This window comes from Vanessa atalanta, chromosome Z (assembly GCF_905147765.1).
Source record: "Vanessa atalanta chromosome Z, ilVanAtal1.2, whole genome shotgun sequence".
NCBI classification, from domain to species: Eukaryota; Metazoa; Arthropoda; class Insecta; order Lepidoptera; family Nymphalidae; genus Vanessa; species Vanessa atalanta.
This window is the reverse complement of record NC_061902.1, coordinates 1919178-2039825: the sequence shown is the minus strand read 5'-3', so window position 1 is coordinate 2039825 and position 120648 is coordinate 1919178. Positions and strand designations below refer to the sequence as shown.

Below are 120648 nucleotides of genomic sequence, written 5' to 3'. Positions count from 1 at the left end.
TGGTACTTGATATCGATTTTCATAAGATGATCGATCAATGAGATCTATAGCTCAAAAAATAACTCATGGGTACATATAAATTTTAAATTTAATCCACGATAATCCACGATATTGGACAACATTACATACATTACTTTGATCCCAATGTAAGTAGCTAAAGCACTTGTGTTATGGAATCAGAAGTAACGACGGTACCACAAACACCCAGACCCAAGACAACATAGAAAACTAATGATTTTTTCTACATCGACTCGGCCGGGAATCGAACCCGGGACCTCGGAGTGGCGTACCCATGAAAACCGGTGTACACACTACTCGACCACGGAGGTCGTCAATTTTGCAAGTATACTATCAGGAGCTGCAAGAACAGTGTGAGATATTTCTGGAATCAAAGCAGGCAGGCGCATTAAAACTAAAACATTCTAACTCGTATCGTAAGCTGCGAAGAGAGTAATCAAAGATATCTTGCATCAAGTCGAAGTGTTATTTGCAGATAAAATATTCGACAATAATATAAATAGCAGATAGCAAACGTATTCTTACTCCATGTTGTAATCATATACATTTTTATTGCCATTTAAATTACTTTGACCGATAACATACCTATGTATTACAATACAAAAGATACCACTAATGTTTCTCAAACTTTTGTAGTTATGTTTAAATACGGTTATTAAATTATATTAAGTAGTTTGTTATGAGAACAAACAACAGTCTTCGTAATTTTGTATTTTTTAATTTGAACATTAGCTAAACCCTTTTTTCACTCTGCAAAAATACTTTTGTATGTGTTTGGGACTCGCCAGTGCCCAGGACGACAAGTACACCAGAATACCCACTAAAAAAACAAGGGTAACCTTTCCGTCTCTTCGGCGGGGGTTTCAGAGTTTCAAGTTTCAAGAGTCATTTGCTTAGTGGTAGGTTCAAACTGATACTTTATTTATTTTTATAATTTGAAAATCATGCCTTTCTTTCTATATTTTGGATACATCCATACATTATCTATAAATAACGTCGTCAATGACGATTATGTAACGCTCTAAACGGTAAAAATATTGGTTCCTCCAACTGAATTTAGAAATAGAACTAAAAATGTAAAATATTAAATGAATTCCAATTATTAATGAAAAATTAAAAATTGATACACGTACAAATTTTTTAGTCTTTGTAATATTGTTCTTTTAAAACTTTAAATGCTGAAAAGAACAATTATGGAATAATTCTTGATTGAGCTTACAAGCGTACATAAACGACATAAAAACCTGACAACCTACTGTCTGACGAGCATTGCCAAGGGTTCTTGTTTGATAGCCACTGACACAGATAAGTAGTACCATATTATATTAGCAACTTAAATTTAATCTATAATCATAGATTAAATTTAGGATTTCCAATAAGATATGGTACTACATACTACTATGGTACCACTTATATTTACTTATCTTTGAAAGATACGGTATTTATGGGTCAGCAATTAAAACAAATTAAAAAAAAAACAAGAATTGAATTTACTGAAAACAATTAACTAACAAATCAAAAATATATCTAACATCGAATTTATCTTAATACGATGAAACCACTACTTAAACAGCTTAAACTTAATAAAACCGACAGTTAATCTTAAAGAAGCAAGTAAAACAAAACACTTTTAACAAATTACAAGTCGTGTCAATACGAAAACCCAGAAGCAAAATTAATGGCGCACTTTTTTTATTCACGCCAATTTTAGGGATAAAAGACTCTCGTTAATCGGTCGCTCCCTGACGTCGTCACATCGTTGTAGCGCAGGTGGTGTAGCTGTCACAGTCTCTACGTGAGCCAGAGAATCTGACAGGATCGTATACATACAATCTTAACCTCGTTTCATAAAGATAATACAGAATGACAGACACGTGCGTCATCCATCGAGGAAGTAATATATATTTTTATTTTTAAATAAATAATAAACGTACAATAGATTTGAATTAATTATATTTTAAAAAACTTCCGGGTTCCGGGATTAGGTACAGAATGTTTTTTTACACTCAGATTGAGTGTTCTTTGTATAGTTATTAGAAAGCAAAAAGAGTTTTTACAACAATTATTATTATAATAAAAAGTAGCATCTGAAGCGCCTTTGTGTTTTGTCACTATAATACGGAGGTCAAATGTTTGCTATTAATAAACGTAGGAGATATAGTTTATAAATTTGAAACTACGTCATCTTAAAACCCATTTAGTGAAACGATTTAATTGTCCAGCCATTATAGATAAAAAACAGGCCGAGGAATGTTAATTAATCGAGAAGGCTGATTTTTGGATATGTTGTAGAAATGCTTAACTTGAAATTGTCGACCTTGATTTCCTATGTGCGTTTGCCGCCATCTTGAAAATAGGGTTGAATTTCTTTCAGCTTTCTCGGTTAAAATGTATTTAATGACTTGAGTATAATACGAAGAGATTAAAAACTTTAACCGATTTTAAAAAAAGTAGGAGTTTCTCAATTCGTTGGATTGTTTTTTGTGTATTCCTTATTCCTATTCTCATAATTATACTTGTAGTTTTCGCGTAACTCCATGCGTTGTAGAAAATTTGGCGTGTTTCACGGCGCGGAGAGAAATTATAGCCGTTGATATTCCTTCAGTCGCGTTGTACCGCCACTCCATCTTTAAGAGTATTGGAAATAATGACACATTTTTGTGCACTACAATGGTGCGCAGTTAGCTAGTCTCCTATTAGAACGTACACTAGAGATATTTATGATATCGTATGACATGATATATGAAGCGCATATACGCGCATAAGCGCATAACATGACGAACGCCTTATAAAATAACTTTATGTCATGTTTGAAGTGGGTTTTTATATGTATTCCTACTATACTACTAACTATCGCAAACAGCGGGAAAACCACACAAATTACTAAGCCTAGGTTTTTCTGTACATCAATAGTCTAGATCAATAGAAGCTCAGTCCTCTGCGGTATACCGACTGGGAAGCGAACGTTTGATTCTAATTTGATTGCGGTACTTACTCTTCAAAGAGGTCTAGAGCGAAGCATGTTAAACATAAAGAAAACGACAAAATAAGACACACAAAGATAAGAGACATCACTAAAGTTACAAACGCTTGTACCTTTGCTCTAAAACTGAAATGGGCTGGCCATGTAGCGAGAATACCGGACAGAAGGTGGACCACAGGATTTACTCAGTGGAAAAGACCACCAGGCAAGAGGAGGAAGGGAAGAACCTTAGCCCGCTGGAAAGATGATCTGATAAGATCAGCTGGCATAAACTGGTGCTCCATAGCACAAGACCGACAAAAATGGGCATCTTTGGAGGAGGCCTTTACCCAAACCGGGGTTCCTGTTAATTTATAACCATTTTAAAACCCATATTACTAACATAATCTAAGATAATCTTACTAATAAAAATTATTTTTGTTTTTATTTATTTCCGTTGTAATATTATAACTACCAACTATTGTAAAACAGGAAATAAAAAGGCTTATTATTATTACTTACTCTTTATTCAAGCATTATTTTTATTACAAATGCGAAAGTCTGTTACGCTTTCACGGCGAAACCACTGAACCGAATTAGATGAAGTTTTGTATGAAGAAAGGAAGGACATACGTTACCAAATATCTAAAATCTACAAACCGCTCCCCCCCCCCAACCCCGCTGATGAAAACTAATAAGGAATATAACCGATACGAGGTACTTACATCATTACTTTCCTGTATAGTAATAGATGCTGCTTGCAACCAAAGGCAGGAACAATGCGTCTTTGAATGAAGAATATTTGAATTACATATATACATATATATATATATAATATATCCGGCAGTTGCTATAGTCAATAGATAGTCAAAATAAATTAAAAAACTCTACTTCTAATTATTTATTAAACGGGTTCGAGGTCTTTGCACAGCCATGGAACACATACGGGCTGCTTTTTTACTTTTTTACTAAAATTATGCTTTTATAAAGATATGATTCAAGAATTAAAACGCTTATTTACAATAAGGAGGTTGTAGGTTGTAGTATGTTTTAATTGTGTGTACCTGTGTCCTGATATCTAGTCTGTGGTTGTACGAAGTGCGCCTGACTGGACTGCGGGTTGCGTCTGACGCTGATCATTATGATAAATGTGCATCGTGCAGATTTTCAATAAATAAATTTCTTCTTAAGTCCTAACAAGCGATTTGCTATAATTGACGCCACTATCAGACTCTTATCATTCCTTATCTTGTTAATTCTTATCACACCCAAAAACCATATCACTATTCTCATTTCAGCTGCATGCAATCGTATTCCGGCTTTTTTACTTCCCAGAATTATGATACATATAATAACAAATGAAAATGTATAAAGTATACTCACTATGAGGTATAATATATATCGGCCGCCGCAGTGTGACGGTACCCTTATAATATTGCAATTATAGAACATGAACATATATATATATATACTTAAGCATATTATGTTTGATCATTGTTAGTTAAATAAAAAATAAAAAAAAATTTGAAGAGTACTTAATTTTAGTAGATTGATTTTTGATGGCAAATAACTGGCCTAGAGATAAAAAAAAATGTATCGCAAAATAAAAAGCCTTCACATTATAATCTATATAAATTTATTTCACAATAAATCTAATAAAATCAATATTACAATCAAAATAAATCAAGATTACGAAAAATATGTAATTCCCTGCAAAATAAACTTCAAGGTCTCTTTAATTCAATGTATACTTTCAATAGATAATTTTTACTAATATTATCATTGCGAAAGCAGTTCTGTCTGTGTATCTGTTTCTCTTTCAGAGGTAACCCACTGAGCAAAATTTGATGAAATTAAGCAAGTTCGAACCCCAAGGAAGGTCATGAGCAACTCTTTATTTACTGTGATGGCTAATATTTAACAATTGATAACCAACCCCTAAAGTATGTTTTAAATAATGTTTTATTAAGTAGTATAAGTAATTTCGTTTAATTTTCAAACTTTTTATATTAAATGAAAAGAATTTACTGAAATAATGTTGAAAATACAAAGAACAAATTGAATACTCCATTTGTTTTTTTTTTTTTTATTACAAATTTCATGTTCATGAATCTCGCTATTTCAAAGACGAAATTTAGGAAAATTAATTTTAGTATCGGAAAATCATTCCAGAAAAAAGCAATTAAGTAAAATGTAGCGATAGCAAAAATAACATCAACGTCGTATTATTTTTCAGTATTTTTTTATCATTCGGCATGCCCTTTTTTTAGCATTAGCAGCCTGTAATTTTTTCCCACTGCTGGGCTAAAGGTCTCCTCTCCTTTTGAGGAGAAGGTTTGGAGCATATTCCACCACGTTGCTCCAATGCAGGTTGGCGGAATACACATGTGGCAGAATTTCGTTGAAATAAGACACATGCAGGTTTCCTCATGATGTTTTCCTTCACCGCCGAGCCCGAGATGAATTATAAACACAAATTAAGCACATGAAAATTCAGTGGTGCCTGCCTGGGTTTGAACCCGAAATCATCGGTTAAGATGCACGCGTTCTAACCACTGGGCCATCTCGGCTCAATTTTCCTTTATCAAGATGTAATAAATTAATTTTAGGTTATCAAATAATACAAAGGTTTTGACCAAACAACTTTTGTTTATTTTCATCACAAATTCATATGACATAATATTATAACATAATCTTATTTAATGTTATCTGAAAAATAAAGTTTAATCGATAAAATAGCCTTATTACTTACCTACTCTATGATTGTAGATTTATAATTAATTTACAAAAAAAAAATAATATACGCTTAATATTTTTATTTATACAGCTAGAATGTTATCACGTGGTTTTTCACCCTAAAACAATATGTTGTTTGAAAAACACACCTTTGGTATTATTGTGAATCAAGAAATAAAACAAATCGTGAAATATGATTATTTTGTGCAAAAAAACGTTATCCAAAAGTGATCAGTGAAAAATGTGTTTTTCAAAACGGGTATACTTATTCAACTATGTCTAAGTAATCGTTTAATATATTTTCAATACTATTAATATTTAAAAAAAATTATTCATATATAAAAATAACATAAATTATATTCCAAAATAGAATTCGAATTTAGATGGCTTAACATCTAAAATCGAACATTTGTCATTCAAAAATTTAATTTTCTTTTTTTTAAGAAATCTTAAAGGAGCCTCTCCTCAGATTAATGAATTCCTTTAAATATCATACTTTGAGACAATGTGATGAATTTTTCATAATAAAAAATTAAATTCATTTTACTACATAATCGCTATTTAACAACGGAAAATGGATACATTAACTTAAGCCCTAAATATTTAGATTTTTATCAATGTAATATTATTTTATTTGATCTAAGTGCCTACAATAATGGAATCTGTTACCTATTGTAAATCTCTATTGAATATTTTCGGCAACAAATTCACATTTTCATTAAAGTATTTATCGTCTAGATTTAAACGCGTTGTCATTATTATTTCGAACGCGTATTTCTGGTAAGACAATGTTAGCGGGGTAATAAATAATATTTATTTGAATTTTGTTCTCCTGTTGGTTTATTAAGATCATGTAAGTATTGTTTATACTTTACATAATATAAAGTACGGAAAGTGACAGAAAACAAAAGCGTATTTAATATATACTCTAGTAATTTAAAGATGGAATTGAATAGTACATTGTTACAAAAAAACTTCGTCAAAATTTGATAGCTTTTTGGTTGGATCAATCGAATTTTTTTAAAGTGAAGTATGCCAGGTATTACGAAATTTCATACGATTATTTGAAATTTCTTTCATATCACAACATTAATATTAACTAAAGTAAATAATAAATGTAATACAGTCACAGATAAAAAAGCATTCTAAAGGTAAACGACGAAAAGTCGTCTAAAATGTAGCTGCTATATTTCGTTACATTGGAATGTTTTTCTTTTTTATTATTATTAAAAAAAACAATAGACAATAGTTTACTTTTAAATCTAAGACCATATTATTTCTTTTAATTTTTAGCGCTAATAAATATTTATTTGGATAGACCTAATTTCAGGGTTCTTTAGAGTTTTGTTAGTTTAAAATATGTTTTTACAAATCTTACGAAAACTAAAAAGTTTTTATATTATTGAATTAAATAAATAAAAATATATATCCAAATACTATGAAAGACGAGACAAAGAGAATGATTACGATTGAAGGAAATATAAACACAGCTGTTTTACTCATTCACTAAAACAATAATAAATTAACGCGTTTGCGCTTTATTAAATTTCTTAGAAGTCAAATACAAATTGTACCTAAAGTGGAAAATAATATACAGAATACGTGACAAAAAATTAAATTATCATTTTTTAAAATAAACCACAAGATTGTATATAATTCATATTAAGAATATTTAATATTTATAACATATTGAAGAACTATTACAATGTTGAAGCTGCCAAGTTTTTTTTAGTTATAATAAAATCATTGACTGTCCATGATCGTTTCTTGACAGAAGAATGAACAATTGCGGAGCTCATTGAAACAATGTTACGTAAATAGTTGCCAATATGCCGTCAACCTAAATCATAATTCCGTGTCGTCTCGCGACGTTCAGCTAAACATTTGACGGAGAAAAATTATTTGACTCGATATAACGCACGTCTGTGGTGAGACTGATTAGACCGAAGTGTACCAGTCAGTTGGAACAATTTTGTAATGCGTTGCGTGCTCTCGACGCATATCGTACCCGAAAAATAGGCCACGTTCGAATATGTGAAATATTTGTACTTGACATATCTTTGCTTCACAATACACTTAACTATTGGATACATACATATAAATATAATAAATCGAGATTACTTCAGCTCGTGGTTTGTACCTAATATGTGTGTATGGCAATATAGCGCTGAAAGCGCTTGGGACGCTGGAGCTCGTCTAACTCCGCGTTTACAGGTGTGTTATGATGATTTCGTCATCGATTTCGTCCTTTTCATCATCTTCTTCTGGTGGTTGCTTGGCAGCTTCAGCCGCAGCGACCGGGTTCTCGGCGATAGCCTTCAGACGACGAGCCTGAAATTAATTTTAACATTTAATATATTTTGTTCATTTGTTTCATTATTCGAAATTTCTTGGATTTTAATCAAATATTGACTAGAAAGTTAAAGAGTAAAATTTGAGAGTGTCGGCGCTGTTTTCTTATGTAATTCTTAATTATTTCACGGAAGATTGAATGATTCTGTTACTAGGTCTATGCCATCTCTCTGTCTGCATACTTAACTGATTGTATATTAAGAACAGTAATAACGATTGTCTTTTTTTTTTCAAAAAACATATAATTGTGACCGCTAACTTGAGTCAAATAAATATCAATTAAAATTCGCAACTCGAGACATAGAATACTTGGTCCAAGCCCACCTGGAACTTGGTTGTATTTTATTTATACTTTGATATTAAATATTAATTACCTTTCTCATGTGTAGTATCTCAACAATGATGTAGCCGACGACACCAATGAGGAGGGCCACCATCATCACATATAGTTTCATCCTGGCGCAGAGGTGGGTGGAGTAGGCATAGGCAACAACGAAACCAGCGCTCTCCCAAAGCCTGTAGTTGGAGAAGGCGGCCTCCTTGTTTCTCCGGAACAGCACACCGTATAAGCCTGGAAAAATGAAATGTTATTTCTTTCATTCAAATCTTAGCTATATGATTTGAAAGAATATACGTATGTTTTGTCACTCTAACATATTTTTAACAAAAGAAACTTTGGTCCTAAAGGGAAATATTTCTTGCTTATGGACAGATAATTTTCTCTTTTAATTTTAATCGTTAAAAGTAATTAACGATTCAATCGTGCAAAGGCACTAAACACGTGATCCATTTGATTTTCACCTAGTGGTACATATATAATGTACTATGTGTACTATGCGCTGGTAATGGTCTGTAGCATAATCGAAACGGCGTAGATTTACGTGTCGGATGACGTTGTACAACCGGTATAAGCCGTCCAAGTTAGAAAGTCTTTTACTTTCAACCGGTTATGAGTGCAAATCAGGGAGTCATCTTTAAAAATCTAAACAAAATGCATTTTATTTTGAAACTAGTTACTGGCCCCGGCTTCGGGCAGGCAGAATATGCGTCTGTTTATTGGTTTATTTTGATACATATTTAAGCTGCCCATGCTAGTAAAGCTCCTAGTTGGCATGATTTATTCCGACATCTTCAACAATATATTTATACTTCAGACAATTTAAAAAAAAAACCGTAATAAATTATACACCTAAACCCACATGAACAAATTCTATTGACGATAACTGTATGATAATCCGGTCGCTAGTTGTTAAGTTTATCGTGTTCAAAGAGACAGACAGATGGAATTTTGTTTTTTAATACTTTTAATATTTTTGAAGTAAAAAAATCACATTAAACATAATCCTAAGTATATTACCTACTTCCTAATTATATTTCAAGTTAAGTTAGAGCTGCGTAATATTATTAATAAGTAGAATAAAACAAGTCCCATACATTGTTTTGTTTTTAAGGGTTCATATGTATTTGTTACCGTAAAATAGTAAATACCGTTAGATTATAATCTATCTGGCGAGATTTTGAACTCTTGAAAGATTGTGAACCGTAACTTACTGCTGACAATTTAACGTATTATTTTTCCGTAGATTATAATCTATCGAAGTGCGTAATTTCATTTAAATTATATACGCTAACCGAACCTAACCAAAATATCATAAACTGTCGTAATTTTTAACGTTTTATTTTGAGTTAAGCTACAGTTCACAATATTTCGGCAGTTTACAATCTCGCGAGATAGATTACGATCTAACGGTATTTACAATTCTACGGTTATATATATAAACCATCGTATAATTACAATTTCAATCCCGGTTTCATGATAGATATAACGATATCATATCCATTAAAAAGGAGACACACATGTATTTATTTTGTGTAATACATCTATCATCAATCTATCAATCTTATTAACCAAAGTCACTTCACGCCGTCTTTACGCTTAGACCTTTTTAACTACGCAATGGATTTTAATGCGATATTCATCAATAAACAGAGTGATTCAAGAGGAAGGTTTATGTTTATAATACATGCATATTACAGCAGAGAAAATCCGTGAATATCAACTTTCCTAGCCGGAAAAAAAAGAACAAGATTTTTTCTATTTTCATATTTGTTCTTCGATCTCAACGTTGTACATAGATCCTTATTGTACCCGTGGGAGGATTTGACGTGTAGCTTGTTTACTATAAAATATGTCTGTTTCACGTATTATATTAATCTTCAAAAATACCTAAAAATATAATTGGTGTTGAAAGACGTTAACAGCAAAAGTGACTGGAACAGGAAAGCCGGTCTATATTTAATGAGGCTTGAGAAAACCGGATACTTTGTACACTTTGGAGCTTACTTATTTTAAAGCTGCGCGTAGATCAGGGTCAGCAATTCCTTTGCGATCTAGCATGCCTCACTCCGCTGCGACTCCAACCAAAATTGTGGTCGTTAATAATAAATAATGATGAAGAATTTTAATAAATATATTTCCATATTTGATGTCATGGTGTACAAGAAAATAAAAAGCGGATCGAAGCGAGCACGTTGCCTGACACTTGATCACCCTTGAATGTGTGCCGCGTCTTGTGAGGCGCCTCTGATCGGTACGCAGCTTTAAAATACACTTTTCCTAAACATTGGCAATTATTTGGCTATTTGGAAATTGACGTTAACGTTTCCTTCAGAATATAGATATATGACCTCGAACGATTGAATGGATTCTGATATTTTTAAATGTCTTTAGCAGAAAGGCTTAGAGTTAATGTCCACCTGATTATAATTGGTTCTAGGCATAATAACCCAATATAACATTTTTGTCTCGATTGGCGTTGGAATTCAAGATATTTGGATCTGTAGCCTCATAAACTATCAATAGACCAAAGAGTCAGTCATGAATTTAAGTTCAAGGGACAAGGTATCCAAGAGATACACAAATCCGTTGTGCTTAACGACATGATTGCTGTACGCTGTATAAAATTGTTAACAGCTTTGGTATTTTTATTAGAACTGTAAATTAAAATTTTATATTTTACAACAAAATAATATTTTCAATGTGAAATAAAACATCTATTTCCTGAACAAAACCGTTAAAAACGAAAATAAAAAATACGTCTCATGACAATAACAACAGCACAATTTACGTATATTTCTTTTGGTATTTTTTATTTATTGCGGATGTAAACAAAGTTATTATATAATACTTGTTTATATATATTAGTTTGTGTTCCAACACGATTCGAAGAACAAGTTGGGGCATTTGTTCCGGTTATTATTATGAAGTCATTGAACTATAGCAAAAGACAATAATCTTGGAATTTTAATCGTTCAACTCTTCTTGGTGGTAGGGCTTTGGGCAAGCCCGTCTGGGTCGGTACCACACTCTCATCAGATAATCTACCGTCAAATAGTTGATGTGTTCCACTTTCCACCCAGACGGGCAAGCCCAAAGTCGTACCACCAAGAAAAATTGTAACGATTAAAATACCAAGATTATTGTCTTTTGCTTGAACCTGGATGTTATTTCCTTTGCGTCTGTAGTTATAGACACAAAGGAAATAACATCTTAAATCCCAAGTTTGGTGGCGCATTTGTGATGTGAGGAATGGTTAATATTTATATGGGCGGACCACTCACCATTAAGTGGTCCATTTACAAGTCCGATTACAACTGTACTGTAAAACTACTGTACTGTACTGTAATGTAAAAGAGACAAGTTCTTTTTGTCATTCTTTTTAGATTCGTAAATTATATATGAACGATATAGCATACAATAAAAAAGTCGTCAATTATTTCTACCTTACCTATAAATATAAGTGTTTTTCATGTTGTTTATTACTAAATATATTTTATCTAAATTTAATAATTATGGAATTAATAATAGTTTCATAGAAATTACGATATTTTTTTTAGTCAATAAAAGTATTCTAAACATACTTAAAATATAGTTTGTCCATTTTTTATTATCGATGCTTATTAAGATTCTAATATTAAACGAATATTATTTGAATAGCTCCATCGTATATATTTCCAGTATTGCATATTCATTGGTTGAATTATAGTACTCGATGAATGCTTCGTTTCGATTGGTGGGTTTCGTTTCATAATTACATGAAAGATTTATCAAAATCGAGTTTAAGTTAATTTGATTGGTTGTATTTTAGTAACTAGCTTTTTAATTGGGTGTCAATTACAAACTAGCCGTTTGGGAAATAATAGTTTTACAGGCGGATAGATATGCTAGGTACAGACGTTTAATATATGGCATACTTCTGATCAAGCCTTCTCTTTTATTGAGGAGTTTGGACCTCAATCCACAAGGCTGCTTCAATGGTGGTTATTCTTTTGTTTTTTCATCCAATTTAAACGCTGATTATGAGGCGAACACGAAATGAATACATGGAAATTCGGTGATACCCGTTCTCGAACCCGTTGTCATCAGCTAAGATTCAAGTGATCTGACTAGAAGGCCATAGCGTCTCAATTATGACTTAAAACGTCAGTTTTACACGACGCCTTGTTTAAATCGATTAATCAACAGTTATTCAGGCGTAGTTTCCTATAGAACCGCACAATAATCCGCTACACTGACTCGTGTAAGTAACCTGTGATTCTTATCTTTTTGATGATAGTTCTGTAGCGGATTGGAGTCACGCTGACGTCAGGCGAGCCAATTACTGGCCGTGATGTAATTGATTTTCTTGCTTATATTCAGATTTCCAACGCGAAAATGATAGAACCTTCCAGTTTGTTCGGATATTATTCTCTCATAAAACATTTTGACATAAACGAAATAAGTCGTTTGTTACGACGGAAAAGGTTAATTTAAATATATTTTTCGATGTTTGTTTTTTAAGAATTCAGACTAACTCTTAAATTTTGAGGGACTTCAATATATTTTTTTTTAATAATTATGAAAATAACAATTAGATACATCTGCTAACTGAATTGTAAATCTTTTGAAATGGTTTCTGGACTAAGAGAAAGTTCTAGAATATTCCATTTCTTAAATGAATTACAATCCAATATCTCGTATCTTACTAACTAGTTATTCATTAGGATTTTAGTGAATTTCAGTCTGTATTAACGAAATCTGTCTGTATAAATTTTATCTCATCTCTGAAAGGTGCACAAAATCGATATTAGTTCTCGTTAAATCTACATTATCTATGATAATCTTACTAGCGTCAAAATAACTTACATATAAAATAGAAAAAGAAAAATTGTTCCAAGTTTAAAATTGCCAGTTGTAAAGTATTAAACGTTAACTGAAAAACGACCTATGAACACTTTTATAGAGTCGCAAAATTCTCACATAAAATTAATGAGTTACAAAAAACATATTCATAAATAGAATAACCCTAAGGCTTTGAAGATATTACTTCTATTTATATGAAAATTCCTCAGCGAGGCTAAAAATATCATCGCCCAGTTATGAGGTTGCTAGACCATTCCCGGAACTCGCTAAGTAAGTCCTATAATAAGACCTATGCAACTAGAATCTTCGCACTTCTCAGCTCTAAGCGTGATTTTATATAGCTGAAGCGGTTTATATTATTTAATGTGAACAAATTTCATTAAATTTCTGTAATAATATATTTACAAACGACTTGTGAACAATTGTTTCGAAATGAGGTTGATTTGATGTTACAAATTTGTAAATAATGTTGGCAATTTAAACAGTTTATTCGATTATATGCGATCGTTCATATACAGTTAGTATCAATTTTCTATTAGATTTTTAATCTTTAAAAACTTAATAAGATCATTTAAGTAAATTTCAAATAATTAATATTTTTAGACGTATTTTTAAAATTCATCACAGACAGATACAATAATATCTTCGATACCGGTTTTTACGTTCGTAGTGTGCGTTCCTGTGCTCGCGCCTACCGAACCGTGACCAATAATCGCAAATCTCGCGTCCCTAATAACAAAAACGTGTACTTTTTTACCATTCGATTTTTTACTGAAGGCATCGGATCCTTTCGGTCTCGTGTTTATGATGTTGCTTAATGGTGTATGGAGTTGTACGGAGTAATGTAATGATTACGTATCATATAGGTAGGTTTTTGCAACAAGAATCTGTATAGTAATAAAAAAAATCTAAGTGTTAATGCATTAATGTTCCTGATCAAATTTTGGCGGCCATTAACGAGGCCTAGCCAATTGCGTAGCGAGAATTACGGCGAAGGCGTTTGTATAAACACAGGTGCACGACTTAACCTAACTCGGATTATCCGAAACAACCGGAGAAAAAGGCTTTAAGTGCACTCCGAGGCTTGGCTTAGTGCTAACATATTTTGAACCGGTTGCTCAAATAAATTTCCTAATATAAATCAAATCAAATCAAATCAAGTTTATTCAAGTAAACTTCACAACGAAGCGTTTTTGACTCGTCAATATTAAAATACTACCACCGTTTCGGAAAGCAGTCTCCAGCGAGAAGAAACGGCAAGAAACTCGTATAGTTGTTCTTTTCAAATAAACACATTTACAAAACTGTTTTTTTTTTACAATAATTAGTGTCTTGTGATGGAAGCCGAGCCTAATTCCAGGCGTTTTTTTTCTAAAAAGTACTCTTTTAATGAATAATAAGACCTATTTATTAATTTAGTCTTAATAAACTTTTTAAGTTTCGTAAATGGTTAATTAATTACATTTCGAAGCACGCATAATGTTCTAAGCTAACTCATAATATAATTTTAATATCGGTTATGAGGTAATTGAATCAATATGTTCAAGCTGCTGATTCTGTCATTTAAAACCAATGAACTATTGCGACTTTGATTCTTTGTTTTGGTAACAATAAAATGTATATAATAATAATCAACAAATCGAATCAGAAGTGTACTTTTTGTATTAGTTACATAAGTTGCCATGTAATGTTTGTTTGAATAATTAATCTGTCATTCATTAACATATAATAAGTTATATATAAATATAGATGTAGAATTACACATATCGGCCTTCTTAATACTTCCTGTATCTTCAATTACAAACTGTAAATAAGATTAATATAATAATATCGTTTGACCGCATAATGTGTTTAAGTATAATCGATTTGTATTTTATATTATCGATGTACTCTATTGACATTATTTTTTGAACTACACGCACAACCCTTTACGTAATATAAAGAGTATTTGTTTTTGTCAATCTTTGGAAGGAAGGTGTGGGTTTTGTAAGCATAAACAACACCCAATCAGACTAATATAAGTTACTTAGAATGAATACATAATGGTTCTAGCTATATATATTATATCAATGTACATGTGATATTTGTATGTAAAAAATAATTACTGAAATCTATATGTTTAGTTTTATAAATGTGTAAGTAACTCTTTAAGTGAGCCAGTTTAACTACAGACACATGAGCCAAGGTTGGCGTATTGGTGTCGTAAGGAATGGTTAATATTACTTGAAGCGCCAATGGCATGGCAATGGTGACTAACTGCTTGCTCACTATATCATCACGACTAAATCCCCAAATCAATCACAAAAAAAATCGACATTGGTTTTGTTTTAGTTCTGGATAAGGACAGAGACATATTAGGATATTTATGTTGATGAAATCTTACCGTTGACTTGAGTTTGCCAAACAGCATCTCCAACACCCCACAAGCCGGATATAACGAAGAATACTGTCGGCGAATCAGGGTTCGGTGTCCAGATAAGCAGCCAGACGATGAGACCCAAGTGAAGAGCGGCTCCCATCACCAATATTGGAAATCGTCCGATATACTTCATGGCTGAACCAAAGAGCAGTGAGCATAAAGCATTCACGACTCCAAAGCATATCATAACATAGCCGATGGATCGGATACCGAGAGCACATGAGACGTAGGCCTAAAAGAGATTTTTTTTATTATCAGTCACGTGTAATATTTAAAAATAATTCAACGTATATTAATTCTTTTTTTTTTCTTTATTTTGAATTAAGAATGCGGTCTTTACGTTTCAAATGTAAGTATTATAAAAAATGCTACTAATACAAGGCCAATGTACCTTCAGTGTGACATCTAAGGTCTCACCACTCAACCCTCAGACCGGAACACAGTATTACGAAGTATTGTCGTTTGGATGTATAATTGACCCCGCCCAGATAAGCAAACACTTTACTGTTTAATATTTTATATATAATTTATTTTGGTGTAAATCTGATGGTGCTCACTTGAGTGTAATCAGCGCCGATGAATGCTTGCTCCATCCCAATCCACAGTGTGATGGGGATGAGCAATTGTTGATTAGGTTTTTTCAACTGGTAAGCTGTGGCCGATAGCAGCTGAATGCCCGTCAACTTGGATGCATCTGATGTTCTTTGCTTCTCTCCGTATCTTAAAAAATGCTATAATATTAATATTTCACTCACTTTGAGTATATGTGGCGACTTTATTAATCCTTTAGAATATGTCCATTTAGATAGTACATCTAAATTATCACGTATAACCTTTTCAATGTCAACGCATCAACGAATCTTCTTGTAATGTTCTAGAGTTCTCCGAAATCGTATAATAACATTCTATTTTCCGAAGGTAACTCAATTGAAATATACAAAAAAAGAACAATGATTTCAAGAGGCTATTGTAACAGGCGTTTAATGAATTTTAAGAAGATAATTACCGTTTGTCTTCCTTTAGTATTTTAAAGCTTTATACGTGGCAGGATGAATGACTAATAACGAAAAACAAATATAAACACACAAAAAAGATCATTAAATTTAATTGGCAAAGAAATATTTAAGTTATTCTGTAATAATGTGTGAATGTAATATGACACATTGCAAAATTGAGAACAAGATCTAGTGTACATATACGAGATGGATTATTGTAGGGATATTACCTAATAAAGTATACTCATGCTGAACCAAGACATTTATATTGGGTATATTCTAAAATTTGTTGGGTTATACACGCCTTATACATTGTAAATATAAGACTTTATAAGCTTAGCTCGTTAAAATCCATAAGCTGAACATACCTTGAAAGAGGATCGACAAGGAAAGCCACCATCAAAACGGCTACCACCACACACGCGAGGTATATGGCACTGATCTCGTATATCTCGCTGTCTGGTGGTCGGTGTAGGTTCTGGTTGTCGTGATGTCCTCCACCGATCATGCAGAAGTTGGCTCCACATGATAGAAGTTGGCTGCTGGTGTTCTCTTTGGATGTATTTCCGCTGTGTACTCCCGATGAGAATACTATCCAAAGATAAAAAGTAGATATTACTTAGATGTCATAATTCCTAAATTCAGTTTTACAAAATGTAGCCATTACAAATATAAGTGCTTATAGGTATAATTGTGTATTTATAGGAACAATTAACCGTGCTATAGATTTCATTTATGAGGATGTATTATTTACAAAAACGCGCTAAACATAAGTAAATGGGATACTTGTATCATCAAAATGAAATTAATGAGAATCTTCAATAAAAAAAAACTCATTTGTATCGTCAGGGCATTGAACCCGGATGCTTGCCGAAATCCATTGTAACATCAGAAACGAGTTTAATTTATACTTTAACAGCCTTAATCGAAATTTTTCATGGCGTGTAGCTTGAACGATCAATATCAGTTCACTTACCTAAGCTTGAGATAAGATTTCCCCATAATTCAGCTGTCTGCCAAGCTAGGAAGAAGAACCCGAAGAATCTTACGATTATGCCATCAACGGCTTGATCTGTTAGCTTTGCGTACACACTTCCAGCTTGAGTCAGATATGTAGCCTTCGAGGTCCACATAGGAGCTGCTCCCAGGCCAACAATCACTCCAGCCGGAACGAGCGTGTAAAAGGCGGGAAAGAATTGAGCGCCAATGTACGGCGCATAGCAGAGCATTGAGAGACATAAGGTCCATTTCACAGTTAGCCTCTTAATTAGGAACGTGGGCACAAATATGCAAGACACAACGAGTGCCGCGTAAATGGAACTCAGTGAGACTGTTCCCAGCCCATCAGCGGCGTTGATAGAGGACTGGAGATTCGCAGTTCCCTGAAAAGCGGTGAACTGTACCATGAAAGCGCAGCTCACAGCCGCTACATTCTTCAATATCCTCCACTTCTCATTCCTCGAAAGTTTGACCTTGCCCGAGGCGTAGGAGTCGTCTTCGGTAGGCAGGGGTGGTGGTTTGACGATATCGTCGTTGGAATCTCTATCGTGCTGGTAGCCATCGTTTTTGAAGCCAGTTTTGATAGTATATACGGAATCCTTGTCCGGGCGGTGGTCTTCACTGCCGCCACCGTGCGTCGCAGTCATACCGTGTTCTCCGTTTGCCCTGCAATCGAAACAAACTCTTAGATATTTTTACGATACAAATGAAACTATTTCTGATATAACTCGTAACAATAATAAGTAATAATAGACGATTAATATTACAAAGCAATAATGTTTGAAATACGATCATATAAGGTTTCAGTCAATGTTTTTCGAGACGTGCAGGAAAAAAATACAATCGACTTGAGGCCATGTTTTGCGAATAGAATCCACGAGCTACCTACTACAATGATGGAGCGTGTTGTGATCGACAAGAAGGTAGTTTCTGTAACAATTCCGATTTGATTCGCATTCAGCGCCACAATGGCCGACATCGGCTGAGTACATATTGTAATATTGTGTTGTTTCACTTGCTCTTTCGTCATGACATAACCATCGCGCGACCACATGAAATGTATAAACTTAATTAATACTGGTTTCTTTAAATTTTAATAGTTCAATTTGATTTTTAACGAATGTTTAAGTTAGATTTATTGCGTAGAGATTTTTGTAAGAACTTTTGTAATTTTTTTATTGTGTCTATTTATTGAATTAATATTTATTTTAAAACATCAGGGAGTTTTTCGTATCTTGTAAAGGATAATTATAAAAAAAAAAATTCGCGCTATAGTTTTTTGTAATGTACCAATTACTTAGATTAATTAATAGCTATTACCATTAAAATAAAACAACTTTTAGTTTATGTAATATTCTTGTTAGACTTTCACACCGAAGTATTCGCATGCGGTAGCGAAATGATGTCTCGTTCTTACTCACACAATTTGTATAGTCCTGTCTTTATCGGTGCATAATTTCGTACAGATAACGCGAGCGAAAACATCGGTGTGAAAGCGCCATACCGTCTTAATTTTAATAAAGTTGTTTTTCTTTAAGAACGATAGCTTACATCAATAATAAAACTGTAAATGTATGCATAGAAAATATTTTGTAATATTTGCTTCATTTTCAGAACGAACGCTATTGTGATTGTGGTCGTGTTCAACGATCAGCCTTTCGGTGATGAAACCTTGTATCTATAATATTCCGGACGGGTACGACCAAAACAAATACGATCATCGAATGTTCTATTGTGTAACTCTTTGTGTATGTGTGTATGAACGATAAATCGGTAATGTTTTCATTTGTCGTTGTCGATTACCTGTTTACGAGTCTAATTATAAACTTACACTGGGGACAGGTGTACTACGTTCCAAAGAAGCATTTTAATTTAGACGGGTATCGTTTTATCGTCGAATTGAGACGAGGCAATTAATTCATCGCTTTTGTGACAACATACAATCTGTATTCTGTTTTATGATGAATTGGACCACTGCCCATAGACATTGGTGCTGTAAGAAATATTAAACATTCTTTTTATAGCCAATGCAGTTACACTGGCTCACTCGCCCTTCAATACCAAACAACAATACTAAGAATTGTTAATACTAATTCTAATATTGTTGTTTGGCAGTAAAATACACGATAAATACATATATTACATATTTGTATTAAATAATATTTCCGTCAATTTAAGTGATATATTTAGGCTATCCGTAGTCCACTGTTTTGAGGCGTTAATATTTTACATTTTCCACGACATTGCATTTTTTTGAAGTTAATTATCGGTGCTATATTTTGATTACTCTTGTAAGTATTATTTATTCAACGAATGTTTAACCATTTAAATATGGATTTCATAAACCAAAAGCGATCAGCGCCTGCTTCACACGGATGCAATTTATTAATAAATAATAGATATTATACAAATTTATACTATAAGTTATATCCTATAGCATTTAAGAATAACGTAGCGTTCAACCAGACATTTTTTAAAATTATATTTGTAGTTCCGGAGATATCTCTTCATACGTTTAATATTCCAAAGTATATACGCTTATGTGTTAATGTATATAGCATTAGCACTAACATTAGCAGCCTGTAAATTTTCCCACCGCTGGGCTAAAGGCCTCCTCTCCCTTTGAGGAGAAGGTTTGGAGCATATTCCACCACGCTGCTCCAATGCGGGTTGGCGGAATACACATGTGGCAGAATTTCGTTGAAATTAGACACATGCAGGTTTCCTCACGATGTTTTCCTTCACCGGTGAGCACGAGATGAATTATAAAAACAAATTAAGCACATTCAGTGGTGCCTGCCTGGGTTTGAACCCGAAATCATCGGTTAAGATGCACGCGTTCTAACCGCTGGGCCATCTCGGCTCGTAATATATTAATGTATATATATATAGTAATAAATAAACACAAAGACTAGTGATAGCGCGCTCAACGAGCTGGCGTCAGATTATATTGAAATTAATTTTTTATCAATGCAATAGGCTTTTAAAGCACGTCTGAGGTGATTTTCAGCTGACCTCATAGTTGTAATCGTCGTATCACTCAGGCTATACACGCTCTTAATCTTAAAGACAGAAAGGTGAATATCATGTATCAATTGTTGAAGGAATGATTGCGAAGCATGTACAATACGTGGTAGCCAGGCGCCTATGATAAGGATAATGCTATTCATATTATTATTTCTGTTTTGATTACTCATCAAAATGTTTTATGCCACTGATCACAATAGGTGGAATTTGATTAGACGGTTAGTATGTATTTTTATTTGTAGTTATCATTCTTTTTTTATTACGTGGAATTTTAATAAAGAATTTATGATTTTTATCTGCCTTAAAAATTAAAAATAACACGAATGCCCTGGATGAATGGATTTAATCATCAATCAATTTATAGACAGTGTCACTAGGGATGATGTAAGGGTTAATTAATATCTGTTCAGACATTTAAAAGTTAAGGTGGAACAAAGAAACATACATACATATATGGACCATGAAACTATTACATTCCTCTTTTGGTCAGTCGTGTAAAAACTAACGACATGTAATCGCCCGACTGTGGGGCCAAAGTTAATACAAAGTTTTGGAGCTTATGGTATATGATATATATCTGCCCCAATATCGGTTTAATGGACATTTATGTGCATTTGAACGTAAAAAGATCGTTTAGATCTTCCGTTAAGACCCACGTTTTTTGTCCTCTGGGTTCTGCTTCTGGTATTCTATTCATAAAGGTGCTAAGTTCGGCGGAAAATGCAACCACGGGACGGGACTAGCTACACAAATATTCGTTTCTCAATTCCAATTATATCGTTGTGCCTTGCACGTTCTACGTCTGTGGTTCTGTACAAAGCACAATATACTTTAAACTTTTCGAAACATAGAAATTTAAAATCGAAAATCGTTTAAAAATAATTTTTAACGTATATATTTTTTATTCAATCCGTCACCAAAATCGTATCAATAACCTAAATCATGTTAAATAAAATAATATTACGAAGCATCGAAATACGATACAATGATTAGGACATAGCACGTCACGAGAAATACTAATAGTCAACCAGCGTATCTAAATCAAATAAATTCATTCCCACGGTATCACATACAACATTGCCTACATCATTTCCTGTCATCCCCGCCAACTTAATAAGGCTTTGGAGGTCAGGTGAATTGGCAAAATGAAATTGGTGACGTAAAAACATTTTGTACAAAATTAGCCTGTATTGTTAAGCATTTATGTATGTAAAATTGGTCGTGTCATAAATAAACCTGTACTTGCCACTAGGCGTATAATTTTATCTCATGGGTACGCGTGTTACGTGATAGGCGCTATTGCGTTACTTCATCGATTCAGAGAATAAACCCTCGAGAATTTAAAAAAGGAATACAATACATTAAACGAAATAAAGACAATTTTATTTTTAATTATTATAAATTGTTGTAATCTGTTTAATATTTAACATGTTCTGTTTAATCTATACTAATATAAATGCGAAAGTTACTCTGTCTGTTACGTTATCCCGACTATACTATAGACAGAACCTTTGATGAAATTTATTTTGAAGCAAGGTCGAACCCCGAAGACGGACATAGGCCTTTTTAAATCTAACTCCTGACGAGCAAACTAAAACACGAGTGATGCTGCGGTTGACCACTAATTTAATAATATGTCAATAATATATTTGAACGATACATAAACTGTAAAAAGAATGTCGGTTGAATCAATGGTGAAACCGCATTTGTTCGAATTATAAACTTTTGTATGAAAATGATAATGAAGTTTAAATATAAACGTCATAGAATCTATTAAACTTGTATACAAACACTTAAAATACAGCCTTACCCTTGTAGCTGTTCAATCAATTAGTGTTTACGTCTAATTGGCGTAATGTCTAATCGTGGTTCAAGATCGATATGCAATTAATCGCTTACTTTAAAATCAATTATTTTAACTCGGAATCAATTTCATGAATTTTATATTAACGTTATCCGAAAGTTGCGATTATTGCTCTTAGAACAATATAACCAAGTGCTTAGAACATGAATCTTAAATGAAAGCTTTTTAGTCCTTTATTTCTGACAACTTTGGGATTGTTTGTGTGATAACAATGAATAGTAAAAAAGTACTTTAACGGTGATTGAAATTACTGTTGGTAACCTTTCATAACGGTATCTAAATTACTTTCATATAAAATATGCAGGATCATTTCGAAAAGAACGGTATAGAAATAAGGTTTTAGACATACATCGTATCGTCAAATCAGTTTCGGTGGCTTTGTATACACATAGACATTTATTGCGGCTCACACGAAGTACCATATTCGAATAATAAAAACATATTCGTCTAATGTTTGACAAAACATTTAAGAACTCAGTATGTTAAATAATTTAACGGATCAACGATTTGTATTAAAATAGAACTATAAAGAAGTGTATTAGTATTTTTTACTCGCTATAATATGTATACATTATTTAGGACTTCAGCAGATTATTATTACTATATTTTATCTAAATGCCGTTAAGACAAGCTGAGAATAAAATAACTCATTAAATATTTTGAATTCTAAGTCCAATAAACAATCTATCATACGTATTATTTAGTATTTATGCAAGGACTAAGAGACACGAGACAATTCACGAGCGTGTGCTAGTGATGAAACAAACTCGTTCCACGGTAAGGACACCCACTGTTGTGATATGCGCAGGCGCATCTTGACCGATATTTACGTTGCCATAACTTAATCGGAATTTATTGTTGCCGACGTTCACTATACAGTGATAAAATCTAAACGCGACAAAGGGTTTTTATTATGTAATATTAACTTGATTCAACGGTTATCGACAAGGATTCTCCCTATTTTTATATTTTGCTATTATTACTTTATTATAACCATAATTCGTTGATATTATGATCAATGGTCACTCATGGTACCGCGATAAGAACGTAGAATTAATCACAAATATATTGCTATTAATTAGAAAGACATACGAGAAAAATGCTCATCATACGGTGAGAGGTCACTTCCGAACTGAGCTGACCTCTCACCAGGTGATAAATGATAGACATTGACCTATTCCTAGCATCGTGAATGTTCCAATATCTATGGGAAAATATGTTATATCCCTTTTTCAGTGCCTTCTCTATTAACCTCAACCTCAATCTAGTCTTAACGTGTCAAAACAAATTATTCTTTTTTGGTGGTACCACAATTTTTGTATGGATGATACATACATACGTAGGAAAATCTAATAAAAAAATATTTTAATATATTACAAATATACCACTAGTAAAATTTTATTTCATCAAACACGATACGTCGATCGTCTTCAATGAAATAATTGCAAAATTATCTGCGAATCTCGTACCAGGTACCTTTGTTGGAAGTCAGTAATTTCGAAGATTATGGCGTATTTTATAAGCATATATCAATCGCCTATTCGTTTAAATCCATCAACAAAGCCATGAACTTGGCAATAACGTTCGTAATACGGGTTCGACACTATCAATTAAAATCAAATGACACAAATTTTCTCTGACCGGAAATGATGGCATGTCAAAGTATTACACATTTATTCAGAATAAACCAAGGACAGAAGACAATGACGACGTTGACAATAAGTTCTAAAGTAAATACAATTCGTAGTTACAGTCACTAATGAGTTTTGGAATTATACTCTGAAATTAAGTCACACATATACCAAATGACTAACTTAACTTATGTGGATATTATACCATCACAAAATCTCCAAATCTGTATACAAACTATTTAAGAAGTAACAATATTAAGGAAGTTTAAGGAATCAAGGGACAGATGCCTTAAGTCAGACTTTCCTTGATAAATAGCATACGGGAAACGTCACTGTGTCCAACGTTCGAAAGGTTATGTTAAGTGGACCTTAGGTCTGTGGCTACTGGAATTGTTTGAATATCAAATGTCATACTGTTCGTATATCTTGCAGTTGTAAGACCTAAGTCTTATGTCTTATCTACGTTATCTTTCGAATTCTCTTTACGAGATTTAGGAAGAATAATTGTCATCCTCAAAGTTACTTTTTTCTATATACAATACCTGCCTATAATGAAACTATAATAAGTGAGTACTGTTTCGATAGAATTAGATGTTGGTATTAAAAACAATATCAAAACTAACCTCTTTATAATGGTAATTTTATAATGAAGATCCGTATTCTGATAAGATCTTAAGTTAAGTATTTGTATAAGCATCGTAAATTATAATTTGATTACAAAATACAGTGAATTATTGTTTATTTATCAAACACGTTATTGACATTAGACGCATCTATTTATGCAAATATTATTCAAATTAAATAATCAATTAAAACACGTTGAATTGCAACCGTTCCTATAACGTATAATAACACGTATTGCTTCTCGATTAAAAAACTAAAAAAAAATGTTGAGGAAGATTATTTCGAAGTCCTTTACGTGAAACTGGTTATATTATTGATACAGGATAATGTTTGAATATTTCTTTTTATTCGCAAATTTTGTTAATGTTCTTGGAATATGTATTAAATGTACATTTTTTGTCAATTGATTTTCCTTATTGCAAAATAAAATCTATAAAATCCTTAGTACGTACCCACTCCCCAACTTGTGGTGATAATTGCGCGATGTTTGAAAATGTTATTCTATTGCATGCATTCTTAGCAGCCTAGTGTTAGAAAGATGGTGGTGTGACACTCTTGAGCCTCGGAAATCATGTGTAGTATCTGATCTCTTACCAGTCGTATTGGATTTCCGTACCATACTAATATGAGATTAAGAGAATAAAGTGTATATGTATTGTCCCACACTCTGGTCTACAATAATACCTATGCCTAGTTTTCTGGTCGGCGGCCGAGCAAATTATAGTCAGGACTCAGGAGAGACTTCGTATTTTTTTTGTATTTTGCTGTCCTGTTTTGTAGAGTAAGTGTTAACACGGGTACAATAGCGATAAATCACTTGCATTCAGGCGTTAGACTTATTTTCAGGAATTGAGTCATTTACCTCAACACGAAAACCGGTTTTCGTGAACCAGTTACAAAAGGAAGGGATCTGAATGGAATTATCGGCACGTAACAAAAAAAAAGTATTTGTTCGTCCGGCCGAGCTACTTACTGTCATCATTATACAGTAAACCGCTCATGGAATGCAATTCCGGGTTCAAATCCCGCGTTGGGTAAGGTCGCACTCGTTTCGCGAGTTTGTGACGACTGTTTCATCGCACGAGACAAACTTATTCTTGACAGATAATCATGACATTTGTGTCAAGTGAATGGGTGTTTTTTACGAGGACGTTGATAAGAGAAGAAAATATTTAAATTCAATTTATTTGAAACTCTGTTACATGGACGATCTTAATATTTAGGAATGTAATTTATAATTTAAATAGCTGATATATTGTTTAGGAGTCGTCACTTGTCATAAACGTCAAATGTTTATACACTAATTGTCTTAGTGGTGGTAGTGTTTAATTTGACCATCAATAAGAAAGTGTAATGCTTCTATATTGAATAAAGGAATTTGAGTTTGAGTAGTTAAAAATCTGTCTAGGAATGCTATTACACAGTTTTTTTTTTAAATACACCGTTCACAAATAAATGTGAATAAATATATATGGTTGATAAATTGAATAAAATAATATTATTCAAACAAAAAATATGCTTTAATTGCAAACGAGACAAATATAAACGCGGATTTCAGTTTATAAATAGCAAGATAAATGGTACTTTAACACTTTGTAAGTACCACAATTAATGCTCACGCCATCTGTCTGTTGGTCAATACAAATTTATAAAACTACCGATTTGTTGAGAAGCCCGAAACTGACCAAGAATCTTTTAAATATTATTTATGTTGCTTTTCATTAAAAGATTTTTTTAACCATGATCTGTTATTAATTCAACCGATTTTATGTGCCTTCTATTTGATTGGGAGTCTGTTCAGACGGTTTAAATCCGCTTAGAACTTCTTAATATTTCAAAAATATAGTTACGAAAGAACAATGTCTTTAAGCAAGTTTTACGGTGCAAATATATATTCAGAATATTATTATCACCACAGATCTCAATGTGTTACGGTAAAGTGTTAATCTCGTCCCTTGGGACGGCAATCTGATAATACTGGAGAGAGTGCAGGCGCCAATAGCTTTAAGTGCTTGCCGAGGCACGAGAGTGTAACACTGACAACTTTCTAGCTCTCGATTACTGTAAGTTTTCATCATCAACAATCCGATAATTTTTTAAGGCCCGGAAACCGGAGAGCTGCAGCTGAATAAACTAGCCACTGGACAGACGAGGACACGTGAATCATAATGTAACCGTAATTTGTAAGTTATCTTCGATATACATGGTCTGCATTACACTAATGATATTATATTTGACATAGATGTACATATTATAGTATATTAATATTATACTTTGATCTATACTAATATTATAAATGCGAAAGTAACTCTGTCTGTTACTTTTTTACGGCCTAACCATTGAAACGGATTTGATAAAATAGATATTATAGTATAGCTTGAACACCGATGAATTACAAAGTCTATATAATGCTTAACACCTGAAAATCAATCAATTAAACGCATGCAAAACTGTAGTAAATAATACGTTATTTATATCAGAACAACAGACGTGAAAATAAAAACTAAAGTCTACGATTTCTAGTATTAAGTATTAATACGATTCGATCAAAGACTAAAATACTACATCACAAACATTGGAATACTAAACGTTTAAGTTTAACGCTCGCATCATCACGCAATATTATCGTTAATTCTTGTGACAATTAATCAGGCGGTTGCATCTGGTTGAAAGTGGACGGTACCACATCAATCTGACGAAGTACGTTTCGTCTGGATGGAATCGGTTATATGTCGTTGCTCCCTCGTGTTTATTTTAAGACTCATTAAGAACTTGCCTGCGAACTGTCATTATGAAAGGTTGAGAATTTTCCTTGACCCAAGATCTCATTCGGACGTTTGGAATTTAGGTGAAATTGTGCGCTCGCCAGACTGGTTGATTTAGATAAAGTTTTGGGAATAAAGCAAGCGAGTTGTATATATAAAATAAAAACAAATTTAATAAATAATATAGTTTCGAATTAATCTAAACTAAACTTATACTATACTTTAATTAAATGAGCTTAGATCGATTCATCATTGTTACGTATATTGCTTTTCGGGTTAAATAGGATTTCTATATTAAATAAATTTTCATATCCAAGGATAAATTGAAATCGTCGTGTACGTTTTACGACCTTATTATTTAAATAGTGCATTGCAAAAAAACATACCCAATGCATTCCGAATACTCTGTATCTTATCCTTATACTTGAATTTGTAGTAGTTCGTCTTGAGTGTAAATTTATATGTGTATATATATTAGCGAACAATACTTTTTGTGTATATATGGATGATAGAATAACAAGATTAATTACACCCATAAAACAGTTTAAGACATGTCGTTTCCCTTGCAACAGTTGACCGTTTAAAATATTCAAATGCAATCTGTTCTCAATGTTAGCGCTAACATGTGTCGATGCGTGTTTTTAATCCCGTCTACGTTCATTCTATCAATTCATTGAATGAATGGAATGACTCATGACTCATTCCGTAGAGGATTTGAAAGCGACACATTACGATCAATTGATTGATGAGCCGTAGCATGCAAGATCTAACCAATCAATGATCGTTTAATTAAAAACTTTCTGAATATTTTGCATATCGATACATAGCTAAGTGTAAAATCGTGCGAATTTTTATTTTTATGGATTCGAAATTTAAATTTAAATTAGGAATAAGAACGAGATTTGACACTGTTCAAGTGTCAAGGAAACAATTTTTGAAATCTTTTTCGTTCATTACGATGCATGTGGGAATATACAAAATATATTTTTGACATTTAGTTTTTTTTTTATCGATTCGTGATATCGCTAATTAAAATTAATCTCGTATAATAGCGGAACTTATTAAATTGGTATTTAACGACTGGACGCAATAAAACGTCTAAACAACGCAGATTTTAAAAACATAGACGTCATACGTACGCTGTTTTATCGTGTTTAAAATTGACAAGATACTATTTCGAAATTACGCTTAGGTATAATTAAGGTTTTTTGTCGGCAATAATTGTTCGAAACGTTGTTATATCATAGACGCTTATGTTCTTAATTATGAACAAAATATCAACTTTCCGTCGAAAAATACGTGCTCTTACGCTTTTAGAGCAATACGTTGAATATTTCCAAATATTTTTTTTATTAGTTCCCAATATTTACATGTAATGATAATATGCTTTGATTAGTGACATTTAGAACAGGTCGATCGAATGATTTTATAAAATATTCTTTAAGCACAGTCTAAGTAATATATATACATTAGCAGCCTGTAATTTTCCCACTGCTGGACTATGATGCTGGACATGAAAATTCACTGGTGCCTGCCTGGGTTTGAACCCGAAATCATCGGTTAAGATGCACGCGTTCTAACCACTGGACCATCTCGGCTCTATATATATTATATACTATTTAAAATAATTTTCAATGAAGTGTTTTCAAGCAAAATGGTGGATACTTTTGAATAATTAGTTTTAAAATTAGCGTTACGTTTAAAAGCCACCACGCCACGCATAGAAGGAGCAAAAAACGCCACGTGTTGAGATTGAAATAATTATATAAGCAAATATAGTTTAACGTTTATTTTAATGTTATATTAAAATTAGAACGATGTCAATACAAAAATACCACTTTGTACTAAATAGTTGTCTAGTTCAGGTGGTTCAGTAGTTTGGAAAGAGAACAGACAGACAGTTACTTTCTTATTTAGATATTAGTAATCAAATTTAAAATTAATAATTACTATAAGAGCGTACCTAACGCTTTTTTGAAATATATTTTCGAATTACTACCAGAAAAAAAAAAGGTTTTTCCGTTTCTTAATTCGAATTTATCCCACGCTTTGTTAGAGGTGAATAAATATACATTAAACTTATTTTGTATTAACAAAAAATTGAATTCAAGAACATCCGTTCGTTAATTGTGTTTCGAGGATTTTAAAATATTTTCGCTAATTAAAAAAAAAAAAAAACAAAAACAAAAACTGTTGGTAGTTAAAATTTTATCGTCACTTGATAACAATTAATTGATATTATAAATGCTTAAGTGTGTTCGGATTTCACACTAGTTGGGTTTTAGTAAAATTTCGGATAAATCGATTAAGCCGGGGAATAACCCGGACAAATGAGAAATCAAATTATTGTTTAATTATATAAAAAAAAATGAAACGACGAATCAATGACGGTCGTATGACCGACAGTATTTGTAATGTAGCTAACTCGTTTTTACGAAAACTCGTTAAAACAATACTATGATTTTTTCTTAAACGCTTATGTTACGTCTACTACTCGTATACTCCCCGTATACGTAGACGTATTAATGAACGCGTCGACGTGACGTTCAATTAACTTGACGTTTGTTTGTTTGACGAGAACGTTTGTTGATCTTAAGCTTAAACGTCATTTGTTTTTATATACCATTATTATGTAATTATACCAATAGGCCTATTTGAGTACACTTTAATGGATGTTATCGTGTATCATCCCAGATCTCGCGACAAATATTTATTTTATGTTTTGATAGGTGTAACTATTATTGACTTTAATTAATAAATTTCCAATTTTCAGCATTCATGTCTTTGATTATATAGATCAGATCAAATCAGACATTGAAAAAAAACAGCGTATGTTCAATTAGGGCCATTGATAATTTTATTACATGCTCAAGCACCAGTTTTTCTAATATGTTTACAATATAATGTTTCTATGCCTATGTCGTATTTATTCTACGCCTTGAAGTACAAAATTTTCATTAAAAGTCGAATAGATGGCACAATAGTCGTAATTAAAAACGTCGGTCATTATCGAGTATTTGTTATACATTAAATGACTTATAATTTTCATACAAAAATTCTTTGTATTTAAATAATTAAAATAATCGTACGATAAATAAGAATAACTTAATACGTACCTACATGTATTTAAAGGTATTTATCTAATTAAAATTAAAAAGAACTGGCCGTGAAAGAATTTATGAATAGATCAAAGCAAAAAAGAGTTGATACAGAGGTATGCTAAGAACAATAATTGCTCGTGGCTTGTTAAAATGTCGACAAGTAATTTAATTAGATTTATTTATTACATATTATGTCTCATGGTTGGTGCATACGCGGTATTGTGAGGCCCGTCGAAACTCAGTATGATAAAAAAACAAACGAACGCTACGCTTTGAGCACCTCAGATAATAGTAAAGTCGGAGACCATCGGTTAGCCGCTCAGAAAATCTTTTTTGAGTGGTGGGCCGGATCTTGGGCTGTGCGAGAGCCACGTCGTACAGTGTCTATGGGCTAACATTATTTAAAATAAGGTGCTGCATTGCATCAAAGTATGTAACGTCAATATCTTATTGAATATTACGTTTATATAAATATAAAACTGAATTGTCTTATAAAAATACCTAATTTTATTTAACGGCTACAAATAAATATAAATATTTATTTTACAAGAGTAACTCCCGTAACTTAAGGACCTTATAATTTACAATGTATAAGAACGCGTGGCATGGTTACAATAATTCTAACAATACGTTGAAGTTGATACAAATTCTAACTTGGTTAAATATCTATTTTTCACTGAGTGGATCTCCTTTTGGCTAAATTACACTGCTGCACACTATTTATTGTTTTATATTATTTTAATTATTAATTTTTTACTCTCAAAACTTGTTCTGTTGTAGTTGTATTTTTAGTTATTATTATTTTATTTTTTTTTGTTTGATGTATTTTAGGATAAGTGATATTTTGTTATGTTTCGTTGTTTATGTTGTGTGAAAGTAGTGTAATTTGCTCAATAAATGTTTATTATTATTATTATTAAATATTACCCAGATCTCCAGTCAAAGAATAACAACGAATATTTTTAATAGATATTTAAGTATTATCAAAAGATAAATTTTAACGATGTACTTGATATATCTAACATATTTATGATATTAAAAATTATAAAAAAGAATAAAAAAAGATACTTTTAAAAAAAGTATATCATTGAGTATTATGATATAAGATTTATGTTACGTAATTAAAATACCAGTACTATTTATTTTGTATAAAATATAAGTTAATACATTAAATTAACGAATCGTATCATTGTTATGTAATAAATGATAATCTATTAAGGTACAGGTTCAGTAACATTTAGGAGACTCGGATCGTTACTACTTGTATATATATTTTATACTACGCGTCAGAGCGCGAAGTGGACACCAGTATTATCTATAAGAACTCACTTCGTATCTCACTCGTTATATTGAAAACCGACTTATTCTGATGCATATGTTCTTTATTTGTATTTTGTAATATTTTTTTTAGCCAGTATTTCTCTCTTATATTTCTCGATTGGGTTCGTGTGTCGTGTTCGAGTTGTTTTATAAAATGGCTTTATAGCTGTCATCGGAATATGTAACTAGAAAAGAATATTAAGTGTAATGTAAAATATAGATTGGTATTATTAAACGCGAAAGCTAACTAATCAATTATATATGTTACTGAAAAAACTCGAACTACGGTAAATCTTAAGATTTTCCAGTAAAACCTAAGATTTATCGATTATGAATGGTAAATGTCCATAAAACCTTGGGATTCGAACTTTTCCCATCATTCACATGGGAAGTCTTAGGATTTACATGTTAGGTTAGGGTAGGTTGGAAACGTGAAAATCCGAAAAAGTCGTCCCTTTATAATAAATACTTATATTTACCAACTCTTTTCATTCAAATTTTTCAATTTTAGGTTTTACTGGAAAATCTTAAGATTTACCTTAGTTCGAGCTTTTAAAGTAACATATATAATACACAAAGGAGGTTTAGCTAGTATTAGTTTGAACTATCTGCTTAATAAATTTCATCTAAATCGGTTCAGCGGTTTATGCGTGAAGAGACAACAGACAGAGATACTTTCGCATTTATATTAGTATAGATTTACATAACTTTATGTCACCAAACGAGCTCAGTTGACCGTACAAATGATAAAGGCTGTATTTTAATACTTTAAATACGATTAGCAGATATATAGACAATAAATAAAGTCAAGAATTATTTGAAATATTATATGAATGTTTATTTAGATATATGTATATATATGTTCATATACCATACTAAGAACAGTTTTGAATATATTACGATGTGAATACAGTTAGAAGTATGAGATAATTTTATTAAACACGAAAATGTTAAATTTTTTATATTATATAGTATATCATAATAATTTGTATAAATGATTAAAATAAAGGTAAAAATTTAAAAAAAAGAATTAAATAAAGTATTATGATTTATATAAAGTCAGGTGAATTCGAACCTACAACCCTCGTACATCTGATCACAGCGCGATAAAGCTGTTAAGTACCTATTTATATACGCAATTTTACTATGCGCCGTGAATACGAATCCGTTTATTTTTATCTGAATTACTTTCTGTATCTTAATGCAGTCTACGCTTGGATCTAGTTAATCTAGTTTCCATCAAGAGAGCGCGGCTAGACTCGCCCAGTTGGAAATTACTTTAATTTGTAGTTTATTAGCAACTCGCCCCGGTGGCGCTCGACTTTTTTAGATGAAACCAGTGAAACAATTTTTTTATATGAATTTTAATTGCTTCATAAACTCTTACTTATAAACAAATAGGTACACAGTTTCTTTTTAACCGTTTACAGCGAAACAGCGTATTTACGCTGAATGTCAACAACCTCGATACCGAGCGCTTTAACCGTTTTTCACGACGGTGTTTTATCCCATGCTCCATGTATCAAAGATTATGACACTTCAAATTAAAATATATCTGTATAAAGATCCGTAATATTTATCAATTTTGTTAATTTTATACGTTCATAGAGAAATTGATGAAACACTTAACCTCGCATCGATGTATGACGGTTATATGTATTTGTTACGCCGGTAAAGTCTCAGTGAAAGTCGATAAATTTGATTCAGTGTTTGAAAGTAATTTGTGTTCAATCATGAAAAGTAGATAAATTTTATAAATATAAATGCATTTATCACTAAAGCCGTATCAAATAGTTGAAAGTAAGAATGACGTATGACATTCATATCAAATTTAAATAAATTTCGATTTAACAAACCTACGACATCACTGTGTATATTGGAACAATTTTATTGAAATTTACCTTATTAATTTTAGAAGATTTATTTAAATTTATAAATTTAGTTCTACCGAGAGGAACCGTCAAGAAACTCGATAGCTCCTTTCCGACAGTTCAATCACCTTAGATATGTTAATAAAATTAATCGAATTACTTTATATATTGATAGTTAAAATAATCAATAACTTAGCCACCGAGCATTACTTGTATATATTTAAATATACTATACACTACGAGTAATGAACTATTTTATTTACAAACATACGTAGCTTTATTTACCATACAAATGTCAATTCGAAGTTACTAAAATTTTAATAAAAAAATATAATAAGGCTAAGGCATAAATAAATCTGCGCCTTCTAAGCGAATTCCGTGTTTAAATCAATGGATTAAGACGTATTTTAAGAGACATGTAATAATCAAATACGCCCTTTATAGTTATTAGAACATTCATAAGCCAAATAATACTACAGTAATATGAAAAAAAAATTTTTTGCACAATCGCTTTATTATATCATTTAATATTTTTATTACAACTGTTAATGTTTAAGTCTTTTCATACAAAATTCGAGCGACATGCCATTGTTTTTGATTGCTGAGCTAATTTGAATTCTTTGTCTAAAGCAATAAAGTTTAATATTGAAGTTTGCTCACATTTGTTTTTGCGTGAAAAACCTGACGATATAATACTGAAAGTGCACATTACATCATACTAATGTTTTACTTTAATTTCCGTCCGCTTCCGATTTGTAGATTCTTGAGATTGCATTCTTGTGGATTTTGTATTTGAAAATAGAACCGATCGCTAATTCGTGGAAATTAAGTTTCTCGAACTTTAAAACATAATTTAAGTAGAGTAAGTAGTAGGGCTTTGTGCAAGCCCGTCAGGATGTATCAGGTATCATACGTTCTTAGTATTGTTGTGTGCCGACTTGAAGAGTCTGCTAGTGTAACTCTAGGTACAATGGCGATAAGTTGGCGCAACAGCGTTGTAAATAATATTTCGTACAGCGCCATATAAGTGGTCAACTAAACAGATGCCACCCAACCTATTTGTCCGTACGCCTATATTATTATGAAAAAAGTGATGTACCTAATAAGTACTAGGAGCAAATACTCATTGAATACTTATGTATAATGAAAAATGATAGACGTATAGATTTATCTTTATTTTATTTATATTTCAGTACAGTACATCACTAGCTGATAACTTTTTGTATAAAATAACATATGTCAGAGAATTATTTCCAGCCAAATCTAAATCAAGTTGTCAAAAATCTACCACAATCGATGGTTACAAAATATGCACTGAACAACTGAACTATTTCCCAACTTCAAAGGCAACACCAGGCCGAGAGTAGAAGGTTTACTCAACTAAAATAATACCAAATACATACATATTACCATTTCAGTGAGAACGTTCTATATCTAAACAATTTTATTTTCAATACATACTTATAAGGACTTTGAAAATATTATCTAACTTTTTTTTTCCTACTAAACGACCTTACACAATACATTCAATAAATTTCAATATGCTTTTTTTTATACTAATAAAATATTAATGACCGATACGTGAAAATGTCGTCTTGAATTTATATCGTGTCGTGATCGACAAGGTTGACTTTGAATTTTCCTTTTTAAGCGCATACGTGACGCCAATAACAATATGACGTTTAATTTTATACTTAACGATTTAAATATTGATAAAGAGAGAGCGCACATACTAGTCTGCACATGAACGTCTAGGTCATGTATTTAATTTAAGCAACCATCATTATCAGGAAACAAATTTGCAATTGAAAAAAGGCGCGAAGGTACTGGTATCAAAACTTAACAAAATTGCAAGAACGAATACATTTTTTTTTTAAATTATAAATGTATCGCGTCAGATAGCCGGCACGCGTCGAATGACATTCTGCCATATTCCCGCCGTGAAAAAGCATAATGATGTTCTATTATTCGATCCGTTAAAGGTTCTATATTAATAAATATTTAAATCAAAAAATCAAATAAAAATTGGTACGACGTTGTTTAGTGTCTTGACCAAGTAAGTAACAATGCTAATGTAAATTTTAACTGCGGTCTATCTCGGAGTAACGTGCAGCGCCATTGGTTAATAGTTTATGAAGTATTTTTTTTGTTTCCGACATTTTGAACCTCATCTAGACCTAAGAGGCCGACCGACAGACCCGGGTGAGATACCTCGATGCTCGTGCTTAGGAAACGGACGGGCTAAGAAAAAATGAGAAGACTGCTGACAAAAGGCAATCGGTGTCTGGGATCATATTGTTAAAACGTATACATTATCCCAATAAGAGTAACTGACTCTATGCAGTCGAGTAACAAGATAAATAAGTTTATGTTTGTTCCTTGTACCGATGTTATGAATACGTTACCTATGTACATTTAGTTAGTACATTAGTACGGATTTGTTTATTATGTTGTTATACCGAAATGCTTATGGTTAATATAAATAATGTATTATTATATAAAATATTGTGTATAGTTTTTTTTTACGTGAACACATCGTTATATTACTCACTCAATTATATTATCTTAATTAATAATATCAATTATAGTCGAGATCTTACCTAAGAATTTATCCGATCGTCATTAATATATATTAGTATGCGAACACGGTACTCGTTGTAATTTTATTAAAGTCGGTGCGTCATAAATCTATACATGGATTGTATATATGTGTCTATTATCGTCAAAACACTCTCATACGTCATTAAGAATAAAAACGCGATGACCGCCATTCGAAACGTCCGGGGACAGATCAAACGCAGGGCTAGTATACGGGAATGTATCATAATGAATGTAATATACCGATAACTTTTTATATGAATATCATAATAGTCCGTTAAATAATAAAATAACACAATTTTGTTCCACTAAAATTTTCCTTTATCGTATTATTTTTATAATTCACATTATTAATTTAAAATGAATTCTGAATTTTTATAAACACTTTTCGTAAATATAGCGCACCGTGTTATAAAAGGACACAATTTAAAGTTTATTCATCTGTTTCTAATTAGGTTACTGACGCGACTTGCGTGACGTACACTGTGACGTTAAGATCGCTAATGAATATACATAAGCGAGTGAGAATCATCTTAGACATGCGTTAAACCACAATTATTCAAGAGCAGTTATAAAAGACCTATAAACAGACAAAAAACCGGTAACAATCTCTATTGGTAATTTTTTTTTAGAAAAAATTCGTAGATAGTATATCAGTGTCATTCGCCATCTTGAATTTTTGGCGCGAAAATTTTGCCGGCGTTATATTAATGACAGTGCAGTTGATTTGGTAATTATAAGTTACAACGGCTCTGTATGTATAGATGTTGTTGATAATTAGTAGACTAGTTCTGTCTCCTTTTTTCGAATGTCACATCAATAATTACAGAAAGAGACAAATCGCTTTTGATTTTATAATCTTTGTAAATCTTATTTCATATAAATGTCTCACGACTGTCCCGTCTTACGCGTGCACGTGACAAGTCATTGTTCTCTTGCCTGTATTATTATTGCATACGCGTAGACGTGTTCAATAATCGTTGCATTTTCACTTTTCGCTCGGTTTGAACTAATTTACATGACCAAATTATGTGTGATGTGTATTCGGTTGTCTCGTTTTCACTAAATTCATTTCATTTGATCGTATTACCTGTCTTAGTAATTAAATATAAATTGTATTAATTAAATACGTATAACCTACATCATGACTGTCATGTAGCGTTATTAAGTTGATTTTATATTCAAATGATCTTGAGCCTTGTGAAATGTAAATATAATAATGAAATACTAATCATAGCAATCGGGTTAATATTGCTTTCAGTAATTTATCAGTCAACTCAAATATTCATAACAAAAAATTATTTAAATATTACCTTGAGAAAATATCTGTATATTTTTTTTTTTTGTTATGGGCAAATTATTTTTTTCGACCACGTTTAACTCCGTGACTATCTAACTCGATGGAATCATTTTACCAAAATAATTATATTATAAAGAAAACCCTACTATATGTATGTATGTATATGAAATATAGCATTTATCATATAAGTATATTAAACACACAATCTCTACTATTAACACCGACAAATTCTATAAGATGTAACTAAATGGTGTCTCATAATAAGATTCATTTACGCATTATTTAATCAAACGAGGATATCTAATCTTAGAACATTTGAAATGGTCTTCCCTTGTAGAGGACCTCTCGCTTAACCTATGTAGGGTGACCACAAATCTCAATTTATATAAACGACAATCGAATTTTCCAGAATGTCACGGTTGAAAATATACTCTGATAATATAATTTACGTATATACTGAATAAATTTAATCGTTCGTGTAATTGGTATTCGTTTTAACAACGATAACGCGTGTTTTAATTAGTTCGGATAATGTAAATGAGCGCTTTTTTTAGTTCATGGCTTCTTTTAGTTCTTACACTCGGTGTATCTTTTTTATCATAATATATTTGCATATTACGATCACCACTTTAGAGGTGCACAATATGACCAATAATTTCGCCTTTTGAAATATCCCATGGGCTTGTAAGCAAGCAAAATTAAAAATACGTTTGTATATTTAAACAAATCATACACATAAATCAACAGTAATGTGTATTTTTAATTTGGCTTCGTTTTTAATGATTATTAATTAATTTGACTTTTAGCAAATGTAAATATGGTATTTAAGATATAGTTATAGAAATTAGAAAGGACTAATTGGATCTTATTTAGATAGCTGTAAATATTCGGGAAAAAAAAACGCTGTGATTTTCGCTGGGTCTAAAGAGATGTCATAACAAATACTTAGCTTTCGTGTCTATTGTACTGTTTAAGATAGTGTTAAGTTAAACAGTTCCATACAAGTTATTGAAAGAAAAATCAAGTGGATATAATTCGGAGGCAGCTACGTTTGACACTCGCCAAACGTCATAATACTTTACTAATGTGCGTGTACTTAGTGGTCAAATCTTGGCGATTACTTCAATATATACCACGCTAACTTGAATTTTAGTGAAAATATAACACTTTTTTTGGAACACCAAGTTGCTTATAATATGTTATTTTATATGTATTAATAAAATCGTGAAGAAATATACTAAAGGCAATTTTTTAAAGAAATCGATTTCTATTGCGCTGACAATTATTAGCGGAGTGTGCGCACACTTTCGAGTTAGCGTAGTATAAATTGTTGGTGTAGACTTTTTTCGACGCGTTCTCATCTTTGAACATCTATTTAGTTATATAAATAATCAAAGCGAACAATGACGTGCTATTATTTTACAAAGATAAATAATTGTTTTACAATTCGTCGTATCTTTATAACGAATGATGGTCATCTTAGCGAGCAATTGAATGACCCGATGACTCTTCCATTGTTTTTTTTTTTTTTTAATTGTGGTAATTTCCGCAGCTCGTTTCGTCGAATCACGCAAATATTACAAAATGAATGTAACAAACGATAAATAGATATTTATGTATGGGAAAATGTGATTTATAAACATTTTATGCGTAACGTACCTCGAAGAGTTTTGTTTCTTATTAACTAATATAGTAAACCGGCTTGCTTGACCGAAGATTTTTCCTCTTAAGAAAAAAAGAACAAAGAAAGCAGTTGAGACCAGTTAATCTTTTAAAGGTATTCCTTTCAGCATTTAGGAATAGATGTAACTGTCACGTGTTTAATTTATATTTATTTATATTACTAAACATTATCACAATGTCTTGTTAATTTTATACTGTGTTATTTAAATAAATTTTGTTTTGTTATTAAAACACATATTTATAATTGACAAATATTTGTATGAGTCAGACATGTATTATCCATGAAATGGGCGTGTTTTGTTCTCTGTTTGAACGTTATAAATACCTCATACCTATCGAGGCGTTTACCTTTCGTATTCATCGACAGAGATTTTGTCATCTTTATATTTCTTAGCAAAATAATGCCAAATGCCTAGTGATTGGAACGCCTGGGTTGTGGGTTCAATTCTGGGATAGCACTGCTCAGATTTTTTGTACTTGATTTCGGTTTATCATTCAGTTATTACTCGACAAAGATGAACTAGCGTGCATACACATACTTAAATATAATTTATATGAAAAAAGTAAATTATCCACAAGAGAAAATTCCTATAAACAATTACTATAGTTATTTTTATTAAGCAGAAGTTAATTGAAAAAAAAAATGTGTACTTATATCCTTGGTATACTTTTGGATTCACGATATAATTCTAAGGAAGCCTATTGCCTTTTAGTTCATAAATGAATAAGGAATATTTGATAAAACATTAACACTATTAATTGTGTGCCGAACTATTTTATATTAAATGGCGTAGATTATCGTGATGGTAATTTATCCGGTCAATATTTAGCAGACGCTTGATAACTAGATCGTTATCAGCGATCGAGTGATAACTACTCGTGTCAACGGCTTGCAAATGATAAATTAAATTTATTTTAGCAATTTCGTATATTTGATAATACAAATTGTATCACTCAATGAATGGAACGGTAAAAAATGATAAAATATATTAATATTAATGTTGACGTTTCTTTGTTAACAATTATAAATTGTTAATGAAAACAATAAATTAGGTTTAAATAAAGATTTAAAATTCAGCGATGCATGTCGTTTAACGATTAACGCTCGGTCGTATAATATGCCAATCACGATGCAACGCAAGTGTGAACGCGACTCTCGTATAAGGCTTCAAATTGCTAATACACTATCTTTAAGGCTGTCGTCCACGAGATGTGAAATTGAATGATGCGTATCTTTAAAACAATTAAAACCTACAATTGAGTCTACATTTGACAAATATTCTTTTACCTTTGAATGGTGAAGCGGTTTCGATTTAGAGTGAATTCCACCGATAAACGGGCGAGAACCTGAATATTCATCAGTAAATATAAAAAAATTAAATATTACAGTACATTTAATTAATTTAAACACAAAACCCAGCATTCATTTAACCCATGCATTATTGTCAGTTTTGTGAAGTTATTTTAGTTACCTGTATGCTTCCCTAATAAACACACCTTTTACGAGTGAATTATTAATATCGGACTGAAGTTAGCGCGTTCAATCGTAAACATTTCCAACATAATAATATTGATAGAAATAAACATTATACAGAGACTTAGCAACTTTTATTTCTTTTATCTTTAACTACCCGCGGGCAATACCTATCCGGACCGGCAGCGAGCTGGACGCGTTCAATATCTAGAATGATGTTCGTTGCGCTTTATTTAAATTCACTATGATACGATCTTTGTTAGAGATTAGAGTGTATGAGGTTTCGGTTAAAGTTTTTATGTCTCTATGTATTTTTTATGAAGCTTCTCAATACGCTTGGAACTCGTTTAGTAATTATTGTATTCGTCGTAACTTGGTACGGAGTGATACTGTATAAAATATATGAAGTACGTAATAAAATGTCGTCATACGATCATGAAATCCATTAAACGTAACATTGAGCTCGAATGTGTCAATGTTTATTAAACGATGAACGTACCTATCTGTCTATCAGCCCATATAACAGTTCATTCATCTTGACCTTCTGTCGCGTTCCGTTATAAGCAATTATTACATGGGAGTATTGCTATTTGACGGAGCCAAGGTGAATCAGTGGATAATACGAGTGGATCTTTGTGCTAAATCATTAAAACACCGTGAAAGATTACTTCGTGAATCTGCTGGATTATAATTATAACGTTCCAATATTTATAGCCATGCATTTGGTGAGTGGTGAGCATTATAGTGTTGGGTAACACGCTGTATGCAAAACGCTATGGTGGTCCAGTCGCAATTTTAATGATCGTTAATCCCAACAATAACCATTAAATGTGTTTTTTTTTTCAAACAAATTAATGATAAACATCATACAGACGTTGAAGATATTTTTTTATACCCATTCGTTTTTTGTGCTAAGGAATACTTACTTAATATATTTTAACGCAACTCAAAATAAGCTATAATCTTAATCTATATTAATAGCTTTATGCAGATGTATTCTTTTTTTCAATTAGATATTTAAATTTATATAAATTTTATTATCTATAACATTATTAATTATACCTTTTTTTTTATTAATGTGATGTGATGTATTCTTTTTTTCAATTAGATATTTAAATTTATATAAATTTTATTATCTATAACATTATTAATTATACCTTTTTTTTTATTAAGTCTGTAAATAAATTTCCGATTTACAAATTGAATTGTAAAGAATCATAATACTCCGAATTCCAAATTCAAATTAATTTTGTAATATATTTATGACATTTAAAAAAAACCATTTGCCTTTATTTGTTAATTTCATATTAAATTTTAAGTAGCCGTCGTTATCCAAATGAAAATAATAATCATAGCAGTTCGTTAATTGTAATTGGGATGTTTGTTCGTTTGGGTATTTCGTGAGAAAATTTACATGGGGTCGGATTATTTTTAAGAAATATTAACCAACCGACTCTTGGTAAAAGAGATTTTATTCAGACATAATTATAGTGACTTTTTTTGCTTTTGTTAATCCATACATTTTAGTATTTTTTATAATTTTACAATTGTATATAAATATTAAAGCAAGACATATAATAAAGGGAGAACTGAATATATTTAAAATGTTATATTCAGCGTTTTTGATTTGAAAATTATATTTTCGTTTGTATATTGCGTATACATTTTGTTTCAAGGTCGCTGTCCCCGGTGAGAGCTCGGCCTTGTCTTGCGTTCATTCGGTTGCAGACTACCGGTTATGTGGTTTTCGTCCAATTTAAATTTCACTAATAAAGGATAACTGGTTACAAAACCCATTAACAAAACAGTTAGAACGAGCGAGATTATCTGAGGCGGGTTTTGAGTGCAGCTAAAATATTACTCTTAGAATATATTTACTGTTAAAATTTAATTATTTTGTTTTCTTTCCTTGAACTTTCTTTATTAAAATGGAAATAATAATAAAATTTATTAAAATAATAAACGGTATAAAGACATCGCCAGAATAAACGTCACTTATTTATTTTTTGATTTTATTCAACCTATAAAAACTTAATGCCAGATTTACTTTAAGGATTAAAGTTTCTTTATAATTCGACATTTTATTATTCCATATTTCAATTGTGAGATAATGTTATGAATTTAGAATAATATGCAATGAAGTATTACACCGTTGATTGTTATTAAAAACAGTCAATACATACTACGTGTTTGTAGTTATCGTCGCTACGTAGAATCGCCGCCGGGTCGCGACGGGTCCGGGCGAGTGGCAGGCCAGCCCTCGCGCTACAACGAGACCAAACTATAAGTGCTACGCAACGCAACGCAACGCAGCGCAAAGCAACCGCAACGCACACCTTACACAATCGCTCGCAAATGTGACAATCGCAACGCTTAACAGTACAACATGAAATTGATTACAAAATGTTAATATTAATAATATCTAAAAAGTTTTAACATTTTTACCAGTCGACATTAGATCATTTTGATGATTATTATACTGTAATATGGCCTTAAATAATACTTACTGACGTGGTTCGTTTTATTTTTTCCTCATTCTTACGTCCCGTTTTATTTTGCATATTAAAAGGCTCTTATAGTACGGACGACGAAATAACTTTGAATTAATTAGCATTTACCGAGCCTCGCCCGTTTTTATATAAATGTATTGAGGCGACGTAAACATAAGATCGCATTATACAAAATAATCTGATATTTTATAGAAATGTAAGTAATAAATTTAATACAAGTAGACTTTATTTTGACAATTATTTTGCAAAGGCTTCCAGGAAAAGTCAATCGTTGAAGCTACATTTTAAATATTTAGTCTATATTTAAAAATAAAATTGCTTTAATTCATTAATAATTTTTTTTTTTAATTTGAAGAAACGAAACGGGTAATATCCACCTAAAAAAGGGAGTTTCCAAATAGGTTAATCAATGACGGAACACGAAATCAGTATAAAAAAAACAATACAACAAGTTCATGTCAAGTTCAATATCCTCTTCGGCCCTTTATGACCGAGATAAATTAATACAAATGTTACATAATATATATAATATCAACGGATTTAATACCGGAAAAATACGAGTTTTCTTAATGAAATAGTTCAATGTTAAAACATTTCAACAAAAAATATAATCATAATTCAACATAGGTATATGTACATTTTGAATTGTACATTTTGTTGCTAGAGTGGAAAATGGGCACAGTCGTTTCGTACGGCGTTATTTCAACAATCTAACGCAGTGTCTCTGCCAAGGACTCGCTTTGTGTGAACAAATCAATGCGTGTAAATGCCATTTAATATTGAATATTCATTGTATTGAGAATGGATCGTAACGTTGGCCTAAGCGATTATACAAATATGTTTAAAAGGTTAATGCAAACAGCTTTTGTATTTGGCATCAATATACGCTTGGCACCTAAATTTCAGTTCCCAAAATAAGTTGATAACTCAGATATGTGTATAATAGTTAGTAAAGTGTACCTAGCTTAAAATTGTTGGGTTAATTTCAAAATATTAAAAGATTCTAACTTTTTTTTTGTTAAATACATTAAATATTTTCTAAAAATAAAATGTATTAAGCTTATTTGATATTACAAACACGTGTAAAACTAAGCTACGTAGCAGTATATATAAGAAGTAATTATTCGTATTGCAAAAATCTTAGAATGTATAACAATTTGGCAACTTACTATTACATTATGATAACAGAATATTAATTATTTTATATATTATTTATATACAATATACGTATGTACATAGGATTATGAATACCTATTTCTATTTTATTTTTCGTCTAGATAATTGAAAAAATTTAGCTCAGCTACCTGTCTTACAATTATTCACCGCGGTCGATGTTTTTATAGAAGCTAGTGTTAATAGTTTTTATATAAAATATAATGAAAATATATGTTTATTAAAAACTAAATACACAGCAAGTTTTGTAAACAAAGATAGGTATGTTTATTGAAATTCAACATGCAATTTTATTGTATGACCGTGGTGTATGAGACGGATGAATCTGGCTTATTTCCAATTTCCGATAAATTTAATAAGTATAAAATAATGGCAGATAGACGTTGAATAACAAATATATCCTAGTTTGTATAAATATTTAAATGGCATACATATTTCAAACTATATCAAACAACGCGGTTCTTCGGTTAAACGTCAGATACATTGAAAATAAATGAACGTAGAAGTAAAATGTCCCAAGTGCATGTAAGCCACAATATTCGAAGCTGTTTTTCGAAATTAATTATAAATATGTATCGCGATATGTGTTAACTTATAAAAAAAGGTTTTAATAGCTTATAGATTCGATAGAGTAATTCGTGTCTATTACACGAATTAGGTACTATTTACTTAAAAAAATACTTACGAAAAAAAAATGCAGTTATTTGTTAATATTTCATTATGTTGCATCAACAATTGTTAAGCAATTTTAAATGAGACACATTTGATTGTAATACTTGAAATTTACTTTCTTTTTTATGATTTCTAATTTAAATATTTACATTTTTTATAATTCATTTAATGCACTTCTATGAAAGTTAGCAGCTATGTTTTGTAAGAAACAAATGCAAACATTTCGAAATTCAGGCATCAAAGTCGATCGAGTAAAATTTTTAAACCGATTCACAGTGAAACGATACATTGTACCTTAAAAAGTATTATTATGTCGAATTTATGCGTCGAATTTATGCGAATTTATCATCTCAACATAGTATGCATTATTAACTAAAATAAAAAAGTTTCTGATATCTTAAGAATCTACTCTTACTAGTTCTACGTACATTATAAGTTTACAAGTTTGATCGAATATGTAAGCACTCGCTTATTATGAGGTCAAATCAAATGAGTTTTGGGAAATAAAACCGATACAAAGAAAAACAATGAAGTGCGCTGAATACAAATGGCAGTAAATCTTATTGATTTTTGGCTCTTTAATGTACCTTCCAGTATCAAACAAGATTTAATAAATAAATAATAAACCATTCCGCCACCTTCAATGTCTATGCAATAAAGTCTTGGCACACGTTATAATCTGAATATAGTTTTAAGATTTATGTAGTTATTAATATTTATTTGAATATCATACACCTGTTTAATAAAATCAAACCGAAAAAACGCCATAGCTACACGGGCAAAAAATCGCATGAGCAAAATAACGCCAATAAGAAACTGATAAGTGTTCACGTGTTTGAATATATGTAATAATTATAAAATCATAGAATCGGCTGCGATGAGGTCGGTTCTTGGCTTGCGACGTTTGTCAAGGTCGTAGCCGAATTTTTTAAAGCAATGAGAACCTAAACCGGATTTAAATGTTAATTTTTTGCATTACATCATCAATTTAGAAGATTCGTTAGATGTAATCTGTTCGTTCGTTAAGACGTCAACTGAATGCGACGCACATGTGCGCAGGTGCGCTTCGAATTTCAACCAATCTATAACCAAGAATGACATCCGTACATATCGTGTGCAAAAATGACCGATAACGGCTGTAAATCAAAGTTATACTATACAGGTATCCCTTTTCTACTTTGATATTTTGCCAAATTTATGCAAACGAAACTGATTAATTTAATACTTTACACCCCGTCGGCTTTTATTAATAAGACCAACATATTATACTTAGAATTTATTCAGCTAATTATATCGATGGAATCGAAAAGAAAACCGTCGAACGTCGTACTGAAAAATTACATCAATTATACTTAAACTTGGCATCGGTGGTTCGTATATTAGCGATAATATATATAAAAAAATATACTCAGTTACGACTTAAACTTAAGCCGTTGGAAGAATAGTTTTTAAAATATTAAAAAAATGCATCTGTCACGTGACGCGCGGCAGGCGTGAAGCATCGAACGTGATGGTCAATAGAATTTATAATATACGAAAAATCGGTAAACAAATATGATCGAGAATGAGTAAAATAGACAAAAAAAAACTTAGAGTTTCTTGACTAAAATAAAAATATCAATATTATTTTTCTCATTATTATAATGACATATAATACATATCACTCACACCTAAAGTATTAGAGAAGGTACACGACGAACACGTCACGACATTTGCCGTCACGGCATACGAATCGGTATCACCCCCATACGCGCTAAGGAAAGGCGCTTGAAGTAATAAATAGAAGACGTACTTGCAATAGGTAATCTGACAATGTCAGTTTCAAAATACCTTTCAGTATAAATGGTAAGAACATCGATGATGTGCATCCGGCAGAAGTAATAGTTTATTTAAATGATTAGTACACTTGAAGTATTTCTTCGCGGTTGTGTGCTACCCAGCTTTAAACGTTTGTAACAAGTTTTAGGATGTCACTATGTCGTCTTTTAATTAACTGTGCTATTCATTACTTGTAATATACTTAATATTTTTGTAAATATGTCATAGGTTTTACTAAGTAAAAACTCTTTAACCTTATTAAAGACGAGCATAAACAATAATGAACAATTACTCACTGTCCAAGCTCCTCAGTAATTTTACTATACATTATCAATATCCAAACGTGTTAAACTTGGTCCTTCCCTAAACGTATTTTCCAAGACCAGGAAACAATGTGAATGTTACACATTAAATCTTAAATAATGTATATATTCTTTGAGTAGCTATATATTCAGTTAATTAAACTGTACATTATTACGTTTTCGTAATTATAATTTTAGTTAGATGTTGAGTTAAGTATGTCACGTCCAAAGAACATTTCAGTAAGACCAGCACGAGTGGTCGTATATCCACGCCATAATAAATGAAATGCAGGCTGCGAGTGCGGAAAGTCAAGCATCATAATGGAACCATGACGCTCTGTGCATCGCTGATAAAACTTAGCTAGACGATTTATGACAGTAGTTAGTTCCGCTTCTCAGCACCAACAGAAAATACGTGATGTATGTATGTTTACAATAACTTGCCACAGCTTCCGCTAGGGCTGAACGTGTTTAAGCGTCCATTGATAAACAAGTTTCTAGAATTTTTATATTTACTGCATTTCGATAAAAAACATCATCGTTTTGTGCTGAAATTATGAATTATTTAATTTTTAATGATAATTTATTGCGTGTTTTGTTCCTTAAGCTTATTTTAGCCATCGTTAATATATACTTTACTTATTTATTTTGATTATATATTATACTAAAAACGCATATTGGTATATTTCTTTGGAGCTTAAAAAATTGTGTATAATATGTTTTTATTAGATAATGAAAAGCGTTTTCCATTATGTTTATTTATTTTTATAAGGCACACCAACGATAGATTCATAAGTAATTCCTATGTGTTCTAACTATCAATTATACATATGTACGAATACGTTATTTATATCCAAAATAATAACAGGAAGACGTATTTAAACTTTGTCGTTATAATTATTAATTTAATATTTGAATTATTAGTATAGCCTAGTTAAATTGACAGTTATTCATATAACTTTTGCAATTGCAATATGCAATTCAAAAGATCGTACAAAACATTATTATAGAACGCAAATCGGATTATTAAAAAAGTAAAATCTACAAGGTTTCGTTAGCGTTTTAGTGTACTATATTTATAATAAGAATTTGCTTGTCAAAATTATTTCATTTCCTGCGATAAAGCAAATGTTGTCTCCTCATATGGGCGACAAACACGTGATCCATTTAAATCCATCCAATAATTTCCTTACTTTGTTATGTAGACGTCTCGTGAGGAAATAACTTGACAGACCGACAATTGTGCTCAGACGTATATACACCGTCACAATTAAACTTTTCAAAATATATTTCTTGTACTGAATTACAAGGCCGTGTTGCAATTTTATTATATTTAAATATATTATATACAGTGTAACGAATTTATTAACAGCGATTGCTTTAAATATTGAGCATTACTTTAAATGCTCAATGCCATTATTTGTATTTAAATAATAATAAATAAAAATATGCAATGATAAAACAGTTGAATACCATTTTACTCCTCCGTTTATCAAACGATTATTTTTTAATTCATTGTCTATTTTCAGTGCTAGCAATAAAAAAGTTGAAAATAATAATGGAATAAATAACATATTAATTCACGTGTTCCTCAAATTTTCAATTCAATCCGTACAAGACATGTAAATGTTGAACGTCATTATTTGTTATTTAAAATGGAGTTTGTTAGTAATATTAGGTAAATGTAACACCCTGTTATCCCACTCCTAATAAATTACTTTATCGTTTGGGGCGAACGAAGTCAATACAAAGGAAAAATTTATAACGCGATTAAGTTCAGACGAATATCGAATAATTTTTTTATTAAAATTTAAATGCAATTTTTTTTTAACTGTCGTATCTCATTTCCCAAAATAATTCGGGTTAGCTATTCTTCCTTTTAAAATGACGATGTACATAATATGTTCCAAATCTTCATCTGTTCTTTCTCCTCATTATCATTTCCTACGCCGTTACGGATAATGAATTTAAATGCTCATTGAAACTTTTAATAAATTTGATCATTTGACCATCGATTACGACCTACGTGGTCTATCTATTAGACTATCCACTCTTATTGAAATTTTATTCTTATGTCTTGAATATTTCTAAGTATTTATAAAATAAATTGTATTTTTAATCTATTAATTAACATCTTCATTAATATTGTTGAATGTTTGAGATGCATGAATGACAAAATAAACAATGTTTTATTCTATTGATAATAGTCAGGAGTTTATTTGTATAAGTTTTATAACACTATTCGAAGGTAAATTGTATTTTAATGATGTAAAGACACTGAGATAGTAGCGTTTGTAGAGACTTATACATAATTATATATTTGAATTTATATTATCAAATATCGTATTAGAATTATATATTATATGATAATTGTCAGTTCGACGTAAGCCTTATTCTTGAGATTATGAGAACAATCCTTAAAACTTAAGCGAAGCCGAGGGGGACAACTATTAATAAAATACACATGAATTTATCTTGAAAGAATATTGATTCGAATGTAGCCTTTTTTTTAAAACAAAAGGGGAAGTATGCGGAGGGTCGAGTAATGACGTAATGATTACAACTGTCCTTTGTATAATTAAATTTATAAATAAGAAATTCACGCTAAATACATTGCATTTGTTTTGAAGAATAAAGTCAAATTATAAAGTATCACGGGGTAAAATATAAAGACGAACAAATAACCAAACTGTCTTTATATGTTGTTTTTTTTTTTATGTCATAGGAAGGCAGACTGGCAAATAGGTCACCTGAGGTTAAGTTTCACCACATTCCCCATATTACCAATGTATTATCAACCTTGGGAACTGAGATGGGTTGTCTTTTGTGCCTGTTTGTGTGCGTGAACAGAATACTGCTAAGTATTGTTGTTTGTAACAAACTCGACTGGGTAGTACTCTACCCAGTCGATTTTGCATTAGCCCCTACCACCAGTAAGTAAGTTTAATATGTCTTGTCAATATAGTATAAAACAAAATCTCTTTCGTAATTCTAGATCGGTTTGAGTAATTTGTTTTGCGTGCCTCATCTCGGAGAAGTACTGTTTATTGACGATCATAATTACTTTTTGCGCGATACACGAAACGTGTCGAGGTGAAGTTGATTATAATATAATTAGTGTATTCGCATTAAATGTACGATTACACTTGATTTCCATAGAATTATTTGATTATACAAAATTTAATACACGGTGACATTAATTTGTCAAGTGTTCCTGTAATTAATATTCGTATTACAAAGCTGGACAGTTTCTATATTTGAATGCAATAATCTTCACTTCTATTTTATGCTATCAGTAGCTGCTGCCAGTCATATTCGATGGGCATTAAATAAGAAAAAATGATCAACGGAATTCAAAAATTAATAGTCATAATTAATCATATCTCGGGACATCTCGACGTGAGGTGAGAATACAAAAACAACCTGAGCGGGATTCATTTGCAATTCGAAATTATAATAATATAGTATGTTTGAATTATTTTAATACATGGACGATCCGGCGTCAATTGTTCTAATCTCATAGGTTCAGTCGTTTCACGAGATTGAAAGAAAAAAAGGGCATTATAAATATATCGAGATTTACGTTACAAAGGCCGTTTATTAAGATGGTTGAAAGGTCTATTATAACTTATCGCAGCTTAAGATCGGACTATAAACGTCAATGAAATTGTTACTTATATGCGTCCTTGGTATCTTTCTTTTAATTTTTTCGTTTAATTTTCTTCATTTTGTTCGGCGAATTTAATTACATAAAATATCATCGTTGCATCATTGCATCGAATATAAATTATATAAAATAAATACCTAAAATAGATAAATATTTGTCCTGTAAAGCCAAAAGTTTTTATTTTTCCCTCCTTTTCTTTACTTTATTCTGTGTCAATCAAATTCAATCGTACCTTCAATCACTGAATCGTCATTTTATGTGATAAATGACTGTAAATAAAAAAAAAAAAAACGTTAAAAGTAATTATTTTTAATCAAACCTGTCATAATCACTTATCACGTATTATGAGGCAGAATCCTGTGCAATCTTCTGTTTATTTATATGATTTTCCTTAATCTTTATTATCAATTCGTTTTAATAAATAAATCTTTTATTGCATAATAAAATAAGGACGATATATGGGCTAGTCTAAAAAGTCATAAAATTATCTAGTACATATCTTATACTAAAGAAATGGCAAGGACAAGTATTTTGTACTACAGTTTTTTTTATACATATTAATATAGAGAAAAGAAATGAGTGTACATAGACTTTTTACATTGTCAAAGTATGCACTAAACTAAAGCATAAATGTTGACATAAAAAAAAAATCGTCAAAAATTCTAATAAGCGTAATTCCATAGAAATATAAAATCACTTTGAAGTGTTGAAATTATATTCATTGCCTCAAGTATCCTGTAATAAATCATAATTAATCATATCTCGGGACATCTCGACGTGAGGTGAGAATACAAAAACAACCTGAGCGGGATTCATTTGCAATTCGAAATTATAATAATATAGTATGTTTGAATTATTTTTTTTGAGTTATGAGTGAGACAAATATTTTGTGATAGTCGGAGAAATAAACGCTCAGGCAGATTTTCCGACTTGCGTTCTTTATATTTAAATCCAGAGCGGGAAACATTTAAATTAGTTTATACAGACATACCACATCGAAATGAATAAAAAAAACTATTTGATTGTACGTGTTCAACTCTGCCTGTGAACTGCTGATGTACTGTCAACCTTGGTATATTGGTTGTTGTGAATTTATTAAAGGTAATCTCTACTTACTACAAGTTAAGTAATATTTCGTGATACGATGATTACTGAGTTGCTTTGTACGAATATAATAGTGAATATATCAAATTTCGTATACATTTTAGCTTTTAATCAGCTGTCCGACTTCCTGTATACTAGAAAAGACCAACCTTTATCAACAAGAGGTCGTCTCATGTCAGAAATGACTAGACAATGTTTTGGTTTACGTACAATAAAAATCAAGAAAACATATTAATTTAATATTGAATATGACATAATTCTATGATATTTGAGCTGAACTTGATAATATTTTTTTAACTTAACTTAGCGGCTCAACAACGCGTTCGTTGGTGAGGAGCCAACTTATCCCAGTCAACGTTTTTCTCAGTAGGATCAACAAGAGTGTTGGTCGAAAAAATCTAGCAAAGTATCCATTTTTTTTTAAATACACGAAACAATCTCGAAAAGCAAGCAATGAATGTAGAATTTCTACCATTTAATGCTATTAAAACATCAACTTATCTCTATCACGCAAATTTACGATAATAAAAAACATTTTGACACGATTTCCATCTGATGAACGTCGATATGAATAATTAGTTTACGTTTATAAGGACAATGTACTTAATTTACATATACAGGTCAAGGATCTTTCACAGTTTCCGCATCATGTCAATAATAATGATTACAAATTACGAAGAAAACGAAGTTATCTAAACACGTCTTTACATTCGGAGTAATATGGGAAAACATTCGCGTGCATGGCGAAATATTATAGCTGTACCGCATGTAAATATCCCTTCTAATCAAAGTTTAATGATTCTTAAGGCCATGTTTAATCCAGCTGTTCTCATCGCGACTCTCAATGTTTCATTCCGCGTTCATCTGGTAATAATTTGCGATGTCCTGCAATCAATTATATGTTTAAGTGGTCTCCGAGGTAACGGTTGGTACACAGCACGCCACCTAACCGTTATTATAATCATATTTTTAGTTTTATACATACTAACATCAATGTTTTGTGTTAATTATTTTTATTTTTAACATACACTTTTGCTTTGAAAGTTATTATTTAGTAATTATATTTTACGATTCATTCCATCTTTGCCGGGCTAGAAATTATTCAAAACAAAAAGGCATTTTAGGTATGTACGCACTGAATGTTTATATGCGATTTTAACCTATTTCTAGTCTTATCGATTTGTAACATTGCAAGTGTATGTGAATTGGATGACAATACAATAAATTTTGTAACAACGACCTGATATAAAGGTGGATAGTAGAACAACCTTCTGGAACCTTCTAGAAATCCTTCAAACATTAAATTTGTTTATACATACTGTTCCACATGCGTATGTTTCAAAGTATCATTATTTAAATCATCAATTACAATCTCGGAAATTTAAGGATACAGACAAAGAAACGATACGAAAACAATAACATGTGGAAGGATCAAATTAAGCTTATACAATTAAGCGGCGACGATAACAAATGGTCAAATCCATTAAGCATCCCGAGAAAAACAATTGACTCGCGTCACCGTCGCTTCAAGCGCTTTGATATGTATTAATTAACGAAAGATCCTACCGCTTATTAACAGCCGTGTGATCGCGAATAGATGCGGTGTCATAAAAGAAAAATAAACCGACACGTAGATGTTTGAAATAGCAAACAATGATCATTGTCCTGCGTTTTATTAACGCGCAACGATCACCGTCGACGTTCGGACTTTCTCACGATTCTCTCTTGAGCTCTTTCATTAAAGAGATTTTTTTTTTTAATTTATTGATAATCGGTATTAAGACTAATAAATTGATGACTTGATAGTAAGATGACAAAATAAGAAATAGTAACCATACTTGCATCTTTACATGGTCCATATGCTTTCAAACTTGGGAACTATCACGTTGTCTTTTGCTACACTTGGTGGCTACACTTACTTAGTGGTGGCTGATGGGCTGGCACAAAACCATACCACCAAGTAAAATCCTTCATACACACATATTCATGGTATATTAATGGAATGGTATCTTTCCGTTTAATCAAACTTATATTTGGTTCTTTATAATAAAGACTGGAATGAAATCAGTATTTAAAAATAATGATCTATATAAGCACGCATACGTATATCTGCAGATTGAAAAAAAAACTTTTTGTGAAGATGTTCCGTTTCAATTGCACCACAGATAATTAATATAATTTAAATACATGTGTCAAGTACACATTATATAGGAGTCAGATTGATTTATTAAAGCTGTCTAGACAAATAACACGCCCTTGTCCTTACGTAGGACGTGAAGTTCTTTATCAGATGAGAGAAGTTTTCCTCAACTCCTCATAAAGTATGTACTACGCAAGCAAAGTCGTATTCTAGGCGAGAACTGTTATGAATACTAAGTGATTGTCGGTACAGAATTAAAAATATTTATTAGAAAACAGCCTTTGCGTTCTCGAAAATGTAATTATTTATTTATAACTTAAATTTAATTATATTACAATTGCAATTTTTAACTAATTAATATAAGTATATTCGATAGGAACAGATTAAATATACGTATAGTCTATTCCAATCAAACCAACCAAATAGAAGTGTGAAGAAATACTTATTTATGTAATTACATTTATATTATAATTATATATTTAATAAACACATATTTTGTTATTGTATCCGATTTCATAAAAGTGTAATCGATTTCAGAACGTCATTCGTATGGCTTTAAAAAATAATACAAGATGTTTTCCCGCGCAAAATTATTATTAAAAATATTAAAGAGAGTCGCGCATGGAATGAGAATTTTGTGAATTAGATATTTAACTTCAGGGCTATAATATTTATAAAATAAAACAAATAATAAATAAATATTCTAATAATATATAGCTTAGCTATTATGAAACACCTTTATTTATAATGCAACACTATTCGACTAGACTACTTTTATCAATTTTAGTTTTACTTCCGAATTTCTGATAGCAGTATTTTCGATTTTCAAAATGGATATCGTAAAACCCATAACGAATATCAAAGATTATAGCGCCAATTCGATGCAAAATGTTATTTATTTGGCTTTTGTCCGCTTGTCGTTGTAATAGACTATAGGCACTTGAAACTTTATAAAAATATTTTGTTGGAGAAAATTGTTATTTTTTTATATGGCTGTATGTGATTTTTTTTTTATTTTTGTAAAGTTATATTTAAAAGGATACCTGACAAAAGATAAATTGTAATCGGATCCCAATATCACTAAATCTCTTTTCAAATCTGCACGAATAATTCTGTTTTGACAATGCGTTTATACGCCGTCTGGCTTAAATTGATGAGATGTTGGTTAAATTGATACTTGGTAGGGCTTTTTGCAAACCCGTCTGGGTAGGTACCACCCACTCATCAGATATTCTGCCGCAAAGCAGCAATACTTGGTATTGTTGTGTTCCGATTCGAAGGATGAGTGAGCCAGTGTAACTACAGGCACAAGATACATAACATCTTAGTTATAAGGTATGGTTAATTTTTCTACCAGCTCCAATGTCTATGGGCGGTGGTGACAACTAAACAACACGTGGTCCGCCTTTCTATTACATTTAAAAAAATGTGTATGTTTTTTAATACTTTAAGGTTAAAATATTGAAAAACAAACTATTAATTACTTTATACATTAATCAGCTTATAATCCTTAGTACGAGTATAATGTGCATTAACCCGCGGAGAAGCACGTGATATTGTTTATGGTTACCGGCCATTACATGTAATAACTTCTAATTGTTATAATTAACTTAATTCGCTGTATGAAATCTTGCCATGACATCTAATAGTATTATTATTTTCATTGATATTAATAACTGTTTCCGTCTCACACATTTCATTGTTTATTATTAAATAAGTTTTTATTTAAATTTATTTTTAATAATATTTTTTTTGGCTGTATGTGACGTTTTTTGGAAAGTCGGTTATTTAAAATAAACGATATTTAAATTAATGTCATTTTGTCATTTAACATTAAAAAAAGGTAATCTCAAAAATGTTGTCTTATAATTGGTGTTAAATATACAAATATATATTTTTTAAATTTAATTCTTCGGACAATGTTATCGTTCCAATTCACATAAATTTAGTCTTAAAACATATTTATCATTTAAATAAATTACGTATAAAGTGATATTTATTTAATAATAATTGTGTCTATTATGTCGACGAAATGAAATCGATTGCATTGTAATCACAATTCGTTCGAAATATAGACAACAAATGTCAACATAGTTATATTTTTCCTCGTATTAAATTCTATGAAATGTATTTATTACGTTTTTTTTTTCACTTAAGCAGTTCAATTTCAGTTGAGAAATGTCATTAAATGTAATAGAGTCATGAATAAAAAATTTCATGCTCAGATAGATACGACTAGCATTGTTTTCGGTTAGTTAATGTTTTGTTCGTATCATTTCGATAGTCTACATAATATACGAACTATTTAGACATTCATTATCTAACATTCATTTTACATCATTATTTCATTGTTGCTTAAAAAAACATTCGATGAAAATCTAACAAATGTAAAAAAAAAAAATTCCCACTGCTGGGCTAAGCTTCCGAATATACATGTAGCATTCATCCGACAAGTCACATTATCTTCTATCGAGATTAATTATAAAACATATACGCGTTCGGATTTGAATTCAAAATCTTTGGGTCTCAATTCACGCGTTCTAACCACTAAGCCGCCGGCTCTTAATCTATGTCCATCTGTTAACAATGAATTAGTATAATTTGCAAAGCGTTTTTTTTTTATGTAAAATAATGCGAATTAATGGAACTATACGACTTATTCATACCTTAAGAACAATACCAGTTTACAGGAAATCCTCTTGATTATCATTCAGATAAGAATAATATGAACTTCCTCTTATAAAAGCTAAAAATTCTCATAGTCATAGTTATGGCGAAGAATACAGATCGGAACATTGTATGATAAAAAGTAGGGGCCATGACTGAAATAAGTTACGTTACGGATACGGTACGCGTATCGGTAACTTAATAATTTTTCGACAGATTACAATTTCGCGAGTTACAATCGTAACGGTACGTACGTTACATGTATAAATGATTAAATTTCTTCATAGCCTTGATCGAATAAATAAGATGCATGAATGTTGGGATAAAACCCGGACAAGAAACACTGATTGAGAGATTTTAGGTATTTAATTTGTGTTTATGGAAATGCGTGAAGGTAATATCGTGATAAATAAAATGTAACTCTACCGCTCGTGCACATTTTACTAACGCACACTTGGGAGTTTATTAAGCCACGCTGCTCCAATTGTCTTTCACTTAAAAGGAGCCTAATAAGGAGACGATAGCCTGATTATATATATTAATCATGATATATCAGTTTCAAGTGTTAATGTTAATAGTTTACGAACAAGTGGCTAAATAACATTGAATAAATTTCAGATAAAAATGTAAGTGAGGGCGTTTTGATAAAACAAATTGACAGATGTTCTAACATTTATCTTAATATAGAACTGGTTTATTTTTTGTTACTTCTATGATAATAATTATGCGCAACGACTTTATTACTTAACCAGCAGACCCGGTCACGCGTTGCTCTAGCTACGCTATACGTTGAAATATATTGTATGATAATGTTTAACCGAAAATCTCTGAAACACATTGAATATAATGGTACAAATTTCATGTCAAAACATTCAGCGGTTATTGCGTAATGCGCGTTCAAAAAAACAATGATCTTTTTATAGATATATCAATAGAAGTGTATTTTTAGACTATTGAGACGATATAAATAATAAGAACAAGAAATATTTAGCGTCTTAACAAGATCTCTTCATTTAAGTTTAATAAGTTTAGTTCCTTAACTATTTTCGTAAAAATTAAAAAAAAAACATACGCGTCGAATTTCGTTCTTTTTTTAAATTGGACAATAATTATTTATTTGCTTATTACACATTTTCACAACTAAATGTCAACTGACTTCTCATGTCGTTAATGAATAGGAAAAAATGGTACTATTCAGAAATGGGGTTTAGACTAAAAACTTTAAGCGTCATTTTCAAAAAATACCATATTGTCGCTTTAGCTTTTCTTCATTTCCACTGACGTGCTTAACTTGTCTTTATAATAATTCATCTCGCGTTTTGCGCTGAAGGAAAGGTACATGCGTTCGGCACGCCATATTAAATTTACATATTAAATTAACATAAAAAATAAAATGTACACATACAAAACTAGCATCACACTCAAAAGATGTTCACTTAAAATAGGTATTTGGATGGATAGATGAAATTATAAAAAATAAATACTTCGAATTATTGAAAAAAAAAAACCTTCAAAATACAATTATATTATAATGTAAAAATAATCTGTATAAGATATTTTTTTTATACTTGTTACCTAAGAATGACGTCGAAATTTTTTTTTTTTTTTGTTAAAATTTTACTGTAATTAAAACATCGGCAAGCCATAGCACCATTTTTAAATGTTATGTGACAGCTTATCACTTTGGGGATACGCTGTATGACGTCACATGAAATGTTAAAATATCGATTACAGTCTGAAAGAATCTCAATGAAATTTGTATTTTAAAATCGATTGTGACACAGAGTTTTATCCGATAAATAAAAATACAGCAATATTAATATAGACCGTGTCGTGGTCGTTTTATAAACATACCCACCTACGAGTACACAATCAAATACTTAATTCGAGTCAATTCATTGTATTACATGAAGTTGTTTAATGCCTCAGAATAACACCAGTGATAACATCTAGATGGCTCCGTAATTACTAACTTTGAAATACTCTGAATGCGATGTTCTCGTACACGGAAAATAAATGCATAATCTCTGAAACGTGTATGCGGGTGTATTTGCATTGTGCAATTCAAAGAACCTTTTAGTGCCGCGTTTAAAAGATGTGCTAAAACTGTTTGAATTTAGAATGCGAATGAATGAACGAATACAGGAACGTAACGGTTTTTGAATTGAGTGTCACGATTTGTTTTGAGTAAATTAAATTAGGCGTTTTTTTCATGTTATTTTAACAGTTCTTTAAAAGATATATTTAATTTAAAATGAACTTTATATATATTAAAAATATAGTAATAAATGTTTTTAAAGGAGTATATTTAAATAGGAAAAAAAACAATGGTGTATAAAATGGTTTCGGTTATCTACGTGAAACGACTGGTCGCGATGCCGTTGTTAAAAAAAAAACTTAAGTACAATTTCAAATAAGTGAATAAATGTTGGTAATTTGAATAAAAAATCTATTGACTTGAAAAATGTATAATCATATATACAACATAATGATACGTTACGATGTTTTGGAGTACAGAGTGATGAAAAAAAATGGATGTGATAAAATAAATGATGTTTGGGATGAATTTACTTTTAAGACTATACTTACATAAGTGAACGAATTCAGGTTTCGATTTGAATCATAGAAATATAATACTCGTACCCACTTATATAATTATTTTAAGTATAACTATATATTTGTCTCAACTATGTGGTATGTATTAGCAATTTAGGAGACTATATTGCGTCAGATACAGTGGCTAGAACGCGTGCATCTTAACCGATGATTTCGAGTTCAAACCCAGGCAGGCACCACTAAAATTTCATGTGCTTAATTTGTGTTTATAATTCATCTCGTGCTCGGCGGTGAAGGAAAACATCGTGAGGAAACCTGCATGTGTCTAATTTCAACGAAATTCTGCCACATGTGTATTCCGCCAACCCGCATTGGAGCAGCGTGGTGGAATATGCTCCAAACCTTCTCCTCAAAGGTAGAGGAGGCCTTTATCCCAGCAGTGGGACATTTACGGGCTGCTAATGTTACACGTAGAAATGTTTCACTCAAACTCCAAAAAAAATATGACATTTGACTTCCAACGCGCTTAAATATATATTTAAATATTTGCATTTTTTTAAATGTTAATTTTATTTATCAGCCCTTTGACATCTGTCATAATATATCTATCCCTTTTAGTATTTGAAAATGTTACAAAATACGGTTTAAAATGATCACTACAAAGTACTTAAACAATATCTTTGTGACAGGCTATTTGCGAATTTCCATTGGACGTCAAGATTGTACTCAAAGATCCGTAAACGGAACAAAACATATTTGCACAATAAATGACGTTGTTTTTAAAAAAAAAAATACGCTCAAACATTTTACATTTTATAAATATTTTTTGTCATAGATTATTATATATTTAAAGCTGAAACTTTGAATTCTTAATACTGAATAATGATGTACAAATATTATTTTAATAAGATATTAAACGACGTGACCACTTTATTCTACACATTTAACAATTTACAATTATAAAACATTTTTGTACACAGTATTTGATTACAGAACAGTGTATAATTAGTCAAACAAAATTAATTATTTTATAATAATTTGTTATAGCTGCCTTTACCCGTATTGAAAGTCACTTTATTGAAATGATTTAATTCAGTTTAATGATGAATCCTCATTCACGTAAATACACTATCTCTAATATTGTCAGAATAAAAATATTGCTATCCCTTTCTTACATATAGAGTTGAAAAGTATACCTTTAGTTCAATCATAAGTTAGGTAGTAAATATTGTTCCAAATCAAAATTACAAATCTCCAGTTTTACAAATGCTGATCAAAGACAGGTTAAATAAATTAACGTATATCAGACATTGCTCATCATTTCAAAAAATGGCAATACAGCACGCCATTCTTATACATGATGTTGTTGTTTCCATAAATATACACACATTTTTTTTTAGTAAAAATGAACAATTATAGTTTTGACGTCTTTTGTTTTTAGGTTAAAACCACACATTAATTTGTTTGTTTTAACCAACATACTAAGGTAAAATTGTCCTATTAGCTAAGTTGAGACGAGGACGCGATCATTTCTGACCTTCGATGTTCAAAACATTCTGGACACAAACCGTTAAATGCGTGACGAAGTGTTTTTAATTATTGTGTATTCACGTGTTTCGTATTTGGGATTGTCATTTCTTCTTTTTTTTTTACTCTCATGTAATGCGTAAACGTATTGCACCATACAGCCAAGCCTTTATTGTTTTAAATGATTGATTTCAATTAAAAGAAGGAAGTAGTAATATACTCGTTTTTTTCATCAACGAAATAACGTACTGTTTGAATTTTTGCATTTTTGGCAATAAAACAAGATACTCGAAAAAATGAAAACATCGCCACATAAAAAAAAAAAACATATAAATAAATTATTGAAGATATATAAATACGGAATAAATACAAGTTTTTGCGAGGATATTGAACAGCGTCAGTTCCGCGAGAGACCAATAAAAGAAAACAGTTCACCGGAGAAAGTAAATGTGAAATCTTTGAAACTCAGACATAAAAATATATTTACCGTCCCAAAAGGACATTGCCATCGACGTTTATAATCTGTGGTATTTATTAAAATAAACGCGTGAGTGTGTATTTATTTTTTTTAAATATTTATTTACAAGATATTTGTGTTTTCTATACTAATATTGTGGTCAGCCGGCAGTGGAGTGATTGATCATATGGAATTAATAACAAAAAAAATGTACGTGTGCGTATATGGAATTTATATAGTTCTTAATTTATGTTGTTATTGTAAATATATAAAGAAAATACATAACGTCATACATTGAGTTGTTAAACTAGTTGATAAAAATTATATTTTAAAATTGTCTTTAGTTAGATTGTGTATAATATCACGATCGATTCGAGGATCGAGTGTCACTTCTTGCCATGACAATATTTATCAGCATAGTGACACAGTTACACAACGACAAACACGATACAAGACTGTTATCAACAGTTACATCTATTTCAAACTAACCTGTGACTTCCTCACCCTTATTTTTTTATGTTATGGGTCACCTGATGGTAAATGGTCATCACCACCCATAGACATTGACGCTGTAAGAAATATTAACAATTCTAACACCAATGTGATACCAACATTGTTACACTAACTTACTCACCTTTTAAACGGAAACACAACAATGATGAGTATTTTTAGTTAGTGGTAGAATTTCTGATGAGTAACTTGTACCTATCCAGACGGGCTTGCACAATGTCCTACCATCGAGTTAAAAAACGTTCAAGATAAGTAAGAGATAAGAATCTGAGTCCATTGTATCTTATTATATTATAATTATTGTATGTCCAACGTAAGTTTATTTCTGTTTTAAACTACGTCACGAAACGATTTAGATTACTTTCCCAGTTACCCAACTATTTATAAGGTCGAAATTTGCCGTAATGTTCGCCGTGCTGTGCGAATACTAATATAGATTTGTAAAAACTTTGCGTTATTCTAATGAAATCGAAACGGGTTTTTCGTTACATAATAAGAAATTCTGTCTAACGCGAGGATCTATCTCGACCCGGCTCGGTTTGATATTTGCGTAAATTGTACGTCTAAAAAAGAGAAAATGTAAATAAACAAATTATTTTTTTTATTCTATGACGTTATTTGAAAGATAATTTTGTTTCTTATTACAACATATATTAAACCTTAGCATTTGAAATATGGCATGAAAATTAAAAACACAGAATCCGCTAAACACTAAATTGTAAAGGTAGCAACAGACATTTGTCAAGGCTTCGAATAGTCTTATGTGAATAATTACGTAATGAAATACAACGTCGATGTGCGTATATGAAATACACAAGTCTGGCGTCTCATTTGTTCTTAGAAAAATGATAATTGTACGAAAACCTTCAACGGAATACATTCAAGAAGCGAAACATAGCGTAATCAGTGGACGGACAGGTTTATTGTAATTCACTATTTGTTTGTTGTCTCAGTAAAGTATGTAGGAAGCTTAGAAGGTTTAAGTTACGGATTTTCCCGTTATCGAAGAATCGAGTAATTAACAAGCCCAGTAATAATATCATCATACAATACTTCTATTAATTATATATAAATAAAATACATTCATAACGAATGTAATCAAAAAAATTGTATCTGCGCAATTCACATATAAAAAAAAAATTGAATCGATATCTTAAATATCTTTGAAACTTTGTAATATTCAAAACAAATTTATTGTAGATTCGAACGTTATCATGACTTTTTTTTTTAAATCAAATGTTGTACATGAAACTAGCCTTTGCTAATTTTTAAGGTCCCTTTCACATAAACATTAAAACTACAAGAAGTATAAACCACGTTCCATCGTCAAATCACAGACAATCTTGGAAACTTAAATTTAATATATCTCATGCTTAAAATAAAATTCTTGCAATATTTTATTCTGAGAATACACGTCGAGTTAGTTATAACAGCAATCATACATCGAATTAAAAAAAAAAAACGACATCTCTATTCGTGAAACAAATATTAATATCAGTTACTTAATTTCTATCAAATGTTAATAAACTCGCTTATTTCAATATTCTAAATCATCATCGTGTATAATTATTTATATATACATAAATTATATTTATTTCTTTTGGTTTTGCAAAACAATATTTCAAGTTCCGGCATCTGAATCTGACATCACTTCTCAAGATGCAAAATTTAAATAAACTTCGTACTACGTATCTGTAATCTTAAAAAAAATTAATGAGAAGTATAAAAAAAAACATTAAATTGTTTTTTGTTTGTAATAATCAAATCAAATCAATTTTATTCAAGTAAACTTCACAACGAAGCGTTTTTGAATCGTCGATATTAAAAAACTACCACCGTTTCGGAAAGCAGCCTCCAGCGAGAAGAAACGGCAAGAAACTCGCACATCTTAATAATGTGACTCGTTCATACTCAATCGTAAAACAAGCTTATAATATTTAATTAATTACGTCATTTAATTATATATACAATATTATCTACAAAATTAAAAAAACAAAATATTTTAAGATTTCTAACCTATAAAATAATAATTCAGTCGATAACAAAATAAATATAATCACAATGCTCACAATTATATTCAAGTGTTAAAGAAAACAATTTCGAGTGTTGATTTTTTGTAGAACGAACAATATTTACAAATCTAAAAATATTTGACAAATTTTATCTTATACGGTGACGTGAGTCAAAATTCACCGTCACGATTTTGCTATTAATGATAATCGTTGGCTTAAGTTTTCATTATTAAAATAAAAAAAATATATGTATTGATAAATTAAGTAATTAACTAAAAAATGATTTCTCTATAGATTTTACTGTTATTCAATTTATAAAACGGTACATTTTGTGTTCATTAAAAAAATAATAGAAATAATACGTAAGATGGCTTGGTCATATCACAGTTTCGTTGTTCTCTGAGGCTAAGCATATAATACGCAGAGTTTAGTTTATTTTAGCATTTGATTAATATTTATTGTTAGGAAGTCTTGTCATTGAAAATATTCAAAAAGTGTTCTTAGGAGGTTTAAATAGCCGATGTTTCGTCAAGGCACTGTCAAGGTGAAAGTTTGACATATAAAACTAATCAAAACAAATATTTGGCTTTACGCATTCACATCATAGCAATTCAGCCGATCACGATGAAAAAAAAAATGAAACCGTTTTCCAAAGTTCAAAAATTAGACTAATGATAACACAATTGAATGATTGAGCCAATCATTCAATTGTAATATCATTCATTAGCTCACTTATTTCTATTCATGGTAGTTTTAATTTGAAATGTACTTTATACTTCCATGTAACTTGTTTTTATTTTAATAATATGGTAATCGTATTAGTGGATTCCAATTTTGTGGGTTGTTAAGGTAAATTGTATAGGCAGTAATTTCGTAGTCTACAACGTACGTCGATAGCATTGGGCACATTATTTCAACAATGAGATATAACTGCTCATTGTTCGTATAATGCTCCTGTCATCATTTAGTTTAACGATGCCACCTACCGCTTAGATGTGTTGAGGTGTTATATTGTGGATCTTGAATTATAGGACAGCTTTATAAACTATTTATTTCATTAAAATATTTACTTAAGTATATGTTATAATATAATATTAAGTTCTTTTCGATACTAATTTATTTATAAGATAAGAAATTTTATGTACAGGTGATCCCACAACTGATAAGCTTAACGTAATAAATAAAATCTTTCGTTGCAGTCATACTTTGAATTTATGTTTCGGAATATAAAATCATAGACACTGATTAATTTAATAACTAATGTATTCAATTGAGTATGGTATTGGTATATGTTACATGACATATACCAATACATGACATATGACATTTGAAGAACATGGGTATATCTAAAAATTATATTTTAAAAAGTTATCTAGGTATTAATTGATTAAGTTTCAATGATTATGAATTATTAATTAATTTAACTTACGAACGTTTGCGTGCGTGACGGGATACTAACGACGCTGAAAACTAAAACGAACAAATAAACTACATACACTTATACAGTCAGTTGAATAAGTAAACCTTAACATGAGAAATACATATTTATAATTTTAAGCTCTATTAAAAAATTGTCTTTTCTTCTTCTTTTCTTATATCTTATGTCTTGTCGTAACGGCAAACCCACAAAACTCAATAGGTATCCGATTAATTGACATTTGATTCTCTTCGGATATATAATCTTGACCGGATATTGGCTACGACGTTCAAACTCAAGGAGTCGCCTACCGTCAAGGAGACTAAACGCTCTATTATAATCCTATGAGAAACGTAACACGCCTACAGAGATATGCTAACAATGACACTGGAGGGTACAATTTCGTAACACCGGGATACTAATTTTATTCTGATGTGTATAATATACTACCTATAACTAAAGGCTAATCTCTAGACGAAAGAAGCAGATTCTTATCTGGTGAATTATTCATCAATTTGGTCTCGTAAGAATTGGTACACCGTTCTTGTCGAGTCTAAATTTAGTACCTGATTACGATCGACTAAAAAAATTGTTAAAAAAATCTATTAATTTAAATTCATTTTATCAACGAAAGTAATTCATACATAAAATTAACATTACAGTTCCATTTATAAGATGATTAAGATCGTATTCTTAGAATCAAGCACCTAGTTCGAAAGTAGGTAGGGCCGAGTTTGCTTCGTATGTTTGTCAAACTTGTTTTTACCGTTCGGCGGTCTTACGAACGTTTGTGTGCGTGACGGGATACGAACGACGCTGAAAACTCAGACGAACAAATAAACTACATACACTTATACAGTCAGTTGAATAAGTACCTTAACATGAGCTCAAGTTTATATCTGGACAAGCATTTTAGGAAACGTGCAATTATTAACAATTTTATTATCCTGAAAGTACCATAATATTATAAATGTGAAAGTAACTCTGTCTGTCTGTCTGTTTGTCGCTCTTTCACTGCCAAACCAATGAATCGAGTTTGATGAAATTTGGTATGAAACAATCTTGAACTCCAAGGAAGGACATAGGCTACTTTTCTTGCCTAACACATGACAACCCCTAAAACGCGGTCGACAACTAGTACAACGATATAAGTAACCTCACTAGTTTGAATACCTCCCTCTCTAGTCTCCAAATGTATGCCCTATTGAGAGTGTAGAGATTGTGTACCAAAATTGACCAAATATATCGAATAGTCATGGCGACTATTTAAACGATAAGATTATGTCTTATATGCCAACCTTTAACCTAAGTCATTGATTAAAAATTATCAAAGTTTATTAATCTCAAATAGATATATCTACATCCTATGTATGTATAGATATATAAATCAACCGATATATCTAATGTGACCACTATATTTTATAATTGCGTGTACTGTCACAATATTTATCACCCCCAACTTCTACGAGAATTTATTTCTAAAAGTCATACCGATGCGAAGTTTACTTAAATTAACTATATACATCATAATTTATTCGTTGCGAAATGTTTATCTTTACAAATATTCCAGTATGAAAGAGGTAATCATATCTTCACGTATGACTTATCTCAAAAAAATACAATTAAATTTTAAAAACGCAGTACCGAAAGTTTTTCTAAAGCCATATCATGCGTTAAGTTTTTTTAACAAGCGTATTGCACATTCTTATTAAAGTAAAGTACCTATTAATGTCCCAGCGCTGGGCAAAGATCTACTCTTCTTTTTAGGTTCGAAGTAGAAATAGACATTCGCATACTTCATACGTAATTATCATTTCCTCGTTCAACTCGAAAGAAACAATTAAAATATATTTATGATAAAACGCCAATTTAAATGGAACTTTTTTTTTCAAAGCAATACATACGTCCCTGACTCTCTTTTTTCCATTACTACACGCCGACCTAAATATTGTATCACAATCGCACTCGTGTGTAAATAGCAATAAGTCAATGGCGGATGTACAAACAGTCGTTATTTAGTCAATTTGTTTATAAATTAACCTTGCTTGTTTGATATTTACAAAAGGATAATTCGCTGTCGCACAGCAACAACGATTTCCCCCTAACAATTCAATCCTTGTTAAATTTCAAGTCAACGCTCTCTTAAACTGAATTACATTGTCAAATATAAACGATTAGATTGAATTCCAGAAATATATACAATAAATGAAACTGCTAATTCATATTGATCACATAATCATATAGAGTATTACAAAACGGAATAGCAACACGGTATTAACACAACGATCAGGTTCAGTCGTTATAAATGTATCGTTGAGAATCAACACGCGGTGGATTTGCAAAATATATGTTGAGAAGAGATTGTGAGTTGCGGTATTCGTGTCGCGAGGATGGCGCCAAGCGACCGGTCGTCGGTCCAGAGAAATCATGCGCGAAACCAGCGCCGGCGCAGGCACCGTGCAACACACCGACCGTACGTTACATAAACTCAACGTAGTGTGTGCCTTTGGCCTCATTCTGAACATTTTATACGAGTTCAATAACATAATTATTTCGCATCACGCATCGTCCACCGTTGTTCGTATCTATTTGTTATCTCTCGTTTTTAAAACGGATTTTTCGAAGCCATTTCAAGTTGGATTGTTTTTCGAAAACAATTAATTGCCTAATCACTTGTACACTAATAGTAGGTTAAATAGTATACATATTAATTGATGTTGCGACCTCAATGCTTAGAATATTTTTATAGACAGATCGTTAGTGAGCTAAATATACACACTTCTTCCGATCTCACTCAAGATATCATTATAATTATGAATATTGTTTTTTATTTTGTAACATTTTAAATAATCCTTCGACCGTTATTCTTTAATTACGTTTATACAGGCGATGTAATTAAAATCGATATTTTTATATCATTTTAAATATTTGAAAATAGAACGGTGAACGAATGCGTTTGGCGAACGTTCAAAAACAGGTACAAAAGAAACGAAAGCGTTTAAACATTGAGCGTACGTGCAGCGGTATATGCAAATATTTAAAATTTGTCGTTTGTGCAGTAATATCTTGTTGGATCGTTGAGCGTTCCTTAGTGGCGAACTTTTGAACTCGGGTTGAACGTGATCCAGATCGGAAGATATATTAATTATAATTATTCTGCAAGGCTATTACTGATGCGGTGCACGCAAAACGCCGAAATAACCTTGTGGCAAGGCTTTTCTGGTAGCTCGTATGCTCGATGGCCGTGTGGTAACATTTGACACACGAACTCATTACTATAACTCATCGCTATTTGGACTAGCGCGTATCTTATATAATAGAATTGCAACTAAACCGCGTCTGCACATAATAAGGTTCAACTATATTATTCATTTGTTGATGGCCGAGAAATATAAATAGAAGACGCGAAAAATATACGTAAATATACGAAACTTGAAAATGTAATTAAATGGATAATTAAAGTTGTAATTGATTATTTCTATTATCTATTTAAATAACCTATGAGAATCATCGGAATTCCTTGCGTTTGAGGTCAGATCGAACTTTACGAAGTCTACACATTAAATCCAGTAACATGAGCCAAGCGAACTTTGTGTGGTATCTAAATTACAATATTTCGGCGACCATTACGCTCCGTGTTGGTAATTTTAATCATTAACTGTAAATAGCGGGCAATGTAAATTGCACTTAAGCGATAACAACTTGAATTAGCAAATCATGAGCACATGTAGTTAACGCGCTGATGACATCAAGGTGCGGAGACGAGAAGAAAATGTTAATAAAATAATTATCATTGTCTTGCAAAATTTATATTTTATCGTAAAATGCTTATAAACATTTCAGATATATAAGTTCGTCCTTGTTAACCTAAATAATCGATTATGATGTCTTCAATTTAATATTATAAGTACAATCCAAGTCAAGCCATCCAGAAAATCGGCTTTCCAAGTAAAGGAATTTAAAAAAAAATACGCGTGTCCGTTTCCGTGTCTATAATCGCAAGCACTCTCCGCTTTAGTTCCAAAAAAAATAAGTCAAATCAACCAATTAATGGGTCAGTTCCAAAATAGTCTGAAGTTTCTTTAACAGGGAAGGCATAGAAATAATGGAAATGCATTCTCGATCTGAATATGTCTCGAATATGTCTCGACAGAAGCAGAAATAAACAATTCTATATTTGAAATGAAAACATCTATATTTGTTTATTACAGTACGTTTTATTAGTTGGCAATTTGCGTGATTGCAGCAGTTCATAATTCGTCAGAAATTTTCCAACATTACACAAAATCGTACAATTTTTTGTTGAGAATTTCACTTAATTAAGGAAAGATTTTTCAAAAATTCGCATTTACAGAAAAAACGTTTGCCAGTTTTATTTGACAACGTTGCAAATAATTTAATTAATTAACGTGTATCGTCTTAAAACGTGTATTGACTTTTCCGAACAACCAGCCCCATCAAATTTCTAAGCGTATTCACGTAAACCAATTAAATCTCTGTAATACATTAACAGCTTTGTAATTTACTGATTCTTATCAGAACTCAAAACATCGCGGAAGTATATTTTGAAATCTCAGTTACAACAGTCAACCTCTGAACCTTAATAATTACCTGTACATACGTAATGTTTAAGTTAAGATTAATAAAACTGACTATAGCTTGAAAAATAAAACTGAGATTCATTTTGTTTCTTCCTAACTAGCCCTGTAGCCAAACGCATAGCAATACCATACGAAGCAGCAAAATAAGCAAACGAATAAACAATTTTTTTTCCCGGATTACGTACTTAATCGTAAAGTAAGAAATAAGTCTTAAATGCGACAAAGTGTGACGTTCGATATCAAACCAGGGATGAACTTGAAATTACATCATTCATCATCTCCCTAATCTTTTTGTTTTTGCATTACAAGCCCTGATCGCTATTGTTTTGTTGAGATGTAAAAAATAAACTCGTAACAAGAACAATAATTACGCTTATTTTACACATGGAAATAAATAACGTATGTCTAAAGACCTAAGACCGAATTTCGTTTAAATAGAACAAAACGGATTTATGAATCTTTGTGGCTTGTATTTCTACATAGTTACAGGTTGGCTCGGGTTTGAAACCAGTTTCTAGACAATATTCGAGGCTCAAGTTCAATTTTTATCAGAATTATTATTCATCACGATCCTGGTTACAATCATGAAATCGTTTAAACATTACAAATACAATGTTTATTTCATGAACTTGATATAAAATATTGTATCTAGTTTAGACATGATGATCTACTATAACACATATAATTAAATCGTAGCAGCGATGTCTGTTCATAAAATAACTGCTTTTTCTGAATATGTTTTTGTTTTTATATGAATTAGAGATATTCAATATACTAATCGTTGATTTTTTTTACTTCTGCTGGGGTAGTGCCAACTGCTGGTCAAACCTTCCTTTGAAGGTGAAGACTTGGATATTCCACCAAGTTCGCTTTAGTACGATTTGGTAGGATACATTTGGTCAATAGGACATAATTTCCATGAACAGGATAAACCAATTGCCAGGCCAGGAATTGAGAGACAGTAATTCATCCATTTTTCATAATGAGGATCAATACAGAGAAGAGATTTGCACTCGACGAAGGACTTTTTTTACATTAAGTGCATTTTTCTATAATAACGAGGATAATGCAAGTTCCACTCTCTCTCGTCATTTCTTTTTTTCATACAGTTATGTGGCGTTGTCTATAAATAAGTTTATGGGAAGATGTTACAAAAATTGCTGAGGTTATCTTCAACATGAGTGCAGTTTTCCATCACACGAAACGAAGACGATCTTTATCGACGGCGTCGTGACTGCACAATAAAACGTACGACCTTTTTCAAAGGATAATAATGCTTGCACACACAAATGCTTGGCTAAAAGCGGACATAGTACACACGCAATATAATGAATTTCGTGCATAGCGTGTGCATAGTTGTGGGAAACGGTACATATTTAAAAAGTCTTTGCTCTCTAGTAGGTTGCTTACTAAATCGCTGCTTATTTAATCTTCCTGTATTCTGAGTTTAATATTTTAAAAGATTTTTGAAGCGGAAAAAGTGTTATGAGCCTATTCAGAAATAAAATGTAATAGGATCAAATGTCAAATAATGTTATAATGAAGCCAAAGCTAAGTGAATTATGTTAATAAATATTATTACGATCGGTGAAAATATTTCTCAAGGTGCGAACTTGGGATGTAAGATGTCGCGTGTACCTTTAAGGATAGCGGCTCACTCCTTTATGGAATATTAAATGTAATATACTTAGTTTATGTTTCTCGATGATGATAAGTAGATACAGTACATTAGTACACGCTTAGACAGACCTGTTCAAAGCCATGCCACGAGACAAAGATTCAAAGGAGTATGATTTCGTTTATTTTAAATTTTGTAACAAAAATGTGTTATTTAATATCTAGATGAGAAGACTGTGACGTCACACTTCTGAGATCCTAATAAATGGTCTGTTAGGCCTAAATACAATTTCATATATGCAATATACCAAGACAATAAATATTTTTTCCTGTTAGCGTTTCTTGCGTATATATCATGATAATTTATCATTTACTCGTAATGCCTTTTTCACATTCTTACTTGATATTTCCAATAACTTTAAAGATTTACACAATTACAGATTTTCTTAGAAATTGGCTCGCGTCATTGCACTTTGAACATGCTTGTGCTGTATGGAGTATATTTTTGAGTATTTTTGTAAAGCACGATTGTTCGATTCTGGGAAAACTGCGTTACGTATACATCATATGTTAAATTTACATAATGAAAGAATCCGAAGTACATAAGCAGTTACGTAGTCATACTACATACTACATACTATCTTCTCATCACCATGTTTTAGGTCATAAGGCTTTTAAGGCTGTTAGGTTTAACGAACTAGAAGAGATAGTTTGAGCAATTACTGCAAATTTGGATGGTGAGAGAACTGACCGATAAATATACTTAATATAGTATATTTCTGTGTTCCAGTTCAAAATTAAAGTCTATAAAAATATAGGCACATGATACACACTATAGTTTCCATGAATGATGATGCTTTGTCGGTCTGAAGAATATTTCTTTTTATAAAGCTAATACATATAGGCAAAGGTGTAAAGTTACACATTTACCCATCCGCATTCCAAAGATAAATAAAAAAAACTATATACCACTACGGAACACAATTGGTACACAACTTTTTGTGTGATAGGTCAATGACCAAATATAAACAAACACAAGGAAACTCTTTGGATCTAATGTTTGACCCAACATTGGCTATGTAAAGAACGGCCAACACCAAATGTGGTCAGTAGTAACCAGATACAATGAAGCTGCTAGTTTGTTACAAAAGTTTAGACGGAAGTTAAATTTACAGTTTTTGCTAAGCGCATAACTAAACAGTTAACAAAAAACGATAGAACGAAGGAACGACGAATTTAATATATTTCAAGAAAAACCGGTTTATTTAAAACGCATCAATTATACGCTCATTATTTAAAATTGATTATTATTAACCTTATTTTTATGAACAGCTGAAGTATACTCAAATAACTCTGATAACTTGTTCTTTATACCCATACCTTTAATTGGAGACAAGTTCAAATAATTATCATTTAAAAATGACAGTCTAGCTACTATTAATGTGTTGGGTATTCCTTAAACAATCCCGCTCGAACGTCTCGACAGATTTATTAATTGATCATTGACATTGAAACCGATTATTTAATTAATCATAAAACATCATCACTAAAATTTAATTTAAGAACTGAAAACTTTTGAAGCGGTTAGTGCGGTTGTAGCGTTGAGCCGTTAATTTGAGAAAGTAAGGGTCGCGTATAACTCGTAACGATGTCTCTACCTATTTACGATACGAATCGTCAATACTGTTGTTAATACATGACATACTTTAAAAAAGGCAGGTCGGTAAGGACGGAGAATGGACAACCTGATGGTGAGTGGTCATCAACGCCCAAAGACATTGGCGCCGTAAGAAATTTCAACCATTACAACACCAATGTGCCACCAACATTGTTACACTGGCTTACTCAGCATTCAAACCGAAATACAACAATAATGAGTATTGTTGTTTCGCGGTAAAACATCTGATGAGTGGGCGGTGGCTACCCAGGTGGGCTTGCACAAGGTACTACCAAGTAACATATAGATATTAAACATTATAACGTTCATGGTTTGCAATGCGGTAGCAAATGACAGGATCTTAATGATTTATCAATTATTAATAATTATAAGTAGTGAAAAAAATATTGCGTAACATTTGAAGGTTTAAAAAACTGATATACAAAGGCCTGTTGGTAAGTGCTCACTTGACTACCGGTGACGTGCTGGTTATGTGGTAATAACAACAAATTACCGCTTCGCGATTGGATGGGTTATGCTATGAATAGTATTATATGCATTCTGATTGGCTTATATATCGTATTTCAAATGAAATTAAAACATTCAGCAATAACCGTCAATATGGCACTGACCTTGACTTTTCGATCGTAGGTCAATAGTTTTATTGTTATTGAAATAAAAACTGAATTTGCATATATTTTCATCGAGTTAAAATATTATTAATGAATCGAGACGGCAAAATAAATATAAGGCGTGAATTTAAACGAAGATCTTAGGTTCAATTTGCTTTTCATTTGTTTTAGTCATAAATCATCTTAAGAAGAATGGCATAATTGTTATCTTGCCACATGTACATTGCCACGGAGACGTGAAGGGAGAAAGAGAGAAAAAATCAGAGATTTATTACCTTAATATTTAAGAGTTTATAAGCTTAAACCCAAAAACTGTACACGACACAATGTTTTAAATTACAAACTAAATAATAATGTTATTTTAAATGCTCTGACGAGGATTGACCTTTCGTGAACTTAACAAAAAATACAAATTATCTTGGTTTTAAAACGGCTGAAGACGATTTGGAACTCTTCAATTATGTGTTATACGTATTATAATCGCATGTTAGGAAATACATCCTAAAATTTATATTAAATGTGAATTTGACCCCGATCGTAGGTCATGGCGTTAAGAACGAAAAAATAACTAGCAAATGGGCAACCTGACGGATCACCACCGACCATAGACATTGGCGCTGTAAGAAATGTTAACCATTCCTTACACTGCCAATGCGCCACCAACCTTGGGAACTAAGAAGTTATGTCCCTTGTGCCTGTAGTTACACTGGCTCAATCATACAGAGGCTGTTTGATAGTAGTACTTGCGGAATTGGTAACTAGAAGGATTATCACAATTATGACATAACACAATGAAAATATCAGTAAGCAGCCGTAATACTCCAAACGGCGGTCTATCAAGTCTGTCCATCGACTTACGCCCTTGCTAGGACTAGTCACAGAACACTTTTACCCAAGTTTAACGCTTCTATCACATTTCTCTTGCCTTATTTAAATACAAATATTATATAAATATATTCACGCCATTCACGCAGATATTTCATATAATCATCAATCATTAAAAAAAATTACTATAATTTTATATTGACGTTCGTAAACAAAATGAATGGTTTTTTTCTGAATTTTCTACGGTAGTTTATACCGCATTTAGTGGTGTGACAGATTGTTCTAGATTAAGCCAGTTGCAGTGCGTCAGTATGCGAATTTCATTTCAATTACTTTACACGTGCACCCATACATATACATTTATAGATAAACATGTAATAGTTGCACGTCCCGATTTTGTATGGATAAAATTCATACAAAGTTTTGAAAATTCATTGAAGTTATTATCCCTCTTTTCCTCCACTTAAGTAAATTTCATTATATATATTTTTATTATGAATATATTCATTTTGCGTTGATAGTAGTTGGTAAGAGAAAATTATTTTAACCGACCACAATGAAAGAAGGAGGTTATCGACCTTCGTTCATTCAGTTGTATTTGTTTAAGTTTATTACTACAGAGTCCGTCATCCCCACCGCCATTTGGTCCATTAAATTGATGAAAAAATACTACTACTGGGGTACAAATTTTTATGAATCGTTGAATACAAGCTGGGCACCATATTTATTAAAATATCTTTACATGATTGGAAAGAATTAAATCTATTTTCCTACGTGCAAACGCATTCGTCTTAATGTTATAAGCGCGAACATTGGTCCAAATTGTAACACATCGAGTCTGTGAAACGTACAATAATATTCGTCGGTACTTGTCAGGAAGCTAGCCGAATAAGCTCATTCTCATGAGACCCCGTTCGGCTTAAACGATGTCAGACGTTTTTATCTATGCCAACTTAACGGTCGTCTGTACCTTGAATATTTGCTTTGTCAATCTCAAAACGGATTCTCTTCATTGGAGGTCGTTAAATAAATGAGGCGATTACTAAGTAACCACTGAGGATATGAATATAAAAATTCAAAACCACCTTACAAAAAAAGTACTGGCCATTTATAGAAAACTTAACAGTACATATTGATATACATTTCACTAAAAAGGTTTTACAATACGTTTTTTTGTGCATCTTTTTGTGGCGAATATCTTCGCTAGTTCAGCCTGAGCGCAAAATATTCAGACTTACGTTTATTAGAAAATAAACAAACGGTATTAAGTTTTTATTGATGATATGAAAAGAAATAATATAACACAATAGTTTATCTAAAGATAGATAATGATTAATAATACGTTTCATTATATAATATGTTTTGTTGCCGATGACGTCGACATCTACGAACTCGCTTGCCAATAAATTCCTACGTGTCATACGCAAAATAATATGTGCCAATTTTATATTACGGGTTTTATATTCGTTTCTCCGTGTAGCAATGTGTGAGTAGAGAAAATTTGTAAACAAAACAAATTATAGTGAAGAAACTTTGCTAGTAGTTGTAAATTGGATGACAATAATTTTGTATCACCAAATTAACGTATCATTTGATCGAACCAGAAGTATGATAATGAATCTGTTTAATCGATAATCTCTCGCTTTGATTCGTTTGGTTTGATATATCAAAGCATAGTAATCGTTTTTTAAAGTATACCCAGTTTATTTTCTTACTATTTCTTTTAGGAAGAAATATTAAAAAATAGCTTGGAGCTCCCACTATTAACAAGATATACGATAGCTAATTGAAAGCACGAAAAAACGAAACGAAAGGTCAACTCAAATATATTCAAACAAAAACCTAGTAATTTTTATTCGGGTATTACCGACCACAGACTTTAAAGAATATTTATGTTAAATCTAATGCGACCTACAATACGTTAGCGATTCAGTAGGAAGCGTTTTTGATCGAAACGGAATATTCATTAGATATAGTCGTCGACCTCAAGGAAGATGCGATACAGGGAGCATCAACTAAACATCAATGACTTTAGACACAATACCGAGAATACTAGCAATTTTTTATAACATATGTTTACGAACTGTTACATCTTTTTTCTCGATAAGAGTTTTAGTTTTGCGTAACTGTAACGATGTTATGAAATATTAGGATCGAACGGTACGAGCAACGACAGCGAGCGTTCGAAATGTTTACAAAATAACAATTTTTATTTATCCCGCGTCGTATTTTTAATGTTTTAAAATATAGAACGTTAACATAAATACAAATGTATTACTATAAAATTTTATAACTTTGACCATCGTAAATGAATGACAATGTATTTGGAAACAAATATATGAAACGGAAACGTGCATTGAGGCGTCAATGTTTTGTCTATGGAATGATTTGACGTATGACGTACTTTTTTTTCTCTCTTCCCTTCTGGTGTGAGCCGCGGTAACGTGTGTTATGTGAATGCGCCGCGCTTTTGAAATTAGCTTGTGTAACGGACTTATCCTTCTCCTATAATATCACCCATCCCTTTAGCTGTGTTCTTCGAGTGTATGTAGACCAAGGGAGCGCTCCCAAGAAGAACATGTCTTCACAAGTCAGAGCCCAGTTTTGTGGTAACAACCCCTTTTTTACCAAAATTACAGTCCACTTTTCTCTCGCGCGTACATATATATTGATATTTATATATGAAGAGGACAACGATTGATTCAGTTATATTGTAGTTTGAATACTTCTTAGATGTGTGAAAATGACAACGTACTTATAGTCACGTGATAGTCGTAGTTTAGATGTGAAGAATTGTTTAGAATATACGTAGTTTAGAATTTTTCACTCATTTTTATTATCTTTTAGGAGAAGAAATTTAATTAATACTTTAACATTTTTTTTTAAATTAACAGCCTGTAAATTTTCCATTGCTGGGTTAAGGCCTCCTCTCTCTTTAAGGAGAAGGTTTGGAGCATATTCCACCACGCTGCTCCAATGCGGGTTGGTGAAATACACATGTGTCAGAATTTCGTTGAAATTATATACAGGCAGGTTTCCTCACGATGTTTTCCTTCACCGCTAAGCACGATATGAATTATAAACGCAAATTAAGCACATGAAAATTCAGTGGTGCTCACCTGGGTTTGAACCCGCAATCATCGGTTAAGATGCACGCGTTCAAATCACTGGGCCATCTCGGCTCTTTAATTAAAACATTTAATATTATTTTAAAATGTAATATATTTTTATTTCAGTAATACATTACTTACATAAATCTTAAATGCGTAATAGAGAATTATATGATTTTTTTTGTAATTATATAATGAGGTTTTAATAAAACCCTACTCTAATGGTTTATATTCTTTATGACATCAAATATTTTTCACACCAGTTTAAAAAAGTACCATCGTTTTTTTACAACTTCAAACTGGTTACTGTATCTGTAACTGGCTTAAACAGTAACGACAGCACACGTGAAAAAAAAAAATCTCTAGACTTCCATGAAGCTCATTACATATACGAAGTTACGTTAAAATAGGTTTTATATGTTTTTATCCAAATCACTTAATACTTGCTATCATAATGAGCCATGAAGCAAACAGTAATTGAATACAAATGCCATAAAAATTAGTCATACATAAAAAAAGTATATTATTATTTTAATAGAAATCAATACACCAGTTTAGAATATTCGCACGCTTCACCTGGACCGACGGTGTGCAATTAATGTGTCGAAACGTCATATGCTTTAATCTTATTGACGAAACGCACAAACACGAAATACTATTACTGTTTACGACTTACCGTTATTCGTTCCTGTTCGAAATTCAACTGACTAATACCTATTTAAGTTATTAAATACGTCACCGTACCGGACATTTGTCATTTTACACAAATTATTGTATCTATGCTATATTGGCTACTACAGATCTTGTATCTCTGTAAATGTTCTATCTTCAATCCTAACATCCAAATAGATCTTCGAATATATTACAATGATCATAAATTTAATTTTATTTGATATATACTCTGTAATTAAAATTATGGAAATTTTATGAGCCAATTTGAATAAGGAATACTTTGATTTGGTTTATAAATACAGATGTAATTCTCTCTCTTATCCCGACGGTAAAGCAAACTGATACGACGAGAAAGTTCATCCGCAAGACAGTTAACAGTTATTTATAAATAAATAAGAAAATATAAAATTAATTGTTAGAAATAAGTAAATCCATAAGCTATTTATAATATCATACAAATGTAAAAGTAATAACAGTTTAAAGAAACCACTTTTGATAGGTAATAAATTACAATCGCTACGGTTATAAATTAAAAAGCAAAGTAGAGAAATTCAAATGAACAATGCATTTATGTAGATACGGAACGTTTTAGTCGAATGAAAGAGATAGAATGATATATCAATTATGAGTGAAAGAGATAGTTTATATGCGAAAGAAAATCTTATGATTATTGGAAATATTTTAAAGGTTGTATAGTTTAACTTACAAAATTAGAATAAAAAGTCCCTAAAATGTTTTGACAAAGATTAAATTAAAACAAAATTATAATTTATCATGTATTTAATCGTATGCATTTATATAATCGTAACTTAATTTACTTGTAGTATTTCACCGTTTGAAAAGTAAGCGATAACATTGTATGGATTGCACCTTGAGTCTTAATGTGTTTCAAATACTGCACGCTCGTTTTCGGAAGATTTGTTGTTTTTTCCGTGAACGAAACCTTCGAATGGGATATTTCTATATTCTACACACGACCTTGTTAATAATATATTGAGTAGAGTTCAGTATTTGCGATTATTTTAACTGCGCTGTGCTATCTGTAATTACAAATGTTTGACATACTTGTCACAATTGATTTGTCATAGATGTTTAGTTTAAATATATAACTGAAGTTAAGTAAGTATAAAATATTAGTTTATCCGTTGACTATAATACTGCTTTGATTATTGTTTTTTTTTCATATAAAGTATGAAGGCAAGATGAACATCGCCGATAAACATTAGCGCTGTAAGAAATATTAATCATCCCTTAAAAAGGACGTGCACCGCCAACCTTTACAACTAAGATGTTATGTCCCTTGTGCCTACAGTTACACTAACTCACTAACCCATCAAAACGGAACACAAAAATACTACATATTACTGATTAGTGGTACAATAAAATATTATTAGCTATGGTAGCTAACCACCAACGTGGTAGGGCCCCGTCTACCACGTTCGTGTGTTAAATACAGTTTATCGACGAATCCTAAACATTAAAATTTATTATGACAAACTAATTAAATTATGTCAAAAATATGGCGTCATCAAAAATTAAATATGGTGGTCGTATTAACTAATCGTTAAAATGTTTGTCTTTTCTGCAATCACGGAATGTAATGTTCTGTTATCATTATTACGTGTTAACTATTGTACTCGTAACTCGTAAATACAATTATTGTTTAAACCTTCTTGAAGGACATCGTTTGAATGACAAATCTTGTATGTTGTCCTCATAAGCGATTTTGATTCTCAATGAAGACTAGCCGTATCTGCCAGACAAATCGTAATTCATAAGTATTTGTACAAAAACAAGTGCACTGTCTATTGCCTCACGCACTTGACGTTACCAGGCAGAGGCATGGCCGGGCAAGCTATCCTCATAGGAAACTGGTTGCCTCCCTTAGAAATAAACTAAGAAACCATGGAAGTTACGATAACTATATCGTTTTATCTATTTTGTAGAAGTGTATCTACGCCTATGCCTTACACTTATAATCGATTAAGACGGCAAACTAGACACGACATCAAAGAGTTCAGGCGCATTGCATACTTTCAGCTGCTGAGACTTTCTCGACAGAAAACCTAAATAATTTTCAATTACAACCAAATATTCTTTTATATTGGGCCGATCTGGTTTATGAAGGTTTAAAACGCAAACGCAAAATGATCATTGGACGAAGAGAAAATAATTATAAAGTAATAATGACTATAATATAATAATAGGGAATTGTCTTAAGAAGAAAGTAACTTATTGCTTTTATTTATTCAAATTTATGTAAATGTAAATAATACACATTATAATAATATGATACATATTTATAACACTGACACAATTGGAATTCTGAAATAGCATTACACACTCAACATTTCTACATACATCGAATATAATTCACGAGTTAAAGATTTCAATTCGTATATTTTGAAATAAAAAAATTAAGGCACTATTCAAATATTTGAATATCTAAAGCTATGTCATTAAATTCTTGTAAAGATTAGCATCCCGGGTTCGGATTCATTGACTTTTCCGCCGAGAAATTCACAGTAATAGCCTGGAGTTACGAATTTACCAATTAAAAAACCGTATCAAATAGAGTAAAGAAAGAGTACCCGTGTTTTCGCACATCTAAGATCGCTAGGAAAGTTATATAAAACCCAATATCTCTCATGTTTACTGGATAGTTTAAATGAACCAAAACTAAACCAGACTAAATTACAAGCGCTATTAAAAAATGGTGTCAAATTATTTTACGTTCATTAATTAATTCGAGTACCTTCGCACGATATAAACTTCTTCTTATAATACGATCAAACACGATTCTATAATTCTCTGAAGTTTCGCTCTTCACAGCCAAACCACTGAACAGAATTTTGGTATCAAACAAGATTAAACTCCAAGGAAGTATATAGGTTTTTTTAATGCCACCTAACGACCATACCCTACAACGCAAGCGCAGCTGCGGATAACAACCAGTCATGAATATTTGCATGCATTTCAGACGCACAGAGAAACACATACACAGTTGATACCCACTGAATCCCCATTTCCTCACTCGAATGCAAATCCACGCACTGAAATTATTCTCATTATAAAGCATTTAAACTTATTCGAATATGTTTAATTTCCAATACATAGGAAAACAAATATAATATTGCCACAATCTAAAGCCGTCCTAAGGCCACAGTAGGCTAAGGAATTCGTGTCGAAATAAGGAAGTCTGCAATTCGACCCACTCTCAGAAACAATTTCTAGTATCAAATCGTCAACAAAATTAATCATCGTATAACTAACAGAAATTAGCTAACGACTAAAGTGGACCATCTTAACGTTTTTACATCTCGGTGATTAATAGGCGAGAACACGACGGATTGTTGAGCGGATCTATTCTGTACGAACGAATTCGAAACTCGATCTAGAACACAATCGTGACTTGGCAGAAAACATTAATGTGTTATATTTAATATATATTATATTTATCAAAATAACGATATAGACGAATTGTTATTGAATGTGTTACAAATCTCACACGTCTTACTACTATTTAATCGTGACTGTTAGAAAATAATGAAAAAAAATAATATAAGGGAATTTGATTCTTGTATTTGGTAAATATATCTAAATGATATATATGTATATATGGTATAATTCAGCGTTTGACGAACTAGGAGGTCTTAGCCACCGACTTGACACAGAAACAGCGCGTGCCGATTTAAAATAACTCTAAAATCAAAACAAATATTATAATAACAAACATCCCAGTAGAACCGTTTATACGTTCGAAACGATCACTAAAAAACATAGAATCATGTCACATTATTGTTATTTTGAGTATGATTACAATTAAGCAAGATGTTTTTATTGTGATAAAGTACTTGAGCTAATTAATTAATGGTCATGAAATAAATTGACACCAATCTTGAAACGCTTTTGAGATTTAATGTAAGCTCAAATCTATAAAACGATCACTGGTTTTGTTTGAACGCGCATCAATGAAAAAGTGTTTTTTTATGATATAGTTAGGCGGAAGAGCAAATAGGCCACCTGATCTTAAGTGGTCACCACCGCCCATAGACAATGGAGGAAATATTTACCATTCCTCACACCGCCAATGTGCCACCATCCTTGGGAACTAAGGTGTTATGTCCCTTGTGCCTGTTACACTGGTTCACTCAACCTTCAAACCGAAATACAACAATATTAGATACTGCTGTTTAGCGGTAGAATATCTGATGAGGGTGGTACCTACCCAGACGGGCTAGCACAAAACCCTATCACTGTGAATATTTTGACATACATTTTTTACCATTATATTCATCGTTTTTCAGAAATTTATTTTTATTAAACGTTTTCATATAATAACATTCAATATATAATTTAGCTACAGTAATACGTGACTACGTTATATAATGCATCCGTTTCACAGTTTGCTTATATACAATTAAATGGTTACGACTAAAATTCAAATACTAACAGTTCAAACTAATTTGATCAAAAAATAATTTATCTATTTACGTAAAAGACCAATTTAAACAATCTTTTTTTTAAATTTCCTAAAAAAACAGGACATGTCCTTCATTAAAAACAAATTGATGGTCACAGCTTCAAAAGTTTATCTAACAATGTTTTAAGATAACGTAACGTTGTTCTTAGCAAAGTTACAAGCAACAAAATAATTATACTAACGAACCTCTTTTTTTACTTTTCAATCGTATTTATTAATTACATTACCTACATATGTTTGTAAATATACATATATTTACAAACATATGTAGGTCATTATTAAAAAGTTGCGGCATGTCACGTAATCTTCGTATAATTATATTTGCTAAATAAATATTAATAAAACGACCTGTCTTAGAAAACACTGAAGAGTAAAATTCCAAATCTTTCACAAATTTTAGTTCATATTTTCTTGCTTAGTATAAAAGTATTAAAACTAGTGTCGTTGAACCTGCTTGGAACGAAGTTGCTTTAGATATATATTAAAGATTAAATAATGACACAATAAAAATCGAGTCGAACTCGCACTTGGCCAATTGGCATTTGGCATGAAGGTTTCCGTACCGTTGACTAGGTAAACAACAATAGTTTTTTGTATGGGATGGCCCTTTAAATATTTTATTTTGTTTTTAGTCTTTGTTGTTATAACGGCAATAGAAATACATAATTTATGAAAATTTCAACTGCCTAGCAATAGCAGTTCTTGAGATACAGCCTGGTGACAGACAGACGGACGGAGGAACAGAGAGGTCTTAGTAATAGGGTCCCGTTTTTACCCTTTATGTATGGAACCTTAAACAGGGATAGAGAGAAAGAGATAAAGATGGCAAGGCCGCCTGGGGGGCATTACGCTTTTTCCTTACGTGCCGACTACGTCTAATGTCAACCGCGTAAAAGAACTCCATTCCAAAAACAATAAGGATAAAACGTAGACGAGATGATTTAATAAGGTTTGATTTTAATTGTTATCGGATATCCCAAGTAGCCCCTATACCCAAGTCCTTGACACGAATCCCCAAAAGGGTTCGAATAAATAAACACAAGGTTATTCGTGATAACTGTCGCTTTTCCTCACTTCAATCGTTCAGTAAATAGCTGTTCGCCTTTATCACAACGCAATAGGGTTTAAATTACCGTAATTAAAAACAAATGAATCCTGTCGCCATGTAAAGATGGAAAATGAAAGTTACTGTGAATAGACTTCCTATAGCTCAAGTTGACACTATACTTTTCCAATACAAAGTATTTCTGTTTCGTGTATTTGTATGCACTGTGTAAATGGATTAAAAATTTACATATTTGTATCATTTCTATTGAAAGTTATCGACGTATCATTCAAGTAACGTATCCATCGTTATACCTTTCTTTGTAGAATAACGATACCATTAGTTAATTTATGAGAAAAAAAAAATGGAATTTCAATCAATTTTGTAACACAAAAAAAAACAATGTTTGTAACGACTAACGTAACATTTCAATATTATTTACAAACAAAAAAAAAAAAAAACCAAAAATATTAAATATTTAAAATTAAGTGTTATAAAATAATGTATAGAATTAACAAAAAGGAGGTTTCGCGATAAAACTATTTAAAACTAAAAAATTTAACCTTGTATTCGCAGAACTCAAACACGTTTAAACAATGTCAAATTTGTTTTATTTGTTTTAATTATTTCCAAATAATTATTTATCATGAGGTCGGGAGGTAAAGGACGTTGGCTGTTAACACACTTAAAACGGAAATAAAAAAATAAAACCCGTTTTATATAATAAATCGTTGCGGACGACCCAGATAATAATACCGTTGTTACTTGTAACACGACTTATCAATTTATTTAAAATCGTCGATATACTAATTTTATTGTCGCCAACAAGTGAACGGGATTTTTTTTTCGGTCACCCTCTCGTCAGATATTCACGGGAGACGATTAAAGTCGTGTCACAGACTCAGGGAGATAAATTTACGTATAATAGAAAAAACATTGGCATACGCCAAGAATAAGAACTTATTAATAGACAAGAGGCTAGTAAAAACATTGTTTAAAAACTACAACTAGCAAACTACAATGTTCTTGTTTTATGTTAACATATCACCGTTACGACATCCGAGAAATATTTCTGGTGTATAATGTATATTTATAAATATAGAAATTAGTATTTCAATAATATAATACCACTGATCCGATAAAAATATCGGCCACGTTTTAATCATCGTGTCGTCTATTCTAATTTTTAATTTGTACTACCATGTATAAAATGTGTAGTGTATTCAAACTACTAGAGAGCAAAAGTCAAATAGACAACGTTTGACATGGAATTGACGTGTCGTGATGTCATTGGTCAAGAGCTTGAATAATCTGTGATATTCATTTTTGCGAAATATTGTCGTTTGGAACATCCACGAATATGTTACCGGAACTTTGGAAGTAAAATTGAAGATAATATAATTAGTTAGGTATAATAGTGTCGAATTATATATAAATAAAGATGTATTAATCAAGAACTATTCGTAGTGCTGAGCTATTGCAAAATCGCATACAATACGTACATCTAAGGTTTGTTTATATTCATCTTAGATTGGAATAGACTATAGAAATGACATTAGCAAGAGCCGATAGTCGGCCAGCTACATCGGATGTGTCTCATGAGCAAATTACCATTAGAAAGTGTTCTCAGGATAAAGTTGAGCTTGATTGATCGTGCATTAAATAATATAGATACCGATTTAAATTAATTTTATGTTATCTGTCAAACTAAAAGCAATATAGCGGTTGGTCGTATTTATGCGATTTATTAAATGTCGGAGTTGTATTTTGACGAAGCGTAATCGGAAATCGCTATACAGTATAATTATGTTCATAATAAATAATATTAAAAGTAATAATTTATATGAAATTATGAAAAATAAATTTAAATTTAAAAAATACGTATATCAATTCTTATATTTTTCAAATAATTTATTTATTTTTATTTTCAGTTTAAATGTTATTAATAAGACTGAATGTTTTGGTGTATGTTTGTATTGAATAATTCATAGAAACATTGTATCATGTAAAATAAAAAATATTCTTATAAGCAATTACATTGACGATTTCTTATGAAACGTACGTGCTAAAATGGCCGTGTCATTAGTTTTAAATCTATCTTTCAGTGGGGTATTAATATGATAGACATTATAATATATATTTTATGACAAACATTGGAAGTAAAATCGTATTTCATTATGTTAAATAATATACATATATTTTTTGTAATTTTCACGTCTGCTGTAATTCTGATAAGATGTGAACCTCAAATTATACAAGCATTAATTCCGATACCAATAAAAAAATATACGAAACGAACGAAACAAAAATATAAGACTTCAATGTTAGTTATAACCCAATATGTATTCATTGATATATATTTTTATAAAATTTAATCAGATAAAGTAATTATTATACTCTCCATTCGCGCCGCTTGAAAAAACTGCTCCGTTAATACGACATCAACGCGATCTTCTGGCCTTGCTCTCCTTGGATAACACCGCATTGTATTCGCGTTACGAATATCGATCGTTTTTATAATGATAGCAAATAATTTATTAGTATAACAAATAAAGAGGCTATTAGACCGTTCAATAAAATATTTTGAAATTATATTATTTTACAGAGAAACACGAGGCCTTCATAGATAAAATTTCGACTGTGTTAGTTAGAAATGTGTAAGGGTAGTTAAATTATTAATTGATTGTTGTGTGAGTTTGAATTTATTTTTGTAGATATTTTTTTATGTATTTTGTATGACGTGTTTTGTATGTTATTCTAGGTAACGAAGAAATTAATCATTTACAAAATACTTACAATGCTACTGTATAGTAATATTTACACGTAGTATTCTATAAAACTACATGTAAATGTGTCAAGCTCACCAACAGAGCAACTGATTCACACGTTTTATACCGGTAAAAATTATACAAAAATTCAAACGGAATTTTGAAGAGTGTACGCTTAGTGTTTGCGTTGATAATTATCATTCATTCAATCGACCTACCCTTTCCATGTATAGGATATCTGTAGAACTAATATAAATAACATTTTTAAATCTTAATCACTATCGACGTATATGTACGTATGCATTATCGTTGTATCTACGTAATTAAGCCAATGTAAGCGTTAATACTAATGAACCGCGATGGTCTACCGGTCCCTATTAAACGTTCATTAGCATACCAGTTTATTTTAAGAGAAATAGTTTATTTTTACACGGCGAAAGATTTTTCCCAAGATATAAAAAAAAAAAAATTAAACTAATTACTGTGGTAAAATATACACCAGTATATAACGCAATATAATATAAAACATATTTTTTATTTTGTAATGTAATCGGTTTCATTTTGACAGTCCACGCCAGACTGTTTAATTAGTCGCCTGTGCCAAGTGTCAATATTGTTTTTAAAATGTTATATTCTAAAATTAGAGGCGATGAGTAAAATTTTTAAATTTAGAATTAATTTAAAAAAAAACCTAACAAATGAAACGTTCGTTCTCAGCCAATATTATATGTTTGAAAATGAAAACATGGCGTAATAGTAAGTGCTTGTTGGTTTGCGTAGTTTAGTTCGAATGAAATGTATACATAATATATTAGGAGTGAGGGTTTACAGCGTACGTTCGTTATATTTAGTAGGTCGAATCGGAATCGCTTTAATTGGCTATCAATGTCATATGTCCTATGTAACAGGAAAACAATTACCATACTTAGGTATATCAAAGAATTATCGTAAGTGGTCACCATTGGCTGCAAAAAAATATTAACCAATAACCATTCCTTATATTGCCAGTGCACTACCAACGTTGCGAACTAAGACACGTCCCTAGCGCTTGAAAAAAGTGAACCAGTGTAACGAATGTGTTACACTGGCTTTTTCTTTTTTCAAGCGTTATGTCATAATAACTTATTTCAAAAAGTAGTTTAGTATTCAATTACAATCACATAAAAAAAGGAAGTTTGGAACTGTTCCACCGATCTCATTATCCATTCCCACCCTGGTTCCTACTGCCTCTAAGTTATCTTTAACCGTATAAGAAATTAATTGTAATAAAATTAAGCTCATTTAAACTCGCTTACCTCGATTTACACCCGATGTTTTTGGTCAAGATCAATGTATTCCATCCACTAAGCTTATATTTGAACTGAACAAATTGTATGTAGATTTCTTATAATTCTAATATCTTAGTAATTGACTCACAAAATACTCCAACGCTTAGTAAAACAACGCTTCGGACTTTAGAAGAACAGGCGAAAGAAATTCATCGAGATTACAGGTGCCTACACTTATTCCTCTATCACGAATGAATTAAAATAATTTGAATACGAATTGTGACATTTCCGGTTCTTTTATAAACCAAATATTTTGTTATTAACGTTGAATATCCAAATAATTACATTACCGGTACTAACTAATGTTATTTCGTAAGGTTTTGACGGGTTACTATCTTAAATACGGCATAAATTTAATTAGTTACAGAACCTTGACTATTCGTCAGTGACAAGTGTTTGTTGCAAAATCCTAGAACGTCATAAAAACGGGAAACCAGTTTGTTTATAAAATCAACTTATAATCTATTAGATAGAGCATTTTCATTGGTCATTTGATTTAAGACCTTTTGTTTTTGCTCGAAAGAAGAGTCTTGGAAATAAACTATTCTGTATTCAATTTCTGTTCAAATGTGTGGGACGATATTTTTTTTCTGTTCCACTTGCAACGAACTGTTTATATTGATTATGTGTTAGTTTTCTGTGCTAATAAAGATTCATTTTACAGACATATGTATACATAAAACAAATGAAACTGAACTCGCCTTATCGTAGGCACTAACGTAATAAACAAAATGATGTACAGGTTTTTACGTGTGATTACCGAACCGACAGTTATTCGTCGACTTGTATATTCAATGAGTGTGTATTAGTCTTATGTATATTTGTAATTTCTGTCACAAAGACTTAATCGTATGGTATTTTATTCCACGCATAATGGTTAAATCCTGAATGTACATCGATGAATTATTCATATAATTTTGCGGATTGAATATTTTCACCATAAATACATATGTTTGTGGATATAAATATTCTTTCTCTATTGTAAGACGTTTTAGAACTGAGACTATTCAAGGCGGTTTGCAATATCGGATAAGAACTCTGTCAAACGATCCCATTGTGTGTTTAAATACATCTTAGGTACTTATATAACAGATTCGCATGCTATTGTGATTAAAATTTAACAGCAGCTAAATTTCGGTGCTATCGCTACAGGTCATCGTCTTTGCGCAAAGCATTATTAAACTTGATATGCGGAGATAAAGTACAGTCAGTAAAAAAAGTCTTATTAAATACTTAAGTGAATTTTTAAACGTATTCGAAGCGTCGTTCGAATACGCCTTTATGATTACTCAAATACATTTTATAAATAGCGAGAAAATCTTTAAAAAGAAAAGTTTATGATTAATATATTTTATCTATCATTTGAGAAAAAAATACGAAATCGAAATCAGATAAATTTTATAAGATAGTTACAATTATTATCTACATAAATCATATAAAATTTTATATCGAAATAACACGAAATATCAGTTTTGTTGTACGATAAATGTTTTAATTTAATCATCTAATTATAAGGTAAAAAATCCAAATAGTCAAAAAACCAGTTACAGAACCCAAACATGAAAATGACGCATATAGAAATTATGCATTAAAACGTCGTTGTATAAAAATGTTGCTATTTGAACATTGATAGGGTAGTCATTCACCAAAAACATTGCTATTTAAAGCGCTAAATGGCTTACGAATTATATGAATTTTAAAATGACATTTGTTGTCGTATTATAACCAAGAATTTGCTATTAGTACTTTAAGGAAAGATCGCAGTCAAGCGACGCGTCGATGTGTCAATATATATAAAAAAAATCTTGCTATTAAAGCGCTGCGTAGCGCTACATTTTGATGGAATAATGCCTTTTATAATGTTATGCAACACGTCTACCTTCCATGTTTCCAACAGACCAATAGAACAGTCTATTTCAACCAGAATACACCGGTTATATCCAGTTCGATTCTTTTTAAACTACGCGTTTTATTATACATGCAATAAAATAATATAATTGTTGTACCTTAGAATTTTAATATCGATCGATAGTTATAAAATCTATAACCATATATTAATAATATAAAAAAAATAATTGAGAGAATTAAAGTACATATTCAGTTCGAAATTCAAATAAATTTATTTTATAACGAGTACAGTAAACATTTGACTTTCTTTTTGCATTTATTGATTTCTTCTTGTGAAAAATGAAATAGTTTTCCTCGGCGTCACGTACAATTAGTGACAGTAATTATCGCGCAACGATACAGCTACTGGAATCTGTCATAATCGCTTCATAAAACTTACATTTTATCGACATAGTTAATGAAAAAAAAACACACTTATATTTTAGTAAAGAAATAAATAATGAACGCTTAGTGCACTTAAAATAAAATATTAATTCTAGTGTCATATTAAGTTCGTTTTTATGTTATATTTTATTGACTGACTGGCTTGTATTGACTTTATCGTACAAGTTGTTTGAGTCAAAACAATGTATTTCAAGTATGACTGAAATCATATTTGGATTTAAAAAAAAGAAAAGTTGAGACTAATCACATTAGTCTTACCAAATAATCAACAAATACAACAATACTGATATAAGTATAGAGATACTCAATCTGATAAATGGTTTGAAACTCATTAAGAAACTTGCACTCATATGCAAGACCCAGCTTCGCACGGGTAGATTAGGTCTACTTAAAAGTTGATATCATAACACGCTGTTGACATCATTATTTGATATTTGAGCCAATTTACACCTTTACTTAATGAAATTTAACATACTAAACCTTGCTCATGTAACACTCCACGTTCATTATTAAAAACCGTATGAAAATCCGTTTGGTAGTTTTTGAGTTACGCGTACACGCGACGGTACGGTACGGTACTTTATTTTATAATATGATAAAGAAGATTAACATTAAAGCTCTGAGTTAACAAATGTATATTTTTATTCAAAGTCCACACTTTAAAATATGTCTGAACAATTGAGAAAAAAAAGTTTGAGAAGAACGAAGTGTGTTGAGAGAATTTGTCTGTTATCCGTTTCTAAATCGATCAAGACTTTAAAAATTAATCAACACATGTATATTTTAACACCGAACTCTTTATAATGTAATTAAAATTTCGCAATTCCTGTTGTAATTAATGTCTTTGTATCAATGATAATTTACTTAATTAGGCGTTTTAATAGCAAGCTGCTGACACCAGATACAAATGAGAAGTAATTAAATCCAAAGTAAAATCTATTTGAAAACCCATTAAGTCAAAACGAGTTATTCATTGATTACCGAAGATCACAGTTTTAAATCCGGACAGGCTATGCTTTCGTGCACTCACTAATTTGTGCTAATAATTCATCCCATGTAATTAAATCTTTGTGGGATGCATTTCTGAGCCCGAAAACTTCGCCTGAATGGGATATGGCTTGCCCAGCAGTGGGTAGATCATTTAGAGACTGTTACTTTACTTTTATTTAAAGTATTGCAGTTTTTTTTGTTTCATTTTAATTTATGCATTACATTATCATAACGCTATTACATCAAACACCTACGCATTGCAACAGTCCGATGGGTTGATTGCAATGCACCTTGAGGACGGTAAAATTTATCGTTCAACTGTCGACAAGCTAACTGCTAAAGGACAATGTCGTTTCCACATTATGATACGTCAAATAAATTATTTTTTAATGTTATATAAAACCTTGTTTTGCGTGCGTGGTATGTAAATGTTGTTGTGATAAAAATATCATCACATTTATCGAAACGGACGAATTTGATGATAATACTTTTTTAATTAAAAAGAAAGCTAAAACTATAAAATCGTTTTGCTGATCTGCAACTTCATTGGTCAATTATATTTTCAAAAAAGGAACAACGTTGATTATGTTATACCGAAACAAAATAAATTAAATAAAAATTCGAAAATCAAAATAAACGGCTTTTGAAATTAACTTGATTAATTTAACCGATCGGGAATATAAATTTACAGAGAAACGGTCAAGAAACTCATTAGGTACTCAATGTTTTTTTATTATAACTATAAACTAAATAATTATAGAATTTTGTATACTAATGTTTTTGCGGCGGGATTATTTAAGAAAATCACATACATTTCCGCGGTAGCATGATCTTAATTTGTAGATTCAGAAATTAGACGATAAATGGCAATACGGTTTCAAGAGAAGGTCATACAAGGTCGAGAAAAGAGACACAGGCCGAATTCCAACAAGGCGACACGGAGAAAAGTTTCAAAGCTTTGTTGACACAAGCTAGGACACCACAATACATTTATATAAGTTTCACATTCGATCGATTAAGGAAAATTTCTTCAAGAATAATGCGATGGAACTCGTTAACAGCTAGATAATTGAATAATTAGAGACATGCGATCTGCGTTCAGTTTTTTCAAATAGTTTTTATACGAACAATAAATATGATATGATCATATTTTATGTTGTATTAAAATTTTTAACAGGAAATAACTTAAATGATTCTTGATTGTATACATTTCTGTCATTACTTGTAGTTATTAAGTTTTGTTATTTTTTATTACTATCAAAATTTTATCATTTAGCGTGTGGTTTTGAAATGTTTAATATGTATTAATTTAACGGTACGCGACTGCCCCGATTGTTTTTATTAATTTTGGCGTCAATGTTGATCCTACATTTTTGAGTTAAATGTATTTTTTTGTATTAAATGTTTCGTACGAATCAATTTTTACGAGTGAGAATTATTGATTTATACGATTATGTTTTTCAAATTTAATACCGATCGTTTCAGGTTTTTTATTTATGTAATAATGAACAGACAGAGTTTTAAAGATTAATATGAAAATATTAAATAGATCAACATAGACGATATAATGTTTTAATGTAACAATGGAAACTTTTTTGGTTTATGTGAGATTTATTTTGGTATAAAATGTATGTAAATATAAAACTTTTTTTTGTTAAAATTAAATAATCTAACTCATAAAAAAGCTTAGTTGCAAATATATTCAAATTTCTTTAAAAAAAGATAACTCAATTTTTTATACTTCTTTTATTATGTTTTAATAAAACCCAACTGACTTGTCAATTTGTATACAAAGAAAAAAAATATATATACGTACCTATTTAATTATATTTCGACAGCGGATAAAACATATGTCCGATTTTTAATCACAATTGACATTTACAAAACACGTTATAAACCTACCTTCGTAAAAAATCTAATATTTATTTATAAAAAATGCCAAGGAATTAATACTTATTAATAATTGTATCAGTCTTTTGAGTTATTTTATTAAACACGACAATATATATATATGAAATATAACGTAACAAAAATGTATGTGTGTAATTATTTTATCAGAATAGCCAGTATTGTCAAGGCTTCGACGTTACGTTACGTTACGTTACATTGGTCAACGTATTAACGAAGTGATGATTCTGTATCTCAGAATTTCTACGATATTTTTGCCCAAAATTCTCGTAGTTACTTTGTAGTCACACAAGTTAAACAAGAAAATTTCTTAGTTATGTTTACAATAATCATTACTTTAATAAACACAGTTAACTATAAGGATTTGAAAAAATGTCAATTAAAGTTAATATATTAATATTTATTCATAATAAAGACAAAAAATAAATTTATATGAATAATTTAACATTTATTTACAACATGTCGATGGTGTAATTATAACAGCGTACCTAACGACAATACTAAAGCGGCAGATTAAATAAGAACATTGATTAGGCGTTAAAATTAATTAATTGTTAAATCGATTATAAAATACACGGATGTAAAAGGTGAGGTCGATTAGAGTGGCAAAATTTTAAAAGAAATGTATTGTTTACTAACTCAGTAACATCGGTTGCTTAACAAATAGTTTTTATCGCTAACTAAGTACCTTCCGAGCACGTTCCTACAGCGATAGACATCGTAAGCATCAACAGGTTGGTCTATCATAAATATTTTTTACAATTGTATGGAATATTCTTATGTCGGTTGAGTTGATGACAAAGTGACGGGTAGGTTTAAGTCGTCGCTGATAGCGCTCGAAATGTTTACTCGCGAGTACCTTCAATATATCTTATGAACTTATTTCGTATCGTAGCTGTCTATTATTTACTGCCTCATTATTCACAGGACAAACTCGCCTGTTTGCAAAGGTCAAATCACCCTCAAGATAATTACACACAAAATAAACAAGAAAAATAAATAGTTGAATATTTATGTTTTTTTTTTTTGTAGCGTTATCGACATATCAGAATCGCTTCGTTTAAGTATTTTATGTTTTTCATTATTACCCAACGAGTTTACGCGAGCTAAAGGTGTTATAATGGTTTTTGTATTTCATACCTGTCGCGAGTGAATAACGCGCGAACAAAAGAATCAAACATACGCGTCGAATCGAGAACCGCTTTTCACTGCGACATCGATACGAGATATTTAAATTTACGAACAAGTCAACGAGAGGAAAACAAAAAAAAAATTGCTATCGGCATATTATGTCGTATTAAAATTTTTCGCCTCGACCATATTTACAAATACCGTCAGAGCTGTTAACCTTAGCGGAGGCGTGCCGTTCGGAGCGCAAAGAGCCCGCTAAAGGGAAGGGCCGAATGCGAAACGCCAACGCATATCTGCAAAATTATCCGCGACGACCGCGGCTCAAGGAGCGCGGGCGTTTTGGAAAGTGCCGTCGATAATCTGCGAACTCGCTAAGCGGACACTCGCTATGCTAATTGTCAAAGCACTCACCCCTTAGAATGTTTCAGATGTCCAAACCGCGACGGATTCCTTTGCGCTGTATCGTGTCAAGAGAGTAGTCCGGTTTTGCATTAACGTACCGAAGCACGATCACACTGCGTGAGAGAAAGGGCGCGCGTTCACAGCGAACACTATCGCGTGTTGATGCTCGGCGTTGCAGTGCGGGAGTGGGTGTCGCGAAAGCGTGTTGGCGGTCGCGGGTCGTGGTTGGGACTGAAGGCCGCGCGGCGCGGGGGCCGTTTTATGTTGCGCTCGCGCAGCGCACCCCGCAGCAGCCTGCGCCGCCGCCCGCGCCCACGCCGTGCAGTCGCCGGATCAGCCCTCAACGCGGATCACATCCCACAACTTCAGTCCACTTCCAAGTTCATGTGACTAAACCAAACTATCTGTTAAAATTACAACATTTTCAGCAATAGTTAAAAATAAAAAGTTAATATAAAAATTCGCATAATTTTATAAAAAACGTCTCATATTTCCTTTGCTTAAGCAAAGATCGCTTAGATCGCGTCTAAATAAATAAATATCAAGAATAAAACAATCCTATAAAAAAAGATTCAGTTCCTCAAAAACATTGTCCTTAATCTTAACTATTCAAATATATTATAAACTCGTAAAACCGTACAATTCAATGCAAATATCGTTTGTTACTAAATTATTCATCAGAGAATATCAAGTTCAAGTCGAAGTGAATAAACAATAAATACAAAAATATTTTTATTAGTTGTATTTTTATCTTCGTATTACATTTATTCCTATGTATTATATTACAGTATCTAATAAATAACTTACATAATTAAATCAATAGCAATCGCATGGCATCATAAAAATATCTAGGTAAGTTCATAACCTCATGTAAAAATATTTTTATTCGTGTATTGACTCGAAATATAACGTATATGCCGAGTTTTAAGTATTTACCTCAATGCGAGGATGAGTCAAATTTTCCTTGGATAAAATCTACGTCAGTACCGTCGTTTATAGTAATTATATTTTTTTGGAGAGGAGTAATAACTAATAATAAAGGCGGTGAATAAAATTGTACTTCTAATTTCAATCACTAACTGTAATCCATTCGAATAACAAAGAGCGAAGATGTTTGATGGTTAAGACACGTGAATCTTACCCTCAATATTGTTATACCCAAATTTGTTCTTAAAATTCATATCTTTCTTGGGGTTGACGGAAAACGTCATTGAAAGACTGTAACATACTTAGTGCTCAGTAACAGTGTGCTGGAATATGCTCCAAGCGTGCACAAACAGGAGAGGCATCATCCCGACAGTGTATACCCGTGCCGAGTTTTATACACACAGACAACAAATGACGCGTTAACTTTAACATTTATATACTTAGATTTACTTTACTCTATTTCCTTTTAAACGATCCTGAAATGTGTTCTTTAATAATTTGGGGGATAACATCCTAGATCTCGTGGTTGGCGCTGCAAATATATTGAGAACCATCTACAATCAAACAGCCATTTGACATTACGTCTTCCTTAAAATATATGTAAAAAAGTCCTTAATATCATCAATAATACAAGAAACAAGTCTCAAGTCAAACTTGTAAGTAAGTTTTACTTTTTAAAGTAAATTGAATATAATAATATTTCAATTCATAAATTGTCATTTCTTATATATAATATTATTATAAACGATTTAAATGATAAATATATGAATAAAGATGAATACCTCGTTTACAGATAAAAAGTAGGTTAATAGGGACATTTTAAACTAACTACAAATATGTGAATAATATTTAAGGATAGGATACATCCCGAAAATTTACATCCTGCAAGATTGTGCACTAAGAATACAATTAGATAAAAAATGTAATTTGCGACGCTTAAGGAACTCTAAACATGGCGTGTCATTTAAAATTTATCCAAAGTAACACGTGTTTAAATATATAACTACAATAGACAGACGTATTGTAAGTAGGTACCCGTCCCGGCGTAATAAAAGAAAAATAATATGATTACCCCATGATATTAATCATGAATCGAAAGGAAGAAAAGCTTAAGCGTCTAAATGATATTTTTGTAAAATGAGTTTTAAAGTTAAAACTTTAAAAATAATTTTCCAAAAGTACTGTTCGGTGATTTAACATCTCTTTCTTTCAATCTAACTAAATTTTATTCATCGTTGAGCACGATTATAACCACAATGATTGAAAATTTAGTTTAGATCTTTTCCTCTTTTAAACACAAATAAGTTAGGTGTTGTGACTTATCCATAAATGATAGATAGGATAAATTTGTTACACAAAGTTGTGATATATAAGATTGCATAAAAGATTTATCTCCAGACCTTTTTCAATACATCGATGATCCTATTAACTGATTCATTATCAGAATCAAAATATTCTTTTTTCGAATACACACAAAAAATAATTTTTGAATCATCAGTTCAATACAGAAATTACCACCGATTCGGTTCTGTTCCTTCGATTCAAATCAAAAACTCGCGTACTTTATTCTAATAGGTTCTTAGAAGTAATTTTAAATCTTTATTTAACGCGATAATAAAAACACCATATACTTCGAATGTTGGGTCTACAGCGAAGTACCGTCAAGAAACTCGTTATGCTTTTATATCAATCATATATATGTAGTTTGTTGTCGCCCGCGTCTTTGCTTGCGTTTTAGGATATATTTGTCAAGTGTTAAGTATAAAAAGCCCATATTCTTCCTTAGGTTTGCTTCATACATTTCTTTACATGCATCATACGCTTCATACGTCATCATTTTAAGCTTGATTCATACTAAATTTAATCAATCTCCTTTCATTGGTTTGGCTGTGAAAGTCTGAAACACAGACATAGTAAAATCTTTTAGGTCTTCTTTATATATCACTGTCTGTCATCACTGCCCATAGACATTGGCGCCCTAAATGTTTTTAACCATTTCTCACATAACCAATAATACACCAACCATTGGAAGTGATATGTAATGTCCCTTGTACCAGAAGTTACGCTGGCTCATTCGCTCTTTAAGCCGGAACACAAAAATACTAAATAACGCTGTTCCGCGGAAGAATATTTTCACCTACCCAGACTTGTACAAAGTCCTAGCACCACCTAGAAATAATTATTTACAATTTAATTTATATATCATATGGGAAAACCAACGAATACTTAATCAATGTAACATATATATATATATAATCTTGTACATAATAATATATATTAATAAATTTTCAGAATCAGTATCGAATAATCTCTTCCAGGATGAGTGTATTAAAACATGGTGTTAACTTATCCTTACTACGCGCTTAGTAAGTAAGTTTAGTTTAGTTTTAGTTTATGTTTCCAACACATTTAGGTCTATTCAATATTTAAACTAATAAGAAATAAGAAATAAGAAATGTTTATTTGGACACGGTACACAGTAAAAAGGATAAAAAAGTATAAAAATTTAAAACAAAAAATAATAAAAATAAAAATGATATTAACTAATTATAACTACTAACTTAATTACAAAAAAACAAAAACAATACAAAACAACACAATGATACTTAACGTGTCCTAAGGGTTACCATTCAGCTTCCAAGTTGGGTTCCAAGAACCCAACGCTGATTTTCAATGGTACCCTGTATAATTAACTGGGTACAATAGGTACCATAATCAAAAAATTGCTCGTGTTAAAATGTTACTAGTCTTATTACACACATACCAAGTACATTTTTTAACTGTCAATTAATAAACATACACAACAGAATATAATTCGTAGAAATAAACTATCAACAGATTTCCAGGCTTCTGGAAAAATACAGTCAATTTATCAATTACGAGTAAGTTGAATTGAGACAAAACATATTACTCATGCTCTGCAAATGTCATATATCATCACCGTTTAGAAAAGGCATGGGTGCCCATTACAATGTACTTTTCAGGATTGCGCAATATTAATTAGAGGAAATCATAGTTTATTTGCTCTCAAGCATTTTGAAAATAAGTTTACACGTTTGATCTTACTTCGTCTCTGATATTATTTCTATACATTTTTATTTTTAACTTTTTTATATTTGAAAAATTATCTATAATTTGGAAGTTATTAGATATTGACAAATTAATGAATTATACTTATTTTATTATAGTGGGTCGCCCGCGAAACTTCGATTATTCGAAAGATTTTTTTAAGAATTACAAAATTAAGTCCAAATTCAGAGTGTGTCTAACTAAACTTATAACGTAACACAAAAATTGTTTAATTCATAAGCTCTACTTAATTTCTAAGTTACTAATTTATATTTGTTTTTACTGTCACGTATATTTTTTCACTTTTTATCTTAATTGTATTTAAATTATTATTTAGTGCATGCTGTGGTCTCCTATAACTGAAGGAGCACACAACTTGTAACCCTTATATTGTTTAAATTTAAGAATATGTATTTAGTGTGTATCTTTTGTTGGCTACTCGAGAATTAAATAATTAAACCTTTGACAGGTTTTGTTTTGATTTTATTTAAACTACAAGTGACTCATCTACATTTGGCGCGAAAATGAAGAAACCTTTTTTAAATGCAATTTTTAATGTCAAATAGAATACATTAGTTCACTTAGAATTGGAGTTTGTTGATAACAATTTTGTTTGTATTTTTCATTTTTTTCTTATACAGCCGTAGTACCGCTAACTAACCGGCCAGTACCTCTCTAAAATTAATTATTTGTTAAATTGTAACAATTTAGTAAATTGAAATCAAGAATCTTCTTTAATTGTCTGCACATCTACGGCTGGAGCATAAAAAATCATAAAGTATTTTTTTTTATTTATTTTGATAAAAATAATTCTAAATTCAAAAAGAATACTGACTGATAAATATTATTAACTTTTTTAATTTACGATTAAAAAGAGCTTTTGAATGATTGTTCTTAACTCATCGCAGTTGTTATAGTCGAGAGAAATAATGGTTATATAAATGTATTATATATGATATTTGGATTTATATGACAAAATTTTATGTAAAAGATATTTTTTAACAGTTAATAAAAGCAACACGTTCAATTGTATCAGTTTTTTTTTTTATTTATATTATTTAATTATACATGAATTATTAATTATTTTCAATAATGCTCTGGCAACATACATATTTTGAATAGACAATAGACATATAAAAAATAATAATGTTACCTTTATGGGTTTCTAAACCATTGAACCGATTGTGATAAAACTTTGCCGAGTTCTATGTAAGTCTGATTTTTTTATCAACTCAAAACAAACTTTATTCAAGTTACTTGTAAAAGCCTTAAAAGTACTTTTGAATCGTCATTTTACAGACTATATTAAGTGAAGCAACCCCGGTTCGGAATGTAGATTCTACCGAGAAGAAACGACAAGAAACTCAGTAGTTACTCTTTTTCTAATAAGAATAACAGTATGTAGACTTATTAATTCGCACGATACATTTATTATTTTAATTACAAATTTAATTAAAATACATAATTATACTAATAATATATAAATATTCCAAGTAACCAAACGCAATATAGAATTTCGTTTGAATTATTTCAGTACATCTACGAGTAGGTGCACAAATACTACACCGATTATATTATATATCGTAAACTATTTATCTCAAAATAATAAGAACTTAGAAATTGTGTATATAGTTCCCGAGTTAACAAAACGTTGTCGTAATAACGAAATATTTGTTAATATTAAGAATTGGAACGAATGAACAACGATTATATGTGTTAATCGTTCACTTTTAAACGAAATCGTAATATTAAATATGAATTAAATGTAAATAAAGTATAAAAAATACGTATTATATAATGAAGCTCATCTAGGGTGGAGGAGACAAAATCCTGGACGCATTGCCGACGATGGTTCAGTCTATGAGGCGTCACAGAAAGCAAAGAATATCGCTAGAATACTGCTGGCAGGACGTTGTGCTCAATACGGTACTGATTATATTATTATTGATAATAATTATTTATTTTTCAATTGTTGTTGTCTTTCCCTAATAAACAAAAACAAAACGCCGAGTTTCTTTCGCCGGTCTTCTCAGGTTAAGGTGTTTTCTTATCCAAGTCGTCGGAAGAATTATAATTGACTATCAATATATCAGTGTAATGTTTCAATATTTAAATAATAAATAATGAATAACTTATAGGCGCAGCTCAAAGGAAACATCGAAGAATCAATGAAACGATCTAAATCTACTAGGTCTTTTAATTTAGAATTGATGACTGTTCCAGAAACGAATTATTAAAATCAGCACGCAAACTCTGATAAAAACGACTTAATGTAATAAAGTATTAAAGGATATTTTTTGTGTTTGTAGAATAGTATACATAATACATTATTACCCGATATCGTTAGCTATAAGTTATATATGTCAGATGAACAAACGAACAAATTATATGTAGTCGTTTAAAGTCCGTAACGAGGGGAAGTGCGCATCATGATATTACCAACCATTAGTATAATACCCGAGTATTATCTCGGTTATTCCGCTGTAATCTTTTAATTAGTGGATAGATTTATGCAAAAACGGACATATTTTAACTCGAAGTCGACGACTTGTAGTCCAGAAAGATTATTCTTTAAATTCTTAATTCGAAATATACGTGTAGCAGATCCATTGTCGCGAGCTAATTTAATGAAATTCAAGTGAAAACAGCTGCGTCTTATGCACGAGATATGTGCAAGAAGTATTATTATGATCGCCCCTCTCTCCAAAACTTATATCATTGGTCCAATTTCGATGGTTTAAGACGAATATCATCGGTGAGGTGGTCAACGCGCGGCGTCCAGGCTTGAGTGTAAAGCAGCTCGGGTACATGATGAGCCCTATGGATTTTAAGCTCATAACTGAGTACGTAGGTATTTTATTATCATTTATTTATTATATAGAGCCATACATAATAATGTACCGGCCGATGTTAAACCTTCGAACTCCATTAACATTTATCTTTAAGATATAAAAAACTACATCTACGCAACCATATGATTTAAAATATGATGTCCCTTGTGCATTTGAATTGTAAAACAGCAGTGATGGAACAAAGTCCAACCAGAGATAAATAATACTGTTACTAAATAAATAATATTAATATGAAATAAAAATTGCACCAAAAGATGGCTAAAGAAAATTAACTTATAATTAGTTTTTTAAATGGAGTATGTGAGCCTGAACGATAAGTAAGTTTTCATCTCGGTAGAAAATCTGTAATTAAGTTAAACGTTTCAATAATATATTTTGGCGCAGATAAGAGCATTTTTATCGAGTTTTAAAATAGTGGCTTAAGCTCCCTCGCTCCAAGATAAGGATTGAGTTTGAATTAAGAGGCCTACATAATTATTACCACTGAAAAATCTGTGAAAATAAAATTTTGTTTGGCGAGCATTCTGGTGCAATAAAATAGTAGATTTCAATTGAATAGTATTTTCATACTCATCATCCATCATCATACGTAACGATACATTTTTTTAGTATTTCATTCAGTGTTTATGTTCAAATCGGAATTACTGACTATCTCTAAAATAAACTTATTTGATCGGACAAAAATATTGCATCTCGTACTATTGCATACGTTTTGAGTTTATGTGACGAAAAATTGATAAGCTTAGGTAGGTAGATATATAGCCAAAAAATGCTTACAGAAAATATATAAGCAGATAAATAATTCGGTGGATGCGATACACGTGCATACACATTTACGATGCAGAAGACTGTCGCAGTATCGCCAATAGATCATCAAAAGACCGATCAATCTCTATTCAGCGCGACCTTTGAGTAACAATTCGCATCAATACACATACGAGCCACTTAATAAGAATTGACTCGAATTAAACTATACGTAAAATATTCGCAATCTAAGTTTGAAGTTTGACTCGGCACGAGCGGTTACGGGATCGTTTTGACATTACTCATCCCCTTTTTTTCAAGTTTAGCTACGTCCACGGTCACAGTTGCCCGTGGCTTTTTTTTATTTTTTAGTTTTAGTTAGGTGTGGCGGTTTAAAATTTTCTTAATTACTAATCATCAGGAACTCATACTTCATCTTGTGCAGTGCCTCCTACGCAGACTGAAATCTCCAAATATAGAGGAGAAATTCATCTAAGATGTAAAGAAGGGTTAGATCTACCTTGTCTGCGGTTATAGCTCTTTTACTCAGCTAAGCATGGATAAAGCAGGTGTACCTCGAATGGTATTAAACCTCGTGTACTCCAGGTTCCTACCTACCAAGCCAAGCTTACCTTAAAATTCGCTCTGCCGCGTTTGTCAGTAAAAGTATATCTGCGCAAAAACACGTGATTAATTTTTGATCTGAACAAACTTAGAGCACACGTATTTGTATAACATATAAATGTAACATACTATACCTTGAGGCATTGTTTATAAATACTGCATTCGATAACATATTATTTGTATAATTATGAAAAAGTTTTTGAAACATTTTAATAAACTTAAACTACCCAGTTCTAGGTGTATGAATGCATAATATACAAATACATTTTTTATATAAAATGGGTAGACAGATCGTCAAATTGGCTACCTGATGGTATATGGTCACCACCGACTATATATATTGGTGATGTAAGAAATATTACCCACTGTTTACATCACCAATCCACCTTGGGAACTAAAATATTGTATTTTACGTGCATTGCACGGGTTCAGTCACTCTTTAAATCGGAACACAATAATACTCAGTATTGCTGTTTGGCGGTAGAATATGTCATGCCTGTTACCTACCTAGACGAACTTGCACAAGGTCTAAATAATTTAGCATATTCAAACATAAATGAGACGATTCTTAACGATAATAGGCAGTCAAAATTGGCAACTAAAATTAGTGGTTACCCGTAACGTTGGCATCGTCGAAAGTGTTAACTATCCGCGCACAGTTATTATTAAATCATTATCGAAGCACAGTGACTGCACAGACAACATTTACATTATCCCTTCCAACCTAATAACATCGGATAAGCAATAGTAAGCAATCAATACGGTTTCGCCTATCACAATTAATACTGAATATTTTTCTATAACAGTTTCGTCTTTTTAAAACCCTTGAAGAGTTTGACAAAATTTTGTTATTATATACAATCAATAAAACAACGATCACTCCGATCTGCAGTCGGCAAAGAATATTAAATTATACACTATCTATCTAAAACGAGTACGTACGAGTACGAGAGAGTACGAGTACGTACGTTTATGGAACGTAGTACAGTAGTACTTACTTACGTAGGTTAATAAGTTCTAGAAAAAATTGTAACGAGCGAATACGTGTGTCGTACGTCCAGTAAATGATGCGACATCCGAAATAGTATGACAATAAATTTCGATATAATAATCGTCCATTTACTAAAACAATTAAAATAAATATTGACGGACACTGATTAAACAAGTCTTAGTTATATACCAACAAAAATTATGAAATTCATCAAGAGTGCAACTGACAGTTCGAATTTGTTACCACCATGACAACCCAAGATTGATGCCCCTTTCTTTTACTACGTCTTAAAGGTGACGTCACTTCCTTGACCACGTCACTCAGTTTTCGTTCTACATTATAATAATATATATTTGGATCAATAATATATTAAAATGAATAGTGTTATATGCTACATACTATATGACAATAGAGAAAATATACTGCGAAATCAAGGCAATACTTGGGAGTAGGGTTTTGTGCAATCCTGTCTGGATAGTGACCGACCAGTGTGGGGTTACTGGGTGGTGACTTAGCGGTGGCTAAGCAGTGATACTGGTATTGTTACTCTCGGCTTAAAGGGTGAGTGAGCGAACTACAGGCACAGGGGACATACCATCTCAGTTCCTTAGGTTACTGGTTAAAGTTAAATTTTGCTGGCTGTGGTGAACACGTACAACAGGGGGCCCCCATTTTCCTGTCCTACATACGCAATAAAAAAATCTGATATCTTATTCTAAAAAGAAATAGCAGTGCTATCTGACAAGTCAGTAGGAAATTAAATGAACGCTACGTTTTCGTCATATGTCAGAACAATCTCTCAATTTACTCTTTACTTAACACGAATGCTCATATACACAGATATATTTATTCGGTATTCCCTATAATATTCGGTATCATAAATTAATTTGTTAAGGTTTAAGCATTTGAATCATCTTGTTGCATATATAGGATCTTAGAATTAATAAAAAATATTTTTAATTTCATGACACTAGATTAAAAGACCGATATATTTATATCGGTCTTTTAATCTAGTGTCATCATGGGCACAATAATTTTAAGTAATTCATTAAACTTAAATTATACTCGTGAAAACTCTGAACATAACATCGCGTGGGAAGAAGGCAATCAGTGGTATATTGTTAAACATACACCCATTATTACCAATTACGTTATGTAAGTTCGTGTTAATACCTGAACTGCGCAAATGAATTCCGACCAATGTCATCGGATTAAACACTAATATAACGTTACATTGTGTGAAGTGAAAAATGTATTTATAATTATTTTGACCATGATGATTTTGCTATACACTTAATTCAAAGAGATGAAATAGAGTATGGATATATATCAACGAATATCGAATATTTTTCGATGATATTTAATCAAGACACTCTCGAAACACTAATGGGCTCCAACATCCTTTACCGGTACAATTTTCCCTGCACGCTCCTAGACTCGAGCATAGCTAGGGACATATTGTGGTTTACGGTCTACGTTATCTTCGGTCACGATTTTCTAGTTTCATGATAGTTTCTTATGGTAGGCGAACAGGCAAATGGTCTAATCTGGTGGTAAGTGGTTAACACTTTCCTTGAAGTGTAATTTTACCGTCCATAATCCATGCGCCACCGACCTTGGAAACTGAGATATTATACCCCTTGTTCCTGAAGTGTAGTGTAGTACAGGCTCACTCAACCTTCAAAAACCGGAACACAAAAATGCTAAGTATTGCTGTTTGGCGATAAAATATATTATGCCTATCCAGACAGGCCTGCACACTTCCAAGTATGGCTCTATTAATCTCGTGAGCTTAACAATAAGCCTTACTTTACCAGCTTGGAGTTTTTCCCTCAGAATCGTTTCGTCAAGCCTCAGATCGTATATGAGAATGTTGATATTGCAATGAAATATGATTCGCACCGAACATGAAAAAAACACAATGTGCTCTAAGGTAACATTAAGTTTTACAGTACGCGAAAACGCAAGTTAAGTTTAATTAATATCTGATTATACAAAATAATGTTATGATCCACAAAAGCTTGTTGTCTGAGCGTTGTGTTTGAAATATCCCATACCCTATCTGATCCATGCTGAAGTATTTCTCCAAATATAGTCTTTATTACAAGATAACAAACTTAAGTATTCGGATTGCCTTCATATTTAAACTGTATTTCTCTACAAGAATCGACGTGGTCGAGATGGTCTGATACTCGGCGCTGAAGGAAAAGATTATTAGGTAAGGTTAGGTTAGTTAACCTATGTAGGTTTCCTAACAATCTTTTTTGACGTATGTACGTCAGACCAAATTATATCACATGTACATCTACCAAAACCCACTGGATTAGATTGGTGGAATAATCTCCCAATTTTCTCATCAAGAGAAGAAGAATCATTATACCCTTGACATTACCGGTTCTTCATTCATACAGGTTTTATAACATTATTATGTAATTAGACGTGTATTCATTTCAGTTTATCATTGTTAGATGAAATACATACATTATACTTTATGTAACATAATATGCTTTGTACTTTTATTCTCAAACAACGATTAAATACAAGCATAATACGCTTTTATAGCAAAATGATGGTCTACGGAAAGTTACTAATATTTGGATAACAATTCTACGAACTTTAACGGTTACATACGTTCCTCATCAAATTTAAAATATTCTTTATTCAAATAGGCTCATAAAATCGATTTTGGATCGTCATGTCACAGTTTTGAATTCAGTGTAAAACTACCACCGGTTCGGAAAGTACCGAGAAGAACCGGCAAGAGAATCAATACTTTGTTTTTTTGCTGTAGGTGGCAAACGAGGTGGCATGGCTCATCAGATGGAAAGTGACAACCACCGCCCAGGGACAAATACAGAGTGTCTTAAAAATCGCACTGCTGTGGATTTTCGGATATCTAGGTCGTGCGGGTAAATATTAGAATTTTAGACGTAATGTCCGAAGGTGAAATTCAGCAGCCGGCATTAATCCAAGCAATTCCTCGGTACACTCACCGTGAAAAATGCGATAGCAGATGTACAGTGATCCAACATCTCTACGCAAAGCCAAAATATCAAGCAGGATCATTACAGAGTATGTCAGTAAAGGACAATAACATTTTTATATATCCTGCCTAGAAATCAACAAATACTAACTCCACCAAAGTAAATAGCCTCTGAATCGTAACTGGATGACAATTCAACTAATTTTTAACGGGTACGATACGTTCCCTAGTCATCTTCGACTGAAAAACAACAGAATCGTTGTGTTAGTAGTATAGAAAAACGAACCGAAAGGGATTACGTAACGAGTCGATTGCGAAAAGTGACAATATATTAGTAGAATTACCCCTGTATACATGTATTTGACGCACGTACGTATAGCGCGCTGTGTGATACTCGGTAAATAGCTACATTGTTATATCTTGAACTGAAACTCTATTATAATTTAACAAGATACATGGCCTGTAATAGTACGTACAATTAGAGTTTTAAATAAATAAAATAAACTTTAAAAAACAAATTTGTGCAATCAAATTAATTATGATGCAAGAGAATCAGTTGGCATTACATGTATCGGTAAAATAAAATTTTGTATAAAAAAAAAACATATTATTAACATTTCTAAAGGAATATACGTTACAGTTACAATACGTAACATACGTATATATCGGAGCGTGGTTACTTTAGTTGTTAATTTGGATAATTAATTAATCGAGTAGTTGGCAATAATGTTTGATGGCTGATTTACTTATAAGAGCGGGTCACCCCGAATGGAGTTGTAAGCGTCATGGCAACGCGAGTCGTTATGTTTTGACAAGCTTCTCGAATGCGATGGTTGCTTGCAAACCCATTTGCTCTTAATCGAGATGAATTATTGTAATCCTTTGATATTATTGTGGTGTACGATTATTGAATCAATTAATACAGTAATCAGACGATATTAAATACGTTTTATTTTGTGAATATCTCCATTGCACGCCCACATAGTCTTCCAAATGTCGGATCAATCCCGAACACAACTGTTCGGCATCCTGCTTCTCCGACATCAGAAGTGGGATCAGAACACATATCAGACCACGCAGGCTCACGCAGCAGGTTAACAACGCCAAAGCTCAAGCAAGCAAGAAATACAATGGACGTCTCGAAGAAAACGTCCCCGCTGACGTGTTTTTCCTGCGGCGGCGAAGCCAAATATCGACGCGTTGTGCGAAGAAGGAAAACAAAACAAGCGAGTCGGTTGTGGAACGTCGAGTGGATATCTGCACCATGAAGCCCCAGCTCTAGGTCTATTTTCTATTGATAACGGTGGGCAGTTTTCATTTTGTTTTGATTTCGGTGTTAACAAATTACTTGGTAAGAGAAAGCATAGCATAGTGACCCTACTAGAGATTGACTTGGTGACAAAATTGGCCTTGGTGGCAAATGATGGCCTTGGTGGCAAGTGATTGACTTGGTGGCAAAATTGGCCTTGGTGGCAAATGACAGCCTTGGTGGCAAATGACAGCCTTGGTGGCAAGAGATTGACTTAGTGGCGTAAATAGACCTAGGTGGTCTTGCTGGTCGCTTACCTTGTAAAGTTATGCTGCTAGAGAATATTATGCTATTGAGATAGCATGGACGGTTATAATATTCATCGTGTGGTGGTCAGAATGGCCAAGCGTGTTATGATATGTACATTTGTTGTTTCATTGTTTACAGACGAGGAGGTTTACAGCAACGAGACACACGAGGACGTGTGATAGTTCAGGATGGCCGTATCGGAGCGTGGTTACTTTAGTTGTTAATTTGGATAATTAATTAATCGAGTAGTTGGCAATAATGTTTGATGGCTGATTTACTTATAAGAGCGGGTCACCCCGAATGGAGTTGTAAGCGTCATGGCAACGCGAGTCGTTATGTTTTGACAAGCTTCTCGAATGCGATGGTTGCTTGCAAACCCATTTGCTCTTAATCGAGATGAATTATTGTAATCCTTTGATATTATTGTGGTGTACGATTATTGAATCAATTAATACAGTAATCAGACGATATTAAATACGTTTTATTTTGTGAATATCTCCATTGCACGCCCACATAGTCTTCCAAATGTCGGATCAATCCCGAACACAACTGTTCGGCATCCTGCTTCTCCGACATATACGATCGTTGTTGGTTCCAAAGGAGGGCCGGTTCCAGAGGATTGGAATTAGTATTCAACGGTTAAATGCTAGCAATTTATATAATACTAGTTGACGCACGCAGCTTCGCTCCCGTGTCAAATGTCCCTCAAGTATTAACCACAAAAAGAACCCGTAAGTCTTTCCTTGGAGTTCAAGCTTGCTGTCACTATAGCAAACTTCATGAAAATCGCTTCAGTACTTTGGCCGTGAAATAGCAACAGACAGACAAAGTTACTTTTGAATTTATATTATTATTATAGAAGTAATATTATATTTTCCTCGGAAAGGATACATGATTTGCTTTACGGAGTCGGAAACTTGATGTTATAAGTTTATCTTTACTTCTCGTGTTTATACAAAGATTGTCACTGATTCTATCAAAATAATCAATACTATTGTGAATATGTATAATATTATTGTAAATATATTATGACGCATCTGTAACTATTCCCACCTTATTATTATTATATATTAATTGGGATTTTTGCGAGCCCGTCTGTATAGGTACCACCGAGTCATCGTGTACTCGACTGCCAAACAGAAATACTGAGTGAGTGAGCCAGTGTAACTATACGTATGTGTATAAACCATGGTGATCACTCACATCAGGTGACATATTTGATAGGCTCTCTGCCTATAAAAAGTATCCTGAAGCAGCCTTGAGCTTCAATTTCAGAAATACGAAAAAATATTATAATACAGAATCAATTTACGCGAACTATTAGCTTACCCAAATATTTTTTTAAATCGTTTATTCCAGTATTTTTAAAAATTAACTTTAACGAATTTTCTTTTTTTTGTAAATGATTACTGTAATTTATGTATAATAAATAAATATATATACTGCGGACCGTACAGTAAAGGCTATACTGTATTTCAGATTTCAGGTAAGTACATGTCAAGCGATGACGTTCGACCTACGTCTTGAGTTCGTGCATTAGTTCAAAACGTGGTCGATAGGGTAGAGGCTCCTGTCTGAACTGTAAATTGCATTAAAATACAATTAAAAAGAAGAATATTTGCGCCGCCTCCATCTTCATTAATATTCGCCCTTGACACCATTGTAAATTAAAGTAATTTAAAGTCGTATGCATCATACATTAAATACGAAATGTATTATTAATTTAAGTCTCCATTATGGTTTTGTTGTGTCCTAATTATCTTTTAAAATTTTACAAATATCCTGCTTAATATAATGCTTAAGATCTATTTTAGAAATATGTCTGTATGTGTGTGTTTCTGTGCGTGTGTAGGTAAATAAATATATACATATGTAAATGAATAGGTATGTTCGTCAATGGTTCTTTCGTTAGCTTTGCGTAGTTGCAAAATGAACGGGATATTATTTTTTAACCAATGTAAATTTAAATGGCTTCAGCGATTAATGCGAGATTTGCATGTGGAGCGGGCAAGACGCCTCGCACGCATTTTTTTTTACGTTCTATAGTTCTATTTACAAACGACAAGACCAACATTTTCAAATTGATAGATAATATTAACAAGTTAAAAACAAACATTATTGGCGTTTATTAAATTATAAAACAATTTTTTAAAGTCGCAGGTTCAACAATTTGGTAATCTAAGGAATGGGTTAAGATCGTAGGAATACTATAGTTATACAGTATACATCTAAAAGTGCCAGTGTTGCCAGGCAAATATATGAACATGAATATTTCAAGGATATCATTTAAAAATATATACATAAAACATTAGGTGTAAAACACCCCCTTATGTTTACTAGGATTTACTAATTGCTAGATTTCTATTGTACTATTTACACGAGAGCATTAATTAAACACTAAATAATCTTTGAAGGGAAACGTAAATAAATCTTATCAAATTCGCTGAAAACATTGTGTAGAGACTCATTCGCCATTCATTTATGGAGCTATAAAATATTATCGCTTCGAGGTACATTCGTTAACCGCGAAACATCAATGAATTTATGAGCAGTAAATAAATATTGCGGAATATTGTTAAAAAAATTACGTCGTTTGTAACATTTTATTTGTGATAAAAATAAAACCATTCTCTAGTCTTTCCACCAAATGACCAATCAACCACCAAAAAGTATTAAAGAGATGTGATAGTTGGATTCCTTGGTGGACGATGCATTGATTCTATAGTGAGTAGTGACTATTTTTTTTTCTATCAACCTGTTTTTGTTTTTATCAAATATAAAGGCGGGTGAACACATGGACTGCACATCTGATACTAAGTGAGCAGTATTGCCCGTAGAAATTGGTGCAATAAGAAATACTAGTGGGTCGCCTGCGAAACTTCGCGTTTATACAACAGATTTTTAGAAATATCTGAAGCCATGACAGGTTTTGTTTTTGATTTAATTTCATTGTCAACTGACGACGTCACGTTTTACATTTGATTTTTTATACAGCCATATCGCCGTTCTCTATCCGCCCAGTATCTTTATCCGCTTTCTAAAACTAATCATTTGTTAAATCGTAATAATTTAGTAAATTACAATCAAGAATCCTCTTTAATTTTCTGCACATAAATAGACCATAACCGATCTTTACGTGCATCGTTCCATAATCGCGGACAAAAATCGGCTTACGCTCTTAATATGTAAAACTACCCATTCCTTACAATACCAATACGCTAACAACCTCTGGTATTAATATTTTATATTCCTTGTACCTTTAGTTACACTAGTTCACTCAAACCTATACCTGTAGTACCTGTGGTGGTAACCTACCCAGACGAGATTGCATGAAGCCCTCACTCATTCCGGAAATCTTTTAATGGCCTACAAATTTGTCCCAAAGACGTTTCCGGTATTTTTGATAGCTATACATTTGCTTAGACCTGCCGACAATTTACTCTCTAACTACAATAAACTAAATCTCAAATAAAATGTACTTAATTATAATATTAACTATGATATATACATAAGTTAAGTAAGAAAGTAAACACTTTTGAACTTTTGTTACCCTCACATTACTTGTAGTCTTGTAGCTATTACGTCCACCTACTTCACTTCAATTCACTCCACTCCCTTGAAATACTGGAAAAGTTCCTTTCAATATGTTAACATACAAATTATATTCATTCCACGACACAATTACATTATATATCTTTGTCGGTAAGAGGAAAATAATACACTACGTTCAAGCCTAATAAAACTTGCAAAGACAACAGATGGCTATTAGAGAATAAATACAATAAATATTTATAATAAAAACAGTCTATGTAAATGTAAACGCCGGTACAGACAGTTAAAAAGAATGGTGCGCGGGCGCATAGCACTGAACGATACTTAGAAACAGTGCGCATGATTTCCGCATATTTGTAAATGAGTCTCGTGTCTTGATTGTAATATATATAATTGGATAGACATTAAGTCTATGATTTTTAAAAATGCAGTCCTTGTTTATGATTTGATGTTAATTCGATCAAGTAATTCTATTTTTAATAATAGCATTTTTATAGTTTTAACCACAGGAGGATATAAAAAACCACATCAAAAGTTACCACATAGTAAAGTATTTTAAAATCGGATTGGTTGAATAAAGGTAAATCAGCAACTATGTATTTGGCTTGGTTGGATATAAAGTCTAATTAATAGATATTTTTTGAATGTATCAAGCGGTTGGTGTTGGTGCAGGAATATATGTATCGAGGTCAAACTATACAAATGGGCCGGTACAACTTTGAGAAGGAGGAACTTTTGAGGGGAACTTTGAGAACTAAACGAAGAATACCTTGGCATTCGGGAGGTTACGTCGTATTTTTGAATCATCAATCTCACTGTTGCTTGAGACCAGGGTCTTTAATCAATGTCCTGTAATAACTTGCGCTGCCAAAAAGTGGACACTCACCATAGGACTGGTCCACAAATTCAAGATCGGTCAGCGAGCAATAGAACGCGCGATGCTTGGGGTTTCTTTGGCAGATAGAATACGAAATGAGGAAATTCGCCAAAGAACTAAAGTAGAAGTGGACTGGTCATTTCTCCAGGCGCCTTAATTGCTGGAGCCGACAAGTGCTAGAGTGGAGACCTCGCTTTGGAAAACGTACTCGTAGTGTGGGAGGTGGACTGACGACTTCAAAAAGATGGCAGGTACGGGATGGGTTCCTGAGATCAGGATGGTTAACGTTCTATACCTAATTCGGAAATATTTTATAAGTGGAAATTAAAAATTTGAAATTGCCTTAAATATTTTTATATTCAGTTAAAAGTAATAAGGAATTGTGAATGGAAGTTTATGTGGAATAATAAACTTTAAATGACATTCCTTTGTTTACAGAGCAACTACAACTTTATTAATTTAAAATCCACATTATTCATTCATTGAAGTAATACATTTTTTTGTTTATACACCAAATATTATCTGGTAATTACAAATTTTACGGTCACCATTCTTAGGGATAAATGTACAAATTTATAACCATCAGATAGCCCAGTTATTAGGAATGATTGTCTATAAATACTCTAAAAGACGTTTTATCTTTTATCTATTTAATTAACTTTATAACATAAATATACCTTCTTAATATTTTACTTCTTGATTTCCTTCGATAGGTTATTGATTATATAAAATCGCAATACAACCCACGGGTCTGAAGTCGTGGATGCGGGGGTGAAGTGTGGTTGAAACGACGCGGAACACCTAGTTAATAATAAACAATATCGCCGCGGTCGATACTCCACGCAGTTCTTAATTATCTTAAAATTAAATAAAATCGATCATAATTCACTTTACTTCTACGAACTTCCTTAGTTGACGTAATAATATATTTAAATGTCGATTAAGTATTTCGTATTTACGGTATTTTTACTTGCATTTAAAAAAATCTAATTACAACGTATTTATTAAATTTTTCAAGATATTTTTGGTACTATTGTGATTCAATTCAACGAGTGCAACTAAAACTTAAGTTAAAATTTTAGTTCAATGCGACACGACTCACGTAATCACTGTAATGTAATAGTTCAACTTCAATCCAGAGTATAATCCATAACTATAATCCAGGTATATTATATTAAAGACAATACGTTTGGACAATAATTACTAGTACTAACTTGTAATACACGCTCAGTACTTTTTGTACTGAAAATTATAATGTATTTATTTCACTATGTATTTATTTATTTTTATTCTTTTATTATGTGTTTCGTACATTTACAGTTTTTTTAAATAATTTTTGGACAACATCACACATATTACTCTGATCCAACGTAGGTTGCTAAAGCACTTTTGTTATGGAAAATCAGAAATAACGACGGAACCACTATCATTTATATAAAATTAACAAAATATTCATATGATAACTGGTGCAGATAAAAATGGATAATGTAATATTTATTACCGAAGCCTTTGACCGGATGTCTTATAGAGAGAAATGTCATATGTTGTAAAACATTACTTCGTTAGTTTGCCTTTTAATATGTCGAGCAGCTGATACACTTCGTCGACTTGGAATAAATGGAGTAATGACAAGCGAATGATGATGATGTAAATAAGAGGTTTGATTATTCTGGTTATTTATTTATTCCTTTCGGTAAAGTCTGGAAGTCATACCTTCGCTGATTATCAAAATGATAGGCAATATGTAAAATTTAATTTTCAAAGTTAAAATATAATTTCACGTTTATTGGAATAGATATTAATTTGAATTTGCGATCATGTTTGTAATCAGCGAGTTGAAATACGTTTACTAAAATTCAGATCAATCAGAACTTAAAGACAAACTGCCCCTGTTGGGGAGGTTTGGAGCTTTCTGCTTCGAACTATGTCCAAGGCCTTTTATTGGACCATTTCTTGTTGTTTTTGACCCAATTTAGAATTAAGGTAGGCAAAAGTTGAGATAAGGAGAGAATACGTGAATCTTGGTCATCTTAAAAATTGTTCAAACTAGGATAAGCACTACTATCAATAAAAATAGCGAACCTGCATGTGTTGAAAATGAAAATGAAATTCGAATAAGTGCATCTACGAAACCGCATTGAGGCAATGTGGCTGAATAAGACTTTTTTATTTATTATTACTATTTTTTTTAATAATTATATGTATCTGTATTAAATCTTCTCCTCAAGATAGAATACTTTATAATATATAGACGTAGATTATTGTAAAATAGCAAGAGTATATACGGAGTAACCTTTTATTTCGGAGATTTTATGATGAGTCAGTCAGTGGTATTTCACTTATAAAAACATCGATAGAACTCAAATTTTAAAAATAATGGCTTAATTCTAAAGTTTTAAACTTAAAAACAATAATTAAATGAGCGAACGAAAACACCTTCATTTTGTTTACTAACTAAATTATTATTTTAAAGACTACGTGTTCGTTTCAGAAATATCTGTTATACTAAACATATGACATAAATAACTTAAAATTAGTGATTTTAATTTCGGTCAGTATTTAATCAAGAGTGCGATATATTAATAAATAGAGTATAATCTCGTTAAGTCTTGAGTGTAAAAATTTAAAAATAACCATTCTATTAATAAAGATGACTCCACTTATTAATAAACATTTATAATCGATTAAGATATTAAATATTTAATAGTTATTTTAACGCATATCGGTTTTTCCTAGAATATGTTAATATATTTATTATACCAAAAGCAAATTTTAATCGTGATCATTACAAACAATAGTCGAGGAAGGAGCCGAGGATTTAAAACATTATTTTCAAACAAAATTGAAACTTACTTAAATTGAGTAATTTTTAGTAAGTATTATTAAATAAATTAAATGTTACATATCCTTTTGGAATGAGAACCGGAAATAAACTCAAAACTAGAATAATTTAATGATATATATAATTATATGTTCATGAACCTACCTGATCGATGACGGACACGTTGGCCATTCTTTACAAAGTCTAGACAACCCCTTAGAAGTTTGCAGTTTTGCTCTGCATAGGCACAGATATTATTCAAATCAGATCACAAAGAAGACTGATATAACCGAAAAAAGATTAGCTTTAACGAGATTTGCGGCATAGGAGCGTAAAAATTCCGGGCTCTTGAGATTTTCTTGGCATTAAGCCCAATTACATTTTACTGACCCGACCCTGAATTTTAACCCATGACCTCTTAAATTACAATCTTAAATGCTAGGCACTAGAACGACAAGGCTGTTGATAATATCATCATACGTAATGTAACATAACGACACGATATACTTCCCTTTAATAATTTCTCAACGATTAGTGTCTGCGCCACGTCGCATACTAATGTTCATTCACACCGAAAAGGGTTTTATGGTTCATTGTCTCAAGCACTGAAGCAATGTATTTATAGCATGTGCTATAGCGCTAAATAATCTCGAAAATTTTATACCATTTGTTTTGATAAATAATTAATTAAAGCTTCCGTCGATTTGTGAATTTAATCAGCGTCGAAGTCAGATTAAGTAATTTGACTTTAATCTCCCTGATCATTAGTCGGCAGACGATGACCCAAAACTTAATCTGAGTTTGCTCATAATTCGTAAAACTGTAGTATAAGTTCGCGTTAAAAATTTAAAGACCAAGATATGCGAATTTACCCCAGTATGCCCAATAACAGATAGATAGTTACTGAGTCTGTCAAACACAGTCCGAAAAATCATAAATTGAAACATGAAACTTTTTTATTTAAAGAAAATAACTATTGAATAATATTACACAATAATAATTGTCAAAATTTAATTATGCGGTGCAAATTGTGTGCAATTCGTACATTTCTTACAGGAGAACCTAAGAATACGAAATCATCACAGAATAAATGTGTCTTATTGTATATAAAATTGATTATAAAAGTGTAAATAAGTATAAATGTATCACAGTTTGGCTAGGGCCTCCACTCTATTTGAGAAGCTAATTCCACCACAAAGCTCCAATGCGGATTGTTGGATAGACATGTGGCAGTATTTCGTTGAAATTAGACACATGCACATGGTTTCTTCGCGAAGTTTTCCTTCGCCGCCGAGCACGAGGTGAATTTTAAAAACGATTTAAGCACATAGAAATTCAGTGGTTCTTGTCTGGGAACCCGCAATCATTGGTTCAGATCCACGTGTTGTAACTACTGGATCAGCTCGATTGGTTATTAATATTTAAATTAAATTAGAATATATTAACTTATTTGCAAAAAAATTACATTCATATGATTACTCTTCCCAACAATACATCACACGAAACAAGAAATGACAAATCCGTATGAAGTCCTAACTTTAATCATTGTAGCTATTCTCAAGGGGACATTAGCCAACAATATGATTAAACGAATATGAAAATGAACGTTATTTTGACATTATATGTGTAAATAGATCCTAAAATGTAACAATACCCTAAATAATAATTTAAAATTCTTGTATTTGTTAGTATTTTTCAGAATTATTTACATCAACTGTTTTATAAAAATATCAAGTAGGTATATTAAGTATTAGTTTAGTGAATAAGGAAAATCAAAGTCAATTTAGTGTTGACGATGTTGCGTCTTTTGAAATTCCACTGATAAATCGGTACCAGGTCTGTTTTTTTATGAATACAAAACGTATAATATACGTGTTTGCATATTTTTAAACTAAAAAACTAATCTGATATATCTATCTCGCTCTTCTAGAGTAATATAAAATAAATATACCTACACTACGAATGCTATTCCGTGTGTTCTAAATATTGTGTTAATTTTTAAAATATGTAATTGTAAGTTTTATCTTTATTTAATAAATTATCTGTGGTTAATTTTATGTTATTAATTTTTACCTGTGACTTCATTTTACGTCTTTTATCGTTATCCTTATTATTTATCTATCTTTTTATCAGAACTCAAACCTTATATGATATTTTTTAACGTTATAACATTAGTTATAACTTACAGGATAATAATAAAATTATATTAGACAATATTAGACATTTTTAAGTTCAAGCAACTTTACTGTCCAGATGTTTTCCTCTGACACTGAGTAGGTATCACGAATGGAGTCGCCCTTTATAAACATAAATATTACTATATATTCAGTAATGTATGTGTTTGTTCTATTTTTTTTTAATTTGTTGATCTAGATCACTAGATCAGAGTAATATTTTACCGAATTGCATTAGATCTCAAGTCTATATATTATTACATTTAAAAAAAAAACTAATTTAAGTCTAAATTTAAACTTTTAGTACCTCTGCCTAATTATAGGAGAACAATACATTTCTTTAAATGACAAGAAAAGCGATTCAAACACTGTATCATCCAAATGATTATCAATTGAATGCTTATGCAGTCGCTTTTGGGTTTGTGCGAGATATCGTTTTACCCTAACCCGCTTAAGCCAACTGGTTTGTAAAAGTGCAGTTATATCGATCACGTAGCTGGACTTTTAGAATCTTGAATGTATTGTACACTAGTTTCTGCTCGCGGCTTCGCCCGTCTGAAGGCACGAGTGAAGTGATACAAGTTCATATGAAAAAAAGTAACTAGACTAATAATCTAACTCTGTTTCAAATTTCATTCGGATTTGTTCAACGTGTTTTGTTCTGTCGTGATCGATGTGATGCTGAATGCATGCGTTTATAATTTTATGTTTATAAAATATTTTTGATGTTTATCAAAATAAGTAAAAAAATTGAATCGTTATATCGGAGCAAAATTAGGACATCAATTATTATTTATTAAGTTAATGGTCCTAGAGCTGTACTACTACGTAATGTGTTCTGTACACTTACCAGTAGCTACCACTTATGGATAAACAGTAATTCTAGTTTCAATTGTTATTCCCAGTGTCATTACAACCACAAGAAACATACAATCTTAGATCGCGGTTGTTAGCGCATTGATAGTTAAGAGACGATTATTATTTATCATTGTGCCCGCTTCATTGGAGTGCGGTGACTTATCTTTTCGCCGTCTTACACCGAATAAGAGCAATAACATCAATAAAATGTAACGACTTCTAGCTCATTCGATATCAGAGCTGTTCAGAACAATGTGTAAACATACAGCAGAAAATGACGTGAAATTTCTGGAATGACTTATACGATACATGAAGCCACACTCGCTTTTATATATCGTATATGTAAGTAACTTTTCAACAACACACGAGTGATAAACGACGTGAGTTCTTAATGAATAACTGTAAATCTCTTAGCTGAATTCGATTCACGAATTAAAATTTCATTAGCAAATTAAAATTCTACGATAATTTTAAAGTTTTGGTTTTTGTGTAAAATGATAACTTTGATGCCGTGTTAATTAGCGCATTGATAGAATTAATAACATCATACATTACATTAGCTGCCTGTAAATTTCCCACTGCTGGGCTAAAGGCCCTCTCTCCCTTTGAGGAGAAGGTTTGGAGCATATTCCACTACGCTGCTCCAATGCGGGTTGGTGGAATACAAATGTGGCAGAATTTCGTTGAAATTAGACACATGCAGGTTTCCTTACGATGTTTTCCTTCACCGCCGCCGCACGAGACGAATTATAAACACAAATTAAGCACATGAAAATTCAGCGGTGCCTGCCTGGGTTTGAACCCGAAATCATCGGTTAAGATGCGCGCGTTCTAACCACTGGGCCATCTCGACTCCTGATAGACTTAATTGTGTTGAAGTTCAAAATGACTTCTGGAAGCAACCGATCCCTATGGCGCATTTCGCACTCGTCGGCCTCCCAACCATTAATAAATGAAAACAATGGCACTCGTCAACACATAATACACGTCTGAATATCTTATACCATAATGAATTTATTAATACTAGTCTGAATTATATGAATCCAAACAGTATGATGTTCGATAATTTCTTGATCTAAACGTTAATGGAACATGCCATCAGCTTAACCAGATGAGCTTAGATTTAACCGGTTCTAATCCGGTCGAAACCAGCTAGCTATAAGAAAACACGCAACTTTAATTGTTTAGATTAACTAGAGTACCGAGTGGTTTAATAATCGTCATCATGATTCAAAAGGACGCAATTTCGATATGTGTTTTTTATATGAACTTTCGTATGTTCGCAATATTTATTTATTATAAAATCAAGACACATGGTCCTTACATAGTTATATAGGTATTTAGCTTTTAGTGTGTACGGCGAATACATTTTTACAGTGCGGAAAAACCTTATGTTTTATTTTTAGTCTCGCTTAAATTGTTGCTCCGTACGATTAGCTACAAACAAACTAAATTTGTCTTATTGTAAGGATGCATTTATTCTATCAGTAATTTGCGTTATAATGAATTTGTTTCTTAGTATTTTTAGGTTGTTCTAAAACCCAAGTCGGGTTTTGTATTATATTATTTTGTTAAAAACCTAATTTTGTTCTATCGAAGTAGGTAGAACATAATTATGTACAAGACATCACGTATATCGTGATGTCTTGAAAAAAAATTAGAATTCCTGACATATTGACTTTCTCACTTAATTAAACTTTCTCA

General features: G+C 31.6%; 1 protein-coding gene across 2 annotated transcripts; it reads right to left on the bottom strand.

Moving 5' to 3' along the window:
* Positions 1–6246: 6246 nt before the first annotated feature.
* LOC125075803 (UNC93-like protein) lies at positions 6247–95162 on the bottom strand. 2 transcript variants are annotated; one of them, XM_047687569.1, is made up of 8 exons: positions 94924–95162; positions 43105–43186; positions 17641–18329; positions 17033–17255; positions 16227–16389; positions 15634–15901; positions 8443–8639; positions 6247–8047 (listed from the first exon to the last, which is right to left on the bottom strand). In XM_047687569.1, exons 3-8 carry the CDS (start codon positions 18308–18310, stop codon positions 7925–7927), a joined length of 1644 nt encoding a protein of 547 aa, XP_047543525.1. In that variant the 5' UTR covers positions 18311–18329; positions 43105–43186; positions 94924–95162; the 3' UTR covers positions 6247–7924. The 2 variants fall into 2 exon arrangements, with proteins under 2 accessions (XP_047543525.1, XP_047543527.1); XM_047687571.1 differs by lacking the exon at positions 43105–43186.
* Positions 95163–120648: the final 25486 nt, after the last annotated feature.

Excerpts from the sequence above, each read along its gene's own strand:
- LOC125075803 (XM_047687569.1), bottom strand. The coding sequence starts at position 18,310 with ATGACTGCGACGCACGGTGGCGGCAGTGAAGACCACCGCCCGGACAAG. Across the intron at positions 16,390-17,032 it reads CTTGTCGATCCTCTTTCAAG|ATACGGAGAGAAGCAAAGAA; the intron begins GTATGTTCAGCT and ends GCATTTTTTAAG. Across the intron at positions 15,902-16,226 it reads TCGGCGCTGATTACACTCAA|GCCTACGTCTCATGTGCTCT; the intron begins GTGAGCACCATC and ends AATCTCTTTTAG.